Source organism: Lissotriton vulgaris, chromosome 10, assembly GCF_964263255.1.
Source record: "Lissotriton vulgaris chromosome 10, aLisVul1.2, whole genome shotgun sequence".
NCBI lineage: Eukaryota > Metazoa > Chordata > Amphibia > Caudata > Salamandridae > Lissotriton > Lissotriton vulgaris.
In genome coordinates, this window is record NC_141698.1 from 347,165,599 (window position 1) to 347,309,777 (window position 144,179).

Below are 144,179 nucleotides of genomic sequence, written 5' to 3' on the forward strand. Positions count from 1 at the left end.
TGATTACTTCAGGAGCTTGTTGTGCGTTCACGCTGACAGGCACAGCATTCATCTCGTCATTACTTGGTGCGTGTCACGCTGACGGGCACAGCTCATTGAGACTAAAATTGTCTTTTGACATTGTTGGTACCATTTTTGTCATATAATTGCCTAGAGCTATTTAAAAGTGCACTGCGTAGTGAGGAGATAGCATTGTATTGCCTATAATCTCAAGGTGGTATAGTGTGTATTAGGTTCTAATGGCTACTGCAATGTCGATGTCACAACCCCCTCCATTTCTCAATGATGATGGAGAACCTATCACTCCATGGAAGAATTGGGAGAAAGTTTTTGAATCTTATCTGATAGCTATAGGGGGCAACAGATTTTCATCAGAAAGGAAGTTGCACATTTTATTGCACAATTTGGGTAAGCATGCTAGAGAAATGTATGATAATCTACCCGAAGTTGAGTTGGAAAATAGAGGTGGAGAAGGAGAAGGGGATGTCCCACCTGATGTTTACCGTATTGCTTTGAAAAAATTGGAAGTCCAGTTTGGAAAAAAAATTAATGTGGTATTGGAACGACACAAATTTTTTTCAAGGAATCAAGGCAAACAAGAAAGGGTGGTGAATTACATAGCTGTCCTCAGAGGGTTGTCTTCCACCTGTGATTTTGGTAATCTCACAGACTCGCTTATCAGAGACCAATTGGTCAGGTGCACTTCTGATAGGAAAATAAAAGAAAAGTTACTTGCTGATGCCCCTGAATTAAAGCAAGCTATCGACATAGCTAAAAGCATTGAACACACAGCTTTCTGTATGAATGAGATGAAAGAGGCAGTTGAGGTGAAACAAGTATGTGAGGATGAAATCCTTAAGGTGTCCAACAAATATGACAAGAGCAAATTGACGCATAAGAGTAGCACTGTCTTAAAAGAAGAGTCTCAAAAGATGAAATGTTTCCGTTGTGGTAATCCTAATCACCTGGCGAATAGTATAAAATGTCCAGCAAGGGGTGCCATATGCAGAAAATGCAACAAGAGGGGACACTTCACCAAAGTGTGTCATGATATAAAGAAAGAAATGACCCATATGATTTGGGATGATGAGGAACCAAGGGAGGATATTGTTTTTATGGTTAATGAATTGCTGGAAAATACTGGATGTAGCTATCCAGAATGTGAAATATTGCTTGATGGTGTGGCGTATAGAGTTTATGCGGATTCTTGTTCACCGTACACCTTTATAGATGAAACCACGTTTAAGACCAAGTCTGTTGACAAAGTTTATGAAGTCTTGCCCACTGACATCAACCCGGGTGGTTATAACCATGACACCATACCTGTGGTAGGAATGATCATTATGCACATCAGATTTAAAGATAGAGCTACTGTGGGTAAAGTGTATCTAACCAAGAAAGGTTCGTGCTTACTGGGATGGAGACATCAAAAGGACCTAGGCATAAGATTAGACCCCAACGCCTCAGAACCTGTCTATTTGATTGAACAACCCAATATCGGTAATGAGGTGTGTGAGGAGTTCCCTGAAGTGTTCTCCAGTGAGTTAGGCTTGTTAAAGGGATTCCTTCATAAAATAAAACTTAAAAAACATTGCAAGCCCACGGTACACAGAGCCAGATCAGTGCCATTGGTGGTGAGAGATTCCCTGAAAAAGGAGTTGGAGAAATTGGAGTCCTTGGGGGTGATTGAAAAAATTGAGAGTTCTGAGTGGTTAGCCCCCATTGTGGTCGCTTCCAAAGGTGGTGGCAAAGGGATTCGTTTGTGTGTGGATCTTAGGGATCTCAACGCCAACATCTGGGTAGAGAGGCATCCTCTCCCTAGAATAAATGAGATGCTCAGTGTCATAAAGGGTGCCAAATTTTTCAGTGTATTGGATCTCTCGGCGGCATACCACCAGGTTGCCCTCCATCCGGAGTCCAAGAACCTTACCTCTTTCATTACGCCATTCGGAGCATACCAGTATAATCGTATGCCTTTCGGGTTGGCGTCCGCGGCGGCGGTTTTCCAACGCATAATGCAGCACATCCTGGAAGACCTCAGTAAGGTTCTGTGTTTCCAGGACAATATATTGATTTATGGGGACTCTGAGTGCGAGCATAACTCTATCTTAAGAGTAGTTTTATGTAAATTGAGTAAAGCTGGTTTTACTACACAAAAGGACAAATGTAAGATAGGAGTCAAAACTGTGACCTACCTTGGGCATACCATATCCGGTGAAGGGATAAAACCAAAAACCAGTTTGGTAGATGCTGTATCCCTTGCTCCCCCTCTGTCTACTAAAGAGGAGGTCAGATCCTTCCTGGGTTTGGTTGAGTACATGAGCAAGTTTGTGGAGAATTTCTCTAGTCACACAAGCAACATGAGAGAACTCCTAAAGAAAAATTGCACTTTTAAGTGGTGTGAGGAGTGCGAGAAGGAATTCAAGTACATTAAGGCAGCCATCGCAAGAGCACCCACTTTGGGGATGTTCGATCCCAATGAAAAGACCACTCTTACTACAGATGCTAGCAGCAAGGGCCTAGGGGCGTCCCTCACCCAAACCAATGGGGGATGCGAAAGGGTCATTGCGTTCGCTTCCAGAACACTTAAGGACCCTGAATCCAATTACTCCACCATTGAGAGGGAAGCCTTAGCGTGTTACTGGGCTGTAATCCATTTTAAATTCTTCCTGTGGGGTATCCCTTTCACACTAAGGTCTGACCACAAACCATTGATTCCCCTATTCTCAACAAAGAATTTGGAGAGAGCCACTCCACGTATCGCCAAATGGGTACTGGCATTACAAGGGTACAATTTCACAATGTGTTACGTGGCGGGTGAGAAAAATACCATTGCAGATTGTATGTCTAGGTTGCCCATAAAAGGTGAAGACAATGTAAGTGAGCCACCAGATGAAACTATACTTGCGGTGGAACTTCCAGCCATCGGTAAAGAGGAATGGAAGAATGATTCCCAAAATGACCCAGAATTAAAGGATCTTATGAAGTTTGTTGAGAAAGGGTGGCCTGAGCACAATAGAGAGTTAGCTGAGAACCTCAAACCTTATTGGTCTGTGAAGGATGAAATATCCAGCATGAATGGTCAGCTGTGGAGAGGGAACAAGGTCATTCCCCCGGTTGGAATGAGAAACAGGATCATTGTGCTTGCACATGAGGGTCATCCAGGAAGGAGTATGACAAAGAGTAAAGTGAGACAACACTATTGGTTACCAGGTATGGATGGGTTGGTAGAAAGCATGGTCAAAGATTGTGAAGCGTGTGGCAGAAGTGACAAATCAAAAGTTGTACACAAAGCCCCCCTTATTCCTATAGAGGTTCCCAGTAAACCATGGGACAAGTTGGGAATTGACATAATTGGGCCCATGAATTTCCTCAGAGCCAACCAGAGATTCATGTTTGTGATTATAGACTACCATTCACATTGGATCAGCACCAAGTTTGTCCACTCTATAACCACTCAGGATATGATAGAATTCCTGAAGGAAATATTCGCTACAGAAGGTATCCCCAGTTCCCTAGTGACAGACAATGGGGTCCAATTTACGTCAGAAGTCATGAAAAAGTTTTTGTCTGACTTAGCCATCTCACACATAAGAACACCCCTTTACTGTCCCAAGGCTAACGGTATGGTGGAGAGGGCAAACAGGATGGTGAAGAGTTCTATTCAAATGGCTGTTACTATGTGTGAACCAGTAGAGGAGGCAGTGAGGAAAACACTGTGGTCATATCATTCTGCCCCTAATGCAGTGACAGGGGTGTCTCCATTTGTGTCCCTCAAAGGGAGAAACCCTGGGTCCAAGCTTAACCCTAATTGGTTGAATGGGAACAGTCCTGTGTGGGTGGACAGGCAGTCTGTGAAAGACAAGGTGGAACTACATCAAAAGGAGTACAAAACCAGGTACGACCAGAAATGGGGAACATCCTCCAGAAAGTTCTTTGTGGGCCAATGGGTGGTGATCAAAAGACCTGCTGTGGGTCGAGCTAAAGTGTCCTCCTTCTCTAAACCTGCAAGGATACAGAGAGTGAACAATAACTCCCTAGTGTTGGAGGATGGAAGTACATGGAGTATAGACAATGTGTGTGTTTGCCCAGATGTGTGCGTACCAACGGCCGTTGGTGAGCAAACCCCTGACGATAATTCAACGGACACGCAGGAAACCAGAGTGACCAGGATGCGTCAGCCACCTAGTTGGCAAAAAGACTATGTAACCTAAAACAATGGAATCTTTCCTCCCTGAGGACTTTCACTTGAGTTGTCCATGTACAAGGGGAGATGTGTTGTAATCTCATCCTGTTTAAGTGCGCTAATAAGTGCTGATAATGTTCATGTTAGTTATATGCTAATGGTATGTTCCTTTCCCCCCTACTCCCACTATTGCTATTGTTTGTCCCATGGAATGTTGGTAGGGCGTTTGACATAGAACGTTCACTGAGGTGAGCGCAGTGCGAGAGACCAGACGTTAATAAACCCAGCTCTCCTGATTCATCGTGTGGCTGGTTATTATCTAACAGTTTTCTGACAGAAGTCTGCTTGTCTCCAAAAGCTGGGTAGATGGTGATTTCAGCACCACAACCCCTTTTTTGATACCATTTGCAGGGAAAAAAACAGATACTTTCATCTGTAGCCCTTTTTTCGCATTTCCCCCAAAAAACAAAATGTGGCTGTATTTTGGCTAATTTCTGGGTCCCCTCCAGGGGAATCCACAAGCCCTAGGTACCTTTAGAATCCCCATGATGTTGGAAAAAAAGGACACAAATTTGGCATGGATAACTTATGTGGTCAAAACGTTACAGGGGCCTAAACGAGAACTACCCCAAATAGCCAAAAAAAGGTTAGCACAGGGGGGTAAAAGGCCTAGCAGCGAAGGGGTTAATACTGGGCTATTTTGTCACTGCCTCTGGTTTGAATACCTTCAAAAGGAAATGTCATTTGCCTAACACGTGAAAAGATTCTATGTTCTCATACACTACAATATGCAATAAAGGTATCTTTAAAAAGTAATTAACTATCTGCCCTTGTCACAGACGTATGTTCCAATCTGCACCCCCAAGTTCACAGCAACAGATCGAAACAGATTTTGGAATTCCAGACATTCACATCAGATTCACAGAGTACATCTGGGATCGGTCCCAGACACAGGTTTCTAGCTGTACCCTGAAAAATATTTGCAAATTTGCACTTGCCACTATGTAGAGACATTCCCAATACGAATGAATGAATGACTGAATGAATGACTGAATTATCTTTATTGTTTAGTTAATTAAATACTTATTTGCACATAGTGCAATTAACAATTGCATTTGTCGATTTGCCTTCGCTTTTGGATAATGGCATTTTCTTTTCTTCTCTATGTGGAAAATATGTTTTCCCATTTGACAAATCAGGTCACTTACACCCAGTTCTCTCTGATCAATTTGGTGTGAGGGTGTGGCTTTCCCATTTGCATTCCCATTCGTGCCATGGAATGGGATTTATATTTCTCCATAAAGCAGTAGATCGCCGAAAAAAAGTTTGCAAATACCGACAAAGTCTCCAGTAAACAGATTTGCAAGTGGAATGACACTTTTTGGGAATACCTTGGTCTCCTGGGAAAAGCCATTACCACTTCTAAATTGAGCTGGGTTGCACAAATGGGTTTTAGAATCAATTCAGGTGCGGGCAAAACAGAAAGAAAGTAGTAAATTTGCTGCAAACGTTCTCATATGAATGAAGGCTGATTTACTACTTTTTGGAATTCACAAATATTCACAGTAGTACTTTGTAAAAGCTGGCCGAGGCCAGACTTCCAGGCGTGCTAGGGTAATGACATGAGAGTCATTGCCAGGTGGCTCTCATGTCCCAGTGGATAAAACTACATAGCATAGACTTAAACAAATGGGAAAAAGTGCTCAAAATGCAGCACATTTTGGGCCTCATTTATGACGTTTTGCCGTAGGGAGGCTCAGCAGGCCTTCCTGCTGCGCTTCCTTACGGCAAAATGAAAGGGCAGGAATGCGCCGTACCTATAAGATAGGGCGCATTCCTGTACTTTTCCCCTGCGCCGGCGCACAATGGGCTGCCTGCGCCAGCGCAGGCACCTTGGCACAATGGTGCAAGGGGGCCTGCGTTGCGGGAATGAATATTTTTGTACAGGAAGGGAAACCTTTCTGTACAAAAATAATCACAAGAGGCTTTTCCTCTATCTAGGTGTACTGCAGAATGCAGCACACATAGAAAAAGGACAAACGAGGAGAAATAAAGATATTTCTCCTCGTTGCGCCTCCCTTACGCCCCCCCCTGGGGAGGCGTAAGCTTTTGGCACTGCCTCAGATTTACGATTTCTCATAAATCTGGGGCAGTGTCAAAAGGCAATGGATGTTGCTGGAAACGCCCCCAGCAACACCCATTGCACGCCCCTTTAACACAGAACACTGCCTTAAAGGGACTGATATTTATCAGGCAGCAGTAAGCCAAAAAAAGTGGCTCAGTGCTACCTGCTATATATCACGCAGGCTTCTGCGCCAGGGAACGTCACAAAAAGTGACATTCCAATGGCGCATGGGGGCTCATAAATGAGGCCCTTTGTTTTGTTTTTCTTTTTTTTCAGTGGGGGGGAGGGGGGCGGAATTCATTTTCTCTATGGAGAAACGTTTCCTCTACTGTCTCCTCCAAGTCTGGCGGTAACCTAGTCCTTTTCCTATCCTGGAAGGAGAGTACTTCTAACGGTTTGCTAGAGTAGATCCCCAATCCTTGCTAGCATTGAAAAGGGTTGGATCAGAGTTTGTACATGCCAACAAACGAACAAGATTGAGGGCACCGAAAATCATACAAGGCTTAACACACCGTGTTCTGCTCATGTCCCGTCCCTTGCATAGGATTTACTAGAGCATATTTCTACGCAGTTGTGGCAGAGAAATATGCAAACTCTTTTACACTTGCCAAGGTTCATTTTGTGGATGCTTAGCTTTGAAAAATGTTGGCATTTTCAACCATAAACATACATTTACAGCCAAAAATGCCTTCTTTAATGCTCACCAAACAGAAACGTTTTAGCGCTTCTCTGAACGAAAGAAGCTCTTTCATGTGCCCAAGGACTTCACTCAGGAAGCTCCATTCAGCCCTTACAACCACAGCAAGAGCCCGGGCTGCTGTATTTTTGTGGTCCAAATTTTGCGGGAATAAGCAAGTGTTCACTAGCCTATTGGAGAAGATGTGTGGGTCGATGTCCAGTAAAACACTGCCTGGTGTGAATTGTCACACCCACAAATAATGCTTCTTGTCTGAGAGTTGTTGATCTGAAAAAGAGGACGTGATCTAGCGGGCAGCAAGTAGAGGTTTGACTCAACTCATGACGCATAGAGTGTGGTACCAGAATTTCATTGCCACATTATGTGACATTTAAATCTTGCCCTAAATGCCGCTCACAAAAATACCTACACACTGGAATGAATGATAGTCATCAACACCCAAAGCATGATGTTTTTGTAAACAATTTTTGTAAACAGTTTTTACATAAGAGAATGTTTCACTGTATGATATTTTGACCTGCAATCATGCTGAGTTCTGCAGTACGTGAAGTTTGTAAGCATTTAATTTGCCATTATCTAGTTATCATCTACCTTAGCCCTCACTATAATTGCATAAACCTGTTGCTTTAATACAAGGCGACGTTTATGCAGATTCTTCAAGTGATAATTTGAAGATTGAACTATGACATTCACCTGGAAACCCATGGAAATGTTTCTCTCAAACCACACAGAAGGCATTAAAGGCTGCCAATAACTGGTACTTAAAAGGTAACATTCCATTTTAGAGGGGATGTCATGTCATGATCTTGGGGAAGTTCTCAGTAACTATCCTATGATTAGTTTCTAGTTTACATGATAGAGGAAACAGCAATATTCTGGAAGCTGACAACCAATTCTATTAGAAGTAGGTGCTAATTATATCTTAAAAAAGAGAAGATAGTCAAGATTCCACTCAAATCCACTAGAACATCTTCTGACCTACAGCTACATGAGAAACTAAAAGCCTGAGAAAACACTTCAACCAACTTAACAACATATGAGAAAAACTCACCACCTCCTGTAGTAGTTTTGACAAAATGTCTGGTTAATCGCATTAAAATTTGCCGTAGATCCAGCAGCAGAAGTCAATGGTCGCCTGAGTCTACAATCTTCAGAACAGTGGACTCTACAAGGAAAAGGCCTGTCTCTGTTCCTCGGGCAAAACTAGACTGAGCTAACTCAAGAAATCAAACTGCTTTCACAAGTTATTGAAATTGTCGTATAGGACGTTTCTACATCAGTTTCAGAAGCCAGAGGACTTTTGAACCTGAGCAGTTTTTTTGGGTTAGTGGCTTGCGATCGGTGTATCTTAAAGAGCAGTCTCACCTAGGCTTGCTCGAGAGAATAGGGAATAATATGTTTCTAAAAGGGGTGTTGATAGTTTTGCTGCTATAAAGAACCAGTTCAATATGTCTTGCTTGGACAATGTTCGCTGGGCAGAGACCTCCCTGTCACAAAGAGGGATTGATAGTCTTCATAATGGTGATCGTCTGAGATGGTCACATCAAGGGAGAGCTCACAAAAGATGAAAGGGGCAATGGCAAGATCCACTGACATATAACAAGCTTTAAGCCACTCTTTTGTATCCAAATGATCACACACAGACGAATTTTGTATTTTAATAGTCTCTGTTCCTACTTAAAATAGTTTCAGATTGCTCAGGAGGGAATAAGCAGTAGTAATTGTGAAAGCTTTGAAAGTCTGCATTATTAGTCTTATTTGCCTCCTTCCAAATTTTATAAGGTAAAAGGATGTTTTTTTTTCTTCATTATATATTTTTTTTTTACTAATAGAGGATTCTATATATGTTAGCTTACATTTGGTGGATTCTTTAGGATCCTTCCGCCTCTCTAATCTCCTCACCTCTGTTAAGTATCAATTTAATCTCTCCATTAGACCAGGTGGGGGATGTACATAGTGTAGGAAGCTGGCTCTGTATATACTATACCAAAATGAGGTACAGTGTGCACAGACTCCAGTGAAACCCCAAAGGTAGGCGGAGGTAAAAGTAGATAGCACCTTACTCTGTTTGTGGTAGTGTGGGCGAGCAGTAAGACTTTATCAAAGGGTAGTGTTAAGCATTCATTGAACACACTCAGGAAGCAAATGATGTCATACACTCAAAGACTGAACTCAGACCAATTGATTGTATAAAAATATTATTTAGTTAGATTTATTTTCCAGAACAAAGCAAGCCTGGTACAAGTAAGTGTAAATGGTACTTTTCAAGGGAGGTTGAACAATACAAGTAAGCTGAATGAAAATGTCTTTGTTACAGCTTTGTAAATGCTTTCAGTACAGTGGAAATTACTGTTAGACTACTTCTGATTACTTTTATAGATTACTTAATCTACTCAGTGCAATATGCCTAGATATCACACTGGGACATTTCCTAGAGAAAAGGTAAGTTAAGTAGTTTTTAGTTATTTGCAGTTGTTCAAGTTCTCATACAAAACCAAATCCACACAACAATTTTCAGGAAAAAGCAGTCAATGCAATCCTATGGAAGGAAATTGAGTTACCAGTTTACAGGTAAGTAGTTATTTGTGGGAGTTGGTATTCTGGTGTTAGAACCAGGATTCCCCTAGGGTCAAGGATGTACTCTCAAAGCAACCTCAGCTGCACTAGGACAGCCGGGTGCAGAGTGCTGAGGGCCAATGTTATCCAATGGGGGATAGGGGGCCTCCGGTTGGTGGCGGCTCAAGAGCAGTTCACAAGATTGTGGGAGCAAATGTCCTAGTGTTAGGCTCAGGGCAAAGGGGGATCCGAGATAGCACCCAACGAACACCTGCAGCGGTAGCTGGGTTCGGGGTGCTGTTTTGGCATTGGATGACCTGTTGATTTCAATGGGAATTGCCGGTTTGGGATTTTGGCTGTAGGATCGGCAAAGAAAGACTTCCGGGAGGAACCAACAGCTGGGCATGTAAGTTGGAGAGCTCGGGATGTAGGTGCACCTCAGGTCTCTTGTCCAGGGTGCACAGCGTCTGGTTGCAGAGGTATCTTTTGATGTTGGATTTCACCTTACCGGTCCACTCGTGGTTGGGGGGGATCTCCGTGCAGAGGCTGCAGGAGACGTTGGGGGGTCCTTGAGGGTTCAACCCACGGTAGACTCAGACTTTGGAGAGCTGGAGGACCTTGCTGGCACTGGTGGGACACTGGAACTTGGGGCATAGGCGACGGGTGCAGTGATGGTACCAGGCATAGGGTTTCTTTGCCCTAGCAGGCACCTTTTACAAGGGACTGACATGTGGCCAGAGAGGTTCCAATTGGGGTTACAAGGTACAGTTTTGGGAAAGAACACAGGCCCTAGGAACCTGATTGGCATGGACCTAGGGCTCATCAAATCAAAGTGCATCAGTAGTCTGGCAAAAAGTGGGGGGTTACTTCACCAGAAACCCAGCTTCCTACAGAGGCCCCCCCCCAGCCCAAAGGTCATGCAACTCAGCCAAACCTAGGAGACCTCCTAGTCTTTCAGGCGAACAAGAGTAGAGGAAGTGCTTTGAAAGTTGCAGGGCCTACTCCGCCTTACATCCTTCTGTCCAGGTAAGTCCCTTTGGAGAGCTGGCCTACCTGCACAGTTTCAAGACCTAATTCCCAATGCTCCTTTCCTAGCTCCTCAGTGTCTTTATCTTTTTAGTTTGGATTCAGAGGCGCCTACCGCTGCCAATTCTAAGTTTGCTAGGGCAAAACTCAGCCTACCCACAGAAGTTACCCACCACTTGAGTAACCCCACCATGACCAATAGAGTCAGGGGGGCTAACTCTTACCTTGGTACCCAGTTTTAGTTTGTGAGGTGTCTTTGGGCACACCCGCCTGGACAGGTTTTTGGGCGGCTACCTGGGACTCCTTACTTTTATCTTTAGGATGCTCACTGTCTTTCCTCTGGGGAGGTTTTATAACCCCTTTCTTTTGGTCAATCCCAGTGGGCGTCCTGGTCACCCTTGTCTCGACACAGTGGTCCGCCTTCTTTGCCAATTCTTGGGAAGAAATTGGACCTAGGTCTATCAGATACTGATGCAATGTTTCATCAGTGCTGTGAACCACTTAGTGATATCATCAACATCCTGAAATTTAGGGAAAATTCCTTTGGGGATTTCGGGATAGTGAGAGCACTCTTTGACCCTATTTATTAAGTTGCTGCCACTATTGATGGGTGCTGGGCCCATCTCTGCTCTTTCCTTTTCTAGAGCTTTCTGCTTACAGACAGGAATTGTTAGAGATATTAAATATTACTAATATAGGGAAAATTCCCTGGTTAGCTTATATTAAAGATGAATTTGTTAAGTTGGGCCTCTCTGATATGTGGTATAAACCTGAAACTGCTTGCCCGAGAATCTCACGAAAAAGTCTGTCTAAACTTTTTTATGAAAGCAGATTAATACTCTCGACTTCCAGTTCCCACAATGGCACTTTAATAGATTCTTTTCTAAAGGTGAAGGATTTTTATCATTTTGAAACCGTCCTAGATGCCATCTTTCCGGCCCTTACAAGAAAGTTGTATCTGCAGTGGAGGTATGGCACACTGCCAATTGGAACTTTCACATGTAACTGGCGTCCAACTAATCTGAAGTACATATCATGTTTTTCTGCCCGGCATATAGGAGAGCGAGAGGTATTGGTTGATCCCCTTATGCAAAAACATGCGAATCACACATTGTATGCAAGCCTTACGCATACTAAAAACAGATTTGTCACCTGTAGTTGTTTTTGCCGTTGCTAAATATTTGGCGGCAGTCTGGTTAAAGCGCAGGGAAGCACTGAATGTCATTCGTAATTGTTAATGCATAGGCATTTTACTGAAGATTTAACTAATTGATGTCTGCAAACGCAATGGACTGTTGGATAATCCTTGTCTTTTAGATCCTCGATAGCTGTAATGAATACTGTTTTTAATGTTTTTAACTATTTACATATGTTGTTTTTATGACTGTATGTCTGTCTTTTATGGCATGTATTGCCGAAATAAAGGAATTTGATGATGATGATGATTTGAGAGTGCCTGCCATCTGCATGATGGCGGGCACTGAAGAGTGGGCTTCACCTTGCCTCCCCACCTGAGGGGTGGGGTTGGCAGAGGTGGGCACACCTTCTGGGATGGCTAATTTTACCCGCCTGTGTTCCCACTGAAAAGGAGGGGATACAGGAAGTGGGCCTGCTCCTTATAGCAAGAGAGGCTGGGGGTTGCATGGCAAAGGTGGCTAGGCCTTTGAAGCTCCCCATCCACAGATGGCTCTTCCTGGCCTGGGTGAGGTGTGACCACCTCTGCCCAGGAAAAGCTTTGTTTCTGGGCTCAGGGAGCGAAGGCTCCCACCCCTGGGATCTAGAAACATGTCTTGTGGTGGCAGGCTGGTGTAAACCAGTCAGGAAACCCACCAGAGGATGGAAGTTTTTCAGGGGGGCATCTCTAAGATGCCCTCTGAGTGCATTTTTCATTAAACCCCAACTGGCATAAATGTGGGTTTAATGGGCTGAGAAGTTTGATACCCAACTTCCCAGTTTTCAGTAAAGCCATTAATGGTGCTGTGGAGTTCGTAATGACAATCTCCCAGCACCATATACACTTACTTATAATTACTCCACTTACAATGTCTAACAATTGGTCTGGGCACTGTATGAGTGCAGGGCTAAGGCAACTGTACCCTCACCCCTGGTATAGTGCACCCAGCTAGAGGGGTGACTGACCTATGCCAGGGCAGTGAGTTGAAGGCATGGCAAACAGGGATGTGTGCCATGTCGATTCTTCATTTTGTTCTGCACCATAATACACAGCCTGTAATGACAGTGTGTGTGTGTGGGTAATGGCACAGGGCCTCTAAGGGTGGCACAATAAGTGCTGCAGCTCTTAGAGGTCTCCCTTGGCTGCAGTGCCCTTGGTACCCATTGTACCTTTTACAAGGGACTGACTGGTGGCCAGAGAGGAGCCAATTGAGGGTGCAAGATACAGTTTTGGGAAAGAACAAAGGCCCTGGGAACCTGATTGACAGGGACCCAGGGCACATGTCATTTGCTCAGTATTTGTTCCCGTTGAACAATGCACATACTCTATTAACAAACTAGGCTAAATTGTTGTAAGTTGGTATGACATATAAGTAAATAACACGGTGTGGGAACCTTTGATAGAGTGGGGAAAAGAAATGAGGCTGGTCAAAAACATCAGGGTCCTATGATTACACCATGCCCTGAACAAATGGGCAGGCCGGGACGGCCTAAGGCACAAGCAATAAATTCAGCCCGGGGCGCCCACGACAGAATCAGGGCTGTTAGCATTTATTTGTGTTTGCCAACAGTGAAATGAGGATCCAAAAAAATAAATAATAATTAAATAAATAAATATAACAAACTAGGCTAAATTATCCACGAAGAGGGTTTTATTGTGCCCAAAGCATACAATCTGCTGTAGACCCCATTCATATGGAAATCAGTGTCCACTAAAGAGACAGATCTTAGAAAATGATCATACCTGTATACCTATGCAATGTACCTTCCTTATATCTACAATGGCAATGTTGAGTAAAGGCAAGGCTCATGCCAATGAAGTATATGATTTACAGTATGCTATTACTTTTAAAGAATGTATAATAAATGTTACCAGCATTAACATATGGAGGGGAGGCCAGGGTTCACCCACAGTTCTCCTGTCATACCCATCTTTACTTAAAATTTGTACTGGGACATTCATCAAAATACAGGCCATCAAAAGTGATGAAAACTCCATCAAGGAAGCGTGTGGATTTCTTTTACTTGACTTTACTTTTCACTGTCTACTGTAGTGCAAGTAGCTGGTATGGGCCCTGCTGCACAGGTTTCCCTGCAGGGAAAGGGACCACAGCTATCTGCACATTGGGGATGCCGACAAAGAGACAAGCCATCCTACATAGCTTCCGCAAGAAGGAAGCACAAATCTAGAGAATGTGAGCAAGGATGAACCTTGAAGAAGCTAGGGCAGACAAATTGTACTATTAGTTTTGGTTGATACATAGTTGGCCTAGAGCAAGTTGAGGCCCATGTGCTGTGTAGCCATGAAAAAGAAACACTGTCCCTGCAAATCAATCTAGCCTTAATGGTTTCTCAGCTGGGGTGATAAAGATGCCATTGGCAAGTCTCTAACTTTGGCATGCACTTCAGCACTGAAGTATCACTTGCAAGTTTTTTTTTGTTTATAGGCCTCCATAGAAGAGAAAAGCTCAAGAAAGCTGGTATGGGGTTAGTGGGTTATTTCTTTGGTAGAATGAGAGATATTTCTTTCTCCTCACCTTGGTTGCTGTCACATCTTGCAACATCCTACTGACAATTTACTGAAGGCCCACATCATTGAAGTGCCATGAAGTTGAGGTATCAAAAACCAGGAGTGAAAAGGGGGAGGGGAAAGAAAAAAATCCACCTACACCAAACTCTCTTAGGAATCCTTGTTTAAAGGTCCCTCATTGGATTATAATATAAAGCCTAGAACATTTGGCGAGAGTAAGATATAAGAAATGTTGGCCTCCTGGCATTTATATTTTGCCTAATACCCAATGAATGAGTCCCGGGGAATGACAATGAAGAAAATCCATGATCTGGCCCACTGGAGAGTGGGAATGTAGGAACAACTCTGACCATTACTCTTAACATTGATACTCCCAATCCCAATATATGCTATACAGAAAGACCAATATTGACTAGTGCATTTCCTACTAGGTGTCGAACAGTTAGCCTTAACCCCTTGTGTGCTCATGACGAGCTCAGCTCGTCATGATTCACGGTGCTCGTGTGCTCATGACGAGTTGAGCTCGTCATGACCGCGCCCGTTCTGTGGAACGCTCGCATGCTGGGCTAATTCCCTTGCTGTGCTGAGTGTTCCATGGGAACGGGTGTGGCCATGACAAGCTCAGCTCGTCATGATCACCGGAGCGCTGTGGCTCATGACGAGCTGACCTCCTCATGAGCACTGGGGCGCTGGTCGCGCCCCCCAGCACAACGGGGGAATTTGCCCAGCACTGAAGGGGTTAAGAGTCCATAAAAAAGAAAGTAACTGTAGACAAATGACATGTATTGAAGAGCATATTTCAGTAATAGCCTAGGCAGAGCAAGGAATTCTTGTAGAGAAGGCTAGCCCGGACAGGCTTCCTATTCCACTAGGCAATTCCCGGGTAAGCTGGAACCCCCGGTGGCTGCTTTTTAGGGCAGGTGTGGCTGCTCCTGGTGCATCTGTCACTTTCCCCAGCGCTCTCAGGTTAATTGAAGTAGTTACTCAGAGGCTTTGAGAGAGAGAGAGAGAGGGAAGGAAAGAAAGGTGTAAATGTGTAAAGATGGAAAGGTAGACTGAAATCCATCAGGGAAGGACAAAAGAGAGAGAATGGATGGAAAGAAAGAGATTGTGTGAGGAGATGAAGGAAGAGACGCTAGTTTGAGCATTTTTGCCTTGGCTACTTTGGTTCTCCAGTTCGGCCCTGAGATAAGACCTCACTGGGAAACAAAGACTTTTTCAGGAGCATCTTTAAAAAGAGAGAAAAAAGAATCCAGCATATGCTTGATAAAAGTCAGAAGGTGATGGAAAAGTGAAACGTCAATTAGGAGAATGGGGTTGAGTGAGTATATATTTTAACACTGTCGACATATTTTGCTACATGTATTATTTGGTTTGGACATCAATTTTGGGGGATGAATGCAACAAAAATAGGGGCATCCAAAGCATTGCAACACATCCTTCTCGGCTCCAAGCTCCGTTATGTGTGAGTCGAAAAAGAAAAAACTTTATAAGAAAATGGTAACACCGTCTTCGGCAGGATAGATCTGGCAGCAAAGGCTGGGAATGTGACCATCTTGATTAGAAATGAATATATCCACAACCACACCTGCCATCATAGGAAAGCGGCATTGTCCTGGAATGGTAGGTGCAAGAAAGGAAATCAAATGCTCTAATCCTGGATCTTTTATAGTGATGCCTGGCGGCTGCGGATGCCCTCCTTGGATGCTGTGGCCGTGAGCACTCCATCACTGCTCCACAGTCCTGGGTGAAGATGATGGAGAATCATCCTTGCACAGCAAGTGGCACTCTCCCATCTGCTTCTGCATGACCAGGCAACTATGCCACCATCTCAATGGACTCAACTCAAATCTCCTATGATTTCAGAATGTGGATGTAACAATAGTTTTCAAAAATGTACACCTTACCTTGTCGCAACATCAACAGAATAGTTACACTTTTTACTTAGTAAATCTATACTACTATTATAAAGAGAGAACACAAACCTTTTGGCAAGGTAAACTCGGGAACTACAGCGCCAATCCACACACCCAAAACATTGTTGTAATCCTCAGGGTGTGCAGATGGACATAGGCTATAGAAAATAAAAAAAACGTAAATTTAAAAATATAACTTAAAAAAAAAAATAGTAGTGCCCTGAAAGTAGCGCCAGACGCGACTCTGACGGCCACGACGTAGCGCTGGCCGCAACGTACGTGATGACGAGGAGGAGCGGCGGTGAAGTGAGGAGCTCGGGGAGGAGCGGCGGCTCAGGTAAGGCTCTGGGACACGGGACGGGAGGGAGCCGGTGCGGGAGGTTGGCCCGGAACAACTGCGGTAAGGATCAGGGTCTGGGGGCAGCATTTCAGGCTTGCGTGCACTCCCGCCCTGGCCCCCGCCCGCTACGACATTGTCCGGGACACAGACAATGTCGTGGCGGGCGGGGGCCGGGGCGGGAGTGCACGCAAGCCTGAAATGCTGCCCCAGCCCCCTTCTTCCCCGGGCAACGCTGGGGCGGGCTGCTAGTATTATTATACAGATTATAGAGCGCCTGGTTACTCCAACGGAGTGTCCCCACGCTAGAACACCAGATTAGTACCCAGCAGCTGGGCCAAGCCCACTCCCACATGAATTTAGCTTCTAAAAAAATGAATAAAGGAAAGGTTAATCACCTGCGATTAAATAGCTGAAATACTGCCGAACATTTTTGTTTTTTATTCTACTTTCTGTGAGGAGTAAGTGAGTGTAAGATGGGGGATTCAAACATCCTGGTACAGCCTTAAACAAAAGAAACACACTGTTTAACACATTTTATTGTTACCTTTCTGTAAAAAAACAATATATTGACATATTTTGGACATGTACTTACATTTGTATTTTAAAATCACAAATTACAGACATCGTTACAGTTATAATCTTGTGGTAATTACTCAGATTTCATAATGGCATCTTTCATAACAATGTATACAAGTAAATTGGACATGCGCAAATGTATAAAAAAAATAACTCTCGAGGTGTAAAATCTGTGATGTCAAGATAATAATATGTAAATCAAGTGATATAATATATTTCTGAATAGCAAGTGATGTGATGTTAAACCAAATTGCAGCAGATTTAAATCGATATAGTTATTTTTAATGGAGACATTCATAAGTGAATCGCTTCTAGGCATGTGAATTGCCTGGTTGCCTTCTTCGGATTACTATTATTGTAAAAGAATGCAACATGAACTAAACGTTATGGACAACGGCGTGTTATTTTTCATTCACATCTGAGATATCACTTCATCTTTTCTTTGTAGTTTTTCTGCATTCTGGCCTTCATTCAACGGTCCATTTCGCACAGGCAGGGCCTAAACAAACAAATGTGATATGTCAGAAAATCAAGAAGCAGCAGAAATACAAATTATATGAAACAACTATAAAGTATAGCTCAGAAATAGGAATGCCTGGAATAAGACGTTTTTACTGCTTAAATCAAGACAATTGCTACATGATTAAATATGACGTGTTATATAAATAAAATAGATGAATGCTTCCAAAGATCCTTTTGGGACTTTTTTAAGAAGCATTGAATGGAAGTCTATGTTTTATTTCTATACCATTTGCCTACATTGACAAACAAAACAAGGCAATGTTTGCTCCTCTATTAGCATGTCAATCAGATTTCATGATGATTCAACATTTAGGATAATACTGAACACACTCTGAAAATAGGGTTTTCCTTTGCCTACATAGCCTTTTTTCGCCAACTAATAAAAAATAATCAGACAAATCAACAGCAAAGCTTAATCAGTTTGTAGTTTAGCTTGATGTTGCTTCTGATGGTCTAGCTTTGGACTAATTTAGTGACCGTTGCCCTAAATCACTATGTTTTTCAGTTTTTCACGTAAAATGTATGACATTTTAATTTTGATGTAATTGCACCCAGCTTTTTTTGCTTTTTATGGACCTGAATTAACGGTACTTTTTAACTCTAGGCAATGAGGGACTGCCAAACACCTTATCAGCACTTGTTGTTTCCCCTGAGCTCAGATAACAGGTTGGATGGTGTAAAAGTTACATACTTTTCACAGATTTACTGACATTTTGCGTTGTAGTTTTGCCAATTTTTTGCCACAACGCAAAATGCTATTCGAGATTTACAAAATCACGCAAGGGCCGATTTGTGTCGGCTTCAGTGGGTTTGCATTGGGCAGGCGTTGCATGGGTGAAGCATGACTGTTCCCATGCATCCACAAACGTATTTTGCCACAAACCCAGATTTACTAAAGGCGGTAAACCTGGGTTTGTGGCAAAATTGTTTCCCTACCCCAGAGAGGCGTAATGTTACTTCCTTTTTCCATGTATGCTACATTCTACAGCACATAGATAACTATGCCTCAAAGTATTGTTCTTATGTAGGAAGATATACCTTCCTGCCCATTTGAATGCTAAATCTGCCATTAAGTAAGGCAGTTGTGACTGTTCCTCAGAAATCGTGCCCTGCTGTAGTTGATAACTTGTGCAGTGCTTACAATCATGCTTCTTTTTAACTTTGGCTTAGGGAGAACTAGAAACCGCGCTCTCACTACTAATAGGCGACTGGCAAAAATAAACATTGTGGGTTTACGCTGATTTTATTAATCTATCTGTAAGAGGGATCACTTTTAAAAGGTTGATATGCATAATTGCTGACTTCTGGTGCCTGGATTGCTACCAACATTAATTACTTTCCTTCACATTTTCCTCGAGTCCTCGAAAGGTGTGAGGAGGTGTAAATAGCTATAAACCTAGGCACCTCCCAGGGCAAAAGACATCAGCAGCTTTGCTCCCTTTATTTCTCACAGTCATCAATCAAGAGAAGAATATCATGGATGTGATACCTATGCAGGTTAAAGAACTGGTAAAGTGAGAAGGGTGACATTTATGCCAGGTCCGCACACACAAAGAACTCTGTGCCTTTTCAGTTAGCAATTGTACATCATAGTGGCAAAGATCCAATGGATCCTTTGAAGTAAGAGTGTCAAACAGAGAGGTAGTCACCATACTGTCTGAAAGGGGTAACACAGCGCTGATCATAAGGGGTGGGTTTCACTTTTATCATGAAACAGTTAGCAGAGGTAGGCATAGGTTAGGAATTGGAAGCAGGGAGAAAGATACTCAGGTATTTGTCAAACTTGGGAATAAAGCCTTGAGGGATTTATTTTGCCATAAGTCACAGGAAATGTTGAGGGAGATAGGAGAGGATTGTGATGGAATTTTAGCTACAAAATTTGGAGCTCAACCTGCTTTTGTGCCTTTGCAACAAAAGTTGCAATACAGTTTTCGACATAAAATAGATTCTCAAATTTTCGAAGCAGTGCAGAAACCTCAACTAGGTCCATTATGCTCTGTCCACGGAACATGGAAATGACGCCTACTTGAAGGTATTAACTCATGAATATAGCGTACTAACAGCCCAGGTACTCACCAATAACTATGCCACACACAGAGAGTAATTTTTATTCTGCAGCGTTTATGTCAAAAATCAACATTCTAAGCTTGCCTTCAACTCATCTCTCCAACAATTACGTCAGAGGACTACGGTGTACAGTGGGAACCAAAAGAATTCCAGCGCTCTTTTATTTACAAGGCACTATCTCTACCACTTTGTTAAATAAAAAGTTACAACTTTTCAAAATAAATAAAAAAAAACATATGAATAAATTAAATTCATAAATCAATACATATATATATACAGGCAATTATAATTTTTCAATCAAGCGGAGCATGCTCCTGAATCACACTGGAACCCGGGAACTGGCAGTTGAAGTGTCTTTGATCGGCGCCAGTGAGGTGGAATCATCAGCATTCGCAGTCATTAACAGTCTGTCTGGCCCCAGTCTCTACATTGACATTGATGATTGGTGAGTGATGGGCCACATGCCAAAAATGAGAGGAAACTCTCATAAGGGACTTTCCAGGACTGTGGGCAGCTACCATGTGTCCTTTGGTGTTAGTGATGGTGGAGGGCTCAGCCTCAAAATTATCATCAGACTTTCTTTTCTTGTGTTGTCTGGCAAGCACTCGATCTCCTCTTGTAAAGGCATCACCTGTCAGAATATCTTTTAATCTTCTGTTTGCAACCAATGTCCTTCGTATGAATGTCTTCCTCGTTCTTCGATCTGAGGTGGTCCATTGGGACAGCTTCGTCGTCCTGGTTCTTCCAAACATGAGAGTGGTAGAGCTTTCATCTTTTGTTGAATATGGGGTCAAATGGTAAGTTTGAAGAGTAGTGTTCAAAACACTTTGAGGTTGAGCTTCTCAATGCAGCAAGCTGATAAGCTTTCTTTAAAGTACTCATGAGCTGTTCTACCAGGTAAGTGGCTTGATGCCAAAGAGGATTACTTTTTTGATGCTTTATATTGAGGTGAATTAGAAAGTCTTTGAATTCTTGCCTTTTAAAAGATGGACCATTGTCAGATTTTATGACTGTAGGTACACCCCATGTCACAAAGATGGCGTCAAATTTTTGAATAAGCTTTTAATGTGTAGTGAATAAAAGGTCTTCTACCAATGGAAACAGGAGTATTCATAAACAATGACTAGAAGGTGATGTTCTCAAGAGGACCAAAGAAACCAATAGGAATTCTCTCCCAAGCATGATGTGGCAATTCTGATATGTTTAAAGGGTTCTGAATTGTTTAAGACAAAAGACAGTTGCTTACATGACAAGCCATGATTTTTTTTAAGATCCTTTCATCAAGGTAAGGAAACCAGACTTAGTCATGGAGAGCTCTATTGGTGGCAGCTATTCTTCCTCAATGTCCCTCGTGGATGATGTCAATTACTTTTTTCATCGTAGACTCTCAGGAATAACAATTCGTGTACTTTGTAGAATGAGGCCTTCTTGAGCCACTGAAAGTTCATCTCTTACATTTTTGAACTTCAAACACTCATTGTCATTAATGAGAGGTCCAGAGTGCTGACTGATGAGCAATAATGTCTTTAACTTTAACATGTGACTATCTTGGCGCATGGCAGTGACAATTTGTTCCAAAGACATGACAGATGGTGCGCTTGAGTTTACAATAACATTGATGTAGCCCTCCACTGTCTTAGATGGGATACCAGGGCACTGTAATGGCACTCTTGAAAAATATCCAGCAGGATTCTGATCTTTCCCTGGATGATCAAGAACAGAGTAGTTGTATTCTTGCAACCTCATACCCCAATGCTCAATTTGAGGAGGCATTTTGGCTTTGGGATTGCCAAATCTCATCAACAGTGCTTGATGATTAGTCACAACTGTGGAAGGCTTTCCGTACAAAAATACATGGAAATATTCAGAAGCTCAAACCGCTGCTAAACTTTCTTTCTCAGGTTGCGAGTAAGCACGTTTCGTTTTGACAGGCTTTTACTGACGTATGCAAACAATATGTCTCCAAGCACTACTAGGCTGTCCATTTTGCTGTGCAAGGATTGCGCCTAATCTGACAGGGCTAACGCCAACTAAAAACTCTGTATGACGCTTGGGATCAAAGTAGGCCATTTCTGTGGCACTGTTAATACCTTGCCTGATTTTTAAGAAGCTCTTCACACTTTCACAAGATTTATGACATATTCATTTTCATTAATTCTTGTAACTGTGCACTGACCATAGCAAAGTCTTGTGTGTAGCTAGAACAGTAACTGGCCATTCCAAGATATGATCATGACACAGAAATGTCTTGTGGGGGATTTGCAGTGGATAACGTGTGCACTTTAGCTGGATCTAGTTTCATACTCCCATCAGAAAAAAACTAGACAAAAACAATTTGAGCTGTTTTTGTGGAATTCACATTTGTTAGCTTTCAAAGTTAAGTCTGCAACATTCAGCCACCAACATACTTGCATGAAAACTTTGTTATGCTCTTTCTGTATGGCTCTGGAAGCAAATATGTCATCACAGTAGTTAAATGCATTTACTATAGGCTGTATGATACGCCAAATGAAGTATTGGAAAAGTTTGGCAGCAGAGGATACACCAATTCTCAAGTGATTATAGTGACACAGACCAGTATGCGTAGAAAAGGTTGCAATTTACTTGGATTTTTATTCAAGTTCCAATTAGTGATATCTTTTATTTAAGTTGAGTCAAGACAAGAACTTCACACCATTCAATTGAGTTATCATATCAGCAATGTGCTTACTGGGATGTTTCTCTCACTCAATTGTCTTGTTGGCTTGACACATGTCAACCCATATGTGTACAGCTCCTTCACTGTCTCTTTTAGGCACAACTACAATGGTAGAAACCAATGGCGTCGGACCAGTGGACTGTTCAATGATGCCATGTTTAAGCAACAAATTAAGTTCCTTTTCAACAGTTTCGTACAAGTGAAACGCAATTTGTTTGTGTCTTTGAGCAACAGGATAAATATCTTAATTGATATGTAACCCTACTTTCATTGTTTTGAGTTTTCCTAACCGATGAAATAGTGAAGGAAATTGACTTACAATTTAATGATGTGCATTCATATCATAGTTCACTGATATCAGTCCCATATCAGCAGCAGTGTTGAAGCTCAACAAACATGCCCTTGAAGCTGTTCCTTGAAGTACATAAATCAGTGCTTGTCCCACAGTTTTCCTATGTTTAACTGTGGCTACAAATGAACCTAGACTCCTTAACGGCGTCAAAGCAGCCAATGTGTATATTTTAGTTTTTGATTTTGAAAGTTGTGGTAATGGAGATAGTTCTTGATACTTTTCCTTAGGCATGATGTTTATTGGCACACTACTGTCAATTATGAATGTTATCCAACACCCATGTATCTTTAGAGTGATCTTCAAACAATGTTTAAATGTTGTTGGTGCTTTTTGGTGTCGATTTTTCTTTACTGTGGATTTGCCCTCACATTCTACCAGTCCCACTTGTGCATACCTTTTTGAAGAAAATATCGACTTGCACAATTGTCATTGTCACTTTCACTAAAAACTGATGCTGGGGAACTCTTTGTCGATGATTTAGAAGACAAGCAACTTCATTTGGTGTTGATTTGCCTCTGTTGATGTGAACACTTGGCTTGTGGGAGCATGACGTACAAATTAAGGTAGCGCTCCATCGGCCCTTTTGTCTTCAAGCTGTGACGCACTTATTTTTTTCTTCACTTTTCAAGTGGTCACTAAATGGCTTGCTTTACCACAGCCAATGCATATCTGTCCAATGGCAGGACATTTACCTTCATGTAGGAATGACAGTCCACATCTGTAACACGTTTTCTTTTTCTGCCGAGACATCGATTTGTGTCCCGCAGGCTTGTACTTTGGCTTACTTTACATGCCCATGACTGATGGCCATTAGGTGCCTCTGGCCTGCATGTCTGTCCCTTGATGACCAGCAGGCTCTACTGCATGAGCAAACCTTGAGAACATGTTCCAAGTTATGAGTTTCCTTCAGCATTCATCATTGAAAGGAATCTGACGTACATCCATCGATTACTCTTAGGCTGGCAGCTTCTTCATCATTAAAGTCATTGAATTTACAGTGTTTCACCGGAACATCCAGTCTCTCAACAAACTACTGTCCTCTAGCGTTCCTGAATGAATATGTATCTTTCATAATCCACATAACCATGACACTTAAGGCTATTTTGATTTGATTGTATGCCATTCACCTTTTGTGGGATCTTTCTTATGGCATCTTTCACTCCTTCACCAACAATGGTCCTCATATATTTTATAATCTTTTTATAATTATTTTTCATCTATTGCATCTATGAACTCTTCAAAAGTCTGTATCCATGCCGTTCATCTATTGCCACTATTTTTGGCAGTATCAAATGCAGTTGGTGGTTGTAAAAATGCAGCAACATTAGTGGACAGTTGTGGTCATTCAAGTGCTTCTTGTGAAACTCGATCAGGCAGTGCTGCTCTAGCGCCTTGTGACGTTCCGACTTTGGGGTCGGCCTTAATGACTTGTGGAGCTTGGATTTTACCTTGGCTCTCCATCGGAACTCTTTATTTGAGGGCGGTCTGGAAGTTGTTCTGAGCCCCTACCTGGCAGCTTTGGTGGTGGGCCGCTACGTTTGGGGACAACTCTACTAGCACAACCCCCACCCCTCTTTCTGGGTCCACCCTGCAGCACATTGTGGCACGATGATTTATGAATGGTTTAGGCAAGTAGATAAACTGTGTATGCTAGTAGTCCATGAAGGCAGATCAAGTTAGGATATTTGGGTTGATTTGTGCTTAAAAGTTTCTTTGCAAACAGCTGGTGAAACTCTGTTTTGTAGCACATGAATTTCAGGTTAATCTGTACTGAAAAATTGCTGTGTGCTGCTTTCGTAACCTAGTTGCATCCCCCTTTAGCGTTCTTACTCCTTATAGAAGATGGCATTAATTTATGTAATGGTGCAGTACCTTTTATTTGCAGCAGTTTCATTCAATTCCTGGCCACAATACATAGACCTTACAATGTCGCTTTCTTTATCTTTAAGCGTTTTACACAGGCTGGATTTGCTCTGAGACTCCACCAGTGCCAGAGTCGATTCTACAGTTTGCTGTACCACAGTAAACTCTCTTTGGTACAACTTTTAATGTGCGGGCTTTCCATCCCCTATCTCGCCGCCATTTGTAGCATCCTGCCAGTCCGAAAATTCGCCAATACTATGTCAACAACGTGTAAGTCAGAACTCAACATTCTTATCCTGCTTTTAACTTCTCTCTCCAATGGTTACGTCACTGGCCTACTGTGTACAGTGGGAACACAAAGAGTTCCAGCATTCTTTTATTTACAAAACACTACAATAAAGACCTGAAAGCCCATGACTTAATTAAATCCAGGCCTTTTGAAGCTCAACTGCACTACTTAGAAAATTGCCTACACATGTGGAGAAGTGTGGCTCACTGGTTAGAGGAGGCAGACCTGGAAGCAGAGGTCAGCCCGGGACCAGGTTTCAATTCCCAGCTCGGCGGGGTCTTGAGTCCTAAAATGTCCATGGACTCGACAATTCTCGCTCCGGTGCCTACTCGATTCACGGGTTCACACTCTGTGACTCTGGGCAATAGCTTGCTTAATCTCCACAATGGCCCCTCACGGCGGGATGCCTGGCTTTCACCTTGCGGATACCCTGCCGGGGTTATCTCACAGGGGAATACCAGGACGGGTTCCCTAAGCAAACGCTTAGAAACCGCTCAGTGATTTGCGCTATATAAATTCCTGTACATTTACATTTACATGCAAGTTTAAAAATTATTAAGCATCGGGAGGTGTAGCATAGCAGGCTACACTTATATGAATTTTAAAACTTTTTATGGAGGTATTAAAAATCTTTTTCTTGGCCAGATAAAATGCAGACAAAGGAATACAAAATGGTCAATTGTCTGGGACGATGTTTTATTGCACTCAGAGGGAGGTTAGAGAACTATAAGCAGACTAGGCCTTGGGAAAGCTGATTCATTGTACAAAGAGATTAAGCTTAAACCTTGCCAATAACTGGCGGTGCTAAGCTTTAGTCACCCATGTGATTTGATTTAATTTATATATTTTTAAAACGCAAGCAAATACTCGGAGGCATCTTGCCACTAACTGACAGGGTTAGCGAGCAGGTTGCAGATGCTTTGGCTAAAAAGCCAGGTAATTAAGCTTTACGGAGAAAGCTGGAATACTATTGGCTGAAGAGCCAGGTTTTCCACGTTTTTCTAAACAAGAGCTGGGATGGAGCTGTTTTCAGTCCTAAAGGGAGCAAGTTTCAGTTCTGTGCAGTGTAAATGACACAACTCCTGCTTCTTCAGGATTAAAGCTTGTTGGAGGGAACAGCCACATTATTAAATAAACAACTCTAAATATCACAAAGGCTATAGTGACTGCTTTCCATAGATCACATTTCTTGGTAACACGCAAGGTGTAAAAGGAGGTAGAGATCACTTGACTGACTTGTTCCCTGTATGGGAGTCTGTTATCAATTTAAACACCAAGATTTCTCATTCATTTTACTCGGATCGTAGGAGAACCAAGTTCATCTGGCAACCAAGCAGGAGACCAGAAGGAGGTGTTGTCATCAAATAGGATGACTTCAATTTTTGAGAAATTTAATTTAAGACATTTGTCCATCCATTGGCTCACAGTACTCATACAGTTATGAAATATGATGCTCATATCTGAGCCTTTGCTAGAGAGAGAGATCATGATCTGGGTTTGACATCATACGACAACAATAACAACGCAAAAGATTTCATTAGAGATGTGACATACATGTTGAAAATAGTTAGACTTAAACCCGAGCCTTGTGGAACCCCACATGGTAAAGAAAAAGGTTCAGATGTAAGATCTTGTAGGAAAACAGATTGAACATGGTCAGGAATGAGTGCAATAGTGAGAACACAACACCCTCAACTCCCTACCCCCCCCCCCGAAAACGGTCAATCTAGAGATCATGTTTGACCATGTCGTACGCTGCCGATAGGTCAGGTAGGACAAGGGCAGAATTTCCACCCTTGTCCACGGATGCCTTGTTTACCTCCGTGGCCACTATTAGTGCTGACTAGGTATAATGGCCTTTGTGCAACCTAAATTATGTGTCATCCAGCGAATGATTGTCATCCAAAAAGGCTGTCAGTTGCAAATTTATAAGCTTATCGACAAGCTTCGCTGGGTAAGACAGCCTTGATATAGGTTGATGTCAAGTACCGTTCAGTTGGAAGTACAGTTTTCATCAAGCAATGGACATCAGCAGCAGGTTTCTGTAATTTGTTACCTTCCCTTAAAGCAGCAAAATGGAGAAACTGTTTTTAACCCACTCGTAATCTGCTTTAGTTATCATTTTGCAGTATGAAATAAATAAATCCGGGCTACCTGATGCAGTAAGCTCTGATTTGATATATTTGAGCTATGAGATTGCTCTTACATTGTCTAGGGTAGGACAGTCCCTAATAATCACTCTGTTCAAGATTGGCTCATTCTTGTACCATACAGATATCTACTGTAACAGTGTGACAGTATCCAAGATATATTTAGGACCCAATTCCTCATGGGCAGTGAAGGTTGAAATACTTTGCCAAACAGCCAGTATACGCCTGGCAAACCTATTCTCCTCAACCTAGATGACACTTAGATCTTGTAACCCCTATATATCCCTACCATAGCATGTAGCAGATACACATTTGGAGTTGTAGACTAGGAGAAGGGACTTAATTGGTTTCTTACTCAACCCTATGCCAAAATCCATGAGCAAACATTAACCTTTTTGAAGTGAACAGAGGTCCCATAGTATTTCTATAAGCAAACAAAATATCCAAGGAGCTCAAAGTATGAACTTGTGTAATGCATATTTATTACCAAAAAGCTTTATGTTTAGTGGGCTAAGCACCGATGACCAATACATATGATTATGTGTGCTTTATGGAGAGATCTAAATGATCCATCAAAATCTGCAAAGGCTTCAAGTAACATTTGCATCCCTATGGCTGTCCTTGAAATTAGAATGGCATCATCTGCATAAAGCAGAACTGGTAACGAACTGGAGCCCATATCGGAAACATCATATTTTTTGTCTAGCAACACTACCTCTAAGCGATTAGTATAAATGGTGAACAAGAATGGGGCCAGGATACACCCCTGCATAACAGCTCGGTTTATGGAAAAAGATCTTGTAAAACAACGATCCCACCCAACCCTCACAGACGCACACATGTCCCTATGAATGTCCCCCAGGAACAACGTTTTTGAAAATGGGCACAATGATGGATTAAGCCCATGAACTAGGAGGACCTGATAACACAGCGTCATTTAGTACCTTGGATAACAAGAGGGCCGGATGATAGAATCACTCCTAAACAGATCTAATGCAACTTAGGCAGAGCCCATTGCCCTATTTTCAGCTAATCTCAATATATCACTCGCAACTTCTTCAGTAGCAAAAGAGCGAAATGAGTTTCTCAACTGTTCCAGCATGGCAGGTTGGATTAAAGGATCTGTCCCTACATCAAGGGAATAAATATGTGAAAAATTACCAAACCTATCCTCCTCGTCTATCACTGAGGTCAAAATTGGCATGTCTTCAGCTCCTAGAATTGGACTGGTAAGAACCCTCCAAAAGTGGCACCATCATGATGGAGGCCTTCACTCAATAACTGACCCTAAGCATTGTCCTTAAGAGACTCTTTTCTTTTCTTAATAGCCTTTATACAAGACCACATAGAAGTTTCACCTCCCTTCTACCCCTTCGGGAATGCTTGAGGGTCTTCATTAGATCGTGAAGGGCCTTGGGAACACACCTGATCAAACTAAAGTTCCACCCCGGTAACAGTAGGGCCTCTACTATTAACAATTAGGGAGTCCCTCACACTTTAACAGGGTATAGAAAAAACATTTAAGACATCTTGAGGCACAGAGTTGGGGTTTATGCAGCATTCAAGCTCATTACTCCTCTAATAAAACAAGTTTTCACAAAACTCCTCTGGGATCACTTTTGTCCATTTCAGGCATCTGCCCTGATCCATGGGAGCTAGATGTTTTGTGCCAGGGGTCGACAGAAGCAATTTCTGACTTGAATACTTTAACAGTAATACCGGTTGATTGTAAAAACTTCAACCAGACAATAGAACCCTGTAGTCAGTCAGAAAATAGGATAAAGGTGAGGAAATTAATATGTATTCAATTATTATTTCACAGCCTCTACCAACATAGGTAGGAGGTCCCGAGGAGCTTGGTATAACCAGATTCAAAGACTGAACTAAAAAATAGAGTTTTTTTCCCAAAGTTTTATTTAGCGCAAACTTGAAGCAAAGGTATCAGGTATCAGAGCCTTTAACAAGAGCACCAGTTGCACTTCACAAGGACACATTAATTTTTGTTAGGCAAGTGGAGATTAAGGGATTTGCCCAGAATCACAAGATGTTGAGCGTCATTGCCAAGATTCGAACCTGGTTTCCAAGATTTGAGATTGAGTGCCCTAGCTGTTAGGCCACATCCTCTCCCCCAAGGGGAAATCCTTGAACATCAGACAAAAATTTTGACAGGGATGGATAATAAAATCACTCATAGTGACTACTGTGCAAGAAAAGAGTAGAGCTTGAGCCAGAGGCTAAAGAAAAGGTCTTCTATTTCTCCTGAGCCATACCGACAGAGGCAATAACATCAGAGTGGAAGGAATGACCATTAGAATTGCAGTTGTTTAAATTCAACAGATTTGTTTTATTAGGGAAAGTGAAGAAGACCAGCACTAAATTTGAAGAGTTTGTCTGTAACTCTTCAATCAGACAGTTCAAGGTAATTGATATTTGGATAGACCCATGCCCCCGCCTCAGCTTGCCCAGAAGAAGATGGAATAGCTTGGCGAGAGAAATTACCAAAACCATCTAAGAAGGGTATATTTCTAACTGACAAGGTTTCTTGAAGGGCCAGTATGCATTGAGACCAATTCAAATCATTGGCCTTCTCCTAAAGCCCTGCTATGTTCCATGCCAAAAAACTAAGCTGGTCAGTGACATCAGTCCCTATAGAGGGTGGTTCAGCTACCCCCTTTCAGATCCATAAATATATTGCGATCAGTAGGAGTTAGTCAATTCACTTTCACAAGTGTATTGAGACCATTAAATCTATTCAAGAGTGAGAGATAGCAGATGCCTTAATATGCCTAAGATGTATCTCAAGATGACCTTAGTTTGCCAAGAATGAAGTAAGCCTAGGAGTACTCAGACTTTGCACAATGCCCGGCCTATAGAAAAACCCCAATGGCTGCAGCCGAAATTCATAGCTGAATCTTCCTTGCCCTCAGAAGAGGATTCAGAAAAGGGGGTGGTGATGAACAGAGTGTCTGAATTAAGCAGACCCCTCTTACCCAGTCTAAAGATCAGGGCTTGATCCATCACCGGTATTTAGCTCACTGCACCATCCCAGCTCAGAACCTGGCTATATGCAAATTAGTCTGTCCCTGGCTCAGTGCATCATGGGAACAGGGCAGACCAAACTACCAAGCCAATTCTTCACCAGAAAGGAGACAAGCTTCCAGGGACCGGTTTCTGGCATTTCAGCCGTCGTCGGCCCGGCTTGCTTGAATCCTGATGGTGCAGTGAGCAAGGGACTCATGTATGAGTATACCCTGCCACAACTATAGTGGTCAAAAACGATTCAGAAAAGGGGGTGGTGATGAACAGAGTGTCTGAATTAAGCAGACCACTCTTACCCAGTCCAAAGATCAGGGCTTGATCCATCACCGCTATTTAGCTCACTGCACCATCCCAGCTCAGAACCTGGCTATATGCAAATTAGTCTGTCCCTGGCCCAGTGCATCATGGGAACAGGGCAGACCAAACTACCAAGCCAATTCTTCACCGGAAAGGAGACAAGCTTCCGGGGACCGGTTTCTGGCATTTCAGCCGTCGTCGGCCCGGCTTGCTTGAATCCTGATGGTGCAGTGAGCAAGGGACTCATGTCTGAGTATACCCTGCCACACCTATAGTAGCCAAAAACGATTCAGAAAAGGGGGTGGTGATGAACAGAGTGCCTGAATTGAGCAGACCACTCTTACCCAGTCCAAAGAACAGGGCTTGATCCATCACCGTTATTTAGCTCACTGCACCATCGCAGCTCAGAACCTGGCTATATGCAAATTAGTCTGTCCCTGGCCCAGTGCATCATGGGAACAGGGCAGACCAAACTACCAAGCCAATTCTTCACCGGAAAGGAGACAAGCTTCCACCCTAAGCGTGGAAGGGTATACTCAGATGTGAGTCCCTTGCTCATTGCACCATCAGGATTCAAGCAAGCCGGGCCGACGACGGCTGAAATGCCAGAAACCGGTCCCCGGAAGCTTGTTTCCTTCCCAGTGTAAGAATTGGCTTGGTAGTTTGGTTTGCCCTGTTCCCATCATGCACTGGGACAGGAACAGACTGATTTGCATATAGCCGGGTTCTGAGCTGGGATGGTGCAGTGAGCTAAAAAACGGTGTTGGATCTAGCCCTGATCTCTTGACTGGGTGAGAGTATTCTGCTTAATTCAGAAACTCTGTCCATCACCACCCCTTGTTGTTAAATATTTTGTCCACCCTAAGCGTGGAAGCGTGGAAGATGTGATTCCCTTGCTCATTGCACCATCAGGATTCAAGCAAGCCGGGCCGACGAAAGCTGAAATGCCAGAAACCGGTCCCCGGAAGCTTGTTTCCTTCCCAGTGTAAGAATTGACTTGGTAGTTTGGTTTGCCCTGTTCCCATCATGCACTGGGACAGGAACAGACTGATTTGCATATAGCCAGGTTCTGAGCTGGGATGGTGCAGAGAGCTATAAAACGGTGTTGGATCCAGCCCTGATCTCTTGACTGGGTGAGAGTATTCTGCTTAATTCAGAAACTCTGTCCATCACCACCCCTTGTTGTTAAATATTGCCCTCAGAAGAGGCAAGTATTCTGCCTGCAGCTCAACTATTACTAAAATTAACTACTGTGCAATTGCCATTATTGCGCCCCACCATCCTATCCTATGTACCATTTCAATTTGAGTGTGAAAGCTGACTTTCCCAGCCCTTGTAGTTAGCCAATGTGTTACTTCATTAACTTACAATAATTTTCACTGACATTCTACATAAGCGGGGGTACATTTACCAAAACAGCTACAAAAGGTGTAACTATGGGTGGAAGAACCAACTGATCAGTGTTGGACAAGTGTGCACTAGTGTCCCGATCTGAAAAAATCTCTGTTTGAATCTTACTTAGCGCATGTGGGGCAGGTGTATGCCCCAGCAAGTGTGTATCAGAGGAACGAGTGGAAAATACTTTTAATTGTTTACTACCTGTAAATTTATAGAAAGGGCATTCTTTACTACACGGCTACCCCCATGTCCTGAGCAATTGTGATCATTAATAAGAGACAGGTAGGGATGAAAGATGAATGACTATTCCCTGTGGCAAAATTACCCTGTGATGTTCAATCAGAGTTAGCTGAACTGGGAACTCAATTGGACTGTACTGTTTGACAGAGATTATTACAAGTCTGGTGTGATAACAAATTCTTTTTAGGCTATTTTTAGTTTCTAATAAAGCAAAAACAGCATTTCATGCAATATTAAGTTCATTTCTCAAACTACTAAAAATGGTTTTAATATTGTCAAAACACAAAGCATTAGGTACCAGATCAGATGTAAAAGGCAGTTCCATTTCTTTGTCTAGGCTAGTTAGAGAAATATGATGATTGATAGAGATTAAGAGGGTCAAACTGGTGGGCTGATCAGGTGGTAGAGCTTCAAATTGCAGCTGGCTGTTGGTAGAGGCTATCTGTGTGACATGCGAAGTAACAGAGTTCATGGCCCTTGCCTCCTCTACTTTTAGTTAGTTGGCGGGGTTGTGTTGCACTAGGATAAACTTAATTTGGCTTCTCTTTGTAAAATTGAGTTATGTTAGATTTTAAAGCCTTGAAAGCCTGCACCGCATGCAGGTTTCTCCCTTTATTGAGGATATCCTCTACCTCCACTATTGAGTTGTCAACAACCTGTCGAGTTTTCAGCCTCATCTCTCAGAGCGGTCATATGTTCCTTCCCAGCACCCCGAGGATGGTCGGCTGCCTTTCTTTTTCCCATAAAAAACTTCAGTAGCAGATCAGTATATAGTGGAATCTAATCAATCACAGTCGAAAGTGGAACCATGGGAGTTTGTTTTTTTTAAAGAAAGAAAACAGAGGGGCACTCCATAAATCCAATAGTACGGCTGAGATAACAGGCTTACCAGCAATGTCCAGGCATTATCCAGGTGCAGGATCAAGAGATGTGGCCTGGCCCTGCCGCTTTCTGTCGCTGACGGTCATGAATGGGCCCGCTGATGTAAATATATAATTTACCGTCTTAATTTCTATGCAGGTAAGTACTTAATCAATAATAACTCAATCGGAAAGAAAGAACCAGAGTCCGTGGTGTTAGAGTTCTTAGGGGTTTTATTCCTCAAAAAGGAATGGTCATGACTTGGCTATCATGTTCCCGCAACCACACAGGGTTCAGGAAGGGATAGAGAGCATATGCCACACAACTTTATTGACAATACATAGCTTATATACTTATTTTACGTCATATGAAGCAATAGAGTAGGCGTAACAGCTGAGAGAAGACAAGATAACAGTATCCACGTGTTACTAGTACGTAATCAGAAGGCGTGGACTAGGCGTGAACTGGAGGTGTGTGCTAGAAACGTCACAGATAGGTGTCACAAAAGGGGTGGCACTAACAGAAATGTTGCAATGTCAGCAGAAATCGGAAGCTTGGATGCGCGCGCAGCTACATGACGTGTGATTGACGTGAAACTGGAGGGTGCAGGGGACTTGACATTTACACTGACGGAAAGAGACAGAAGTCTGGTATGTCAGATCAACTTGTACTTCTATCATATCTGATATCTGATGTTTGGGAACCATATTATCTGGACGGAAAAGGTCTCTAGGGCAGAAGCTATTCTATACTGACTGTGGATGCGTGTGTAAGCGCCTGAGTGTCTGCATGAGAAGCGTGGGGCATGGGGCCTTCCATGGGAGCATGGTAACAGAGGCTATGAATTACTTGCACGGAGACAGGTCGGCCCTTTGCCCTGCAGCTGAGGGGGATGTTTACTGAAGCTAGTAAGCAGGAATGTATTTTCGAGGAGCGGAACAGATAACTCGAAGGTTATAGTCAGTCTTGGCAGGCAGCAGGCTGAGCTGAGGCTTGCAGAGTCAGAAGCCAGAAAAATGGCTCGATGGCAGAAATTCAGGGCCTACTTTGCCAGAGCAGGAAAAACGTGTAAGGTACACTACAAAAAGACGTTGGCATAGCATATTTAGGAACGAACTATTCAACCCATTCAGGGTGGGTCTGAAAGAGGACATGTTAACGTTGGACGCAAATGTGTTTGCGTCTTCGTAGCTGGCACAGGAGGGAAGTTACATGCACTTTAAGCTGGTACATGGAGACGGTGGGGTACGCGCTAGGGAACACAATCTTGACCATAAAATTTATATTTCCTCATTCCCTCCTTGTTCCCTACGGACCCTTCATGATATATCGATCCTCATGAATCGATCAGTTTGTTCTTGTAACATCATTTGCTCTTCTTTCTTTCTTTTACGTCCTGAAAGGAAACTGGAATGTTCAATACATGAAGTGGCACACAGTCCACAAATCGCTGGCCCGCACTGTAAGCACAGGCAGCAACTGAATACTAGGACTAGGCCAATGCCTAGGAAGGATAGGATCTTCCATCCCCAAGCGGTTAACGTTGTCCAGAACCAACCGGACCAAGTCCAGGTGCCTGGATTCTGATGTATCTGATTTGCAATTTTATGAAGACGTGTAATAGCTTGATATACAGATGGTGCGTTTTGTGGAATGAAAACACAGCAACTTGACCCGATGACCTTACAGGCTCCGCCTCTATCTGCCAAGATGACGTCAATAACAAGACGATTCTGAAGGACAACAACCCGCATGGCGGACTGCTCTTCGGTTAAGTTACCTAGGGCAGAGGCAGTTTCATTTACTACTGCTTCAAGTGTTTTAGTTAATCTGCGTATTAGTTTACTATTTTGGACAGGGCCTAAAAAGAAAAAGAATCCTTTATTAAAATCGGTGTATTGTTCCCATGCTGTTTCAGTGTAATCGACAAGTGAGATATCTCTTCTGAGTCTATTCTTTACTATGTTTGTATTTCTGTGATAGTCAGGAGGAGCTAGGAAAACAGGTGGCAGAAGGAATGCAATATAACAGGTACCATCCCAGTCGGGAGGTAGGCGTATGTATGCGGTATGACCACAAACAAAATAGGAATGACTCATAGCTTTAAAGGACGATTTACCATGATCACTGAATTCGACCACAGTAGTACACTTACTATGACCTAAGTGTACTGAACCTTTCTTCCTGACACATAATTCACCAGTGACGGGTAATACTGACATAGCGGACAGAACTGGTGCAGCTTCGGACTCAACAGTAAGAATCAAAAGGTTAATAGTGTAATTTCCTAGTCCATATACTTCATTTTCTAGATCAGTTCCTATTCTAATGGGGAGTCCCTCCTTATCCGGGTAACAGACATCGAGCAGGACCAAGTTCAAGTTTCCCCAAACCCAGCCCCCATCGAAAACAGCAATATCAGGATCTAAGGAATTGATTATTTTAAACCATGCACCGCAGGAGCCATTGCGAGTGAACGGCTACGGAAAGAGGGGCAGAGCTCCCTTGTAATTCTGGTAGGGAGGGAGTCGGCCACATATCCAGCAGTCGGTAGCATTATTAGTCTGATGGGAATGATGTAGCATACTAATGAATGTGTTGTTGCGCAGCGCAAGTCTGTAAGAAAGTTCGTGTGGAGGTAACTCACTAAAAGTGTGTTCAGCAGAGACATTGTAAGCAGATTGTTCACGCTTGAAAATAGGGTAATAGACAGGGAGAAGTATACTGGCAACTATTATCAGAAGACTTAGAAAAAACATTATTAACAATGTCACTATACAGTGACTACGCAGTGATTTGCAGTATGTACGTTTCTTGAATTCTCTCTCTCTCTCTCTATCTCGATCTAGGGGATACATGTCAGAAACTATTTAACCGATTCACCTAGGGGAGGACTTAAACAATTAAACTGTCTGACTTGCTAGATCGGAGCTTTGATCTATATTCTTCTTGTGAAGTTTTCTCTCGTTCGGAAGTTTTAAAGTCATTGGGCTCGATACAGTCTTTGGAAGGGGTGGATGAGCCTGGATCGGGTTTCAGTTCATTACACAGTTTAACATGGCTCATGTGGACCCACCCCTTTCTGCCCTCAACCTTCACCGCTGTCCTTGTAGTGAGTAGAACGGTCTTCGGCGATTTCCAGCGGGGTTCCAACGGACTTTTCCGGTCGAAGTTTCTTATGAGGATTAGATCACCTGGACGGACATCATGTGGCTTTACATCAGTGTTGTCGGGGAAGGCGGCAGCAACCTGTGAACGACATGATTGGAGTGCAGACATCAAGGAGGCAAGGTAATCTGTCAACATATTACAATCAACATCGGTAATTTTCTTCGGAATGGGCGTCCCCCACATATTCGGTGGTCTACCAAAGACCACTTCGTACGGGGATAGTCCTGATCTCGAGTGGGCAACCATCCTCATGTAGAACAGTGCCACTGGCAGGGCGACTATCCAGTCGACCCCTTTCTCTTGACATATTTTAGCAAGGCGTGTCTTTAATGTCTGGTTATGCCTTTCTACAAGGCCTGCGGCTTCGGGATGTCGGACACAATGGAATCTCCACTGGTATCCTAGCAATAGGGAAACCTGCTTCATTAATTCGGATGAGAATGGCTGACCGTTATCTGAGTACACGACACGAGGCAAGCCGTACCGTGGGAAGAATTCACGAACCAACTGCCTGGCAGTGGTCGGAGCAGTGTAATCTGGGACTGGGTATGCTTCGGTCCAACGGGACAGAGCACAAACAATTACGAGGACATATTTGAATCCTCGACACCGGTCCATCTGGATATAATCCATCTGGAGGACTTCAAAAGGGTGATCGGGAGGATGAAATCCACCTTGCTCTACAGGGACGCTTTTACCTGGATTGAACTGACAACAGATCATGCAAGTACGCACTTTCTGTTTTGCTGCTGCTCGTAAGTGTTTATTGCTCCAAAGATTTTGTAAACTGTCTAACATCGCTTTTTCTCCTAGATGTGCTGGACTATGTGCTGTATTAACCATGACTTGAACCATAGAATCAGGGAGAAACCATGTAGATTTTCCCTTCGTCATCCAACCTTGATCTGTCTGGATCCCTCCTAGTTCAGTCCATTTCTTTATTTCATCTGGAGTAGCATGTGCCTGAATATCGATTACATCTAGTGTGGGATCCCTGACTGTCATACAATTTGTCGGTTCTGTGGTCTTTGTCACGTCCGTTGTCTGAGTATGAGTCAGTGCTGTATGTTTTGCTGTCTGGTCTGCCAGGTCGTTACCCTGGGAAACAGAATCTGTAACTTTAATATGTGCTTTACACTTCATGACGGATATGCCTGAAGGCAGATGTATTGCTTCTAACAGTGCTTGAATGAGAGGACCATGTTGGATCTTGGCACCATGAGAGGTCAGAAAACCTCGTTCTTGCCATAACATGCCGAAGTCGTGTACAACTCCGAACGCATAACGGGAATCAGTATATATATTAACATTTCTGTTCTTGGCTAGAATACAGGCTCGGGTCAGAGCAATAAGCTCTGCTGCTTGAGCAGACAGTGTGTCAATACGATGTGTTTCTTTTACTTCGGTTTCAGTGGTCACGGCATATGCGGCCACTAATTCTCCTGTACTTGTTCGCATACATGAACCATCCACATAAAGTGTCAGGTCTGGATTTGTCAATGGAACATCTGTTAAGTCTCGTCGGGGCTTTGTTACTGCATTAATGATTTCTATACAATCATGCGGGGCTGGATCTATCATAATCGTAGGTAACAGTGTTGCGGGGTTCAGAATGCTGCAGCGTCTGATTTCTATGTGTGGCTGGAATAGTGTCAATTCGTAACCTGTCAGTCGTGCTATAGTCAAGTGTTGAGTCTGGGTTCTGTTTAACAGAACCTCTACAGAATGTGGAACTTGTACTGTTAACTGATGTCCTAAAACAATTGAATCGCTCTGTCTTATTGCTAACGCTGTTGCTGCTACTGACTTTAAGCACGCAGGGAGTGCTTGTGCTACTGAATCCAATGTACTTGAGAAATAAGCGCAAGGCTTATGTGAACCTGCTTGATCTTGAGTGAGGACAGACAATGCTGTACCATCACGTTCTGTAACAAAAAGTGTAAACGGTTTGCTGTAACATGGTGTTGCTAAAACTGGTGCTTGACATAAAGCTTTCTTTAATTCCTCAAAGGCTTGTGTATGTTCCTGAGTCCAAGGGAGGACAGTCGAAGTCGCTGCCTCCTGTGTCGTTAACTGGATGAGTGGTTTAGCTAGAAATGCATATTGAGGAATCCATTGTCTGCAGTACGAGGTGAGGCCTATGAAGGCCCGCACTTCCTTTTGTGTCTGGGGTCGTGGCATATTTACAATTAACTGAATGCGATCGGGAGTGAGCTGTCTCCCCACTTTGGACAGCAAGTGACCCAAGTACACAACTTGCTGAACACAGAATTGTAGCTTCGAAGGAGACACCTTGTGTCCCTTGTCGGCCAGAAAATGTAAGACTGTCAGTGATGCTTGTTCACATTCGGGCTCACTTCGTGCGGTGATCAGCAGATCATCGACGTATTGCAGTAAAGCGGTGTTAACTGGCATTTGAATACAATCTAGTTGTCTTTTCAGTGCTTGACTATAGATGCTGGGGCTTTCTGTGAATCCTTGAGGTGCGCGGGAAAATTTGAAACTTCGTCCATTTAAACTGAATCCGAAGAGATATTGGCTCTCTGGATCAATAGGTACACTAAAGAAGGCGTTCTTGAGATCAATTACAGTAAAGAACGTTGCTTCTGAATCAATAGCAGTCAATAGGGAAGAGATATCGGGGACCACAGGGTACTGTGGTACAATACATTTATTCAGTTCTCTTAGATCAATCACCAGCCGATATACTGGCGGTGCATTGGGATCAGTACGTTTAAGAATCGGAATGATGGGTGAATTACAGATATTGGAGTCGGTCTCTACGACCACTCCTTGGGTTATAAGCTCTTCAATTATTTTCAGTAAAGCCACTACAGCATCGGGTGGTAACTTGTATTGTCTGATTCGTGGTAAAACTACTCCTGTCTTGAGTGTAACACGGTATGGTGTGATATGCATACAACCTACATCAGTTGGGCCTTTTGCCCACAAGTGAACTGGTACATTTTTCAATCTGACATCGAATTCTCGTAAAACATAATGACCCTTGAAATCCCGCAGAAAGAGTCTAACTCCCTCCGGGGAACAGCAAATTATGGCTCCTAGAGCCTTCAATGTTTTAATTCCTAACAGATTCTCTGGGCATGATTTCGTAAGTAACAAGTCTGTAACTCGTGATAATGGACCCACAGCCAGGGGAACTGGTTCAGATACTTCATTTACAATGGGCTGTCCTGAAAAACCAAGGGAAACATTCTGTGAGCCTGAGAGGGGTGCCCCTGGGACTTCATTATGGCTGATCGTTGTGCGGCTTGCCCCTGTGTCAATTAAAAACTTTCTATCTTTTCCCAATACTTGACTGTGTACATAAGGACCTTCTTGATCTACAGGAATTTCAATAAGAGGCAAGCCAAATTCCCTCTCTAGGCTGTTTCATGTGTATCGTGGATACTCTGGATAAGCAGATTGGGCATACTGGTACATCTGTTGGGAAACTTGTTGAGTCGTAGCGGTGGGCTGTGGTACCGCTACTGTCTGTGCTGTATGAGATGAAGCATGCGTAGGCTGTGTATTCTGCATGGGCAGTACATTCTGTGAAGTCTGTTGCTGAACTTGATCTTGTCTTGGTGGATGCGGTCTCTCTTTAGTTTTACCTGTTGCTATGTTATGTTTCAGAACTGGACATTCATGTACGTAGTGACCTGGCTGCTTGCAATAGTTGCATGTCCCTTTAACGGGAGCTGCAGAATGATTTGTCTGGTTCGTACCCTTTCTGTTTCCGTCGGTATGTACCGACTGGGCTACTAACATTTTCATTTTCGTGTCTTTCATACGTTTCTGTTCTTGATCCTGTTCCTCTCTGATTCTGTTCTGATGGTATTGTAACATTTGTAACATCTGGGATGGCGTATTTGCTTGCCATGTACTCTCAACCTTGTATACACGATTCTTGACTGCTAACAGGGAATTCTCAACTAACTTTGATACAAAAAGATGCGGATACGACTCGCTACTTGGTTTAAGACCACTATTAATGATAAAACATTTCTCGAATCTTGAATAAAAGTCACTAGTATCTTCGTCGGGTTTCTGTTTACATGCTGAGATTGCATCCCAGTCTTCTTTTCTAGTTGCCAGTAATCTTGGCAGAACCTGTACTATCAAACCTGGTAATGCTTTAGTCTTGTCCCCGAGGCCTACCCCTGGGACCCGTTTGTTCTCTTCGTCTTCTATTTCTGCCCATGCAATCTTTTTGTCTCCCACCTCCCATTCCTTTTCCTTTAATTTCTCGTAAATGCCCGTGGGCAGCAGTACCTTTAACATTTTCATGATATCTTCGTATGTGTAATCCCCCATCAGTAACATGTCTTTTAGTTCTCTGTGAAAACCTGCAGGGTCTTTATCATGGCAGGGTACTAGTTTCTTCATTTCTAACAGTTCTAACTTAGTCAGTGGCGTGTGTACATACACACGTTTCAAGACATGATCCTCACCCATAACTGGGTGCACTTCTCGTAAGGGGTTCTGACTTTCAATGCCACTCAGGCATTGCATGTGATAGGTTTTCCTTTCTGGGGGCGGAGCGGGAACATATTCGGTGCTTACAAAAGTGTTATATCTATGTCGTTGTTCTAGAATTATTTGTATTAACTTGGTACTTAGACCTCTCCATCTATCCATGAGTAGTGCTTCTAGTATTTCGGGTAAGGGGCCTGGATCAGAATGTTGGTTTCTGTATTTCGTGAGGAGGTGCTGAATCATGTATACACCTGCTAATTTCTGCTCGTCTGGAGAAAGGTTCAGAAATGTCTGCGCTAGTGTGTCATCATTATACATATCCGGATTTTCAGCCCATAATATGGCTGACCGAGCTAGTTCTTGTTCATCCATAGAATAGAGTACGTGGTACCCCACTCTCTCTCGGAGTCTTTTATCAGTTTCCTGGAACTGATGTTCAGAAGAATTCGGGTTGGTTAAGGCAGAGAGAAAAACTCTCTTGCTTTCTGGACGGATACCTTTCCTGAGGTAAGTTCCCTTACCTACATACGCTATAGTATCTGTAGTCTTTTCTGCTTCTTCAAGTTCTTCTTCCTCCTCGGAGGAAGCCTTTTCTTTCTCTTTTTGGTGTATTTCTATCACTGTTTTTCTAATTTTCTTATACATACTGGCTATGCAAGTGCCTTTATCGTGTTTTCCTTCAGATATATTCTGACCCCACTTGTTTAGTGCATCTAACTCGCTCTGATCTGTCCCAGGCCTGTCTCGTTCTCTTATTAGGCAATTTATGAAAAAACGTAGTATCTGTGCTTGAACGTCAACTTTCTGACGGTCCATGGCATCCTTAATAGTGTCAGGGTCTTTCCCAGTCTGAACAAACTCATATATTCTATCTAGGCGTTCCTTCATTCCTGCATAGCACAGCAGGAAATCAGTAGCAGATCTTAACCGTAGTGATGCCATCATCATTATATCGTCTTTACCGGGTACTGGGTCATATCTACAAACTGAAAGGTTTTCCTTGAATATGTCAAGGCGGGGTGACTTGAACGCAAAGGGATTCCGCAAATCCCCGAGCTGTAACCTGCATGTTAATGGCGGGGTGTGAAGACCCCCGGTCGCACCTCCTGAGGCGGAAGCTTGGGCATTATCTCTCTGTGGAGTCTGTACCTGAACTTGAATTTGTCTTTTTGTAGGGTCAGGTAAACGGGGTTTCGGTAAATCGACTTTAGGTACAGGAAGTGGTGGAGGTGGTGGAACAGCAGTATTCTGTTGTGGTACTGGCGGAATATGATCTTGGGGCGGGTTACCACCCCCGTCGTTAGGCAGGGCTCGGACAGGCAGATTGGTGTAAGCGGGTGCTACATCCTCTAGATAGGAATTCAGGAATACGTCTTTAGTGGTCTTATGCATTACTTTAGTTGGAACTAATGGTGGCGGCAGATTTTTCGGTATTTCAGAAATGGCCTTAGGCGAACCCTCGGCCGCGAGATACATACCGTTTACGAGGTTATTTCGTGCGCGGTCTACTTGTTCTGTTTTTACTCGGATCCCTTCGGTAACTAACTCGTTTTCTTGGGCCTTGTCTGATTCTCTAAGTCTGTCTTCTCTACGTAGTGCTTTTTCAGCACGCTTATGTGATTCCTTACGCCAAAACTCTATGGCGTCTTTCTGAGATTGTCTGGCTTTCTTTTTCCATAATGCTTCTTCTACCTTCATGATGCACTCAGCATCCCCTGTTCCAGTAACTGGCCATCTGTGTCTTTCGTCTAGATGTTTAGTATAGTCGGCCCATAAATCTAGATACAATATGGCATCTAAGCCATGCTTGTGGTACATGAAGTTTCCTGGAGTGTCCCTAGGGGGGATAGGAATTTCTTCCTCTAGTATCCCTTTCCTAGTTCCTATCTGCTTTAACTTGTTGAAAAACGGCATTTTGTTTACTTAATACTGAATGCTTAACCCTAACTACTTAATACTGAATACAGCTAATTATACAAGAACACAATAATGCACATTGAAAACGGTCACATTCATACCACGACATTAATCACAGGAAAAACATTGAAAACATATATCACTACCCCATATAACGGATGTACTGCTAAACAGTACAGATACACTGTCTAAAAACAGTGCAGAAACTTGAATACCGGATGTACTGCTAAACAGCACAGATACACTGTCTAAAAACAGTGCAGACCGGACTTGTGTACCCAAACCCGTCTTGATACGTCCCAGCAATGGTACTCACCGGGAAGCACGGAAATCGGAAGGCCTCGGAAAACTCGACTGGACTGGACTCGGCTCGACTTCGGAAAACTTCGGAAAACTTCGGAAAACTGGTGGGCCTCTTGACACCTCGGACCTTGCTTCTTTCGGCTAGGCTCTGGTCGGGATCCTCCGCACTCCTCACCGCCTCGTCTGGGTACTGATCGCAGTCTTCGTCACCTCCGTGGGCCAGAGGGAGATGCAGGAAATCCTGCCGGTACGCGTAGTTTCCGTCTAGCTGATGGCAGGGTACAGAGCTTGCAATGCACCAACCGGCGCGTGAGGTGGGGGAGGGGTCCCTGTTCGGGCGCCAAAATGATGTAAATATATAATTTACCGTCTTAATTTCTATGCAGGTAAGTACTTAATCAATAATAACTCAATCGGAAAGAAAGAACCAGAGTCCGTGGTGTTAGAGTTCTTAGGGGTTTTATTCCTCAAAAAGGAATGGTCATGACTTGGCTATCATGTTCCCGCAACCACACAGGGTTCAGGAAGGGATAGAGAGCATATGCCACACAACTTTATTGACAATACATAGCTTATATACTTATTTTACGTCATATGAAGCAATAGAGTAGGCGTAACAGCTGAGAGAAGACAAGATAACAGTATCCACGTGTTACTAGTACGTAATCAGAAGGCGTGGACTAGGCGTGAACTGGAGGTGTGTGCTAGAAACGTCACAGATAGGTGTCACAAAAGGGGTGGCACTAACAGAAATGTTGCAATGTCAGCAGAAATCGGAAGCTTGGATGCGCGCGCAGCTACATGACGTGTGATTGACGTGAAACTGGAGGGTGCAGGGGACTTGACATTTACACTGACGGAAAGAGACAGAAGTCTGGCATGTCAGATCAACTTGTACTTCTATCATATCTGATATCTGATGTTTGGGAACCATATTATCTGGACGGAAAAGGTCTCTAGGGCAGAAGCTATTCTATACTGACTGTGGATGCGTGTGTAAGCGCCTGAGTGTCTGCATGAGAAGCGTGGGGCATGGGGCCTTCCATGGGAGCATGGTAACAGAGGCTATGAATTACTTGCACGGAGACAGGTCGGCCCTTTGCCCTGCAGCTGAGGGGGATGTTTACTGAAGCTAGTAAGCAGGAATGTATTTTCGAGGAGCGGAACAGATAACTCGAAGGTTATAGTCAGTCTTGGCAGGCAGCAGGCTGAGCTGAGGCTTGCAGAGTCAGAAGCCAGAAAAATGGCTCAATGGCAGAAATTCAGGGCCTACTTTGCCAGAGCAGGAAAAACGTGTAAGGTACACTACAAAAAGACGTTGGCATAGCATATTTAGGAACGAACTATTCAACCCATTTAGGGTGGGTCTGAAAGAGGACATGTTAACGTTGGACGCAAATGTGTTTGCGTCTTCGTAGCTGGCACAGGAGGGAAGTTACATGCACTTTAAGCTGGTACATGGAGACGGTGGGGTACGCGCTAGGGAACACAATCTTGACCATAAAATTTATATTTCCTCACCGCCCTTGGCCGGCACGCTGTCATGCGCAGTGAGGACTGAAGTAGGAATACATGCCCATAGGAGGTATGGCTCCTCCTCCCTTCCTGTCAGCTGGTGGTCACCGTGGGGCTTGCAGTCCCCTCCTAGGCAGAGCACATCCCACGCAGCTGGGATTAAAGTAGTTCTTTGTGCGCAATGGGGTGTGGCTCCTCCTCCCCTCCTGTAAGCTGGTGGTGTATCGTGGGGCTTGCATTCCTCTACAAGGCAGCAGCGTGCTCTAATATGATTTAAGACTTCAGTCCAAAACAGGAGCTGTGACCTTGGACTGTAAGTGAAAAAAATCCCTTTTCCCTCTTGAACTGGCAGCATAGTGTCCAAGAAACATTCTGTGGACATTATGGGAACACCTGAAGCACCAGAAATGATGTTCAAAATGGATGGATATTTGTTTCTATCACTACTTTCTAAACATTCATTTACTACATGTCAAAATGAGGCAATTGCTTAGTTTCAGTGCTAAAAAACAAATGCAATGTGCTCCAGTCCTGGTCATTTCAGAGATGCATAAGTAAAACGTTGGTATGTTTAATAGCTCACTTCCAGAAATTGCTTTAAATGCAGTAAACATCTCAACCTTTTTTTAAATTGATTTGTATGAATTTTGTAATTAGATTAAGTCTTTTTAGCTACTTTGGTTTGGGAAATGTATTGTGCTTGTTGCTGAACTCTAATGTTTTGATTTTGGTGTCCATGTGTCACATGCACTTACTTTTTTGCAGAGAAAACCCTTTCTGTTCCTGCCAAGATATCAAAAATAAGCTACAGATTTCTCAGAGAAGTTTGGAGATCAGCTCTAACTCCCATCAAGAATGTGGCCTCTTTCGCTCAGTCTGACAATTTTGTTTCCAAAACATGTTTGATCTTTTCCTTAAAAGTATGGTAATCGTTTTCAAAATCCCAATAGGTTTCAAAATCATGATAACTTTAAACATTCCATTTTCTAGAAAAAAAAAATATTTATTTGCACATCAATATTTTCAAAAGTGATAATCAAAAATATGTGCACTTTTCTGATAAAAAATACTTGTTTTAAAAAATAACGTTCTAAAAGGGCAATAATTTGAAAATCTGGACGTTTCTAAAATGAAGTTAATTGAGAAAGCGGGATTTCCACTTGCAAGTGGAGGTGTGCACATCCATAACATTGTTATTGTTATTGTTAGGTGTATTTGTAAAGCGCAACATTCATCCTACAAGGATATCACGGCGCTGCAAAAAATAACAGTAAAACCAAGGCGGGAACCTGGAAGCATATTGATTATTCTGAAGTAGGGAATAGTGCGGTTTTTAGTTTTTTCTTGAAGGTGGGGTAGGAGTCCGTGAGTCTGAGTGGTCTTATCGCGATCTTTTCACCTTTTCCATAATAAAATCCTTATACCTTTTACTTGATTTCAAACATGATTTATTTTTATTCTTTAGTTCTTCAACGTCAATTGAATTAATCCATTCATTTATGACGGTTTATTACTTTAACATTCAACATCTACCCAATGCATTTCGGGTCAGAGTCGACCCTTCCTCTGGGGTCTGTGTAGGAAAACAAGGAACATAATGAGCTAAACAGCTACTATTTCAATATAGTTATCTTCATACAGTCATTCAATCAAGTGCTATCTAGAATTTTATCTAGTAACATTTCCAAAAATTCATGAAGTACTCGAGCCATATCAGTTACATTCTCATTCCATCACGATGGTAAACATTGCCGAGCGAAATCTTTGCCAAACACAATAACATGAACCCCTGTTCGTGAGTTGCTGACTAAATTAATCTCAAAACATGAAAAGTATACTTCAAAGTAAATTGCTAACATTCTATACGTTACTCAAGTTTAAAAATTCAAGCTTAAATTAAAGAATTAGCGTGCAGAAACTAAACAAACATTATGTCTACACTTACAGCCAAATGTCAAGTATTGCGCGCCGTATTCTCTCTGCCAATCCAGGTGCCGGTATCTTACTCTGGTGCATTGACACTAGTTTTAAGCAGCTCGATAGGCTCAAACCGCGATCACATGACCGCTACTCAGTTAGAGTGCGAACTGTTCTATTTTCGTTTATTAAAACTTGAAGTATGTTTAGAATACTAAATCGTGCTAGTAACGAATTAGTTGTTAAACCAGATTGATATCAGCACAATGCTTATGTGAAAACGTAATTTTACGCGCCGCGGATGTTAACTGCTAAATTCAAACTACTAGATCCAAAATGCAATGCCTATCTGAGACAGTACAATGTATAAAACGAAATAAATAACTATGCAAAAGATAATGATAAGGAAACCCAATGTTCAAAAACGTCGGCCATTTTGGAATGGGACTGTAATTCACTGTTCATAACAAAGTTAGCAAGAAACTAGGAAAGCTTTTCTAAAGTGTTCATAGAAAACAGGATAATTCTATCCTGTCATTTAATCCATGCGGGTGTAGACTTCCCATTCTGTGAATCCAAAAATATTCAGATCTTAATCTCTGTTTATGTGTGTCCAAATCTAATCTTGGTTTGATCACCTCTAGTATGGAAAAACGAACCTGACCTATACTGTGTCCTGCTTCTGCCCAATGTGTTGCTAAAGTGGATTTAACATTTTTGAAGCGGATATTGCTTTTATGCTCTGTGATTCTTATCTTAATCGTGCGTTCAGTTTGACCAATATATAGTTTCCCACATGGGCATTTGATACCATAGATTACTCCTTTAATGTCACAGGTGCTGGAATGTAACAATGGGATCTTCTTGCCTGTCATGTCAGTGATAAGACCACTCAGGCCATGTTATGGATGTGCACACCTCCACTTGCAAGTGGAAATCCCGCTTTCTCAATTAACTTCATTTGAATAGAGTGTTCCTGGACAAAACACTTAAAAGGAGTGAGTAGCACAAAATTAAAACAGTGAAAAACAAGAGAAGTTAATAAAAGTTACACTCGAGTGCCAGACGGACAACAGTAAAGACGTTTCTAAAATACCATTCTTATATTTTAATTTTCAACCTCCTACATAACACAACATACATCTAGCTTAATGCTAACCCTTTAGGCAATAAGGGGTTCACAAAAATACATAAATGTATAACCTAGTCCCCGGAAGCTTGTTTCCTTCCCAGTGTAAGAATTGGCTTGGTAGTTTGGTTTGCCCTGTTCCCATCATGCACTGGGACAGGAACAGACTGATTTGCATATAGCCGGGTTCTGAGCTGGGATGGTGCAGTGAGCTAAAAAACGGTGTTGGATCTAGCCCTGATCTCTTGACTGGGTGAGAGTATTCTGCTTAATTCAGAAACTCTGTCCATCACCACCCCTTGTTGTTAAATATTTTGTCCACCCTAAGCGTGGAAGCGTGGAAGATGTGAGTCCCTTGCTCATTGCACCATCAGGATTCAAGCAAGCCGGGCCGACGAAGGCTGAAATGCCAGAAACCGGTCCCCGGAAGCTTGTTTCCTTCCCAGTGTAAGAATTGGCTTGGTAGTTTGGTTTGCCCTGTTCCCATCATGCACTGGGACAGGAACAGACTGATTTGCATATAGCCAGGTTCTGAGCTGGGATGGTGCAGAGAGCTATAAAACGGTGTTGGATCTAGCCCTGATCTCTTGACTGGGTGAGAGTATTCTGCTTAATTCAGAAACTCTGTCCATCACCACCCCTTGTTGTTAAATATTGCCCTCAGAAGAGGCAAGTATTCTGCCTGCAGCTCAACTATTACTAAAATTAACTACTGTGCAATTGCCATTATTGCGCCCCACCATCCTATCCTATGTACCATTTCAATTTGAGTGTGAAAGCTGACTTTCCCAGCCCTTGTAGTTAGCCAATGTGTTACTTCATTAACTTACAATAATTTTCACTGACATTCTACATAAGCGGGGGTACATTTACCAAAACAGCTACAAAAGGTGTAACTATGGGTGGAAGAACCAACTGATCAGTGTTGGACAAGTGTGCACTAGTGTCCCGATCTGAAAAAATCTCTGTTTGAATCTTACTTAGCGCATGTGGGGCAGGTGTATGCCCCAGCAAGTGTGTATCAGAGGAACGAGTGGAAAATACTTTTAATTGTTTACTACCTGTAAATTTATAGAAAGGGCATTCTTTACTACACGGCTACCCCCATGTCCTGAGCAATTGTGATCATTAATAAGAGACAGGTAGGGATGAAAGATGAATGACTATTCCCTGTGGCAAAATTACCCTGTGATGTTCAATCAGAGTTAGCTGAACTGGGAACTCAATTGGACTGTACTGTTTGACAGAGATTATTACAAGTCTGGCGTGATAACAAATTCTTTATTATGCTATTTTTAGTTTCTAATAAAGCAAAAACAGCATTTCATGCAATATTAAGTTCATTTCTCAAACTACTAAAAATGGTTTTAATATTGTCAAAACACAAAGCATTAGGTACCAGATCAGATGTAAAAGGCAGTTCCATTTCTTTGTCTAGGCTAGTTAGAGAAATATGATGATTGATAGAGATTAAGAGGGTCAAACTGGTGGGCTGATCAGGTGGTAGAGCTTCAAATTGCAGCTGGCTGTTGGTAGAGGCTATCTGTGTGACATGCGAAGTAACAGAGTTCATGGCCCTTGCCTCCTCTACTTTTAGTTAGTTGGCGGGGTGTGTTGCACTAGGATAAACTTAATTTGGCTTCTCTTTGTAAAATTGAGTTATGTTAGATTTTAAAGCCTTGAAAGCCTGCACCGCATGCAGGTTTCTCCCTTTATTGAGGATATCCTCTACCTCCACTATTGAGTTGTCAACAACCTGTCGAGTTTTCAGCCTCATCTCTCAGAGCGGTCATATGTTCCTTCCCAGCACCCCGAGGATGGTCGGCTGCCTTTCTTTTTCCCATAAAAAACTTCAGAAGCAGATCAGTATATAGTGGAATCTAATCAATCACAGTCGAAAGTGGAACCATGGGAGTTTGTTTTTTTTAAAGAAAGAAAACAGAGGGGCACTCCATAAATCCAATAGTACGGCTGAGATAACAGGCTTACCAGCAATGTCCAGGCATTATCCAGGTGCAGGATCAAGAGATGTGGCCTGGCCCTGCCGCTTTCTGTCGCTGACGGTCATGAATGGGCCCGCCCTTGGCCGGCACGCTGTCATGCGCAGTGAGGACTGAAGTAGGAATACATGCCCATAGGAGGTATGGCTCCTCCTCCCTTCCTGTCAGCTGGTGGTCACCGTGGGGCTTGCAGTCCCCTCCTAGGCAGAGCACATCCCACGCAGCTGGGATTAAAGTAGTCCTTTGTGCGCAATGGGGTGTGGCTCCTCCTCCCCTCCTGTAAGCTGGTGGTGTATCGTGGGGCTTGCAGTCCTCTATAAGGCAGCAGCGTGCTCTAATATGATTTAAGACTTCAGTCCAAAACAGGAGCTGTGACCTTGGACTGTAAGTGAAAAAAATCCCTTTTCCCTCTTGAACTGGCAGCATAGTGTCCAAGAAACATTCTGTGGACATTATGGGAACACCTGAAGCACCAGAAATGATGTTCAAAATGGATGGATATTTGTTTCTATCACTACTTTCTAAACATTCATTTACTACATGTCAAAATGAGGCAATTGCTTAGTTTCAGTGCTAAAAAACAAATGCAATGTGGCCCAGTCCTGGTCATTTCAGAGATGCATAAGTAAAACGTTGGTATGTTTAATAGCTCACTTCCAGAAATTGCTTTAAATGCAGTAAACATCTCAACCTTTTTTTAAATTGATTTGTATGAATTTTGTAATTAGATTAAGTCTTTTTAGCTACTTTGGTTTGGGAAATGTATTGTGCTTGTTGCTGAACTCTAATGTTTTGATTTTGGTGTCCATGTGTCACATGCACTTACTTTTTTGCAGAGAAAACCCTTTCTGTTCCTGCCAAGATATCAAAAATAAGCTACAGATTTCTCAGAGAAGTTTGGAGATCAGCTCTAACTCCCATCAAGAATGTGGCCTCTTTCGCTCAGTCTGACAATTTTGTTTCCAAAACATGTTTGATCTTTTCCTTAAAAGTATGGTAATCGTTTTCAAAATCCCAATAGGTTTCAAAATCATGATAACTTTAAACATTCCATTTTCTAGAAAAAAAAAATATTTATTTGCACATCAATATTTTCAAAAGTGATAATCAAAAATATGTGCACTTTTCTGATAAAAAATACTTGTTTTAAAAAATAACGTTCTAAAATGGCAATAATTTGAAAATCTGGACGTTTCTAAAATGAAGTTAATTGAGAAAGCGGGATTTCCACTTGCAAGTGGAGGTGTGCACATCCATAACATTGTTATTGTTATTGTTAGGTGTATTTGTAAAGCGCAACATTCATCCTACAAGGATATCACGGCGCTGCAAAAAATAACAGTAAAACCAAGGCGGGAACCTGGAAGCATATTGATTATTCTGAAGTAGGGAATAGTGCGGTTTTTAGTTTTTTCTTGAAGGTGGGGTAGGAGTCCGTGAGTCTGAGTGGTCTTATCGCGATCTTTTCACCTTTTCCATAATAAAATCCTTATACCTTTTACTTGATTTCAAACATGATTTATTTTTATTCTTTAGTTCTTCAACGTCAATTGAATTAATCCATTCATTTATGACGGTTTATTACTTTAACATTCAACATCTACCCAATGCATTTCGGGTCAGAGTCGACCCTTCCTCTGGGGTCTGTGTAGGAAAACAAGGAACATAATGAGCTAAACAGCTACTATTTCAATATAGTTATCTTCATACAGTCATTCAATCAAGTGCTATCTAGAATTTTATCTAGTAACATTTCCAAAAATTCATGAAGTACTCGAGCCATATCAGTTACATTCTCATTCCATCACGATGGTAAACATTGCCGAGCGAAATCTTTGCCAAACACAATAACATGAACCCCTGTTCGTGAGTTGCTGACTAAATTAATCTCAAAACATGAAAAGTATACTTCAAAGTAAATTGCTAACATTCTATACGTTACTCAAGTTTAAAAATTCAAGCTTAAATTAAAGAATTAGCGTGCAGAAACTAAACAAACATTATGTCTACACTTACAGCCAAATGTCAAGTATTGCGCGCCGTATTCTCTCTGCCAATCCAGGTGCCGGTATCTTACTCTGGTGCATTGACACTAGTTTTAAGCAGTTCGATAGGCTCAAACCGCGATCACATGACCGCTACTCAGTTAGAGTGCGAACTGTTCTATTTTCGTTTATTAAAACTTGAAGTATGTTTAGAATACTAAATCGTGCTAGTAACGAATTAGTTGTTAAACCAGATTGATATCAGCACAATGCTTATGTGAAAACGTAATTTTACGCGCCGCGGATGTTAACTGCTAAATTCAAACTACTAGATCCAAAATGCAATGCCTATCTGAGACAGTACAATGTATAAAACAAAATAAATAACTATGCAAAAGATAATGATAAGGAAACCCAATGTTCAAAAACGTCGGCCATTTTGGAATGGGACTGTAATTCACTGTTCATAACAAAGTTAGCAAGAAACTAGGAAAGCTTTTCTAAAGTGTTCATAGAAAACAGGATAATTCTATCCTGTCATTTAATCCATGCGGGTGTAGACTTCCCATTCTGTGAATCCAAAAATATTCAGATCTTAATCTCTGTTTATGTGTGTCCAAATCTAATCTTGGTTTGATCACCTCTAGTATGGAAAAACGAACCTGACCTATACTGTGTCCTGCTTCTGCCCAATGTGTTGCTAAAGTGGATTTAACATTTTTGAAGCGGATATTGCTTTTATGCTCTGTGATTCTTATCTTAATCGTGCGTTCAGTTTGACCAATATATAGTTTCCCACATGGGCATTTGATACCATAGATTACTCCTTTAATGTCACAGGTGCTGGAATGTAACAATGGGATCTTCTTGCCTGTCATGTCAGTGATAAGACCACTCAGGCCATGTTATGGATGTGCACACCTCCACTTGCAAGTGGAAATCCCGCTTTCTCAATTAACTTCATTTGAATAGAGTGTTCCTGGACAAAACACTTAAAAGGAGTGAGTAGCACAAAATTAAAACAGTGAAAAACAAGAGAAGTTAATAAAAGTTACACTCGAGTGCCAGACGGACAACAGTAAAGACGTTTCTAAAATACCATTCTTATATTTTAATTTTCAACCTCCTACATAACACAACATACATCTAGCTTAATGCTAACCCTTTAGGCAATAAGGGGTTCACAAAAATACATAAATGTACAACCTAGTCCCCGGAAGCTTGTTTCCTTCCCAGTGTAAGAATTGGCTTGGTAGTTTGGTTTGCCCTGTTCCCATCATGCACTGGGACAGGAACAGACTGATTTGCATATAGCCGGGTTCTGAGCTGGGATGGTGCAGTGAGCTAAAAAACGGTGTTGGATCTAGCCCTGATCTCTTGACTGGGTGAGAGTATTCTGCTTAATTCAGAAACTCTGTCCATCACCACCCCTTGTTGTTAAATATTTTGTCCACCCTAAGCGTGGAAGCGTGGAAGATGTGAGTCCCTTGCTCATTGCACCATCAGGATTCAAGCAAGCCGGGCCGACGAAGGCTGAAATGCCAGAAACCGGTCCCCGGAAGCTTGTTTCCTTCCCAGTGTAAGAATTGGCTTGGTAGTTTGGTTTGCCCTGTTCCCATCATGCACTGGGACAGGAACAGACTGATTTGCATATAGCCAGGTTCTGAGCTGGGATGGTGCAGAGAGCTATAAAACGGTGTTGGATCTAGCCCTGATCTCTTGACTGGGTGAGAGTATTCTGCTTAATTCAGAAACTCTGTCCATCACCACCCCTTGTTGTTAAATATTGCCCTCAGAAGAGGCAAGTATTCTGCCTGCAGCTCAACTATTACTAAAATTAACTACTGTGCAATTGCCATTATTGCGCCCCACCATCCTATCCTATGTACCATTTCAATTTGAGTGTGAAAGCTGACTTTCCCAGCCCTTGTAGTTAGCCAATGTGTTACTTCATTAACTTACAATAATTTTCACTGACATTCTACATAAGCGGGGGTACATTTACCAAAACAGCTACAAAAGGTGTAACTATGGGTGGAAGAACCAACTGATCAGTGCTGGACAAGTGTGCACTAGTGTCCCGATCTGAAAAAAATCTCTGTTTGAATCTTACTTAGCGCATGTGGGGCAGGTGTATGCCCCAGCAAGTGTGTATCAGAGGAACGAGTGGAAAATACTTTTAATTGTTTACTACCTGTAAATTTATAGAAAGGGCATTCTTTACTACACGGCTACCCCCATGTCCTGAGCAATTGTGATCATTAATAAGAGACAGGTAGGGATGAAAGATGAATGACTATTCCCTGTGGCAAAATTACCCTGTGATGTTCAATCAGAGTTAGCTGAACTGGGAACTCAATTGGACTGTACTGTTTGACAGAGATTATTACAAGTCTGGCGTGATAACAAATTCTTTACTATGCTATTTTTAGTTTCTAATAAAGCAAAAACAGCATTTCATGCAATATTAAGTTCATTTCTCAAACTACTAAAAATGGTTTTAATATTGTCAAAACACAAAGCATTAGGTACCAGATCAGATGTAAAAGGCAGTTCTATTTCTTTGTCTAGGCTAGTTAGAGAAATATGATGATTGATAGAGATTAAGAGGGTCAAACTGGTGGGCTGATCAGGTGGTAGAGCTTCAAATTGCAGCTGGCTGTTGGTAGAGGCTATCTGTGTGACATGCGAAGTAACAGAGTTCATGGCCCTTGCCTCCTCTACTTTTAGTTAGTTGGCAGGGTGTGTTGCACTAGGATAAACTTAATTTGGCTTCTCTTTGTAAAATTGAGTTATGTTAGATTTTAAAGCCTTGAAAGCCTGCACCGCATGCAGGTTTCTCCCTTTATTGAGGATATCCTCTACCTCCACTATTGAGTTGTCAACAACCTGTCGAGTTTTCAGCCTCATCTCTCAGAGCGGTCATATGTTCCTTCCCAGCACCCCGAGGATGGTCGGCTGCCTTTCTTTTTCCCATAAAAAACTTCAGTAGCAGATCAGTATATAGTGGAATCTAATCAATCACAGTCGAAAGTGGAACCATGGGAGTTTGTTTTTTTTAAAGAAAGAAAACAGAGGGGCACTCCATAAATCCAATAGTACGGCTGAGATAACAGGCTTACCAGCAATGTCCAGGCATTATCCAGGTGCAGGATCAAGAGATGTGGCCTGGCCCTGCCGCTTTCTGTCGCTGACGGTCATGAATGGGCCCGCCCTTGGCCGGCACGCTGTGATGCGCAGTGAGGACTGAAGTAGGAATACATGCCCATAGGAGGTATGGCTCCTCCTCCCTTCCTGTCAGCTGGTGGTCACCGTGGGGCTTGCAGTCCCCTCCTAGGCAGAGCACATCCCACGCAGCTGGGATTAAAGTAGTTCTTTGTGCGCAATGGGGTGTGGCTCCTCCTCCCCTCCTGTAAGCTGGTGGTGTATCGTGGGGCTTGCATTCCTCTACAAGGCAGCAGCGTGCTCTAATATGATTTAAGACTTCAGTCCAAAACAGGAGCTGTGACCTTGGACTGTAAGTGAAAAAAATCCCTTTTCCCTCTTGAACTGGCAGCATAGTGTCCAAGAAACATTCTGTGGACATTATGGGAACACCTGAAGCACCAGAAATGATGTTCAAAATGGATGGATATTTGTTTCTATCACTACTTTCTAAACATTCATTTACTACATGTCAAAATGAGGCAATTGCTTAGTTTCAGTGCTAAAAAACAAATGCAATGTGGCCCAGTCCTGGTCATTTCAGAGATGCATAAGTAAAACGTTGGTATGTTTAATAGCTCACTTCCAGAAATTGCTTTAAATGCAGTAAACATCGCAACCTTTTTTTAAATTGATTTGTATGAATTTTGTAATTAGATTAAGTCTTTTTAGCTACTTTGGTTTGGGAAATGTATTGTGCTTGTTGCTGAACTCTAATGTTTTGATTTTGGTGTCCATGTGTCACATGCACTTACTTTTTTGCAGAGAAAACCCTTTCTGTTCCTGCCAAGATATCAAAAATAAGCTACAGATTTCTCAGAGAAGTTTGGAGATCAGCTCTAACTCCCATCAAGAATGTGGCCTCTTTCGCTCAGTCTGACAATTTTGTTTCCAAAACATGTTTGATCTTTTCCTTAAAAGTATGGTAATCGTTTTCAAAATCCCAATAGGTTTCAAAATCATGATAACTTTAAACATTCCATTTTCTAGAAAAAAAAAATATTTATTTGCACATCAATATTTTCAAAAGTGATAATCAAAAATATGTGCACTTTCTGATAAAAAATACTTGTTTTAAAAAATAACGTTCTAAAATGGCAATAATTTGAAAATCTGGACGTTTCTAAAATGAAGTTAATTGAGAAAGCGGGATTTCCACTTGCAAGTGGAGGTGTGCACATCCATAACATTGTTATTGTTATTGTTAGGTGTATTTGTAAAGCGCAACATTCATCCTACAAGAATATCACGGTGCTGCAAAAAATAACAGTAAAACCAAGGCGGGAACCTGGAAGCATATTGATTATTCTGAAGTAGGGAATAGTGCGGTTTTTAGTTTTTTCTTGAAGGTGGGGTAGGAGTCCGTGAGTCTGAGTGGTCTTATCGCGATCTTTTCACCTTTTCCATAATAAAATCCTTATACCTTTTACTTGATTTCAAACATGATTTATTTTTATTCTTTAGTTCTTCAACGTCAATTGAATTAATCCATTCATGTATGACGGTTTATTACTTTAACATTCAACATCTACCCAATGCATTTCGGGTCAGAGTCGACCCTTCCTCTGGGGTCTGTGTAGGAAAACAAGGAACATAATGAGCTAAACGGCTACTATTTCAATATAGTTATCTTCATACAGTCATTCAATCAAGTGCTATCTAGAATTTTATCTAGTAACATTTCCAAAAATTCATGAAGTACTCGAGCCATATCAGTTACATTCTCATTCCATCACGATGGTAAACATTGCCGAGCGAAATCTTTGCCAAACACAATAACATGAACCCCTGTTCGTGAGTTGCTGACTAAATTAATCTCAAAACATGAAAAGTATACTTCAAAGTAAATTGCTAACATTCTATACGTTACTCAAGTTTAAAAATTCAAGCTTAAATTAAAGAATTAGCGTGCAGAAACTAAACAAACATTATGTCTACACTTACAGCCAAATGTCAAGTATTGCGCGCCGTATTCTCTCTGCCAATCCAGGTGCCGGTATCTTACTCTGGTGCATTGACACTAGTTTTAAGCAGTTCGATAGGCTCAAACCGCGATCACATGACCGCTACTCAGTTAGAGTGCGAACTGTTCTATTTTCATTTATTAAAACTTGAAGTATGTTTAGAATACTAAATCGTGCTAGTAACGAATTAGTTGTTAAACCAGATTGATATCAGCACAATGCTTATGTGAAAACGTAATTTTACGCGCCGCGGATGTTTACTGCTAAATTCAAACTACTAGATCCAAAATCCATGCTAGCACGATTTAGTATTCTAAACATACTTCAAGTTTTAATAAACAAAAATAGAACAAAAATAGAACAGTTCACACTCTAACTGAGTAGCGGTCATGTGTTCGCGGTTTGAGCCTATCGAACTGCTTAAAACTAGTGTCAATGCACCAGAGTAAGATACCGGCACCTGGAGTGGCAGAGAGAATGCGGCACGCAATACTTGACATTTGGCTGTAAGTGTAGACATAATGTTTGTTTAGTTTCTGCACGCTAATTCTTTAATTTAATCTTGAATTTTTAAACTTGAGTAACGTATAGAATGTTAGCAATTTACTTTGAAGTATACTTTTCATGTTTTGAGATTAATTGAGTCAGCAACTCATGAACAGGGGTTCATGTTATTGTTTTTGGCAAAGATTTCGCTCGGCAATGTTTACCATCGTGATTGAATGAGAATGTAACTGAAATGGCTCGAGTACTTCATGTATTTTTGGAAATGTTACTAGATAAAATTCTAGATAGCACTTGATTGAATGACTGTATGAAGATAACTATATTGAAATAGTAGCTGTTTAGCTCATTATATTTCTTGTTTTCCTACACAGACCCCCGAGGAAGGGTCGACTCTGACCCGAAATGCATTGGGTAGATGTTGAATGTTAAAGTAATAAACCGTCATAAATGAATGGAATAATTCAATTGACGTTGAAGAACTAAAGAATAAAAATAAATCATGTTTAAAATCAAGAAAAAGGTATAAGGATTTTATTATGGAAAGGGTGAAAAGATCGTGATAAGACCACTCAGGCCATGTTATGGATGTGCACACCTCCACTTGCAAGTGGAAATCCCGCTTTCTCAATTAACTTCATTTGAATAGAGTGTTCCTGGACAAAACACTTAAAAGGAGTGAGTAGCACAAAATTAAAACAGTGAAAAACAAGAGAAGTTAATAAATGTTACACTTGAGTGCCAGACGGACAACAGTAAAGACGTTTCTAAAATACCATTCTTATATTTTAATTTTCAACCTCCTACATAACACAACATACATCTAGCTTAATGCTAACACTTTAGGCAATAAGGGGTTCACAAAAATACATAAATGTATAACCTAGAAACTATTTTGCTAGCAGAGTGTCCGATTGCTATCAAATTAAGTGAGGAAAAGTAGGAAATTAATAGGAAATCTTTCCAATATATAAATTTTAACTAAATGTAATGTTTAGTTCACACTGAAATATAACATGTCATATTCTTCTTCATCTGTTCCCCATTTTAATTAACCTTCTTTTTCACTCTTGTTTATAAAGTGATTCTTTCCTTGGTTTTTAGATGACTCCTTTCGGCAAGCCATTCTTCATGAAGCTCATTTTAGCAGTATTCCTGGAGTGAATTGCATTGTACTTATAGAAAGGACTTAATTAATTGAAAGTTATCTTCTGCAAGCAATTAGACTCCAAAATTTAGATTAGCACAACCATCAATTGTACATACATTAATATCTTCCTATGAAGATTCCGATTTGAACCTAATCATGTTATCAACTACTTGCCCTTAGTTGTAATAGGACTGGACTTACATATATATGAGACCGTTCCTAAAATATGTAGGAAGCCAGTTTGATTGGATTTAGCAATTACATTCTGATAGCGATATTTGTAGGGTGATAGTTACATAATGTTGTGAAATATGTATTCTAAATTTTGGAGTCATTTGTTTTGTAAAAAAACGTATTCTCAGTGTACGTTTTCACACGGATACAGATTTCTATACAGTTTTCCGATTTCCATAAATTAACTATATTTTGTTACACTCCCTTGTAACTCATTAGAGTGAAGACTTTTCTTCAAATTCCATATTTCAACATATGGTGAAGGAAATTAATGTGTGCGTAATTTGCTGGTATATATTATCCCATTTATAAGATTTTCTCCATTGAGAATAAAATATCATGAGGTGTTTAGATGTATGGACTTAAAGTGTGGGTCCAAAATATTGAGCACTGAATATTGTACTTCCCTAATATCAAAGCCAAAATATTGAGGACAAAATACCGACAGATAAGTATGTACAGATTTTCTACACCTAACTCCACATCTATGCACCAAGAAATGAAAATATATAAAGGTCAGATAATTTAGTTAAAACTTTGAGGGGGCTCATAAAATAATCTAATACTTTAAAGTATATCCTACTAGTCAAAGTAGCCTTCCACTGCAAGTAGAAATTCACATTGATATCCAGCTCATTGTGTCAATTACTGAAAACGTCCCAGAAACTAGGGTCAAATTCACTGTCTAAATGTACCAAGTGCAAGCTGGATAAAGAAAAACTGTTTAAAGCTCAATGGAGATTAGAGAGAGGTGGTCCTCTTTGGGAAGTCCACCTCGGTTAATGCGAGACATGGTGGCAAAAAGAATGAGGCGACCTGCCTGTACCTTCTAAATCAGTCAGGAACCTAGAGTTCATTCTGGACAACAATCTCCTTATGAGTGAGCAGACGGCCTTCATCTCTTCTGCTTGTTATGTCATCCTCAGAATGCTTTGCAAAATATTCAGGTGACTCCCCATAAGCACCCATTTGACCGTTAGTTACCCAAGCCTTGATCATCAGCTGTCTTGATTATGGCAACGCGCTCTATGACGAGATTCCTAAGTACCTCGTAACAAGCGCTTAAATTGTACAGAGCGCTGCTGCCTCCTTGGTTTGTAAACTCCCTGCTTGCACCTCAATGTCTCCTCACCTCAAGGTCCCGAAATTGCCTACATATTCATAAACGTGTCACCCTTAAGTTGTTTGTCACTTGCAATAAGCAGTTTATGACACTGGCCCTCACTATCTGAGTAGTAGGGTAATCATATATAGCTTGACTAGAGCTCTCTGCTCCAGTACACTTAATCTTACAGTTATTCCATTCATCTGCCACATGTGCATTGGAGGACATTCCTTCTCTTATCTCGTGGTTTAAACCGTGAACCTCCTCCCCCACTCTCCATCCGTCCAACAATTTATCTTTAACAAAACCTGAAGAACTGGCTGTTCTAACATCACCACAACCATTCCTTTCTATTTCCTGTTTCTCTCTACAGAGGTCTAGTTCACCTGGATACCTCTCCTGAGGGGAATTTAGCACCTTTCAGATCCTTGCTGCATAAAATAACATTTATTTTCAGTCACAAGATAGTGTATCTGCTATATGGGTTGTAGAGGGGAGACAATTTTACCACATTCTACACAAGAGAATATGTGCCCTGGTCTTTTCCTTAAAACTCCTACATGATATCCCTTGAAATCTACATCTCATCAACTGTCACTTGATTCTATTAACTGAATTTAAAATGTGCAGGTTTTATGCTCACTATATGTATTAGACTGACACCTTTACTTAAGAGTTCCCTCTGAAGATCAAATCCTTAGGCTCTTCCACGTCCTGAGTACCCTCCACTTCTGGATTCCCTAATATGACTTCCTACTAAACCCCAAAATAAATTACTCCCCCTCTTCATCTCAACTCCCCAAATAATGCAGTCATGTTATGGCAATTCTCCTTTTAGCTATGAATGCAATGCAACCTCTGACTCGCACCCAAACCTGGAGTCCTTTAAACCTGAAGTCCTTGGGGTTCATCCTCAATAGCAATTTGCTTTTACACACGCCTGTAAATCAGACAGCTAACAGTGTTTGGTACCAAGAGCTACATCTCTTCTACAGACATTTGAATGACCAAAAAAGTTCTGGTTCTACCTCGAGTGAACTAAGCCAACGTCATCCTGACAGGTCTATCCAACACTCACCTATCTGTATTTCCCTAGCAGGTCAAATGCATCCTCAAAGTTTTTTCTTTCTTACTCGTGGTGGTGCAGCAGGTATACATTAGCCTTTTCCTTGCTCATCAGGAGCAGATCCAGTTGGCCTCAACACTAGTGCAGGCAGATTCAGCCTCGAAAGCAGGAGCATCCCCGATTGGGCTGTCAGGCACAGATACTTGCGGTGGGTCCAGCCAGGGACCATTTGGAAACAACTGAGGAACCCGCTGCAGCGTGCATTGCGTCTAACTTGCCCTCAGATAGACACCCTTCTCTGAATGCCCCTCAGTATTTGAGAAATGCTGGTCCTCTTCCATCCTGGACGGTTTGAAATGCTGCAGGGTCAGACAGACTCCTTTCCTGTCAGTAGGCAGGCTTCTTGCCACTCGGGAAGATCATTAACTCATACATCAGAAGATGCAGGCTGCAGCTGATGCCCCGTTAACACTGGAAAACTGTCCGACAAGCAGGCATCTGCCCCGATCACACAGAATTCATTGAGTACTCTAAGAAACGCTCTCTTCCTGGGTCACGAAGGACTTGTATGTGGAACAAAGCTGGGTGGTTTGGGTCCCCGTTTTTATACTCCTTTCTAGGGAGGTATGTGGATCCACTGTCTGAAAATTCGGAACTGCTGTGAGGTTGTTCACTTTTTAAGTCTCCTTCTCAGCCTGTTCTCCAGGCAAATCCACTGTGCAACAGTGGTGCTTCTCAAGGTAGGCAGCAGAGGGGCTGTCTCCAGACTGGAGTACCTACTAGACATGGGAGTGTGAGGTTTCTGTGGCTGGGTGTACTCTGCATCTCTGAAGTAGCAATCAGGAATGGAAAAAATGTATGTCTGATTTATAAATGTCTTCACCTAGCACAATAGAAAATGAAGTTCCACCTCAATCCCTACAGTCAACCAAATACCAGTGCGCAGGAAGAACCTGTCTACAGACCCTGGGTAACACAAGTCCTGATGGAATTTCTAAAGGTAGCCTTTACTCCATCCCCCACACTTCAGTATTCAGATCTGCATTGCAAGTCAAAGAAATGCAGACAATACACTTCCTTTATCTCAGGAAGCAGTCCTTATCCTCCATCTTGGGTCATGTCAAGACAAGGGCAAATTGGATCCCACTAGCTTCAATACTCAGGCTCACTCACACACAGAGCCACACAACTGCATATGTTGTATGCGCTTGCAAACCAGACACACTTTATGCCAAAAAAAGGTTCTGGGCATACACATGATAGCGGAACTTTGCACAAAAAGGGTGTGTAGGCCACACTCTAGGTAACACAAATAATAGGGTCTGGCCACATTATCAGTTTCAATAAACAAAGCATGCTGCGGCCATCACTTTGTGTGCTCTGCCCAGGACAGGGACAGTATTCCTCCTTCGTTATTCATGCACACTTTTGCACCCCTTAAAGTGACAGGTCCAGCACCTTTGATAGTCCTATGTCTCTGTGCACACGCTTATATTTGTACGACACTAGAGCCAAAATGAAAGTCAGGTGCACATGCATTTGGGCACTCAGGTCAGTGGAACATGCCTGTATACCATGCTGGGGTGATTCCTATCCCAACAGCTGGGGTACAGGGTGTGTATGGAAAAATACAGACAGCATAGCTCCAGGCACACTCACAATGTCTGCACATGTGACCCCCCCAGCTCCTATTCAGAAGAAGGGGGAGGGGCTCTGATGAACGTTGCAAGCCCCCTCAAATGTCCCTCCTAAATGGTTTCCAAGGGAGTTACGGGGTATGCAAAATAATGGCAACTTATTGTTGGGGGACATATGCTACGTCAGCTCCACCCCCCTACGCACCAATGCAACCTCATCATCCCTTTTATCTTCATATCTAGTACCTGTAACATGACCTTGATTATCTTTGTGTCCACTGTGTAGCGCTCTAGTGCTCCGAGGGTCTCCCTTGAGCCCCGGAAGCACTACCACACGTTGTATTACCTTTTGGCCAGGCGTGGCCAGAAGGCTATAAATAAAAAAACAGGAGTGGCTCGACACTTCCTGTCCGGACCAGCACTGTTTGTGTGTGCGTCAGTTATTTTGCTATACCCCCATATGCTTAGGCCAGGCCAAATAGCATAAGTATATATTTGGGATCGGAGATCCCCACACTGGTGACGAGGGTGGGATCTCTTTGACTCAGCGTGGCCCGCAGACGCCACACGTCCTGAGCGGCACCGCTCGACGACACCGGCAGCAGCACCAGAGCCAGAAGAAGAAAACCGGGACAGGCCCGCAACGCGAACGAAGAAATCCCCTACCGGTAAGCAGCAGATGCCAGGAGCTGCGTGGTGCACCAGTGATCAAGGCTCGAGGCCGCTCAAGTGGCGAGAGACGAGGCGCCGCACCAGGAAGACGCGGACGGCCGGCCCGGCAGTGCACGCATGCGCTGAAGAGACGAGGCCGACGCCCAGAGATAACGAGGCCCGCACAAGCACACGCGAGCAAGAGAATCACACGCGCTCAGCACAGCACGAAGCTCAAAGTAAGCCAGACAGAGGCCCACGCTGGGAGCAGTCCTCACAAAGAGGGCATCCAAAACAGGCGAAGAGGCACAACAAGCACAAGCAAAGGCAAACAGCCTAGCAGTGCCTAAGTACTGTACATTGAATGAACAAGGTCCTAGGCTGACAGGTTGAAACAACACGACCGGGGGCCTGACAACAAGTACAGCCCAGCTGAGACATTGCCACAAACAAGCACCAGCAAAGGCAAGTGGAAAAAAAATAATAGAGACAGGAACACAAGAATAGGAGTAAACCACCGGCCCCAAGCCAGAACTTATCTGTCAACCAAGGAGGAGCAGCGGGAGGAGTGCCAAAAGCAGCAGCCCCAGTACAGCAAGCAGGGACCCCAGCTCAAGCAGTAGTCCCTGTAGCCCAGCCTCCTATCCCATCAGCTCATTCACAGATGCAAGCCTTGCCACCATTCAGTGAGTTAATCGACCCAGGCACAGCAGCGCCACGGTGGGCAGTGTGGCTAGGGCAGCTCAACAACTACTTCACCGCCATGAGGGAGAAAGACAACGAGGTGAAGAGGTCACTACTATTACACTTCGGAGGCACAGAACTGCATAAATTGTTTAAGCACTTGCCGAATAACGGAGCTAACACAGACTATGATGCGGCAGTTACTGCGCTGAATGCCCGCTTTGATCCCCAATTAAACCCACACTACGAACACTTCAAATTTCGGCAATCCAAACAAAGGGAAGGAGAAACAATGGACGCGTTCCACGCATGCCTGAGAGACCTCATAAGCACGTGCACGGAAGACGATGAAAAGAAGGAAGTGACGGCGCGGCTCCTTCAGGGATGTCGAAACAAGCATCTGAGGACTCTTATCCTGAGGCAGCCCCGCATATCCCTTGAAGAAATACTAATCCTCCCCAGATCCCATGAACTATCAGATGCCCGGGCCACCGCGATGGAAGCAGCTCTAAACTCACGCTCAGAAGCAGGAACAACGATAAAGACGGAAAGAGTAGACGCAGCCCGCAGCTTTAGCCGAGGAGGCAGAGGAAGATGGCCGACCAGGACACAACGCCGAGCACCATGCCGATACTGTGGCAGAGAAGAAAATAACCAAGATGGCTTCCCAGCACGTGGGAAGACATGTTCCAAATGCGGAGTGCCTAACCACTTCACAACGGTATGCAGAGGAGGCTTTCGCGGACGAAGTTTTCAGGAAAAAAAACAGCCACTGGATCCATAAAGCAGCTGTCGCTGGAGGACGCTGCATCATCACGATCAGCTAAAACGCAAAGACAACCGCAATCACAATTCGACGAATCCTCCACTGATGAAAATGATGAATGCTACTTAGTATCGTCTGTCTGCGAGCTGAAGAAGAGACGAAGACCCCTGCCGAAATGTCAGATACAAATCGATGGGTCACCAGTGACCGGAATCATTGACACAGGGGCCACGGTCAACGTAATGGGCATCCAACACTACAAGTCCCTGAAACCAAGACCAAAACTGGTCCTTTCCAAGGCCCGAATTCTCACATATGGCAGCCAAAAGCCACTCCCGCTGTGAGGGAAGATGTTGGTGCAGGTCAAAGCGGAAGACCAAGAAGTGATGACGACATTTCATGTGATAGACAAGGAGGCAGACCTACGAGTGGGAAGCAACACTGCGTAAGACCTCTGCCTCAACGCTTTTGCGAATGCAGTAAAGGCACTCCAGACTGAAGACATCTTACAAATGTTCCCCTCGCTGTTTGAAGGCCTCGGAACCATCAGGCGCCCGCCTATCAAGGTACACATAGACCCTGCCATACAACCAGTAGCACTAAGACACCGGAGAATCCCGTTTCACCTGCGCACAGCAGTAGAGCAAGAACTGAACCAACTGGAGGCACAAGGGGTGATTGAGAAGGTGTCCCCCATGGTGATAGCAGAGAAACCGTGTCAGCCCGGAAAAATTAGGATATGCATTGATATGAGGCTCCCCAACAAAGCCATACGGCGAGAGCAACACCTCACACCCACCGTAGATGATATCTTGACGGATTTGAACGGAGCCCAATGGTTCTCCAAGCTAGGCCTCAACGCGGGGTACCATCAGCTGAGGCTAGCGGAGGAGAGCCGGTATATAACAACCTTCTCGACGCACTTAAGATTGAGAAGGTACAAAACACTAAATTTTGGAATCTCGTCCGCTGCGGAGATCTTCCAGAATACCATCAAGGAGATACTATCTGGACTACAAGGAGTACTAAATGTCAGCGGCGACATTTTAATCCACGCCAAGACGAGTGAGGAACACCATCACAGACTGAAAGCCACACTGCAAAGACTTGCACAACCCAGCGTAACATAAACACAGCGTAACATTGCACAAAGAAAAATGCCAGTTTTTCAAGAAATCTATCGAATTCTTTGGCTACGTATTTGACTCAGAAGGAGTCAAGGTTGACCCATGCAAGTCACATGCCATCAAAAACGCCCCTGCACCCACCACCGCGTCGTAAGTGAGGAGTTTCCTGGGGATGGCGCAATACTGCGCAAGGTTTATCCCTAATCTAGCCACAATTGCGGAACCGTTGAGAAACTTAACAAAGAAAGAGAACCCATGGAAATGGACAGAAGTGGAAGACAATGCATTCCACCACATCAAGACGGCCCTGCTTGACAGCACCACCATGGCGTATTTCAACACAGCCAAACCCACAGAAATATTAGTAGACGCCAGCCCTGTCGGCCTAGGAGCCCTTTTCTCACAGGAAACAGAACCCGGAGTATGGGCCCCTCTAGCTTTTGCAAGCAAAGCCTTAACCGCAACGGAGTCGAGGTATTCTCAAATTGAAAGAGAGGCCCTGGCTGTCAAATGGGCCTGCAATCACTTTCACCTCTATATCTCTGGACACCCTTTCAGAATGGTGATGGACCACCAGCTGCTAATACCTCTATTTAGGGGCACAGCCCCTCACCCCCTGCAGAGGATAGAGCGGTGGGCCATCCAGGTCCAACAATATCAAATGGACCTAGTATACCGCCCTGGGGCAAGGAACCCTGCGGACTTCCTCTCACGCCACCCGTCACTAGAAGGACATCACACCACGGAGCAAGAACTTCAGGCAGAAGCATTCGTGAACATGCTATCGACCGGATCATGTCCCCGAGCCCTCACAGCGGGCACCATCATAGCTCAGTACAACACTGATGTAGTCATCCAACGTGTGAAGGAGGCCCTACAGTCAGGCTCGTGGGGAAACTTCTTAAAGAATGTTGGTGGGTGGAACAAGGCGGACAGAACACGCCTGACTCAGTTTTGGAGAGTACACAATGACCTAAGCAGTGCAGACAACGGATTGATACTTAGAGGGTCCCGAGTAGTAATCCCAAAGGCACTGCAAGAGAGAGTGACAATATTAGCTCATGAGGGACATCAAGGCACCAAACAGGATGAAAGCCCAGATGCGCGAGAAAGTATGGTTCCCCGATCTAGAGAATAGTGTCGATACCATAGTGCGACAATGTCGAGCGTGCCAGATAACCAGCAACCCCGATGCTCCAGCACCAGTAATTACAGAAGACCCTGCTCCATCCCCATGGTCATGGCTCAGTTTAGATTTTGGAAGCTTCCCGGATGGGAGAGTCACCGTGGTACTGATCGACAGCTACACAAAATATCCCATAGTGGATCTGGCGGCATTCACCATCTTCGCGAACATCCGCCCCATTCTCAGCAAGTCGTTTGCCATGTTCGGAGTCCCGCTTGTCATCAAAACATATAACGGTCCCCCGGTCCAGGGTAGCGAATTTAAGGACTTTCTACAGACCCTAGACATAACACACCGGAGGATCACGCCTCAACGGCCTCAGGCCAACGGCGAGGTGGAAAGATTTATGAGGACAATAAACAAGATCTTACGAATAGCCACCTCAGAAGGAAGTGATCCTGAAGAAGCACTGCAGCTATTTCTAAGAGAGTACCGGAGCACCCCCCACAGCACTACACAACGGTCACCATGGGCACTGATGTTAGCCGGACCGAGAAGAGTCTTACTCCCCATGGCGAACAACTGAACTCCCGCACCATACTCACCAACAAACACCCAGGAACGAAGGAAAAGGACAAATGAAAAGGCAAGTCAACAACGACGAGCTTAGGCGAGAGTCCTACATCCCGGAGAGACAGTGTTGATTAGGACCCGAAGACCAGGAGGGAAGTTCTGAACGCCGTTCGAACCTGAACCCTGGACCATTACAGAAACAAGAGGCACAGCAATAACGGCCAACCGGAATGGAGAAGAGGTAACCCGAAATATATTGTGGTTCAAGCAAATTCCACCAACTCAAGAACAACCCAATGGCCAGGAAGAACAAGCGGCAACAGGAGAAGGGACCGGAGTGGATGAAGCAAGTACTAGTCCACCCCTATCTGCACCGAACGAGGTCGTCCCACATTCACCAGGGTACCCTCAAGAATCAACACCCACAAGAGGCAGGTGGCGATATAGCCTCAGGCCCAATCCCAGGCCAAGCCAAAGACTGGTGGACTTTGCATGCTGAACAATACATTCCGAACTTTTCAAAATTCCGAGTTGGGAAGGGATGTAGCGCTCTAGTGCTCCGAGAGTCTCCCTTGAGCCCCGGAAGCACTACCACACGTTGTATCACCTTCTGGCCAGGCGTGGCCAGAAGGCTATAAATAAAAGGGCAGGAGTGGCTTGGCACTTCCTGTCCGGACCAGCACTGTTGGTGTGTGCGTCGGTTATTTTGCTATACCCCCATATGCTTAGGCCAGGCCACATAGCATAAGTGTATATTTGGGATCAGAGTTCCCCACACACTGTTAGTGTGAATTCAGGAATACAGCATGGGCCTTGCAGCACATTCTGTAGCGCTAACAGTCAGTATGGTTTCTTGCACAGGTAGCATCAGTTTCATATACTTTTCCCTATGCTGTGGTCCACGGATCGTATTTAAATGAATTTTCTGCTATTTCCACACCCGTTTAGTTATTAGATGTGCACCTACTATTGCCAGTTGAGGTTGTCTTTCAGTTCTTTATGGACAGGCACAATATGTCCATGATCAATTCTTGACTTCTCATTACAGTTATGCAGCAAGAGGCATTTCGTATGTACAGTTATTACTGGGGCAAACATGATGAATATGTAAACAGCAAGTGAAAGGATTTGAAATAGTATTATTGCTGAGACTTACGAGCACACAGTTTCATCTTGCAGCACAATAAATAACTAATTAATTCAGTTGATGAATCTTCGGGGTTGTCTTCCTGATTTCCAGATGCCTGAGATGGTGGCTGTGAACAGAGTGAAACGTTAGAACCAAGTAATGATGATGCCAATCGTTTTCAGATTTATAATGATTTTTTTCTAAACTGCACTAATGTGCAACAACAACACAGCAAGAGCAGCAGCAGTGCAAGCGCCCCTAATACAAGAAACTGCTGTGGGGAGTCTGGCGGGTGACAGCCGAAGCTGTGATTGGCTCCCTCACACTCAGGGAGCAGGCCAGTGCTTGATTGGTGCTTGTGGATGAAGCTGGGGCCCACCAGAACTCACTTTTGGAGGCACACATTTTCTCAAAACAGACTTTGATCCAGAGTAAGAGAGAGACCAAAAGGGGTAAAGAAGCGGAATGATAAGGGCAAAAACAGTGACAAAGGGAGAAAGCAGAAACCTGCAAGAGTGAGATAAAGGAGCAGGGAGTGTCTGGTGGTGGATTGGAGATGCATGAGATGGAATTAAAACTGTGCGACCTAGGTATTCAGCACTCTTGGTGTTTGCTATCGCAAACCACTGGCACAACTTGGAGCCCTGGCACTTATTCTTTTTCAAATCAAGCACTGGAGCAGGTATAATACAAATCGCTGCAGTTTGTGATGCCTCATACAGAGAAATGGCGCAGGATGTAACTCTACATCACATACACAGAAGAGCCGCAGGGTAGGCAGCAGCAGCAGTACACACTTACTCACACAGACATAATAGATAGGGCATGTGCAGGAGTTGTGCATGCATCACCTACAAATTAAAGAGCAAAGGCACTAGAAGTGCACATGTCTTCACACACACACAAGACCTACACTGTGGCTAAAGCACAGGGATTTCTTAAGTACGCTGAATTGGGGAAGGTCTCCAACCTCCTCTCATTGACAAACAACATTTAGAACACATGTAGGAGCATTTCACCCTTTCTTCATACGCTGCCCGGATTTCAGGTGAGCTTACCCATAACGCTTTAAAGACTGGGGCCCAATTTATTCGTTTTTGCAATAGGGCAGCGCCGCAGGCCTTCCTGCTGCACTGCTCTACGGCAAAATAAAAGTGCAGGAATGTGCGTATCTATCAGATATGGCGCATTCCTGTTCTTTTCTCCTGCGCTGGCGCACAAAGGGCAGCCGTGCGCCAACGCAGGCACCTTTGCACCATGGTGCAAATGTCCCTGCGTTGCAGGGATGATTGTTTTTGTGCAGGAAAGCTTCCCTTCATGCACAAACAAAATCACAACAGACTTTTTCCTCTTTCTATGTGTGCTGCAGAATGCTGCACACATAGAAAAAGAAAAAATTAGGAGAAATAAAGATATTTCTCTTTGTTGTGCCTTTCTTAGAGGTGTACGTTTTTTTGCAATGCTTCAGAGTTATGATTTCTCGTAAATCTGGGGAAGTGTCAAAAAGCCATGGATGTTGCTGGGAATGGCCCCAGCAACACCCACTGCACGCCACTTTAATGCAGAAACCTGCATTAAAGGTAACAATATTTGCAAGGCAACAATATGCCCAAAAATGTGGCTTAGTGCTGCCTGGTTAATTTGGAGCAGGCTCCTGTGCCACCGGAGCATCACAAAAACTGACGCACTGGCAGCACAAGGGGCTTATAAATAAGCCTCAATGAATGCAGAATTATTTATGCTTTTGAGTATGAGTTGTTATTTAATTAGTTTGTGTTTTAGGTTTTATTTTTGGTATAATTATTCTGATGTTCTAAATATAGCATTTATCTGCAAGGTATAGTTTATATGGCAGTCGTGCAAATTATGGGTTGCATACCCAACCACCACTTGTGCATTTCAGTGGTGCTTCTGTGTAATTCACTCCTATAATTGCACTTTAACTGTGGCTATTTGAGTGAACTTCTCATGTTGTTTTTCTTAAACATGTCACTAGTCATATATCATATATTAGGTACTATTTAAAGTCTCTGGTTATATAGCATACATTTGGAACTATCTGGATTGCAGCCATGAAAACAGTGAGGCTGGTACAGATCGGGGAACGTGGGGGGTTGTGTGAAGAAAAAAAATACAATTACCTCTTTGCAGCCCCATCTCTACTCCATCATCTCTCCTCCCCTTCTCTCCCCGACGAATCCCAGAACGGAAGCAGGAAGCACACAGGCTCCTCTAAGCCAATCACAACGCCGCTGTCTCCAGCATGACAGCTGCGTTGTGATTGGTGTGAGCGCCGTGGTTCAGCACTCAGACAGGGACTGGGAACCCGTGCATGTTCTTCACCTAAGCTGTCCAATACAGACTGGTGGAGAACATGCTAAGTGCACATGACAGTTTGGCCGGCCGAAGACTGCTGGTCAAACCCTCATGCACACTTAGAAAGTACCCCAACCACTCCTTTCCCTGCTCTATGAGCAGCTCAACTCAGCCCCGTCCTGCAAAACTGTCTAAGCAGGGAAAATTAAAATGATTATAACATCGTGTTTTATCAATTTATCTTTCATTTTTTGCAATGCTGAAAAGCAGTTGGGCCACGCGCCTTCGCCTTAGTGCAGGGTCTTCCACTGCATGACAATATAAAAGGTATTTCACTATTGACTATTGACACATCTTTACACATAAACAAAACATACAACATGGCTAAAGTACCGGGATGTCTTATGAACACTGATTGGGGAGGGTCGCCAACCTCCTCTCATTAACAAGGAACATTTAAAACACATGTAGGAGCATTTCACCCTTTCTCCATAGGCTGCTCAGATTTCAGATGAGATTAACCTTAACACTCTTAAAGACGGTGAATGCAGAATTGTTTACTGCTTTGAGTATGAGTTGTAATTTAATTACTTTGTGCTTTTACGTATTGTCATTTCTTGGTATAATCTGTGTGAGGTTATAAATATAGCATTTGTGTGTAAGGTATGGGTTTGAATGGCTGTTATTATGGCTTGCATACTAACCATCATTTTGCATTTCAGTGGTGTTTCTGTTTAATTCACACTGATAATTGCACTTTAACTGTGGCTTTTTAAGTTAACTTTTTTTAAAGGTGCTGGCTACATAGCATACATTAGGTACTTTCTGGATGGCGGCCATGAAAATATCAAAGACATTTTTACTATTTATCTAGCCACTATTTAAGAGGCATTTGGCAAAGGGTCATTCAAATAGTAGGAAAGCGTAACTATTTATACAGCCGCTGGTTAAATAGCTGATAATATGTCAGATTTGGCTTGTGGTTGTGCAAAGAACAAAGCAACTTCACTATCTAGCGGGTTGTGGGCTTAATAAAACATATTATGCACTGTTTAGCCTATGGCTATGCAAACAGCAAAGAAACCTCAGTCTGTAACTGGCTAAAAAGTAGAGATAATGCATTGTTTGACCACCAGCCCTGTAGATAGAAAGCAACTTCACTATTTACCAAGCCTCTGGCTAAATCGCAGACATTAGGTACTAGTTGGATGTCGACCTTGCAAATAGCACAGAAGCGTTACTATTTATCTGCCTGCTGGAAAAAAGAAGACTTTGTACTCTTTGGCCCTTGGCCATCTAATAGTAGAGATTGTGCACTGTTTGGTTAGCAGCCATGCAGATTACAAAAAAATGGCATGCAAATAGCAACAAAACTTTACTATTTGCCTGGCTACTGACTAAAAAAACAGATATGCTTTCTTTGGCCACAGGTCAGGCAAATAGTAAAGTTTCTTTGCTGTTTTCATGGCCGCCATTCAATAGTACCTAAAGACTGCTATTTAGCCCCCAGTTGGAGGAATAGTGAAGTTTCTTTGAATGTGTAGTTGAATAGCAGAAAATATATATGATTTGGCCAGCTGCTGTGCAAATAGAAAAGAAACTTCAGCATTTACTTGTATGCTGGCTACTAGTACAGATTATGCACTGTTTGGCCAAATGTCATGCAAGAAGCAAACAAACCACTACTTATCCAACTGCTGCCTAAATACATGTGTTAGAAATGTAATCAATGATTGACTGGGGTGTGAGCCCTGGTCATGCAGCAAGCACAATCCTAGTCTGCGTAAGGCACAGGCATTACCCAAATTAACCTGTGCTGAACCCCCTGGTAGCTTGGCACAGAGCAGTCAGGCTTAATTTAGAGGCAATGTGTAAGGTATTTGTGGAACAATTCAAACAGTAAAACAGTGAAAACCCCCCACAAAAGATCCCACGCCAGGTTAGACCAATAGAGCAACACGTAATACATAAAACAAGACCAAAATAACAAAAACCAATTGGTAGAACTGAAGTTATGAATTTTTAAGGCATAAAGCATGATGGATCACAGGTTGGATACAGTCCCAGATTAGTCCTGCTGAAGATTTACCATCTCATTGCCAAGATGTTTTGTGCCAAGAGCAGGATAAGCATCGCAGGCTGGTGCTTTGCCTTGGCGGTCCACGTGGGCAATCAAATCTTGCTGTGTGAAGAGACAAACTTGTAGTGGCTCATACTGATTTTCCATGCAAGCGACCTTGTTCCGGTGCAAAGTTAGTGAGACTGGACTCGGCTCCTCCCTCTCATCTGGCCAGTGATGACCCACGCAGTCACACCTAAGCTCCCATTGTGTGTGGCTGTCTAGTAAGAATACACAAAGCCCGTCTGCTAACTACCCCAGTCATGTGACCAGAGATAGGCTGCAGTCACCAAAAGGCTAAAAGAAGGAAATGCCAACTTTCTAAATTGGCATTTTCAGAATTGCAATTTAAAATCCGACTTTACAATCAGTTAGGATTTTTAATTGTGATACCAGAGGTACCAAACTTGTAGGGGCTATCTCTTCACATTTGGAAATTACAATTATAAATTGTAATAAGGTAACTCCAATATTATCCTATGAGAGAGATAGGCCTTGGTGTGGTGGAAAACCATTTAAAGAGTTTTTCACTACAGGATATGTAAAATGTAAAAGTGCATGTCCTACTTTATATATGTACTGCATCCTGCCCTTGGGGTTGTCTAGGGTGTACCTTAGGGGTGGCTTATATATATTAAAAAGGAATGTTTGGGTCTGGCAAAATGTTTTTGCCAGGTTGAAATGACAGGTTATAACTGCACACACAGTCTCTGCAATGGCAGGCCTGAGAAACATTTAAATGTTAATGTTAATGTTAATATGTATTTGTAAGCGCTCGTACGCCCGGGGGCTTCATGGCGCTGTAGGAAGGAACGAAGCGTATAGGTCACAGTAGAGAATAAGCAGCTCAGCAGTGCGCCTGAGAAAAGAGCCAGGTTTTCAGGGAGTGTCTAAAACTGAGGATATTGTCATTCAGTTTCAGATGAAGGGGAAGAGAGTTCCAGAAGCCAGCCGCAAGATGGTCAAAACAGCTGCCTCCGAGACGTTTCCTCTTGTAGGATGGGACGGTCAAAAGGGATTTGTAAGTGGACCGGAGGTTGCGGGAAGGTATGTACCTCTTAAACATGTCTCTAATGAATAGAGGGCCAGAGTCATGCAGAGATTTAAATAAAATGCACCCAGTTTTGAAAGCCACACGCTGCTCCACAGGAAGCCAGTGTAGCTGTTTCAAGCCAAGTATAACAGACTGCCTCTTAAAGGGCTGCTTAAGTGGGTGGCACAATCAGTGCTGAAGGTCCACTGGTAGCATTTAATTTACAGGCCCTGGGCACATGAAGTGCACTTTACTAGAGACTTATAAGGTAATTAAATATGCTAATTGGATATAAGCCAATGTTTACATAAGGAGATGATGGACGGAGCACTGAAACTTTTCAGACACTCACCCCCCGTCACAGATCTGGGTTAAATCCATCATTGTTCTTTAGCTCACTTCGTCACCTCAGTTCAGACCAAGCTATTTGAAAATCAATCTTGACCCTGTGCCTCATGGGAACAGTCCAGCCCAAACTGCCAAGCCAGGTCTTCCCTGACTGGAAACAAGCATCCTGGGACTGGTTTCAGGGTAACACCCTCTCTTCAGCCAGGCTAGCTTGAATCAAGTTGCAAAGTGAGCCAGGGACCCACACCTGGACTTACCCTGCCAATTTAGGACAAACAAAGAAAACACAATGAGAAGATGGACGGAGCGCTGAAACTTTTCAGACACTGAAACTTTTCAGACACTCACCTCCATTCATAGATCAGGGTTGAATCCATCATCGTTCTTCAGCTCACTTTGCCACCTCAGTCAAGACTCCATACACTATTCTTCCTTCCAGTATCGTAACTCTCCCAGTCCCAGTCCCAGTCCCTTCTATCTCCAAATTCTGTCCGTTATCTCTCCCGGCCTGCCCCCTCTCCCTTAGCTTACCCTCTCCCACCTCAGCTTGCACACACTTCCCCTAGTCTTTCCACTCTCCTTTCCAGTCTGTCTGCTCTTCTCTAGTATCTTGTCTTCTACTCCCAGTCTCTACACTGTGCTTCACAGTCTCTCAGCTCACAATCTATGCTCATCCAGACTACCCCTCTTTCCTATTTGCTTCACCCTTCACCATCTTTCAGCTCTCCATTACAGTCCGTTCTTTCCCCTCCATTCTGCCTGGTTTCAATTATAGTCTCTCCCCCAGCTTTGCCTGTCCTGCCTCAGCTAATCGGATCTACCCAAATCATCTTTGCTACCAACTGTCTACTCTAACTCAGCTTATCTAGTCTCCACACCTTTCTCTCTGATTTTACCATCCACATGATCTCCTCTATATTATCTGCTCTCCGTTCCTTTCCCCTTGATATCCTCAGTGTGTACTCTCTCTCCAATTCTTGTCCCTTCCCCATTCTACCCTTTCTGACTTCACATTGCCCATATTTTCCCTGTAGTCTTATCTTTCTTCCTGTTAATCTTCTCACTCCTAGTCTCTCCACTGTCCTCACCAATTTCTCTGCTCTCCCAATGTCTCTGGTCTCCCCCAAATTGACCCTTCTGTATTTAATTCTCTCTACTCTTTTCCATATCTCACCTCTCCCCCTCAGTCTGCCCTCTTTTTCTGTCCCCCTTTGACTCCCAAGCTCTCTGCTCGCCTTGTCAGTCTCTCCGTTCACTCCCTATCTTCTTACTATTCACCCCAGTCTGTCTTTTCTCCTCCCTAGCCTCAGCTCTTTCTCCTTCCTGTCTGGTCTGTATTTTGATTTCTTTACTCTACCTGCCTATCCTGTCTCTCCCCAGTCTCACTGCTCTCTCCGCAATCTCTGTGCTCCCCTCACCAGTCTCTCACTCTCCTTTCCAACCTTTCCAACCTCTCCACTATCCTCCATCTATCTGTTCTGGATGTAGTCTTGCAATCTCTGACCCATTTTCTTACCTCTGCAATCACCTATCTATTATCTCCCCCCTCATTCTCTCCCTCAAAGTCTCCTAGTTTCTTTATTCTCTTTTGAATCCCTCAGTCTGTCCGTCCTCCTCTCACTGGCGAGCTGGCAAAGTGACATCACGTGCTTGCCTCTGATTCTTCCTGGTTGCTTAGAACACAACATTTACATTCTTTTAATGGAATTGAGGATCTCTAGTTACCGTTGGAGAAATGAAAACTGGGCATTCTTAGTGCATTTCTCCAGTGGGCGGCTTAATAATAAATATTCTCTGCTATTTAGGTGGCCACCAACTAGGTACACAGATTGTTAAGTATTAGGTATGCTGCCAGGTGTATGGACACTTCCTTAATGTTTATATACCACATGTAATAGTTCTGTGTGCCTAACTGGCCAACACTGATGTGCAGCCCTCTCACTGTGTGTAGGGGCTTTCACTGCAGGGCCTAGCGTGGCCCTGTGCTCAAGCCATGTGCGAAACCAACCCCCTCATTGGCTTGTGCAGCATGGGTTGAGCATAGTGAACATATAAAACATAAATGAACAAAGAAAACAAATATTCAACTTCAATTGAATATATACAACTTTGCACAAGCATGAATCACTGTTTTTTTTTAAAAACAACAACACAAGGGAGAACATTTAAGACACATCAATTTGTCTATTAAGCATTTGCCGATGGGCTATTACTATCACCAGGGTTCCCTGCTTGTATCAATTTATCCTGCAAAGTCTCCCCCATATTACAAATTGTGTTTTCCTGAAGAAGATGTTGTTAACTAATATGTCCACTGAAACAGGCTGATGTACATAATTGCAGAATCCCCTGCACACAAGGAAACTGTGTATCATAAATGCTGCATATCTCACAGTGTAATAAGTGTAATAAAGTGTCTGGAATCCTTGTGAGTTTGGAGTTGACTTGCCTCTTTGGTAAAGGAGTGAGGGCTTGGACATATTTGCTGGATCTCCATTCTAGTACATCAAAGTTGCCTTGGGAGGGTCTGGTGCTCTCTTAACAGAGGAGGTGTTTATGTGGGATTCATTAATGGGAGCCTCACTCATTCGCTTCAACTGGATAAGACAGGACGTATCCTAAAATAATTGTGAGTGGAAGCAAGCATGGGAGCAAGGGGAACATGTTAATTTCTATTTGTGGACTTTAATTAGCTATAATAAGTAAAATGGTAGGTGTAAAGCAGATGCCATGCTTGCTACCTTTGAGGCAGTAAATACATTTGAGCTTTGGAATCATATGAATATCTATTGACTGCAGTATCTGAAAAAAAGGAATATGATTTAACAAGACGCTGCAGTTTGAGAACACAAATTAATGTTTTAGAAATGTTCAAATGCTCATTCTTTAATGTGAATATGACTTGAAGACTACATCATAATAAACCAAATAGTCTTTAAATAACACATGGTCATTTTAAAAATAGAGACTATGCCAACACTCATGATCAAAGCTCAGGAATAGAGCTGAAGCGTGTCGGGAACTGGGAAAATAAGCGAAGCTGCTGCATATCGCACTGTGCAATAATGTGCTTGGAATCCTTGTGAGTTCGGAGTTGACGTGCCTCTTTGTTGATGGATTGTGTTTTATGTATATATATGGCAGATAATTTGCACAATGGCTTGAACTAAGTATCTAGTAACATAGGAGCTGGTAAAATGAGAATATCCAGGTTTACATAGTGGCATAGTTTTGCACATATTGGCAGCATTCAAGCTGCAAGAACATGTTTTTGTTTTTATTCTTATTTGTATTATATGTAAATATATATTACAAAATATAGATAATGGAGTTGTATATACATATATATATGTACATAGATATTTTTTGTACAATGAGGTTATGTGTAAATAATGGATAAATGTATAATTTATTGAAAATTATTTAATTTATTCAAATTGTATAGATTGAAAGAACATATGCCACAGTAATTTATATTTGTAAATTTGCACAAATCCAGTCCATGTTTACCGCATATGCATTCATGCAGTTATAATTATATGTGAATAGTTAGTATATATTTGATCACAATATTTAATTGTCCATATGTGCTGTCTTCACAAAAATGAAAGAGCTACTCGCCTTATATGTTTAAGTATATCTTCACTTTTCATGAATCACGTGGTGTGCTCAGCAAAGAGGGAGAAAAACATGAGTACTTAAAGGTCTCTTAAACCAGTGTACCGTTATGTGATCAAGGGTAGTCCATACCCGAAACGCGTCATGCCAGAAGGAGAACTAAGGCGATAATAAACTGACCTGTTGCACTGGATGAACTGTGTGGTAGTCTTTGTGTCCTCCGTGCCGTGCCTGGAGAAGCAGGAAGGAGTGGAATAGCAATTGCGAAAGCTCGGTTTCTTTCGCTTCTTGGACCCCGCCCTGAAAGTTGGTGGCCGCCTTTAAACCGTTTTTGCTGCAATTTTCCGTGAAGGAATCAAGGCTGGTAACCCCCCGCAAGCTGCCAGAAAAACACGATTATCGGAGTGGGAGGCGCCAACGCTAGAGTCGGAGGACTCGCGTACGACTGTCTTCTCGAATCGGTGAGTAGAAAAGAGGCGATTTTGCAGGACGGGGCTTATCGCAGCTCACAAACACGGTCAGTTTCTCCTTGCCAAAGCGAGCACTGCGGTGCCGTAAATAATATAAGAACTGTCTCCCACGCAAGATGGCAACAATGGTAACGGACGCTGCACGAGACCGGGAAGCGAACTCAGAGGCGTTGTATAACAACTTAACGAAAGTTACAGAGAATGTTAATGTAAGTGTTAGTACGACAAATGAGGATGTCAATAAAGATGTGAACCTGCTATTGAAAAACCTTGAAAAAAAGATGAAATCGGAAACCACCAAATGGTGGGAATATAAATCATTGAGCAAATACATAGAAGCTGGTCGAGTTCCACGTGGGCTACGAATACTGTTAGCTCCAAGTTTTGAAAAACCAAATCCGGCGATGCTGCGCGAATGGGGCGGAAGCAATCTCCATGCTTCTATGAATCTTGTCAAGATCCTTGTAAAATATGCAGACATAGACCGACTAGCATTGGTTTTGGAAATAGAAGCGATAGAGGAAGAACTCAGTAAATCTGATAAAAAGGACTGGATTACAGCGAAAAAGGAGGATATCAAAGAGCGCCTCAAAAAACATGAGGATAAAATCCAAATATGAAAAGTGCAAAAGTTTGCTCGTGATCTCGAGGATTATCGCTTGGGGTACATATATACATTTTCAAAAAAATATGACAGCATACGCAAACAAAAAAGTGATAATTTAAATAAACCGAACATCTTGCAGGTAAATCCAGTAAATGAAACAACTGATGGAACTGATACTGATTCCCTCACAAGCGGTTCAAGCAGAGACAGTAACACCAGCGCAACTAACACAATGATCCTGAGCTTGGAAGAGAAAGTTGATTGTTTAGTGGAGGAGCGGATGAAAACATTAAGGCCGCGGATCAAAGGAAATCAGGCCGGAAAAAACGCGACACCATCAGGCGAACAAGGCTCAGGAAACGCAAGCGGGAAGCCAAAAAAGAAGCGAAATTATTGGCGCAAGAAGTAATGGTGGAGGAGAAAATGATTATAAATCTGACAACTCTAACACTTACCAAAGCAGAGGAACAGCTTCTAGCTTTTGGACTTAACTATTGCCCAATACTAATTTCAATTATGCTTCAACCCGCATAGACCTGTTCTGCTACATCAGAAAACTAAAATTAAAAAAATTCTTCGCACTTAAAAGTGGATGAGAAGATAAAAACAATAAGGAACTGAGTGAAGCAGGAAAAACATTGACTGTTGCGGAAATTCCGGCTTTATGGGCTATGCATGAGCTCATTAACGAAGAGCTCAATACATCCCAAATCTCCACTCAGAACAAACTAAAAGAACTGGATTTGTTGCAAAAGGGCGCAGGCGAAAGCCCATTCAGGCCTAAATCAACTTTCATGCCTCTAATGCAAAAAGATGCAAATGACGTATTCCATGATCGAGTAATCGAGGATATTAAACAACTTAACATTCAAGTAAATTTCAAAAAACGGCATATGGATCAAAAACAGAGAGAGTTCAACCAACTCATGGACAAGATCAGAAAAAATCCGGGGGTCATAGTGAAAAAATCAGACAAAGGCGGGAACATCGTCCTCTGGCCCAAAATAGACTATGATAAGGAAGTACTACGCCAGTTAACTAATGCAGATTGCTATGAAAAGACTACCATGAAGGTTTATAACAAATCAAAAGAAAATCTGAAGAAAGAACTCCTTAAGTGGAAAAATGATGGTCTAATTACCACAGAGGAATATACTTTTATGTACAATGCAAACCCTGAGATGCCCTTTATATACTTGTTAACAAAAATACATAAGGGGGTGACGCCTATCCCAGGGCATCCTATCCTATCGGCCATCAACAGTATGACAGAACGTGTGGGCCGATACATTGACTTCTACCTCCAAGATCTGGTAAGAGCTTTGCCGTCATACATAAAAGACACTGGGGACTTTCTCAGACATATTAATGACTTTACATGGTGTGATGGCTTGACATTAGTGACTCTGGACATCGAGTCGCTATACAATAGCATTGAACACAACTGCGGCCTACAAGGGGTGGCACATTTTTTGAATACAAGATCTGCAGACTATTTAATGCACAATAGAATGTTAATGTCACTCACTGCATAGTGCTTGGACAATAATTTTTTCTCTTATGACAAGGATGTGTATAGACAGAAACAGGGTGTTGCTATGGGGGGCTTGCTTTTCCCCGAGCTACGCGTGCTTGCACGTGGGGCTCTGGGAGAAGCAGGTCCTCATGGACAAATACAGGGAGATTTTTGAGCTCAATGTTATTGTTTGGTAACGTTTTATTGATGATGTTTTTATGATTTGGAAAGGTGACAGTACTAGTGCCCTTAATTTCATTGACCAAATCAATGTTAACAAATGTAACTTACATTTCACATCACATTGTAGCCAGACCACCATAGACTTCCTGGATGTGCGGATTCAGATAATTGATGGGAAATTAGTGACTAGTGCATTTGCCAACTGCAGGGAATGCATTATTGCATGCTACTAGTTCCCACCCTAAACATCTGATCGCCAGCATTCCCTTTGGGGAATTGCTGCGGTTCAAACGTATATGCAGCACGCAGGAAGAATATAACAAAAGCAAAGATGAAACACTAGATCGCTTTAGAAGAAGGGGCTATACCGAGAATATATTGAACAAAGCAGTGCAGAAAGCTAATGAGAGATCCAGAGAATCCCTACTCCCTACTGATCTGCCAGTCACAACTGAGGATGATAGCGACATTGATGCACCCAGACTCATAATCACCTATAGCATGCAGGAGCGTAAAATCAAGGCTATTTTAACTAAAAATTGGCCCATATTACTAACAGATGGTGTCCTAAAATACAGATTACCTGAAAGACCAATACTGACATTTCAAAAAAGCAAAACCATGGAAGGATTTTTATCAAAATCCATGATGGAAGGGACCTCAATTAAAACATGGTTACCGGCGAAACAAGGGTTTTTTAAATGTGCAACCTGCCGGGCCTGTAACTTTGGGTCAACACTTCGAAATACAGTACTCCGTTCAGGGAAAATGAATTAACCATCAGGGGCAATTTCAATTGTCGCACGGAGTATGCTGTATATGTTCTCACATGTACTTGTGGGCTCAGATATGTGGGCAGCACTAAGAAACAAGTACACATGAGAATATTGCAGCATATAAGAGCCATCATTAACTGTGACCCAAATTACCCGGTGGCACAGCATTTTAAGTCTGTGCACAACAAGGACATTAATTGTTTAAAGTACTTTGTGATTGATCATGTTCCTATGCCTAAAAAGGGAGGTAACAGGGAAACTCTTTTAAGACAGTTAGAGACCAAATACATCTTGAATCTCAACTGCAAGTTTCCCCATGGTCTAAATAACACGGAGGATTTACATACATTTCTTTAGATAAACCTGTTTATTTCTTTTTCTCCCTTTTTTAGAAACTTCTGAAGATATGAACAAAATAGGAAATATTATCTGAAAAGGAAAAGATGCATACAGTGCCCTGCTATTGGATGGATAAACTTGTTAAATTTGGTGTACTTGATGGACTTATATAGAATGATGACATTGTCCATATGAGAGCATATTGAACAGAAGAAATATACTCCCTGCGAATAATGTAACTGATGCACATATAATTTTGTTTTATACCGTTTTATTGACAAATCACTATTATCTATAATGAAATTGCCAACTCTGCATATAGCTTCACTGTAAATATAATCACATTATTGAATGCAAAAAATTATTTTTTTGCATTTGCTCATTTTTTTTATACAGCACTTAGCACTTTGTGTGTATATAGAATCTTGAGTGAGCTCCTCTTGACAACTGGGCTCAGTTGTCATAAGTATAATATGAATTCTATTCAGCAATGTTTACTGCACTTGGATTTTTGATATAAGATCAATTTTGCACAATAAGCGTAGTTGCACATATGCGTCTGCATTTAGGCAGATAATTGCACAATGGCTTGAACTAAGTATCTAGTAACATAGGAGCTGGTAAAATGAGAATATTCAGGTTTACATAGTGGCATAGTTTTGCACATATTGGCAGCATTCAAGCTGCAAGAACATGTTTTTGCTTTTATTCCTATTTGTATTATATGTAAATATATAATACAAAATATAGATAATGGAGTTGTATATATATATGTACATAGATATTTTCTGTACAATGAGGTTATGTGTAAATAATGGATAAATGTATAATTTAGCCACATCGCTTTCTGGCCTCTTACCTGCACTGTAATTCTTGGAATCACCACCGCTGCTTAGCGGGTCCGGTTCCGGGGAGGTTGTGGGCGGGGAGCACCATTTTAGAACAGGAAGGGAACTGTGACCGCCATCTTTGAGCGTTCCTGCGCTCCTGGACACTGTGAACTGCCTATTTAAAGTACTCCTTATGGCGCGCAGCGGTGACGCGCAGCGGGAGCGCCTTCCCTGCGCCAGAGTCGTGCTAGAGTCCTGCTCGTCTGCGCTCGTCAGCGTCTCAGAGGTCGGCGAGGTAGGCCCGTTGGATTTTTCCTACGTCTTGCTCTTGTTGCGAGTCGTGCTTGCACACCTTTTGTTTCCATGCTCTCTTATTCCTCCTGTGAGCTCCTATCTCTACGAGGACATATTTCTACCTGCCACCATGTTTTCCCAGGTGGTCGCTCTCTTAGGAGGGGCTGCTCTGGTTGTGGTTGGCACATGCCGAGTCAAGTGGGCTTTCTGCCTGATTCCGCCCCCCTATACTTTCAATGTCATCTCCTTAACACCAGATCTCTCAGTAGACACTCCTCTGACATCTGGAATCTGCTATCAGACTCTAAAACATCGTGTCTGTTTCTTACTGAGACATGGCTGAGTGAATGTTCCGGGCCGGATCTGGCCGCTGCCATCCACCCGGACTACACCATCTATAGGAAAGATAGAGTGGTAGGCAGGGGTGGAGGCGTGGCATTAATTGTTGACAAGAGTTTTCCTTGTTCTACTTTCCCCGTTGATAACATCACGGGTTGTGAAGCCTTAGGTTTTACTCTTAGGCTATCTCCCCGTCAAACTTGTACAGGGATTATCATTTATAGGGCACCAGGACCGCTTGGCTCCTTCTTTGAAGAACTACAGGCGGCACTATCAGTGCCTTGCCTAAGATCGGAGTACTGTATCTTATTGGGAGATCTTAATCTTCACATGGACAATACAGTGGACCCGGATATTAGTAAGCTGAAGGACATTGCTTCTTCTTTAGGGTTGATTCCCTATATTTCCAGCCCTACTCATATCAAAGGACATACTATTGGCCAGATTTTTTCTACTAGTCTAATCGATGTTTCCCCACCGCTTCCAGTTCTGTGGTCTGACCACTTTTTAATTAAATTTTGCATTCCTCTTGCAGCTACGCCTGGTACTAGACTGGCGAAAGATACCAGGAAGGTGTTTCGGCCTTTCCATCGAGTTATGGCGGAAATGCTTTCGGACGCTCTCCACCAACATCCCTGTTAGTTAGCAGGCAACCTGGAACAAGATCTTGACCTGGTTCAAAAGTGGCTCACAATCAGATTCGAGGAGCTAGCCCCCGGTAAGCCAGCTAAATCTGCGGGCAGTCATGCCTCGGCACCGTGGTTTACTCCTCTTCTTGGTAAGATGCACCAAGATTGCAAGAGGGCTAAAAGAGCTTGGCGGCGCACGTACGACTCGGAAGACAAAATAAAATATAGGGATGCAATTCGACTGTACCACAAACATATTGTGGAAGGTAAAAAAGCCTACTTAGAGCGCATAATCGAAGCAGCGGAAAATACGAGCAAAGAAATCTTTCGAATTGTAAAAGAGTTTATTTCCCCTGCCTCGAGTACGCCCATTCATTCTCACACTGAGGCTTGGATTACCCAGCTCAGCGAGTTCTTTATCAATAAAATTAAATCTATTCAGGGTTCCTTTCCTGATGCGGGCTGTATTCCAGTTGCCGGTCATTTGACCACTGTGCCACCATCCCTGAAGGAGAAAGGCCCTTTTCTTTCGGTTTTCCCTCCCATTTCTCCTGCTTCCTCCCTTGACTTTCTGTCACGGCTTCAATCAGGTTCGCCGCTCGACCCTTGTCCAGCGGAATGCCTAGGAAGAGTGGCGCCGGTAGATAACATCTTGCTTAACCCACTGCTTAATTCTTCCTTGACAACGGGAGAGGTTCCTATGGCTTGGCAGCACGCCTTGATTCTGCCGCTGCTTAAAAAACCATCTCTAGATCCCCTTGTTCACGCCAATTACAGACCAATCTCCCTCCTTCCCTCTCTGGCTAAGGTGATTGAGAAGCATGTGCACCTCTCCATCTCCAGCTTTATTGAGAGCAATATTATCTTGCACGGCTCTCAATCGGGCTTCGGTTCGAATTTTAGCACGGAGACAGCTCTCCTTGAGATCACCGATGCCATAAGAGAGACTTTGGATGGTGGGGGTAAAGTCATCTTGGTCATGTTGGATTTGTCGGCGGCTTTCGACACCGTTCCCCACGACGGTCTCCTTTTAAGACTCTGGGAGATCGGTTTTCGTGGGACGGTGTGGAAATGGTTCAAGTCTTTTCTTACCAACCGCCGACAAGTGGTCTGGGCACCCCCGTTTTCCGCCGAAATGCCGCCGCTGGAGGTTGGGGTTCCTCAAGGGTCTATTCTGAGCCCCACCCTTTTCAACATCTATATGGCCCCTCTAGCGGCGGTGGCGGAATCTTTTGGTGCCCGGATCATATCCTATGCTGAAGATACCCAGCTCCTTTTTACGTGCAACAAGGGTGAGAACTTTGACGGCGGCCGGATTAAGGAATGCTTGGGCGCTGTATTTGACTGGTTTCAGAGGCACAGTCTGAAGTGCAATTCTGATAAATCGGAGCTGCTTTTCTTCGGATGCCCGCCAGACCCCTGTTGGAAGACATGGTGGCACCGCGATATGTTCCCGCCTGATGCTGCCTCGTCAAAAGCCAAGAATCTGGGTGTCCTGTGTGATGATGATCTCTCCTTTAGACCCCAGATCTTAGGGCTGACAGGGAAATGTTTTGGTATCCGGAAAATGTTGCGGAAATTTCTTCCACTGTTGTCTCTGCAACATAAAAAAATCACTGTCCAGGCCTTGATAGGCTCGCGTCTCGATTACGCGAACGCTCTCTACCTTGGCCTTCCCAAATACCTGATGGCACGCCTGCAGGTTGTGCAGAATTCGGCTGCCAGAGCCATCTTTGGATTACAACGAAGAGCTGGAGCTTCGGAATTACTCGAGAGACTGCATTGGCTCCCAGTCTCTAAGAGAATCACTTTTAAGGTCATGACCCTCGCCTTTAAGGCCCTCCATTCTATTGGCCCAAAATATCTTGGGAGGCGTATGGCCTTCTATGCCCCTAGGAGGACTTTAAGGTCTGCTACGCTGGCTAAAGCCGTTGTCCCTACCATCAAACGTGCTCGCAGCGGAGGTCGTTCCTTCCGGTACCTGGCACCTCGATGCTGGAATGAGCTTCCTTTTTCTTTGAGAAGAGCCAACAGTCTGCTTTCCTTTAGAAAGGAACTGAAGACCTGGCTTTTCTCCCAGTAATTTTCTGTCGGCCTGTGGTGGTGTTGTGTTGTGCATTTTTCCTTTTAGTTCTCTTTGCCAAAGCGTCGGGACACTCCTTGGAGTAGCCGTGCGCTATAGAAGAGACCTTTATAACATAACATAACATAACATAACATAACATAACATATAATTTATTGAAAAATATTTAAATTATTCAAATTGTATAGATTGAAAGAACATATGCCACAGTAATTTATATTTGTAAATTTGCACAAATCCAGTCCATGTTTACCGCATATGCATTCATGCAGTTATAATTATATGTGAATAGTTAGTATATATTTGATCACAATATTTAATATTCCATATGTGCTGTCTTCACAAAAATGAAAGAGCCACTCGCCTTATATGTTTAAGTATATCTTCACTTTTCATGAATCACGTGGTGCGCTCAGCAAAGAGGGAGAAATGAGTACTTAAAGGTCTCTTACACCAGTGTACCGTTATGTGATCAAGGGTAGTCCATACCCGAAACGCGTCATGCCAGAGGGAGAACTAAGGCGATAATAAACTGACCAGTTGTACTGGATGAACTGTGTGGTGGTCTTTGTGTCCTGCGTGCCGTGCCTGGAGAAGCAGGACATGTTTACTTTTTTTTAATGCACGTGACAGGAAGTCACAACAAATTTTATTTTAAATCACTGAGGAAAACAAAATGGTTTATACTGATGAAGGCGGCAACGCCGAAACGCGTTTGTAACCCTTGTTTATCTGCAATGCTGATAATAAATATGGCAAGCCACGCTGAAGTGAGTCTGAGTGCTCTTCTTTGAAAACTGGTCCCGCGGACTGAGGGACATGGTGTTGGAAAAAAATAATAATAATAATTATATATATATATACATATAGATATATATATATATCTATCTATACTACTATTATAAAGAGAGAACTTGCACCTTTTGGCCAGGTAAACTCAAGAACCACAGCGCCAATCTACACACCCGATACATCTATGAAAATGTCAGGGTGTGTAGATGGACATAGGCTATATCAATTTAAAAAAAAAGTAAATTAAAAAAAATAAGTTCTAAAACAAAGGAGTCCCCTGAAAGTAGCACAGGCCGGTACCTAGCGCTGGCCGCGACGCAACGTGCGTGATGACCGTGATGTGCGTGATGACGATGAGGAGGAGCGGCTGACATGGAGCTGCAGTGAGGTGAGGAGCGCGGGCGCGTCATGGAGAAGAGGAGCGGAGCGCCAGCTCAGGTAAAGTAAAGCTTGAAATCAGGGCGGGAGGGCGTCAGGGCGGGAGGGAGTCGGGGCGGGAGGGAGTTGGGGTGGGAGGGGAGCGGGTGTGCACAGAGGGACAGGCGGGAGGAGTGGAGTCGGGAGGGAGTCGGGACGGGAGGGGGTCGGGACGGGAGCGGGTGTACTGCCCCCAGCCCCTTTCTACCCCAGGCAACGCTGGGGCGGGCTGCTAGTATATATATGTTCAGCATTAGCTCGCAATCATGTTAACTATGGTAGAAACGTCAAGCAGACATAAGCAAAATTTTGGTATAGGTCTCATGCAGTGACATTGTTAACAGCATCGAGATGATAACGTTTCTATACTCAACATGTGTCATTTTCCGCTGGTGTCATAGGATAGATTACGGGCACTTGTCTTTAAAAAACTACAGAATCTTCCGTGTCTATGATTTAGTGTGTTTAACCATGACTCATAGGTTACTATGACTACGAACAGCCTATCATGATGTAAGGTATGCTCGTGATGTGTCAGCATGTTGTTTGTTATATATACGTATGCCATTCACAGCAGAGTTAAGTGAGCTAGGCGGAGGCTTCCGCCGAAACGCGTCTGTGCAGCATGTCGGATTAAAACTTTTCTTGAGTTTAAGTCACGGAGTCAGTGCCTTCCTTTCATCAGAGGGAATTGGATTGGTAATCAATACGTAGGATTCAAGTTCCTGGGAATCCCTACACTGACCCTCCTCGTTCTGGCTGCGCTGGGTAACTGGGACAAACTGTTGGTGAAGCTTTCGAGAAGAGAGAAACGCAGCGCCCCCCGAAACCGGCAATTGTGGAGAAACTGATTTTAAGTGACGCGGACGATTAGCTGACTCACCGGATCCCTGCGAAGGCTGGAGAGCAGTTGCGGGCTTCCAGGTAAGACAGCGCAAATCTGTATCACTAATCCAGTATAGAACTGCAAGGGTTTATGGGAGAGGTAGTCCCGCAGTGTGTGACGACTACACACTGACTGGCAGTGACTTTCACAAGCGAACAAACGAATCCGTACATTTGTTCTAAACATGTCTGCGGAATGGGAGAAACTGCGGGAGGCGGCCGCTCTGGGTATATTCGTGGACGCAGACACCAGTACTGCAACTAAGAGCAAAAAGGCAGATACAACGACAGTTACTGATAAAGATAACAGCATTAAAAACCTGTGTGCTGAACTAGAAAAACTTCGAAAAAAGGAAGTGTCAAAATGGTGGGAGATAAAATCTCTGCAACGTTATCTGGACGTGGGCAGAGTACCACGAGGACTGAGAATATTGGTTGCCCCCACCTATGAGAACCCGGATCCAGCAATGCTGCAAGATTGGGCGGACAATAATGCCCTAGCGTCTCAAAACATGCTGAAAATACTTATTAAATATGCGGCAAGCGATCGGGAGAAAATAATAACACGAATTGAAGAAATAATGAAAGACTTGGAGTCAAGGGAAAATCAAGAAGAAATAACCATGGCGCTTAAGGAAATAACAAACAGACTTTCCAAATTAGAAGAAGAAATAAAGGAAAGGAAAGCGATAAAGTTTCAAAGAGACCGGAATGACTATGTAAATGGCCGAATTTATACATTTGCCAGAAAATTTGACAATATAAAGAGGCAACAACTATCAGCAACAGCAAGCGGATCACAAATAACACCCGCTACGAGTGGAACAGACCTCAGTACCTCGTTGGAATCAGATCCAGAAAGTATCAGCTCCTTAGCTCTCACGGGGGAAGTACCAAATCCGGCCCAGGAATTGGCTTATTTTCGTTTACAGCGCCTCAAATCGCTAAGGCCTCGGAAAAACTCACAAACAGAATGGACCAAGGGCAAATCCAAGCAAGACACAAAACAAAAAGCAGAAGAAGAAAAGACAGGCGCTGGGGGTGGCAGAACCACAAAACAAAACAAGCCAAAATACAGAAGAAACAGGAAACGATAATGGATGACGAATCAAAGAAAGATTTGGATAACACGGTCATCAACCTGACCGATCTGGAACTAACACCAAGGGAAACTGAAATACTCTCATTGGGATTGACCTTTTGTACTTCAACTAACTTTGACTACACCCAAACCAGAATAGATCTGTTCCAATACATACGTAAGCTCAAATTGCAAAAACATTTTATAAACTGCACCAACAAAGTAACAGCTCTGGAAAATTCAGGCCAAGGAATTGCTGAGAATCTTAGTATTGCGGATATGGCAGTATTAGGAGAAATGAATGCCCTGGAATATGATGAATCACTTAGCCAAATGACACCAGGAGAAATTGCTAATCTAGCAGATTTAAACACACACCAAACTGTACAAACGCAGTTCAAACCAAAATCTATATTTATGCCAGTACTGCTTAAAGATGGGCTAGACCTTTTTTCTGAGAATGTGACAAAAGACTTGAAAGAACTATCACTACTGAGCACACGAAATTTCTGTACTAAAGATCACAACAGGAGAATGGAATACAGTGCACTAATTGCTAAAATACAAAAGAGATCAGATATCGTTGTACGTTGGTCGGACAAAGGTGGCAATGTGGTGTTGTGGCCACTCAAAATGTACAATGAAGAGGCTATGTCTCAACTACTAGACCAGGAATGTTACTGTAGAGTGAGCCCCAACATCATAGTGGGTATACAGGAAAGGTATCATAGTGACTTATACAAATGGAGGAACTTGGGCTTAATAAGCAAGGCAGAATTGGCTTTCCTCAAGAATGACTATCCAACCACCCCTCAACTATACCTGATACCCAAAATTCACAAAATCCCAACAAGGCCACCTGGAAGACCTATTATATCTGCCATTGGCGGTCTATTTGAAAACACCAGCACCTATGTTGATCATTTCCTTCAGCCATTTGTTAAAGACCTTCCAGCTTATATACAGGACAGTGGAGACTTTTTAAGACACTTATATGATCTAAAGTGGGATAATGATTTGGTGTTTATGTCATTAGATGTGCAAGCATTGTACACGAGCATTAGACACACGGATGGGCTGAAGGCTTTGGAACATTATTTGAACAAACGTCCAATAGCATTATATCAACATTCTTTGATGTTATTACAGATGGTAGAATGGTGCCTAAATAATAACACATTTTTATTTGATAAATTGCACTATAAACAACTGCAAGGTTCGGCAATGGGCCCTTGCTTCTCCCCCAGCTATGCGAATCTGCATATGGGCTGGTGGGAGGAGCAGGTATTAGCCGTCAAACACGAGGTGAACATGTCTGAGAATGTGGTGTTATATAAACGCTATATTGACGACATCTTTATCCTTTGGAGGGGTACTATTGAGAGTGCAGAGACGTTTGCCAAAGACCTAAATGAGAACAGCCTCAATTTGAAATTCACTTGCACTACCAGCAAGGAAATGCTCCAATTTCTAGATATAGAAATTTTTGAAGAGAATGACAAAATTCAGACAAGAACCTACAGAAAGCAAACAGCAGGTAATGCAGTGCTTCATGCACAAAGTTTCCATCCTACCAAACTCAAAGAGTCCATCCCCTATGCGGAATGCTTGCGTATGACACGCAATTGCAGCACAGTGGAAGGAGCTACCAAAGCTAAGACAGACTTATTTGAGAGATTAAGGAAAAGGGGATACAAATCACAAACCCTTAAAAAAGCTGAGAATAAATGTAAAACTAAAAACAGGAAGGACTTGTTATAACCCAAGGATTTGGAGAATACAACAATATCAGTAAAGGTGGCAGGCACCCCCCCCAGGATGATAACTGGCTACAATATGTACCACAACCAGGTCAGAAAAATTTTGCAAAAACATTGGCCCCTGGTTAAAAATGACCCAGTAATAGGGCACCTGAATGGAACCAGACCTAGTTTAACATTTAGGAAGGCCAAATCCATGCGCGACCAGTTAGTGTGTAATTCACCTACACTGAAGAAACCAGTCACTTGGCCTCCCCCACAAAAAGGCTTTAAGAAGTGCACGAAGTGCAAAGCCTGTAAACAAGGGTTGAACACGAAGGAGGTCATTGTACCATTTAGGAACAAACCTTATACCATCAGGGGCGGCTATTCATGTAAAACGGAGTATGCCGTATATGTTCTGGTCTGCAGCTGTGGCAAACGCTATGTTGGGAGCACTATCCACCAAGCTCATGTGAGAATTCTCCAACATTTGCGTGCCATTACAAATAACGATCCAACTTATCCTGTGGCCAGACACATAAACACTCAACATGAAGGGAATATCAAACATATATCCTATTATGTTATAGACAGTTTCCCTAAAAATCCAAGGGGTGGAAACCGTAGACTTGCTTTAAGACGTCTTGAATCAAGATATATAATCTTGTTAAATTCAAAAATCCCGAATGGATTGAACTCAGACGAAGCCATAACTGTCCATTTATAATCCAGAGTAAAACCCCTCCCGACTAGTTGATCCCATTCCCATTTTTTACCTCTGCACTTTATAAATAATTTGAAAATGTATTATTTGGTTATAATTTGGGCAATTGTTATGTTTTAACATGTATGACACACACTAAATACAATGAGACTGTGTAGTACGCCATACACAACATAAGCGGATGACTCGTGCATATGTCAAGCGTATTCATGAATACCAAAATGTATATGCAGCGCAAAACTCCACTTGGAGAGGATGTAATGTGAAGTAAACACTACGATATATTATATTTGCACCATAGTGAGCCAACATGAACCGCAATAATTTTATGCAATGCACAATGTTATTTATTTGTTCAGCATTAGCTCGCAGTCATGTTAACTATGGTAGAAACGTCAAGCAGACATAAGCAAAATTTTGGTATAGGTCTCATGCAGTGACATTGTTAACAGCATCGAGATGATAACGTTTCTATACTCAGCATGTGTCATTTTCCGCTGGTGTCATAGGATAGATTACGGGCACTTGTCTTTAAAAAACTACGGAATCTTCCGTGTCTATGATTTAGTGTGTTTAACCATGACTCATAGGTTACTATGACTACGAACAGCCTATCATGATGTAAGGTATGCTCGTGATGTGTCAGCATGTTGTTTGTTATATATACGTATGCCATTCACAGCAGAGTTAAGTGAGCAAGGCGGAGGCTTCCGCCGAAACGCGTCTGTGCAGCATGTCGGATTAAAACTTTTCTTGAGTTTAAGTCACGGAGTCAGTGCCTTCCTTTCATCAGAGGGAATTGGATTGGTAATCAATATATATATTCAAAGGAGGCATGCAAAGGAGTCAGCCATGAGGGGAAATAATTAAAAGAACCTTGAGATGCAGCGCTAAACTACAAGTCCCAGCCAAACCTGCAAAACCGGATCGACCTTTCCGTCACAGGACCCATAAGACGCTTGGATTTCAAAGGAAGTGATTTCAAATTGTACCACCTGGGGTAATAAATTTAATTAATTCCTGTCCTGTGAACGGAGATGACGAATGGTCCCACGGAGGCAGCCCGTGAAAGCACCAAGGGCGGAACATTTTTAAAACTCAGCAGGCTTGTGGAACGCTGCTGCACGCAAGTTACAGGCGCAATCCTTTGAAAAAAGTCCAGGAGGACTGAAACGCGTCAGGAATGCCTGATTGAACAACATTCAAATAAAATAAATCCCTTCATTGCTGAGGTGGCGGCTCGTTTCCCTTTTTAGGAGGAAAAGTTTGTTTTCATAAATTTGGCGTGGTTCAGCCAAGAGGATCGCACCACCAGCAAAGCGCACCACAGCTGCCCGCATTGAACCATGTGGTAGACTCGTGCAAACGGAACAGGGTCAGCGGGTGCACCCGAAGACTGGACTTCGGTATGGTGTCTCAGCAGCCTTTCAAAGGAGGCATGCAAAGGAGTCAGCCATGAGGGGAAATAATTAAAAGAACCTTGAGATGCAGCGCTAAACTACAAGTCCCAGCCAAACCTGCAAAACCGGATCGACCTTTCCGTCACAGGACCCATAAGACGCTTGGATTTCAAAGGAAGTGATTCCAAATTGTACCACCTGGGGTAATGAATTTAATTAATTCCTGTCCTGTGAACGGAGATGACGAATGGTCCCACGGAGGCAGCCCGTGAAAGCACCAAGGGCGGAACATTTTTAAAACTCAGCAGGCTTGTGGAACGCTGCTGCACGCAAGTTACAGGCACAATCCTTTGAAAAAAGTCCAGGAGGACTGAAACGCGTCAGGAATGCCTGATTGAACAACATTCAAATAAAATAAATCCCTTCATTGCTGAGGTGGCGGCTCGTTTCCCTTTTTAGGAGGAAAAGTTTGTTTTCATAAATTTGGCGTGGTTCAGCCAAGAGGATCGCACCACCAGCAAAGCGCACCACAGCTGCCCGCATTGAACCATGTGGTAGACTCGTGCAAACGGAACAGGGTCAGCGGGTGCACCCGAAGACTGGACTTCGGTATGGTGTCTCAGCAGCCTTTCAAAGGAGGCATGCAAAGGAGTCAGCCATGAGGGGAAATAATTAAAAGAACCTTGAGATGCAGCGCTAAACTACAAGTCCCAGCCAAACCTGCAAAACCGGATCGACCTTTCCGTCACAGGACCCATAAGACGCTTGGATTTCAAAGGAAGTGATTCCAAATTGTACCACCTGGGGTAATGAATTTAATTAATTCCTGTCCTGTGAACGGAGATGACGAATGGTCCCACGGAGGCAGCCCGTGAAAGCACCAAGGGCGGAACATTTTTAAAACTCAGCAGGCTTGTGGAACGCTGCTGCACGCAAGTTACAGGCGCAATCCTTTGAAAAAAGTCTAGGAGGACTGAAACGCGTCAGGAATGCCTGATTGAACAACATTCAAATAAAATAAATCCCTTCATTGCTGAGGTGGCGGCTCGTTTCCCTTTTTAGGAGGAAAAGTTTGTTTTCATAAATTTGGCGTGGTTCAGCCAAGAGGATCGCACCACCAGCAAAGCGCACCACAGCTGCCCGCATTGAACCATGTGGTAGACTCGTGCAAACGGAACAGGGTCAGCGGGTGCACCCGAAGACTGGACTTCGGTATGGTGTCTCAGCAGCCTTTCAAAGGAGGCATGCAAAGGAGTCAGCCATGAGGGGAAATAATTAAAAGAACCTTGAGATGCAGCGCTAAACTACAAGTCCCAGCCAAACCTGCAAAACCGGATCGACCTTTCCGTCACAGGACCCATAAGACGCCTGGATTTCAAAGGAAGTGATTCCAAATTGCACCACCTGGGGTAATGAATTTAATTAATTCCTGTCCTGTGAACGGAGATGACGAATGGTCCCACGGAGGCAGCCCGTGAAAGCACCAAGGGCGGAACATTTTTAAAACTCAGCAGGCTTGTGGAACGCTGCTGCACGCAAGTTACAGGCACAATCCTTTGAAAAAAGTCCAGGAGGACTGAAACGCGTCAGGAATGCCTGATTGAACAACATTCAAATAAAATAAATCCCTTCATTGCTGAGGTGGCGGCTCGTTTCCCTTTTTAGGAGGAAAAGTTTGTTTTCATAAATTTGGCGTGGTTCAGCCAAGAGGATCGCACCACCAGCAAAGCGCACCACAGCTGCCCGCATTGAACCATGTGGTAGACTCGTGCAAACGGAACAGGGTCAGCGGGTGCACCCGAAGACTGGACTTCGGTATGGTGTCTCAGCAGCCTTTCAAAGGAGGCATGCAAAGGAGTCAGCCATGAGGGGAAATAATTAAAAGAACCTTGAGATGCAGCGCTAAACTACAAGTCCCAGCCAAACCTGCAAAACCGGATCGACCTTTCCGTCACAGGACCCATAAGACGCTTGGATTTCAAAGGAAGTGATTCCAAATTGTACCACCTGGGGTAATGAATTTAATTAATTCCTGTCCTGTGAACGGAGATGACGAATGGTCCCACGGAGGCAGCCCGTGAAAGCACCAAGGGCGGAACATTTTTAAAACTCAGCAGGCTTGTGGAACGCTGCTGCACGCAAGTTACAGGCGCAATCCTTTGAAAAAAGTCTAGGAGGACTGAAACGCGTCAGGAATGCCTGATTGAACAACATTCAAATAAAATAAATCCCTTCATTGCTGAGGTGGCGGCTCGTTTCCCTTTTTAGGAGGAAAAGTTTGTTTTCATAAATTTGGCGTGGTTCAGCCAAGAGGATCGCACCACCAGCAAAGCGCACCACAGCTGCCCGCATTGAACCATGTGGTAGACTCGTGCAAACGGAACAGGGTCAGCGGGTGCACCCGAAGACTGGACTTCGGTATGGTGTCTCAGCAGCCTTTCAAAGGAGGCATGCAAAGGAGTCAGCCATGAGGGGAAATAATTAAAAGAACCTTGAGATGCAGCGCTAAACTACAAGTCCCAGCCAAACCTGCAAAACCGGATCGACCTTTCCGTCACAGGACCCATAAGACGCCTGGATTTCAAAGGAAGTGATTCCAAATTGCACCACCTGGGGTAATGAATTTAATTAATTCCTGTCCTGTGAACGGAGATGACGAATGGTCCCACGGAGGCAGCCCGTGAAAGCACCAAGGGCGGAACATTTTTAAAACTCAGCAGGCTTGTGGAACGCTGCTGCACGCAAGTTACAGGCGCAATCCTTTGAAAAAAGTCCAGGAGGACTGAAACGCGTCAGGAATGCCTGATTGAACAACATTCAAATAAAATAAATCCCTTCATTGCTGAGGTGGCGGCTCGTTTCCCTTTTTAGGAGGAAAAGTTTGTTTTTATATATATATATATATATATATATATATATATATATATATATATATATATATATATATATATATATATATATATATTCACTGAAAAAACCATAGGTTTGAGACATGTTATAGTTAGCTGGAAATTTTACTGACATAAAACCAATGAAATTCCACGTTATAGTTAGTTGGACTCACTATAACTTGCGCGTGCAATGCACTGCTGATGACGTCACATATTACATCACTCATGACATGGTCAGTGACATCACTGATGACATCACTGATGACACCATCCTTGTGACATAGTGACAGACCTCCTTTCACTGTAATGTAACCCTTGAAACACATATTCAAAAATAGAAACTGAAATTTAAAAAAAAATGCAGATACACATATCAGTTACAACAAGTAATTCAGTAATTCCACCATCTATATACACATCCACTCATACATATACTCACTCATCATATGAAATGATACACCTATACATCCTGTTACACACCGACAATCATCGAAAAGTTACTCACACACATACTCACACGTGCAAATAAACTATTGAACATCCATTTATTTGAATATAGAGTTATACACACACTTCCACCTTACTTCTATTGAAAATTACACATATTTATTCTCTTAAACAATCACTTATAGAAACACATACTTATTTAAACAGGAACTCTTTCAATCTCTTACTCTCACATATACTCACTTATATACATCAATATTCACATATACTAGATTAAAACATATGTCGTTACTGATAAAGACACTAGTGAGACAGTCATTCACTCACTAACAAACACATATACACACTCATCCACCCATACAGTCCTGCACATATGCTGTCTTCAAAACACATACAAACAGAGAGTCAGTCACTCATGCATCTATGTGCTAAGTAATACCCCCACCAAACCATATAGACACTCATACTGATACTAAGAGAAACATCTAATAACCCATATACATACGCATGTAGCTACTTACCAACACATGTAGCCACTTATACACAAAGTGAAACACTAATATATATATTTAAATATTTAAACATTACTCACTAATATTTATTTTTCAGAAAGACACATATTCACTGGATGGTGTCATCAGTGATGTCATGAGTGATGTCACTGACCATGTCATGAGTGATGTACTATGTGACGTCATCAGCAGTGCATTGCAAGCGCAAGTTATAGTGAGTCCAACTAACTATAACGTGGAATTTCATTGGTTTTATGTCAGTAAAATTTCCAGCTAACTATAACATGTGTCAAACCTATGGTTTTTTCAGTGAATTTCATAGGTTTTTTAAATGCTACTTCCTAACTATAACGTGTGTAAAACCTATGGTTTTTTCTGTGAATTTCATTGGTTTTTAAAATGCTAATTCAGAAAAATGTCGTGTATGCAACCTATACTTTTGGCAATAAAGTTCTGGCAATATTTTTTTCGAAAACAAGCCGTTTTCTTCACTGTTCAAGTTGCATAGAGACTCCTTGTAAAGCAATACAGAATTCGAAAGTCTGTACCTTGCCTTTTTTTAAACACATTAAAATTTGTCTGTAAATAAAAATAGCCTTACTAAACTTTCGAGCGCGACCCGGTGTGCGCACTCTCGGCAACAGTTGTCAATAAAATGGATATCGCATTTCCAGGCTTTCGTGCGCGACCGAGTGCGCGCACCGGCCTATATATTTCGTAAAAACCTTGCGATTTGAACTTATTGAATTTCTTCATACACCCCTCAAAGAACTTATAGTACGTCAAAGAGACTGTACCTAGACTTCTTTTTTATTCTTATGAAACTTTTCAGTAAATGGAGCCGAATGTCTTTTTAAACTTTCGTGCGTTACCGGATGTACACACCTTGGTATTTTTTTTAGAAATATAAAACGTTTCATACTTTAACAATTGTCTGCTTAAATCCAGCTCAGAAGATATACAAAATCAGGATGGTAGTTGGTTCAACCCGGACCGTTTATTAGAGGTAGATCGTCCGACTCCACCGGAGGACACCCCTAATAAAAAGGACATATATATAAAATGCGGACTAGCCGCTGTATCGTGCTAGCAAACTATAACATATAAATCGTTAGAAAAAACAAAAGGAATCGAGCAAAATCAGTAGGCCACTGATGAGATCTTTTTTTGACCTCGCTAAAATAGAAAAATTAGGAACAACCCCTCATGAGAAATATGAAACTAGTGAGAGAAACCGAGCTCGACGCCATGATGGCTGCAAGACAGCTCGGCTCCGCCGCCCACCCCACCCAAAATAACGACAAATATTATAAAGATACACAACACACCAGCAAAGTAACAGGGTAAAACGTTTTATTAAATAACTATTTACATGGCAGCCTACTGCAACATGAAAACAACACTTTCAATTGGTTCTTAATAGTTTCAATTCTGGAATTTACACGCAGCAATCCACCCACTTCCCTCACTATCTTTTCTACTCTCAAGAGACAACAACGTCCTACATCTTTCGGAAGACTTTGGTGAAATGGCTACCGTATCTCATTCATCTTCCGAATCTGACCAAAATGATCGACTACCTTTAATAAGAAAAAATAAATCTTTCATCTGGCAATTTTTCACTTATCCTGAAGATCAAAAGAAAGTGAATGCACCAAAAGTAACCTGCACGATATGTGACTTGGTTCTCTCAAGAAGAAATCAAGCAAAAAAATATTCCTTTTCCATACATACCATGGTGCGGCATGTCAAACAAGTGCACCCTCTGCAATTTGCAGAGGCAACGACAAGAGCCCTGGCCACGCTATTACCATTAGAGGTGGCCAGCACATCTTCTGATCGACGACCTGTATCTCCATCGAGTGCAGAGATCGACTTCAGATATTTAACTATATATGGTCTATAACCTATGGTTTTTTCAGTGATTTTCTTTGGTTTTTTAATAGCAAATATCAAAAGCTTTTTTGTGGAAAATGACTAAAATTAGGTATACATAAGCGGCGTTCATTTATGTTCACCACAGCCATTGTTAAAAGTAAAGTGAAAGTCGCGAAACAGTGGCCACGCCATCTAGTCCCTTTTAGGCCCCATCATGCACGTAAGTAACAGCCATTTTCTGTGTCATGGCCTCTCTGCCCACTGCCAATAGCCTATGATTGTTCGAAATTGGTTCTCTTTGGGTCATTCTCTGTTCACAAATAAGCATAAAGTTGCAATACTCTGTTTAGTTTTTGCAGATAGTGAAGGATAGGTAGTGCACACTTTTGTCCCCTTTGTAACCCGTCATGCCTATCTCTGCCCCGTTTGTTGGTAGTTGGTTCAACCCGGACCGTTTATTAGAGGTAGATCGTCCGACTCCACCGGAGGAACCCCCTAATAAAAAGGACATATATATAAAATGCGGACTATCCGCTGTATCGTGCTAGCAAACTATAACATATAAATCGTTAGAAAAAACATGAAACTAGAGAGAGGAACCGAGCTCGACGCCATGATGGCTGCAAGACAGCTCGGCTCCGCCGCCCACCCCGCTCAAAATAACGACAAACACTATGCAAATATTATAAATATATACAACACACCAGCAAAGTAACAGGATAAAACGTTTTATTAAATAACTATTTACATGGCAACCTACTGCAACATGAAAACAACACTTCTAATTGCTTCTTAGTAGTTTCAATTCTGAAATTGAACACCCAGTACATCCAGAGGTCATGTCCGACAAGTTGTGTGGGGGGATGCCTTGCTAATGCCGCCACCCCACCACCTTCTGTAGGAAGGACTCTGGATATCCTTGGTCCCTGAGAGGCTTCGATGTCCCTGCCTTGCACAAATGTCATAAGTTCTGGATGTTGAGAGCCATACTTCAGGGTCCGACAAGTTGTGTGGGGGGATGCCTTGCTAATGCCGCCACCCCCACCACCTTCTGTAGGAAGGACTCTGGATACACTTGGTCCCTGAGAGGCTTCGATGTCCCTGCCTTGCACAAATGTCATAAGTTCTGAATGTTGAGTGCCATAATTCAGGCTCCAAGAAACGCGGACTCAGAGGGGGCGCTTGGCTCCTGCCCCCTCCCCAAGTCTTGTTCCCCTGGTATGGCCTGAGATCGCCCCCGACATAGGCGGCCGGCTCCCGGGGTCAGGCGGAACTTCTTGCCTTTTGATGCCTCTTCCATTCTGGACCTTGTCCCACAATCCGTTTGACCTGAAGACACGTCCTGCGGTGCCCTGGTCCGACCATCACATATACCTGCGCCAGGACACGGCGTGGGGTGCACTGGAAGGGAGAGGCGGCGCGAACGAGCCTCTCCCACCTCACCAGGTGGAGGTTTCTTAGCTACACCCCAGCGCTTCACTCGGCCAGCTGAGTTCCGCCTGCTCCTGCGGCACAGTGCCTCGCTCGGCCAGCTGAATTACGCCTGCTCTTGCTATTACACCGTCTCACCCGCCATCCGGCTGAATTGCACCCACTCTTCCAATACAGCGACAGGCGGCTGCCACGGAGCTCAGGAAATGGCGGTCGGCTCCACAGACTTGGGCCTGGCCTGCAAGGATGGCTCTGGGCAACCCTGGAACTCAGACGCTTGACTGCTAGGGCATGAGCCCCATTCCCAAAAGCGTCCCCTCAGCCTTGAAGATTCTACAAGAGTCACCGAGGCCCCCGACTCCTGCAGACTTCCGGTGGGTAGCGACTGCCATGATTGCTCGCGGAATGGCCACGACGTAGCCACGGGGTGCTCTCATGCTGACGCCAGCTTCAGTCTGAAACATCCAAAAACACTGTAGACTACCAATTCGATCAGTTCCGGTGGAGCCCCAACGACGTATCGCGTTGTTGCGTAATCCGTCATATGACGCGCCGCGTTAGCGCACCCGGAAGTGCTCCAGTGCGCGAGGCGCGAAGCGCAGCTTCCCGGAAACAATGCGGAGCGCGTAACGTAAGCATTTACATTTCAGTTGGTTCTCCCTCACAATATTTTCAATGTCACATAAAAGTCACCCATCACCCACTGAAATCTCTGGCTGTTTCCATGGTAACACCTCATTCTGCACCTGGCTGAAGGCACAGGTCAAAAGTTCATATCTCAACGTTCTACAGCAAATTAACAACACTGTTTTCCCTCCAGAAACACCTGCCAATCCACAGCTCTGTTACATGTCTTTTTTTTCACACCCAATAGTACTTTTCGTTTAACATAAACATTAACATACAACGTACTGTTCAATCTCCACTTCTTACAATCAACCAATCATTTTTATTTTTTAAACCACACCCAGCCTCTTCCTTTTTCTTTATTTAGAATTTCAACTTCTAACTACCATTCCACTTCCAGAACCGATCGGAGGACGACTACAAATCCCTTGAAAATGAAGGTCTGGCTAATAGGACACAGTTATATTCACTGGAGTGAAAAATATGCAGTAAGCAGACGAATTTGCAACCTCAGCTTACCAAATGTACACATAACATGGATTTCCAAAAGAGGATTGAAATGTCACCAATTGATTCCATTGGTGAAAACTTTTATGCATCTCCCAGAACCAGACCTTATAATTGTGCACTGTGGTGGGAACGATCTAGGCACAATCACTGGGGTAGGTCTGGAAATGCTTCTAAAAGACACCTTTCGACAATTGATGACACTTTTTCCTCGATCTGCCTTGGTATATTCCAATATATGCCAAAGACAGAAATGGAATTGGTCCAATCACCATTGTGCACAATTTGAGAAAGCAAGGAGACATGTAAATAAATCTGTTTCTGCGTTCCTCAGAGATTATAGCATGGGTTCTATTTACCACAACAACTTGCGATACCACATGCAAGACGTCTATAGGAGAGACGGTGTTCATTTCACGAATGAGGGAAACAGAATCTTCCTCTGCAACATCAGGCTCTGCATCGGTACTTACTTATAAATGCAGAAAACACTCAATTAACACAATGGCTCTTTTCAGAGCCACCTTATATCTAAGCACTCAAACTTCTGATTTATCTCCATTTTCACACTCCTGTAAAAAGGTGTGCACGACCGAGTGCGCGCACCACGCAACTTTAAAAAAAATATATATATATATATTTTCGCCTTTAAGGGCCTTACTGCACACCCTGAGAAAACCTACGCAGCAAAACAATCTCTACCTTCTCCCCTTTCCATATTCCAACGCTTTGAAATCAACAATATATTTACTCGCAATGACAAAATGGCGGTCAACACTTCCTGATTTCCTTCGAATCGAACGTTAACAGACGTCACGCAGCAAAATTCCGCTCGCGCGCGCAGCCGTTTGGGTGCGCGCACGTGTGCGCGCGTATAGATATATAATTGACTTTAACTTTAATTTCCTCAGCAACTACTGAACGGATTTACACCATTCCAAAAAAAGCGTAATCTGCGAGCCGGACTGTACAGTTTTGCCAAATTTCTTATAAATCCATTCACCCGTTCGACCTGTAGCCGAGTCTAAAGGTCCTATGGAAAATACCATGGAGAAAACACGTTTTGGGACCCCCCTTTTATCTCAGCCCCCACTTGACCAATCCCCCCCAAACTTTTAGGGAAGGAGCGCAGCGGACCGAGCCATCTTCTTTGAGAAATTCGCTAAGATTCTTCAACCAGGGCCAAAGTTATTCCAAATAGAAAGTTGAGGATTTCCTTTGGAAACTAGGTCCTAACTATAACTACCTACTGGAGACCGCCAGTAGGTAATATATATATATATATATATATATTCACAGAAAAAAACATAGGTTATAGTGGATATATAGTTAGGAATTTGCATTTACAAAACCTTGAAAATTCAATGAAAAAACCATTGGTTTTAGGCCATATATAGTTAGGGATTTGCATTTACAAAACCTTATTTTACTCGCATAAAACCATGGAAATTCCATATATAGTTATAAGCGCTAACTATATATCGCGCACCCGCAATCCACTGCTGATGATGTCACATATTACATCATTCATGACATGGTTAGTGACATCACTGATGACATCACTGATGACATCTCAAATGACATCACTGATGACATCATTGAAAACATCTCATTTGTCATGACTGATAACATCACTGATGATATCATTCATGTGATAATACGATGAACCTTTTCAGACTCTAATATAACCTTAGATACAATCAGTGTAAACAGACACTCACAGACTGTCACTCATCCATGGAGTTACTCACACACCTAGTCAGTCATGCAAAGAATCAATCACACCTCCATTTCCTCAAATATACAGTTATACAAACTTTACTTATTCAAACATATACTAACACATATTTACTCTCTTATACAATCCCTGATACAAGTTCACAATGATCCATACAGCCACTCACACATTCACTGGCTCTTATGCACAGTTATTTATATATGTCAACTCTCACATGTACTGTGTTTTACATATGTACTTACTTTGACATGTAGCACTGAGATATCCATTCACTCACCAATACACTCATGCACACAGTCAACCGCCCATACAGCTGTTTCCACATGCACTTTTGAAACCATACATCTAGTGAATCAACTGCTTACAGATCTATGCACAGAGTCACACACCTCCCAGCCACCCACACACACACTCAATATCCCATACAAATACTTGGGCAACCAATCAATAACCCATATAGTTACTCATATAGCTACTTATCAACACATGCAACAGTTTACAGAACAACAGACATAATGATGCACAAATTAAGACAGTTTAGTCACTAACCCATGCACTCAGTGAGACACATTTAATCACTCACTCATACAGTCAGTCATGCACCTACTAAATCCTTCATCCAGACACTTATATATCCACTCATTCTTCAATATGTAAGAGATATTTTAACTTTACAGAAACATACAGTCACTGGATGATGTTATCAGTGATGTCATCAGTGATGTCATTTGAGATGTCATCGGTGATGTCATCAGTGATGTCACTAACCATGTCATGAATGATGTAATATGTGACATCATCAGCAGTGGATTGCGGGTGCGCGATATATAGTTAGCGCTTATAACTATATATGGAATTTCAATGGTTTTATGCGAGTAAAATAAGGTTTTGTAAATGCAAATCCCTAACTATATATGGCCTAAAACCAATGGTTTTTTCATTGAATTTTCAAGGTTTTGTAAATGCAAATTCCTAACTATATATCCACTATAACCTATGGTTTTTTCTGTGAATTTCATTGGTTTTTTAATAGCAAATATGAAAAGCTTTAAAATGTCAAGTACGTGATAGATAAAAACATTTTTGTATTTATGCACGCTGATGTGCTTTGAACGCTGCACCCCCCCCCCCTCCCCTCTTTTGTCTTAGTAGTACTCTCTCTTTGCAGATACTGAAGGGTAGTTAACGCAGGCCTTTACCCCCGTTGTAATCCGTCGTGCCTGCTTGTCTCTCCATTTGATTGATTGTTGTCCAAGCATTTACTGTTTTAGAATTGGTTCTCTTTGGATCATTCTCTATTTACAAACAAGCACAAAGTCGCAATACTCTGTTTAGTCTTTGCAGATAGTGAAAAATCGTGTAAAAAAATAAAAGTAATCGAGCAAAATCAGTAGGCCACTAATTGGATCTCTTTTTGACCTCGCTAAAATAGAAATATTAGGAACAACCCTTCATGAGAAATACGAAAATAGTGAGATGAACTGAGCTCCACACCATGAGGGCTGCAAGACAGCTCGGCTCCGTCACCTATCCCGCCCAAAATAACGACAAACCCTATGCAAATATTAAAAATATAGACAACACACCAGCAAAGAAACAGGGTAAAACATTTTATTAAAAAACTATTTACATAACGTTGGTTTATAAGATGATGTCAGTAGTGGACCGATGTGTGAATAGGTCGAAAGCAGCACAAGGCTCCAAGATCCGGATGGCAAGCTCCTGGATGTTGGGTGCCATAGTTCAAAGTTCTGACTTTGAGCCTTTTTCAATGCCTGTGCTTTGTTGAATCAAAATGGCGGCTTGACACAAAGCTGACTCAAGCGTTGCTACTGATCCTATGCAGACCAAAACTGGTTTTCAGTTTGTACATTTTTCTAGATTTTTCAATCCAAGTTTGGTTGACTTTGTAGAACGATGGCTTCAAATTTTCAACATACGGTGTGGTGGCGCTGACTGGGAGGGGGCGCTTCGCTCCTGCCCCCTCCCCAAGTAAGATTTTCATACGTGAAAGTACGTTAATGGTTTTGGTCCCTGAGTTGCTTCGATGTCACTGCCATTCTCAAATGGCATAAGTTCTGGATGTTGGGTGCCATAGTTAAGAGTTCTGAGCAGCGCTTGTAACACTGTCTGAAGCTTATTTCCACCTACTGCAGCTTCACTATTCTCAAAGTAAGTGAGTGTCGTTTGTGGACCTGACTGCATTAGAAAACAATGTGATATGTTACCTTCCTAAACAGCTTGACGGAGGCCCCTGAGGGGCGGTGTGATGGCCATGGACTCGGAGAAGACGCTTGGCTCCGACACCCTCCCCAAGTCTTATAGCACTGGTGTAGCCTGAGATCACCCCGACATAGGCGGCCGGCTCCCGGGGTCCGGCGGAACTTTTTGCCTTTTGATGACTCTTCAATTATGAACCTTCATCCAGCTGAGTTGCGCCCACTCTTGCGGCTACAGCGTCTTGCCCACCATCCAGCTGAATTGCGCCCACTCTTGCGGTGCAGCGATAGGCGGCTGCCACAGGACTCTCAAAATGGCGGCCGGCTCTTCGGTTTTGGGCCTGGTCCACTAAAATGGCCCTGGGACACCTTTGAACTCGGACGCTTCCCTGATAGGGCTTGGGTCCCATTCTCGAAAAGCGTCCCCTCAGCCGTGAAGATTCTACAAAAGTCTTGGGGGCCCCCGACTCCCGCAGGTTTCTGGTGGGGAGCGGCTGCCATGTCTGCTCGTGGAATGGCCACGACGGAGCTACGAGATGGTAGTGGTCTCATGCTGACGCCAGCTTTAGTCTGAAACATCCAGAAACACTGTAGACTACCAATTCGATCAATTCCGGTAGCGCCCCAACATGACCCGGAAGAGAAGAACTTGCCCTCCCCTCTTTGACTGATGGTTCTTGTTGCCTGTCCCCTCTGTTGTCATTTAACAGAACTTTTTGGACTGCTGAAAGGAGTTGTGTTCCGAACGCTGGTTGGTGGAGACATTTTGACTATATTCTTGACCTACGTTGTCGCGTAATGCGTTATATGACACGCCGCGTTACCGCACCCGGAAGTGATCCGAGGCGCGGCGCGCAGCGCGTAACGTAAGCATAACAGGTCATGTGACTTGTTAATAAAACTTTTCATTGGTTCATTTTACTTTTGTTAATTTAATGATGAAAAGCTTGGTCATATGACCTAAAAATTACGCTTTTTATTGTTTTCGAACAATATTTTTTTTTCAAACATATGTTATAATATTCCAGGCTAATGTACTTTCCCGGAAAATTTACAACTGTCTTGTAAGTAAAATATATTCCTTTTTCGAGAAAAAGGGCGTTTCTTCCTTCCATGACGGAGCCGTTGAGTAAAAGAGATTCGGCCTGCTGTCTTAGTCGCCGATACGCCTGATTATCAGATTCTTATCGATCACTTTATATTGCAGACATGAAAAACACAACTGCCCTTAAGCATTTATCTTTACTGCGTTCCTACATATTATACCTTTTATCCGTCATGTAATTGGACTGCTTTATTTCACTTGCCTTTACTGATTCGAAAACAGTGACTAAAAGTAAAAACTTTACCAATGTAAATACTACTACCGTGTTTTGTTTTAAAAACCTTTATTGTGAAAATGTCAGTATACAAATACGGGCCTATAACCACGTGGGCCGGCCACGGAGCAAACTGAAATCGTATATGAAGAGGAGACATTTACACTGTAGAAGAACGTAACGAGCGGGCCATTAGGTTGCAAGAACAAAGGTGTCTAACAGTTGCGGAATCGGTGGACGTACATTTTGTAATTAAAATACGACAGGGCCACTTACAATAACATTTTCTAGATATACATTTGCGGGCAAGGAGTTACGAGTCCCATTTATACCGGCGCCATTTTGGGCGAGGCCGGGCAGGTCCAAGATATAGTCAAAATGTCTCCACCAACCATCGGCCAGACCAGAACCCCTTTCGGCCCTTTATGCTACAAGATGGTGTCTTCCATTCAGAAAATATTGTTGGCAGCATTTTGAAAGGAAACAGAAACAGCCGTTCTCCTAGTGAGTTTCACATTGTTACATTTAGGAAGAATGTTGAAGAGTAGTATGTGGAAAATCTGAAGCCATTTTTCTACAAACTCTCAATCAGACTTGGATGGAAAAAAAAAACCTGAAGAATGTACAAACTGAAAACCAATTTTTGTCTGTATAGCATCAACAGTAACGCTTGAGTCAGCTTTGTGTCAAGCCGCCATTTTCATTCAATCAATAGCGTCCCCCTGCACACATTCAGGGACCTGGTCGTGTCTTCAGATGAAACGGATTGTAGGAAAAGAAGCAGAAAGGAAAAGGAAAAAAGTTCCGCCGGACCTCGGGAGCCGGCCGCCTATGTCATGTGCCACCTTTGGCCACACCAGGGCAATAGTGAAGCTGCAGCAGGTGCAAATAAGCTTCAGACAGTCTTACAAGCACTGCTCAGAACTCTCAACTGAGGCACTCAACATCCAGGACTTGCCATTCGGATCTTGGCGCCTTGTGCTGGTTCCGACCTATTCACACATCGGTCCACTACTGACATCACCTCATAAGCCAACGGGGCACCCCACGCCGACTTTCGGCGCAGCATTGTAGGATGGCCACACCAGTGCGGCAACTTGCTGGACACAACATCGGGGCCATCCAGATCTCGGCGCGTTCGACTCACTGTACCGCAAGAGTGACCGCAACTCAGCTGGACACGCCATCTTTCGGCGCAGCATTGTAGGATGGCCACACCAGTGCGGCAATTTGCTGGACACCACCTCGGTGCCATCCGGATCTCGGCGCGTTCGAGTCACTGTACCGCAACAGTGACCGCAACTCAGCTGGACACGCCGTCTTTCGGCGCAGCATTGTAGGATGGCCACACCAGTGCGGAAATTTGCTGGACACCACCTCGGTGCCATCCGGATCTCGGCGCGTTCGAGTCACTGTACCGCAAGAGCGGGAGAAACTCAGCTGGACACGCCGTCTTTCGGCGCAGCATTGTAGGATGGCCACACCAGTGCGGCAATTTGCTGGACACCACCTCGGTGCCATCCGAATCTCGGCGCGTTGTGCTGCCTTCGGCCTATTCGCACATCGGTCCGCTACTGACGCCGCCTCACGTGCCAACGGATTTTCTACGCTTTTTGTAGCCCTATGCCGCATAACAGGTCATGTGACTTGTTTATAAAACTTTTCATTGGTTCATTTTACTTTTGGTTTCCTAAAGATGGAAGGCTTGGTCATATGACCTAAAAATAACACTTTTCATTGGTTTAGAACATTTTTTTTTCCCAAACGATGAAAGCCCCACCTTGTTTCTGGATCATTCAGACTGAAGCTGGCGTCAGCATGAGAGCACCACCATCTCGTGGCTCCGTCGTGGTCATTCCGCGAGCAATCATGGCAGCCGCTCCCCACCGGAAGCCTGCGGGAGTCGGGGGCCCCCAAGACTTTTGTAGAATCTTCACGGCTGAGGGGATGCTTTTCGAGAATGGAGCCCAAGCCCTAGCAGGCAAGCGTCCGAGTTCCAAGGTGTCCCAGGGCCATTTCAGTGGACCAGGCCCAAAACCGAGGAGCCGTCCGCCATTTTAAGAGCCATGTGGCAGCCGTCTATCGCTGCACTGCAAGAGTGGGAGCAACTCAACAACATGGTGAGCGAGACGCTGTAGCCGCAAGAGCGGGCGCAACTCAGCTAGATGGCCGCCACCTGGGGAGGCCCGTTCACGCCGCCTCCCCCACGCCCCCCCCCCCCCCCCCGGGGCGCCGCACGCCAATTTTCGGAGCAGCATTGTAGGATACCAAAACCAGTGCGGCAGTTTACTGGACATCACCTGGGTGCCTGTCGTACATGTTGTGTCAGCCATGGGACACTGGACACAGTCCCATCAACATCTCAACGCGTTCTGCTGCCTTGGGACTATTCGCACAACAGACCGCTACTGACGAGGCCTCCCCCCGCACCACCCGGGACGCCCCACGCTGTTTTTCTGTGCTGCATTGTAGGATCCCAAAACCAGTGCGGCACCCAGGCGACATCACCTGGGTGCCGTCCAGAACTCTGCACGTTGTGCTGCCTTGGGACTATTCGCACAAAAGACAGCTTCTAACCATTGTTGCTTTTTGAGTTGAAAAATGTTTAAATGTTTTTAGTTTTTGTTCCGTTCATTATAGTTAAAAGTTAATAAAGTTTTATAATCTTACTTTGTTGGAGTGTTATCTATTTTTTAAAAAACGGGTGAATAGGGCCTTGAATCGGGTTATTGTCATGTGTGGGCTTCGGAAGTGTGCTGCTGCAGGATCGGACATTTCAAACTCAAATGCACGTTCTTTTTCTTACCTTTCCGAAGCATGGAGCGCAATAGCAGGCAGAGAAAGGGTGATGCACGTGTTGAACACTACCTGACCTGGCAAGTTGCTGGCAGTGCCCCCCCGCCCGCTCCTGAAAGAGGGCACACACACACCGCCGCCCCGAGTACTTCACAAATCTTTAAAAGACCATGCGCTTGTTCATGAGGCTTAAATGGTTTATCACCTCTTCTAGAACTCCTGCATCGACCCTCTGACGTTTCCTGGAAAAATTACCATGTAACACAATACCAAGCCCTGTCAGCTGAAACCCCCAAGGAATCGTGGGGCATATTATCAAGAGGGTTTATCTCCGCTTTTTTGGCTTTAAAAGCCATGAAAGCGGAGATAAAATTATCTCCCTATTACCAAGCTGTCGCTAACACCAGTTAGTGACAGCTAAAAGGAGATAGCGACCATCTTGGGCCCCGCTTTGCATGTCAGTGATACTTATCACTAATGACATGCAAAGTGGCGTGCCAAGATGTTAGCGACTGGAAACAGTCCCTAACATCGCTATCTCCTATTACCAACTTTTGGAGATATTCGCGCTAAGCGCGAATATCTCCAAAATGTAACACCTGCCCTGAGCAGTTCTTAGCCATGTTATCCAATGGGAGGTGGATAACATGGCTAAGAGCATTTGCTCGATAATACATGAATATCGCTGACTTTTCTGCGATAATAGCAAGGTTTATCTGCGATAAAAATCGCCGATGTGCGGCGATAATTTTTGTCTCTAAACAAGTTAGAGACAAAAGTTATCGCTAGTTGTTCGTGATATGCCCCCGGGTTTTTGCTTGCAGAAATCGGGAGGCGGGAGACTAGCACTGAAATCAGTAGTCACACGCCTGAATCGGGAGGGTTGGCATGTCTGAATTCTCTACAGCTGGGGCCATAAACTACATCCGCAGGGGTAGGTGATAGCCTGGGACCAGCCTGGCATCTAAAATGGCTGCCGTGCACGACAAAATTGTGGCATTGGAAAAAAGGCAAGATGGCGCAGCCGCTGGAAGAGATGTATCAACATATATCAGCCTCCTCAGCCACCCTCAGGAAACATAGGGGATTAGGATACGTCTCCCGCACCCCCCTATACCTAGTAATTTAATTAACGAAGCACAAAATGGCGAATTCCCGTTTCGCTACCAGTTTGCGGCCCAGTTCGCGGCCCGTGAAGCGCTTCTACCGTGAAAAATCATTTTTTTTTTTATTTTCATCACGGGACCCTTTAATAACCCCAACAACATTCCTAGGGGGTCAAGAGGGTGATACCTTGCCCCCTTTCATTAAATTCCCCCTTCGTTTTTCACCTCTTCTTCTCTCTCGATCCTACCGAGAGACAAGATGGCGGCCGCTCCGGACTGTCACGCAGCAAAAAAAAAAAAAAGCTCACGCACAGCCGCTGGAAGAGATGTATCAACATATATCAGCCTCCTCAGCCACCCTCAGGAAACATAGGGGATTAGGATACGTCTCCCGCACCCCCTTATACCTAGTAATTTAATTAACGAAGCACAAAATGGCGAATTCCCGTTTCGCTACCAGTTTGCGGCCCAGTTCGCGGCCCGTGAAGCGCTTCTACCGTGAAAAATAATTTTTATTTTTATTTTCCCCACGGGACCCTTTAATAACCCCAACAACATTCCTAGGGGGTCAAGAGGGTGATACCTTGCCCCCTTTCATTAAATTCCCCCTTCGTTTTTCACCTCTTCTTCTCTCTCGATCCTACCGAGAGACAAGATGGCGGCCGCTCCGGACTGTTTAGAATGTTGACAGACACCGGAGAGCCAATCAGCTTTCTGCGCGCAAAGTTCCGAAACGCGAAAAGTAAGCGGACCGGATCGCTGCCCGGAGCGCTGTTACAGATATATATCTTGATTTAAACGTTAATTTCTCAAAATCCACTGAAGCACATATATTGAGACCTAGCAAAGGCACATCGGGCTAACAGTCCCTACAATTTTGCCAAGTTTCGTGCAAATCCATTCAGCCGTTCGAGCTAAAAGTGAGTCCAACCGCCCTATGGAAATTAACATGGGAAAAACGCGTTTTGGGACCCCCCTTTTTTCTCGGCCCCCCCTTGACGAAACCCCCCCAAATTTTCAGGGGCTGCTCAGAAACAAAATGTGCCATTTTCCTGAAAATTTCAGCCGATTCCGTCCACAAACGCCAAAGTTATTAGACATAGAATTTTCAGAAATGCCATAGGGAATTAATCCTAACTATATATACCTACTGGCGATAGCCAGTAGGTAATATATATATATATATATATATATATATATATATATATATATATATATATATATATATATATATATATATATATATATATATTCGAAACGATTCCCACCACTTCCAGACAAGCACCTGGCGTAGAAGGAAACTCAGGCCTCTGCAGCAAAGTTTTTCAGGCAAGAAGTACTTTATTTTTCACCCCTCACGACCAATATATATATATATATATGTATATATATTACTTTCTTCCGTTTATCCTCTGATTCAATCAGGTTTCTTCAGAAACGGGCACAGACCCAAGATAAATCCAATTGTTTTATTCTTCTTTAGTCTTCTTTAGTGTATATAGAGTTCTCCAAAACGAAGTGTTCTACAAGTGGCGTGCTCTTGCTGCTGCTGCGGTGTTGGGGGTAAAAACCATGAACCCCCTAGTAATTGTTTCACAAATTGAGATAACGCTGCACTCCTGGGGGCTCCAATTAGCAATATCCTTTTATTTAAGAGACAGCATTTCACACCACAACGCGTTTCGACATCCAACTTTTTCAAGTGGTGCCAAACTTATGTTGCTCTAATTAACAAGCCTTAAATAAAATGAAGGGCATTCTGGAAATATAGTGCCTTTGCTTAATATGCCTGGAAGCCCTGAAGTGAGTACCTGTACAGTGGTATTTCATATGCAGACATCCCATTCACCTCATTTTTCTGTGTGCCAGATTTCAAAAGTAATAATAATAATATAAATATAAATTCACTAAAAAAAACAAAAGTTACTTGGGCTTTATAGTTAGGCTCATGTTTCACTCGTACAAAGTCAACAAAAAGGGGGACAATCGGGGCTTGATAAAGTCCCATCCGTACTAGCCCTGGATCATGCTAGAGGACAAGAGTGATACAGTGTTCCTGGGTGGCAGATACACCATCTGGTGTGTACTCAAGGTAATAGGGAGGTGGGGAATACCTCCTTTCGGAACTAGGACCCGCACACACCCAGCAAGATAGGTGTCATGCTTCATCATATGGGTCTGCTCCTCACCGAGCCGGCGCTGCAATGCTTGGCGGGCACCCATAAAGGGGCTCTTTATCGAAGATCTTTTGTTCCTTGCTGTGTAGAAGCAGTGGGTGTGAGGGGCCTAGAAAGATGTAGATGTGATGGCATACACCTAAATACAGCCAGGACTATTGGTTTTGTCAGGAGTTGTCTCTATGAGCTCTGCAGAGAAGCCAAGGTTTGGATGACCATGTATTCTGAGCAACTTTTTGACCCTCTGACAGGCACTGTGAGAAACTCTCACTGCCTTCAGCCTCAGCTTCAGAGCTTTCAACCATGGCTGTTATAAACACCTGGAGCTGATCCACTTCAATGCATGCACTATACAATATATATGCTGCATGAAAAAAAACATCCAAAAACATAACACCCTTGGCAGGGCTTTAAGTGAGCTGGGTCCTGCCGGTCCTCAGCACCAGCAGTTCTACAAAGCCGGTGCTGAAACGGGTCCCTATGGGGTTCTGCATTGTTGCCCTCGGCCTCAGGGTGAAATAAAAGTCCTAATTCTGAATCAGTTCTACCCTTCACGGGCTTTGAAGAAACTTCAAAGAGACTCGTTCTAGTTCTTTCACAGTCTCATCATTTCAGAACTAAAGCTTTTTCAATATCCTATACAACGAAGCCATCGTTCTTGCTTATTTAGCTTATGCAACTAAGAACCAGTGGCAAAGCCAATAGCCCCGGCATTGTGTAGGTGTAATGTTACTTGTATTTTATATCTGGATGTCATGCAATGACAAAAGCAGTAAAATGCCAGTCAAGCAGCACACTATGATAATCATGGAAGCACTGGTTTTTGGCTTACATGAATTTAAGCCACACCCTTATTACATTGGCTACACCCCTCTGAGAGACTCCCTCAAGTTTTTCTTCCCACTAGAAGCCCTGATCCTGAGAATAGCTAACACTCAAGTGGAGTGCAAGATTCAGTAAAATATGTGAAATACAAACGGAAACTAAATCATAACATGGATTACTTGAAAATTAATTGCATCAATTGTCCATGACTATCAGTATAGTTAAGGACACGAATATACGCCCTATAGGGACCCATTTCTATGTCCATTCCACAATGCTACTGTAGCTGAGACCCGGAGGGACCCGGCCCACTTAAAGCTCTACCTCCTATCATGCAATGCAACTGACAGGGAGTAGCGCTGCTTCTAAATCTGGGCCACCTTGTCTCGAATTAGCGCTGCATAGGGCCGCTAGTCTAAAGGTGTTCTGCTTTAAATACACATTTAAACAATCTTGTCATGCAGTACATACAGGGCTGTCAACAATACCGGCGTCCGGTCGCTTGTATCTGCTTTGTTCCCCCTCGTGGTTCTCATTGGCTGCTGAAATTGCACTTTCGTGGACTTTCCTTGGAGGATTTACACGCGCAGCTGAGCTGATCACTGTAATCACACAGAGAAACAACAAGGCCGTCACCAAGCGAGCCATACTCCGTCACCTGCTCAGCGGGAGATAGAATGAGCACCCTGCTAGGAACAGACTATGTTTCACCAGGACCTCGCTTCCTTTACTTACCTTTATACGAGGCGTTCGGAGCTATGCCTTTTAATTGTGAAATCCTCCGTTCCTCCGTCTCCACCTCCAGTGAATACGTGGTGCTTCTCCCTGAAACTTTCCAAGGTGTGTCAACAGGCTGGGGTCCTTCACTGTCACTTAATGAAACCACTGAGGTGTGATTAATGCTTCAGTATTTCTAACTTGGTGATTTTGTTCAGCAGATCAACAAACAATACAAGTAGGATTAAAAAACTCAGATTTTTCTGAAAGGTGAATCAGAGTGGAAAAGTAAGAGGCGAAAATAGAAAATGGGATGGAACAAGGAAGTAAAAGGAGGAAGGGTTGGGTAATGATATGTCATTAGTAGGATTAAAACGTTTAAGCCTGTGGATCTGTGGTAAGATGTGTGGATTTTCTGTCACTCCTTTTAGGGGATTGACATCCTTTTCTAAGATGGTGGCTAAAAATCTGTCCTATTGCGGATTTTTCGTTACTGAAGTTACTCAAACGACACAGTTGTCTCTGCCTTGTAAGGTTAAGGTGGAGAAACATTTCTGTGCAAGATTTACCAATGCCCCTCGATGTTGGTGGAAATTCTGCCTGCATACAAAGGGCACTGAGAATGCCCACCAAATTTGTGGTACATTTTCAGTGACCAGGAAGTACTCTCCGTAAAATGCTGGGAGTTAAATATGGTACAAAAAGGAGTGGTAATGGACGCAGCATCTGAACCAATCAAACACTCACACCCCGTCAAAAGATCTGGGTTTGATCCATCACCGTTCTTTAGCCCACTCTGCCACCCCAGTTCAGACATGGCTATATGCAAATCAGTCTGACCCTGTGCCTCATGGGAACAGTCCAGCACGAACTGCCAAGCCATGCCTTCCCTGGACAGGAAACAAGCTTCCGAGGACCGGTTTCTGGCATTCCAGCTGTCTTCAGCCCGGCTTGCTTGAATCCAGTGGCAAAGTGAGCAAGGGACACACGTCTGAGCATACCCTGCCACACTTATGGTGGCCAAAGCGGTACAAAAGGGGGTGGTGATGGACGGAGCATCTGAATCAATGAAACACTCACACCCAGTGAAAAGATCTGGGATTAATCCATCACCGTTCTTTAGCCCACTCTGCCACCCCAGTTCAGACATGGCTATATGCAAATCAGTCTGACCCTGCGCCTCATTGGAACAGTCCAGCCCGAACTGCCAAGCCATGTCTTCCCTGGACCGGAAACAAGCTTCTGAGGACCGGTTTCTGGCATTCCAGCCGTCTTCAGCCCGGCTTGCTTGAATCCAGTGGCAAAGTGAGCAAGGGACTCATGTCTGAGCATACCCTGCCACACTTATGGCGGCCAAAAGCGGTACAAAATTAGTCTGACCCTGTGCCTCATGGGAACAGTCCAGCCCGAACTGCCAAGCCATGTCTTCCCTGGACCGGAAACAAGCTTCCGAGGACCGCAGCTCCGTGGCGCTTACTGGAGGTACCTGGTGGGCTGGTTGGCCCTTAGGGGACCTCTGAATTGAAGAGGAATTATTTCCCCAACTTAAAACGTGCCACAGGCCATATTTGCACACATATCACCTCAAGCCCCGCCCCCCTACCTTCACCACTGTGCAAACGCGCCCTGTAGCATTTTCTTAGTTGGGGGATTAAGTCCCTGTGAATACTGGGGGTCCCTGGGGGCCACCTAGCCCACCAGGAACCTCCAGTATGCGCCAGGGGGCTGTGTTGCAGAGAGGTGAAAAAAGGGCGTGGCCTCTTTACAGGTCTCTGCAAGGCAGCCCCCTGGCCCATGCTGGAGGTTCCTGGTGGGCTACTTGGCCCCAGGGACCCCCAGTATTCAAGGGGAATATTTCCCTCTCTGCAAACGCCCCAGGGGCCTTAATTTTATTTTTTTGGGATGGGCAGGGTATGTTTACCCTACGAGCATCCCAGATTTGCTAAAAACTATTATTATTTTTTTGGGGGGCCTTGGGGGTCCTTGAGGGACCCCCTGAGCAGGCCTAGGGGGTCAGAAACCTCAAGTATGCACCAGGGGGCTGCGTTGCGGAGAGGTGTAAAAAGGGGCATGGCCTCATTACAGAGAAGTGTGGCTCAATGATTAGAGCGGCAGACCCTGATCTAGAGGTCTATCCCGGGACCAGGGTTCAATTCCCCGCCTCGGTGGGTCTTGGGCTCAAAAATTCCAGGGACCTGATAATTCTCGCCTCGGTGCCTATTCCAATCATGGAGTCCCACTCTGCAACTCTGGGCAATAGCTTGCTTAATCTCCACAACGGCCCCCACAATGCTAAGGATGCCTGGCCTCCACCTTGGGGGTGCCCAGGAGTGGACGCCTCACAGGGAAAGCCAGGATGGGTTCCACAGCGTTATTCGTACAAGCGCCTTGAGACCCTTGCGGGTGAGTAGTGCGCTATACAAGTATCAATTTACAATTTTACCTCTCTGCAACGCAGCCCCTGGCGTGTTTGCAGAGGAGTGACTAATTCCCCTTGAATACTGGGGGTCCCTGGGGGCCAACTAGCCCACCAGGAAACTCCAGTATGCGCCAGGGGGCTGCGTTGTAGAGAGGTGTAAAAAGGGGCATGACCTCTTTACAGGTCTCTGCAAGGTAGCCCGCTGGCGCGTTTGCAGAGGGAGAACTAATTCCCCTTGAATACTGGGGGTCCCTGGGGGCCAAGTAGCCCACCAGTAACCTACAGTATGCGCCAGGGGGCTGCATTGCAGAGAGGTGTAAAAAAGGGCGTGGCCTCTTTACACGTCTCTGCAAGGCAGCTCCCTGGCGCATATTGGAGGTTCCTGGTGGGCTACATGGCCACGCTAAATGACGGTCGGTTTGTATAGTGGTGACGGAGCTCTTGTTGTCGGCCATCTTCTTCGTCCCACTGCTGCGACCCACTGCGGAGGCTGCCTGCTCTGCAGAGGTCCCGAAGTCCTGCTCCAGGGATGTTCAGGGCTGCCTAGGCTCGCGGCGTGAGGAGGGAGCCGCACAGAATGTGTGGAGCCCCCCGCGATGGCGAAAATCACCATCTTGGCGATCATCACTGGCTGGGGCGCGTAGCGATACCGGATGCCCGCCGGTGCCGGCTACGGTGAGTGGGGCTGGGCCAAGGCCCAGGCAGCTTAGGCAGGTTTGGGCATTGCTTAGCGCCCGGCCTGCTTCCTGCAGCAGACGCGGGGTGCGGCGCGGGTCTCCCTGGTGCCCGTGCATTGATTGCTGCCTGGATTGGCGGCCCTCCCGGGGTCCCGCTGCATTCTGCTGCCCTCAATGCTCCTGAGCGGCCTGGGGGGCAAAGAAAAGCTACATCCACAAGCTTGCAGAGCAGCTGACATTCTAACTGCAGGTTTCCGATCCCCAGTTCCTATCACCCATTGACAGTTTTCTTGGGCCCGCTGCCTTCCTATACCTCAGTGATCCCTAAGCAGCCCCCAGGCTTCGACAAAGAGCTGCATCTGTGCACTGGGGGGGAAGCCACCACTGCACGTCCGGCGACCAGGTATGAACACTGTGTATTCCACTGAGAGCACCCTCTCTGGGCTCCAACTAAGATTGTAAGGTTGATTTTCGGGGTCCCTGGGGGCCTGCTCGATTGCTGGACTGCTATTTTTTGCTGGACCACACGCGCTGATACTGCCCATCTCAGGATGGTGAATGCCTGGGGTGTCTTTGAGTCTTCTTAATCTGTAGGCGCTCCGCGGCCGCAGATCAAGGCCTCTCCTGTCTCGTAGAACCCCTGCACCGAATCCTTGCTCAAGCTTTGAACATGCTGCCAGTTAACAAGGGCCTTTTCCACTGCGAATTCTGCTGAGGGGCCCTATGGAGGACACTGTGGATCCGCCTCCGGACCTGCCATGACCACAAGATCCATGGGAACTTCTTGCCTAACTACCTTTCCCCTACCCCTCCTCGCGCCACTTCTCTCCACTTTCCTGCTATCGACCTCTGCCTTCACCTGTCCTGGCCTAGTCCCCACCCTGTTTATCTCCTCGCTCTACTCTTCTCTTCTTTCCTGCTGCTGAAATATGTCTTCCCCTGTCCTGGCCCTTAGTCCCCATCCTATGTATCTGCGAATTTTCCCTCGGCATTTGAGATCCAGCTATTTTGTCTGATGCCCGATTGAGCTAACTGGTTTAGCTATAGGGGAGACAGGTCGGGGATTCCCTCCTTGGACGTCACCTACCCAGTCGGTCTTCAGCCAGACTGCCTTTCATCTCTCCTGTCGTCTCTTCCCGCATCTTCCCTCTACTTTTGTCTCTCCTTCTCTCCTCTCTCAATGTATTGAGACTGAACTACTTTGTTGAATGCCCGATGGAGCTACCTGGCTTCGCTATAGGGGAGATGGGCCGTGGACTCCGTCCTTTGTCGTCACCTACCCAGTTGGCCTTTAGACAGACTTCATTTCGTCTCTCCCTGTTGTCTCTTCCCCTATTCCCCCTTTCTCTCCTTCCATGCACCCCCTTCTACGCTCCATTTATTTTGCCCTCCATGTTTCTCTAATTGTTTTTCCCTTTGAGACCGAGCTATTTGGCCAATTCCCGGTGGAGCAACCTGATAGCTATAGAGGAGATGGGTTTTGGGACTTCCCCTCAACCATCACCTACCCAGCCGGACTTTGGACAGACTTTCCTTTTGTCTCTCTGCCGTACCTCCCTCCTATCCCTCTACTCTTCCCCCTTCCCCTCTACACTTCAATTATCTTGTCTTCTTTACTCTTGCAATTGTCTGTCTAGCAACTGATGTAAATTGGAGCTGATGTAATCTAGTAATGTAATTTTTGTGGAACCTCATGTAAAGCGCTCTGGTACCTCCAGGTCTAGCCAGCGCTATATAAAACTCTTGAATAAATTAATAAATACATTTCCCCCTCTGCAAATGCACCAGGGGGCGTGTTTGCAGAGTGGTGCCTTAATTTTTTTGAGGGGATCAGCAGGGTACGAGTACCCTACGGGTAACCCGCAATTGAAAAAAATATATATATTTTGGGCCCTGGGGGTCCTTGTGGGACCCCCTGAGCAGGCCTAGGGGGTCAGGATCTTCAGTATGTGCCAGGGGGCTGCCTTGCAGAGAGGTGTAAAAAGGGGCGTGGCTTCCTTACACATCTCTGCTAGGCAGCCCCCTGGCGCGTTTGCAGAGGGGGAACTAATTCCCCTTGAATACTGGGGGTCCCTGGGGGCCAACTAGACCACCAGGAACCTCCAGTATGCCCCAGGGGGCTGCCTTGCAGAGAGGTGTAAAAGGGACATGGCCTCTTTACTGGTCTCTGCAAGGCAGCCCCCTGGCACGTTTGCAGAGGGGGAACTAATTCCCCTTGACTACTGGGGGTCCCTGGGGGCCAACTAGCCCACCAGGAACCTCCAGTATGAGCCAGGGGGCTGCCTTGCAGAGAGGTGTAAAAAGGGGCATGGCCTCTTTACACATCTCTGCAAGGCAGCCCCCTGGCGCATTCTGGAGGTTCCTGGTGGGCTACATGGCCCCCCCGGGAACCCCAGTATTCAAGGGGAATTCTTTCCCCCTCTGCAAACGCGCCAGGGGGCGCATTTGCAGAGTGGTGCCTTAATTTTTTTGGAGGGATCGGCAGGGTACGCGTACCCTACGCGTATCCCGTGATTTAAAAAAAATAATGGGGCCTATTACCAAGGGCTATTATCGCCGCCTTAGCGGGACTTTTTCCCGCTAAAGCAGCGATTGTTTTATCGCCCTATTACCCAGCTGTCGCTAACACCAGTTAGCGACAGCTAGTAGGAGATAGCGATCATCTTGGGGCCCACTTTGTATGTCAGCGATATTTATCGCTAATGACATGCAAAGTGGGCGTGCCAAGATGTTAGCGACTGGAAACAGTCCCTAATATCGCTATCTCCAATTATCAACAAAGCCTTACTTTTGGAAATATTCGCGCTAAGAGCGAATATCTCCAAAAGCTAACGCCTGCCAAGAGCAGTTCTTAGCCATGTTATCCAATGGAAAGTGGATAACTGTCATATTCAGCTCCGCTATGCGCCTGGCCGAACGCAGGAAACTACCAGAACGGCCGAAGAGGGGACTACGCATCCCGTGAGCCTGTGCGCTGTGCATGCGCGAACAGCCGCGAAGCCGAGAGAACTACAGGTCCCGTGAGCCTGTGCGCCGCGCATGCGCGAATTGCGGTGACGAATAAAAACAGAAGCGGCGCCGGGTGACAGCATCGGATATTGAAGATACCGAGGGAAGACGCCGGGAAGGTAAGGGAAAAGCGTTCCCTGCTCTGTGTTCTGAGTTTGAATCAGATAACCGTTGTTTAAGCCTTAGATGCCCATAGCTTTGCAGCATTGTCATCCTGACCCTGGAGTTCGTAATTGACTCAACCTTTACACAAACTCGGGTGCCCCGGTTATTAGACAGACCTCGTCAGTTGCTCGCTGACAGGATTCCCCAGACCGGTGAGAGAGAGCAGCGACTCGTTCACCTTGATTACTTGAGACAATACAAACCTTAGTGTGGGATAACTGGAAGAGCAGAAGCTCGTAGCTATCCCAAGCTGAACAAGCACTGGCAAGACAACAACTGACTCTTGGGTCTCTGGTGCATACTTAACCAGAACGTGCTGTACCCCACGCTGGAAGGTGCTGGGACCAGCACCACTGCGGGGGACGGTTCAGAACAGCTGGCTAGCTGTTCGAGAGTCGAGTGCCATTGTCGGCCACTGCTTAGCACAGTGCCCTCCGCTGGAGAGTGTCAGGTGGACACTCATGCGGAGGACGGTTTCGAAAGCAACCTTAGGAACTGAGTGGTGTAACTCATAGTACTACTCGATCCGGTGTAAGAACTCTTCTTGAGAGTAAAAATCTGAACCAAATCACATCAGTCTGCGACTGTATTATTTCTGCTTTGCACAACTAACAGTGGGGTGTCACCATCCAATCCTGTGGGCAATCAGGGTTTACAATAACATGGCTATGAGCATTGTCATGATAATGCATGAATATCTGTGATTTTTCAGCGATATTCATGCATTTCGCAGGATTTTTACCGCTTTTGAGATAAACCTTGATAATATCAAGGTATCTCAGCGGTAAAAATCGTCGGAGCGCGGCAATATAATTTTAGCCGCTAACCATGCATAGCGATAATTATCTCTATTGCTTGGTAATATGCCCCAATGTTTTTGGGCCTTGGGGGTCCTTGTGGGGCCCCCTGAGCAGGCCTAGGGGGTCAGGGTGTTTCTACCCTGCCCCCTTTGCATCTTTTGCACACTTGTTTTTCTGTTATCTTGTATGGCTGCCAATACTTCCTGGTTTGGAGTGTTGAAAGACAGTTGACAGCCAATTAGCACGCAGCTCATGCTCGTAATGGTACGCGTACTATCCTCTGACAGTAGGCGTACGGTATTTCGTCTATAGATATATCTATGATTTTACTTTTTGATTTTCTCAGGAACTACTGAACGGATTTACACCATTTAACAAAAAGCATAATCTGCTAACCAAGCACTACCTTTTTGCCAAATTTGGTGTAATTCCGTTCAGCAGTTCGGCCTGTAGCCTCACCTAAAGGTCCCTATGGAAAATTGCATGTGGAAAACACGTTTTGCAATCCCCCTTTTTTCTTGGCCCCGGCTTCAAGAATCACCCCGAATCTTTTAGGAAAGGAGCGGAGCAGAGCAGGCCATTTTCTTGGAAAATTTTGCGTGTATTTTTCGACTGGCACCAAAGTTATTCCAAATAGAATGTTGCGGATTTCCTCTGGAAACTAGGTCCTAACTATAAGTACCTACTGGCGACCGCCAGTAGGTAATATAAATAGATATATATTCATTGAAACAAAAAAAGTCAAAGTAACTTTATAGTTAGGTAAAAGGTTCAGTAACAATGTCATGTTTAAACTCTAAAAACCTCAGAAATTCACCAGTTATAGCTATAGTAATTTCAAGTAACTAAAACTGGTGCCCTAAGTTGCCTTAACTCGCACCGCTGCCATGCAGTTTCCTCATCAATAATTTCATTGCAAATGTTGCTGTAATATTATCAATGAAGTCATGGAAGATATCGTGAGTGATGTAATATATGGGTACTTAGCAGTGCATGGGGACAGCACAAGTTATAGTTACCTTATAGCACAAGGCAAGTATACTGGCCCTGTTGCCACACCTCAGGCAGCAACCCCATGCTATGTATGGCCTTTAGTTGTGCACAGCAGGAGTTGGTCAGAGGACCTGGCCTGCAGCTAGGCCCTGTGACCAGCCCACCCGAATGCAGCCTACATCTCCCATAGTCTGGCAACTCCAAGCCAAGCTATGCACATCAAAGGGTTGTTTTGGAGCCCTGGAGACCTCATCCCCGGGGCCAAAACACATATATTAAGGGAGAGGACATGCAGCCTCCCTCCCCAAGCATTAATATGTCCCCGAAACCCCATCCTCATGGCTGAATTCCATTAAAAAGGGAAGAGAAGTCATATGGCTCTCCCCCGAGCCTCATTAGGCCCCAGTTCCCGAACCTCATGGGCTAAAGTCAATGATAAAAGGAGCGGAGACCTGTGGCCCCGTCCCTGAGCCTCATTAGTCCAAGGAACACCATTCCCCAGAGCCAAATTCATTTAAAAAATGGCAGGGGGCACTACCCAAGCCCAATTAGGCACCAGGGACCCCATTCCGTAGGGCCACATTCAACAAAAATGTGAAGGGGCATCATGAACCCCTCCCCCAGCCTTTAAAGACCCTACAACCCTATCCCATGGGGACATATTCAATTAAAATGGGGAGAGGGCGCAGGATCCCCTCCCTGAGTCTCATTTGGCTCTGGGGACCCCATCCCCCAGGAAGAAATGCAAGAAAAAGGGGAAGGGGCCTTCCTGGCCTCCTCCCAGAGCTTTCTGAGACCTTGGTCCATCCTCCAGAGCAGTGTTTTATTAAAAAGGGAAGGGGGCTATGCTGCCACCCTTCCTGAGCCTTCTGGGCCTCCGGGGAACATATCCTCCAGGGCCTCTCTTTATAATAGATGGGTTCCCACCAACCAACATGTGGGGAACCACAGGGAAAGCCTAAGGGCATCGTGGCCCCAGCAGGCTCCCTGCAGTGGGGGGGAGCTGGCATAGCTCCAGCCCTGAAGGTGCCACTACCTATGCTTGCTCCCTCTAGAGGAAAGCAATATTGGTTCTGTTTCCCTGTCTGTAGTAGGGCAGGCAGTGAAACAGCACACAAGTCTGGTCACAGCAAGCAGGAGCCTTTTTAAATGTCCTGCCGGCTGGTAGTAGACTCACCTGTTTGCTCCTGTTTGGTGGTATATTTAAAAATGCTCCCCCAAACAAGAGCAAAAATATGTTTCCCTACTCACTGTAGTGTGGGCAGGGAAACTACTGTGTTCCGGGGGTGAGCTCCCCTAGACACAGTCACTGAGCTGGCCCCATGTAATGGGGTTTGAAGTGCCTTAAAAGACTCAGGGAGGGCAGCTGTGTGGCTCCCCCTCCATTTTATTAAGTGTGACACCCTGGGGGATGGGGTCCCTGGGACCTTTTTAAGGCTTGGGGATGGAGACTATGGTCCTCTTCCTTGTTTTTTTAACTTGGCCCCAGGGGACGAGGTCCCTCTGGCCTCTCAGAGGTTTGGAGTGGGGCCAAGTGCCCCCTTCCCAAATAAACAACATGCATCATGCTGCTGGGCCCTGGCCCACCCCCAGGGGTTTTAAGGAAATAAGCATGGACCAACACATTTTGGCCCCAGAAGAGTTCTCTCTGGGACCCTACCAGCAGGTCTAAGAAGTCAGGGTATCCCTTTCCAGCCCTCTACATCCTTCTTTTGCCTTTTTTCTTGACTCTGAACTGAGTACAGAGTCCTAAGATGGCTGACACTACTTCCTGGTTGATTTCGTGGCAGCCAATCTCTCAGCATGGGTTTTGTTTCTTGATCCATCTTTTTCTCGCACCAACCCTTGATGGATCACTCTAAAAGTTTCCATGTAGAACAAGACAAAGTAGGCCACTTGTTTAGGAAAATTAGTGAAGGTTTGTCAAAGGCTTCAAAGTTATTAGCAAACCAAAAAAGGCTTTGTCTATGGAAACTAGGACCTAACTACAACTTCCTACTGGTTCGCATCCCCCCCTACCTAAAAAATAAAAAATGCGCTGCACTAGAGCCCTGTTCCACCCCACGGATCTGTGGCAATGATTAAAGGAAAATGCAGGTTTTTGGCCCCGGGGGCCCACCAGTCCTAAAGGGCGGGGTGTGCCTACTCTGCCCCCTCTATGTTATTTTTATTTACATGTAGGGCAGCAGTCTGAGTCCTCCAGTCCTAAAATGGCTGCCCACACATCTTTGCTGATGTGTTAACAGCCAAGCAGATCGTATCTTATCTTACTGGAGTGAAATATATAACGTTTTTGACTCTTAATTTTTCAAATACTGATGAACAGTTCAAAATGATTAGATATATGGATTGTTGGGCTGAAATTCGAAAAATCAATTCTTATGATTGATTGAGGCAGGATTTCACAGAGGGAGCGCTCTAAGTGGCTAGCCACAATATGAAAGAAATGTTGTGGCTGCCATTACAGGACTCGGGCACTTGGTCCCCTGTCCTGAAAATGTTTAAAAAAAGGCAAATAAGGTGGCAGAGTAGGGATCCCCTAGCTCTTGTTTGAGAGTCTCAGAGGGACCCCTGGTGCCAAAATGATGTTTCTTTTTAAATTGTGTATCTGTCCAATGGGACCACAAAATGTGTTTTATAAAAGAACGTAGTGCCCTTTTTCATTAAAATCCCTAAAGGGCTGGCCAGGACCATGAGCAGGTGCATTTTTTTTATAAATATATTAAACTGGGTAGAGGGGCGTGTGTGTTTCCCTCCCGGAGCCATTTTTTGGACTTGAGGACTGCCTCCCATGGGGCCTGTGGGGCCTGTGGCAAGTAGGGACGCAATTTTTTTCCCCAGCACGTACACATGCGAGCAGGGGGCACTGAATTGCTCCAGCCAGCGGGAACAAAAAGAGATGTTGCTTTCCAGGTTGAAGCATAATTCAGAGTGGTTGTCTCCCACCAGAACATAAAGATGGATGCTGGCTGGACAGCCAGTGGGGCCTTGGGTCCCCTCCAGCTACCCCAAACAGTGGGCATGCTGTGAATGCCAGGGCCATGTCCAGGGCACCCAACACCAACAAAAAAATGTAAAAACAAATTGTAGCCGGCTCCTGCGCTGGCATTCAAGAATGGGTGCAGACTGGGGAAACGGTGAGGCTGTGGGGGCTCCCTACATGGTCCCCAATAGTATGGCAAGCTGTGTCCCCCATGAGGGACCAGGACACCCAGAAAATTAGAAAATGTAAAAGAAATAATAAATGAGTGGCCATAGCCACTCATTTATTAATCAATGCTCCTAACAAGGTGCACCTGCCCTTAGTAGGCTAGCAAATATTTTCCTGCTTTGTGGTTCCTTAATCTGGACAAGGCCACCACCAAAATGTTACAAAAACTGTTCTGGGGGGCTGCAGGGAGTGCATAGAGCATTTACACAGCAAATATTCAAAGCAGGAATTGTTGCTATGGATGCATGATTCCTCAAATGCAGCTAAATATGAATTGGAAGCAAATATAACACTCTTGAATATGCATCTCACCAGCAAAAATTTGTGTTTGAATGCAAAATAATTTTTTATGGAAATGTGTTCAATATATTGCAGAACAAGGGTAATGGATGTCATAATCCAATATTCTAGAAACCCCGTGGTTTTGGTATGAGCCTATCCGGTGCTCCAATCTGCAGGCACACTTACCATGAAGAACTTATGAGGAGCAATTTGTGTGTCAATAAACTCAATTATCCTAAATTAAGTATGGAGTATTACTGAAGTAAAAAGTCCTTAATTTACCAATCACATTCTGATACTTTAACAAATGTATATAAAACTTTCAATTAACAATATTTATCTTAAATTTGGGTGTTCCGCCCAGCACACGCCATCCCTTCTGTTTACTTATTTACTATTTCTGCTCCGCTGACTGGCATCTCAAATTGCTCTACACCTGCTCAGCTCAATGTTTCAAAAATGTGTTTTTCATGGCAATTAATGTTGCAAGGAGGTTGAAGAGAAGTGCATAACTGATGTTTGCCCCTGCCTGATCTAGCCATTCCTTCAGAACAAGGAGACCTCACACCACGCTCAGATGCTCAGGGGCCTGCCCATGTTTGGGGAAGGCCACAAAAAAGTCAGAGGAGAAGGGGCTGATAAGGTCTGCTTTTCCTGATGACCCACTTGAGCACGTCTCTTTACTATCACAGCTCCCTAGATCCCCCAGGATATAGCGGCATGTATTAGCAAATTTAGCGGCACAAAAATGGAAATTTAGCGGCACAAATATGGAAATTTAGCGGCAATTTTGTGGCATTTTATTTGGCCATTTTTCCTACAAAAAATACAGATATCTTTGTTTTTTGAGTTAATTAACAACATTAAGCTATATATATTTGGTTTAATTACAATGTAGACAATTTGGGGCAGATTTACAAACCCCTTGCGCCCCTTTTACACCATCGTTGCATCACTTTTGTGACGCAGCGGCAGCGCAAAAGATGCGCCATGGTGCAGTGTACTTACACCGTGATGCATCTGGGAGATGGGTCACGTTGTAAAGCCCTGCGCCAGAAGGAGGCGTTCCTGCGCAGAAACACCTCCTAAAAGTGGCTGAGTGAAATCTACAAGATTTCACTCAGTCACTTTTGGGCCCATGCTGCGTCAAAACCCTGCGCCTGCTTGAAGCAGGCGTAAGGCGTTTAGCAAACAAGCCTTTCTATAGCCTTCCCTCTGACTCTTCCCCCTCCATCTCCCCTTTACTCATCCCAAACCTCCTCCTACTGCTATAATCTCCAAAGAAACCCTTCCCTCTTCTATCCCTCCACAACTCTTTTCAATCCAAAAGACCCGCAAGTACACTGCTCAAATAAATTTCGTATTCCCCCTGTAGTAATTCCCAACTAATCCTGTGTGCGTTCCAGAGTAGCGGCTACCTGCCAAAAAGTGCTTCGACACTTCATTAGGGGTAGCCAGCCCTATATATGTGCAAACCCTTTCCTCCGCTATCCTTATTCAAACCAAATAACAAACTCACATGTCCACCGCTCAAATTAATTTCATATCTCCCTATAGTATACTAATTCACGAATAATCCTCTTTGGGTTCCGGGTAGCATGCTACTCGAGGAAAGGCGCTTCGACGCCTTCTCAGGAGTAGTAAGCGCTATATAAATGCACTTACAATAAACCAATTTATCCTGCTACTGTTGTAACGCGCTGGTGACTTCGCTACATAAAAATGTAGATGGTTTATCACAGTGAACCTTCAGGAAAAACTGTGATGGTGGCTCTACTCTCGATGCAACGGAAAGATAACAGTTCTACACGTATGATGAAATGTCATACAGAAAGACACATTACATTGACTACCAGACAAGTGTCCCATAACATACAGCATGGCGTAGGAACTTGCTTTGCTCACGCTGGTGATTGACCTGATTTTAAATATTTATGTAACATTACAACATAAAAAGGCAAATACAAACTACAGCACGACTGTCCTACAAACACAATTAAAACTTTCACTGCTTGACTAAAAGCGCCCCATCACATCTCCTCCCATTCAAAGGTGGCCACCTAAGCAGGCTCCTCATTTGTAGTCTTTCTATTATGTCCATGAAGAAAGGGGCTCGTATCACGTAACACAGGGAAGTAATCCTTAGAAGAAAACTATGAGTCCCAGGGTGCTTCTTCGGGAGATTCTGACTGTAGAGGAGAACGGAAATCTGAACGTGGGTGAGCAAGAAGTATTTGTTTCTCTTATACGAAGTGTGCCTGCTGGTGGCAGTTCAGTTGCTTGACTGATAACTGAAACAACTTGTATTTCTGGCTGTTGTTTTTTTGTGACGCACATTATGCAGCTGTTATAGGCCGAGAAGAAACACTACTTATACATTTGTGGCAGGTGCGGGTACCACCTTTTGACCAGTCGTGTTCCTTCCATCTGCAAAGAACGATGACCATTCTTAGTTTCATCTTTCATCTATGTGCTCCAGGTTTTATAAAACTGACTTTCCATAATATTTATTTGTTTTGTCCAATGGTCCTCCGTACTTCCGAGCACGCTCCTGCTACTCCATGCCATTGAGTCTGTCAATGTGAAGTGCTTTAATCAGACCCCCCAGGATATAGCGGCTTTTATAAAAATGCTGCGATTTCTACAAAAGTGCCGATTTCGCGGCAAATCGCGAAATCGCGAAATCCTGGAGGGTCTGACTAAGCCAAAGTGCTGTACAGGGAGTAGCCCCTGACGGCATTGGGCAGAGATCTTGTTAACTAGTCATTGCCATGCATCCTGGCATGATAAGGGCCACACAGTACACACGTAGTTGAAAGTTCACCATCTTTTCTGCCTGGTTAATGTACCCTAGAATGTGATAATGAGTTAGTACCTTGATGAATAGCACTCACATTCTATACATAACTCCTATAACTAAGCAAGCTGTCACTTCTCCATGAGTCGTGGTTCTCTTTTTTACCTACCTCTCAATTGGCCACCAGACAATACCTCCATGGCAGGCCCACATTCCTAAGGGCAAAATGAACATCCAGGAAAATTTCACTGATTTCAAATGGTCAAAAAGTGTCTGGGAGTAAAAGCTCCTCAGTGAGTGCACAACTTCACTGGAGGAAGCAGCAGCAAACTGTATCTGAATAGAACTGAGGGACCCTCTTGAGCTGACCTATGTGCCTGTCTACATTACAGTAAAACAAAATGCCTTATTAGTGTTCCTTCTTGGCATCCATCATGAAGGACAATAGAGCTTCCCCAACACTCCCTGACTGGGGGCCCATTTAAACAGTTAACTGATAGAATATTGATAGTAAAAATATTGATAGTTAAAATATACAAGTAAAAATATAGATAGTAAAATTATCGACTCCCTATACTTAAAAAGGTAAGTACAAAGATATTGAATCAAAAATATCGAAGTTGAAAATTTAGATGTCAAAAATATCAATTTATAAAATATAAATAAAATAAAATATTATATGTTAAAAATATAAAATATTAATATTATCTTTAACAAAATATTTGAATTTAATATACATTTTAAATAAATATAAAAAAATAAACTTAATTAAAAAACATAAAAACACAAACATAATAATTTATACATATACATATATTTGTTTTAACATAATTTATTAACTATTATCTTCTATTTTCAAACATTTAAATTATATAAAAATAACATATATACATATATCAATAATTTAAAATAAAAAAAATCTGTAATTAATTTAAAATATTAAACTATAAAAAACAAACGTACATTTCGCAACACAATATATGCAACAGTAGGGAAAATGTTGGATAGCGGAGGGGTAAAAATTACTATTCCCACTCCAGTGAGTGCAACAGTAGGGAAAGCATTGGATAGCGGAGGTGTAAAAAATGATTATTACGACTCCATTGAGTGCAACAGTAGGGAAAGTGCTGGATAGCGAAGTGGTAAAAAATACTATTCCCACTCCTTTGAGTGCAACAGTAGGAAAATGATTGGATGGAGGAGGGGTAAAAATGAGTATTCCCACTCCAGGGAGTGGAACAGTAGGGAACGTATTGAATAGAGGAGGGCTAAAAATGACTATTCCCACTCCAGTGAGTGCAGCAGTAGAGAAAGTATTGGATAGGGGAGGGGTAAAAACTTACTATTCCCGCTCCAGTGAGTGGAACAGGATGGAAAGTATTGAATAAAGGAGGGGTAAAACTGACTATTCCCACTCCAGTGAGTGCAGCATTAGGGAAAGTGCTGGATTGCGGAGTGGTAAAAATGACTATTCCCACTCCAGTGAGTGCAACAGTAGGAAAAGTATTGGATAGCGGAGAATAAAAATTACTATTCCCACTCCAGTGAATGCAACAGTAGGGAAAGTATTGGATAACGGAGGGGTAAAAATTACTATTCCCACTTCAGTAAGTGCAACAGTAGGAAAAGTGCTGGATAAGTGAAATGGTAAAAATGACTATTCCCACTCCAGTGAGTGCAACAGTAGGGAAAGTTCTGGATAGCAGAAGGGTAAAAATACCTATCCCCACTCCAGTGAGTACAACAGTAGTAAGAGTGCTGGATAGCGGAAAGGAAAAAACGTACTATTTCCACTTCAAAGCGTGCAATAGTAGGGAAAGTATTGGATAGCGGAGGGGGAAAACGTACTTTTCCCACTCCAGTGAGTGCAACAGTAGGAAAAGTATTAGATAGCGGAGGTGAAAAATTACTATTCCCACTCCAGTGAGTGCAACAGTAGGGAAAAGATTGAATAGCGGAGGGGTAAAAATTACTATTCCCACTCCAGTGAGGGAAACAGAAGGGAAAGTGCTGGATAGCAGAGGGGCAAAAATTACTATTCCCACTCCAGTGAGTGCAACAGTGGGGAAAGTGCTGGATAGAAGAAGGGTAAAAATTACTATTCCCATTCCAGTGAGTGCAACAGTAGGGAAAGTGCTGGATAGCGGCAGGGTAAAAATTACTGTTCCCACTCCAGTGAGTGCAGCAGTAGAGAAAGTATTGGATAGCGGAGGGGTAAAAACTTACTATTCCCCCTCCAGTGAGTGGAACAGGATGGAAAGTATTGAATAAAGGAGGGGTAAAACTGACTATTCCCACTCCAGTGAGTGCTGCATTAGGGAAAGTGCTGAATTGCGGAGTGGTAAAAATGACTATTCCCACTCCAGTGAGTGCAACAGTAGGAAAAGTATTGGATAGCGGAGGGGTAAAAATTACTATTCCCACTCCAGTGAATGCAACAGTAGGGAAAGTATTGGATAACGGAGGGGTAAACATTACTATTCCCACTTCAGTAAGTGCAACAGTAGGAAAAGTGCTGGATAAGTGAAATGGTAAAAATGACTATTCCCACTCCAGTGAGTGCAACAGTAGGGAAAGTTCTGGATAGCAGAAGGGAAAAAATACCTATCCCCACTCCAGTGAGTACAACAGTAGTATGAGTGCTGGATAGCGGAAAGGAAAAAACTTACTATTTCCACTTCAAAGCGTGCAATAGTAGGGAAAGTATTGGATAGCGAAGGGGTAAAACGTACTTTTCCCACTCCAGTGAGTGCAACAGTAGGAAAAGTATTAGATAGCGGAGGTGAAAAATTACTATTCCCACTCCAGTGAGTGCAACAGTAGGGAAAAGATTGAATAGCGGAGGGGTAAAAATTACTATTCCCACTCCAGTGAGGGAAACAGAAGGGAAAGTGCTGGATAGCAGAGGGGCAAAAATTACTATTCCCACTCCAGTGAGTGCAACAGTAGGGAAAGTGCTGGATAGAAGAAGGGTAAAAATTACTATTCCCATTCCAGTGAGTGCAACAGTAGGGAAAGTGCTGGATAGCGGCAGGGTAAAAAATACTGTTCCCACTCCAGTGAGTGCAACAGTAGGGAAAGTATTGGATAGCAGAAAAACAAAAATTACTAATAACATTTCAACAATTAAAAAAATATAAATATTCTTAAAAATAAATAAACAATATTTTAAAAATATACCATTAAATATATTAAACATATAAAAAGAACACATAATATAAAGTTAATTAAATATACAACTATATAAAACCTACAACTATGATATTAAAAAAATTACATTTATAAACAATACCTATTTAAAATAAACAAATATTCACTAACAAACAAATTATTTATAACATAAATGTATTTATTTTAGTTCCTAAGCTATAACACCACACTAATAAAAAAGACATCAGCGTTTGTTTAAAATGTATTTTCATAATTAACATAATTATTAATAAATAAAAAATGTATTATAATTTAAAAAGCTAATAAACATTCATTGATTACACATTCTTTAACACTATATTATCCACAACACACACCTACAATTAAATTACAGAATTATGAATAATAAATACTAATCAATTAATTAAAAATAATTAATAATTCATCAATACAAAAATAATTACTTCCCACCATTTATACCTATAACCACAACACACAGCTAAAATTGATTGCACAATTACCATAATAATTTACTAATTAACTGTCATGAGTTCACATGCAATCGTCACTTAAACAAGTTTTCCTGCACCTTTTTCTTATTATCACTTCCTTGCACTGTATTGTATTACATATTATTTTGTTCCTTGTATGTACTATCATTCAAGTGCATTGTTTATCATTGGTAGGGATCTTGAGTTTAGCAATGCTTGTTTGCAATATGGTCTTGCTAGCAATGTTTGTTTACCTTCGAGTTCTTGGTAACCTGTGTTGCACGTTGAATTCAATCACGTTCTAACTTAAGATTAACGTTCAGTTTTGGACACGTGCAACGACAGCCAACGCCCTGTCAGAAAAGGTATTTAAGCCCCGTGAACCCAGATAGAGGCGCTTCTCTTCCAGTCATTTGGCGTCTCTGCGAGCGTTCCTTAGCAGCCGAACCAGCCCCTCCTGGACATCCTTCTCCCTCCTTCGTCTCCCGTACCCTCTTGTTTCTCATCTTGGATTCCGATTTAGAAGAAGCCCAGCTTACCTGATTCTGCCTCCGATCGCGATCTGCATCTTCCCGAGGCATTCTGAGTTCTTGGACGGAAGCGCAGGACTTCAACTCCATCTGCCTGGCTTCTGGTGCCCATCCATAGCCGGACATCAGCTTCCTGAATAAACAGTAAGGAGAGATTTCTTGTTAGCGCTAACAAACAACAAACCTTGGTTAAAACAACTTCGTTTTTTTAAATAATTCAGCAAAACTTGTAAATAACAATTCCGCATTTGAAAGAAGCATTGATACCTACAATTCCATTTTGAGGACAACTTTTTGACCAATTTAAAAGCAGTAATAATCAGAACAAAAGGCAGTGACAGAAAACTGTTATCTACGAACTTTAATGCATTATAGAGACAATATATATTGCCATATGTATTTCTAACATAGGAGTACATCATCATACGTACTCCGTTGCTCACGGATTGTCACTGTATTGGATATAAAATTCTGGAAAAGTGCAGTGTGTGTTTTGGAACTCCTTGAGTTAGGAGTTGGTATGTTCTTTTCTTTTTCTCTTTTATTTTACCAGAACCCCATTTTAAAGATCTCATCTTGCATTGACAAGGTAAGATAAGTGTGATAGTGACAAGTTTCTAACTAATCACTAATAATTAACCAAAGTTCTTGCAATCTTTATATTTCTCCAGACTGATGATATCTTGTGTTTGTTTCAAAGGTTAAAAGCACGTAAAACCTCCTGTCAATTGTAGGAAGTGTCTGAAAGGGCTTATTCTTGCATGGTATGTACAAAATAATCACTGATATTTGATGCATCTTTTGTTGGAAATGAGGTATGTAATGTTAATGTGACTACATGTGATTCAGTGATACAATAAAAAGTCAGAAGGAAGAAGCCCTGAACACTTCAAGAGACAACGTCGCTGAAATCTCTAGAAGAGATCCAGTGCGTGCATTGTTTTCTTTGTCCACTTCCCCTTTCCCTTGGGGATTAGTCAGTTGGTTAAGAGTTTCATTCTTGCTAATTGATCAGTCCACGAGGGAGTTGGGAGTTTGCATCGCCAAGAAGGAAACAACAGGAACCTCGTGAGCATCGCCTTTACAGAAAGCAAAGCCACATACTCTTTTGTTTCGGTCTGGTGTTGCAACTGGATATGGAACCATCCACTATGGATGAAACCCAGTTAGCTCAGCTCATACAGAATATGACTGAAGAAATGCAGGAGTTACGTCAAGAAAATCAATCCCTTAGACATGAGTTAGATAAAACAGGAGCAGGCTTTACAACATGGCGAGAGTCAGCCGAATATAGGCGCCCTATATTGACCCCTCCTAAGTTTGGTGTTTCTAATTTTCCTTCTCAGACCACTTCAGGGCAGGCTACTGATCAACCAGTACAGGTCACTGTTGTAACCGCTCATCCTATTCCTCTAGCCAATCCAGAAAGATTCCCAGGAGATAGTAATCGCTTCAATACCTTTATGAGTCAGTGTCAGTTGCATTTTATGTGCAAACCACAAATTTTAAACACAGATACTTCTAAAGTAGCGTTTATTATATCATATCTAGGGGTAGTAGCGGCAAATTGGGCCATGCCTCTCGTGGACTCAGATGACCCTGTAATACATAATCTGAAATTTTTTTAAACTGCTATGTCCAGTCTTTTTGCCAAGCATGTATTTTTACAGGCATCCGACAATGAACTCCTAAATCTTCGTCAAGGTTCAAAAGACTTAATAACATATGTCACTAGTTTCAATAGATTGTTAGCTGAAACCAGATGGCCGGAGGAAAAGAGAATATCATTATTTTACAGAGGTCTTAGTGATAATTTAAAAGATTGTTTAGCACACATAGTGGAGTTCCCAGATGACTTCAAAGATTTTCAGGATTTAGTTGTAAAACTAGATCACAGATTAGGTGAAAGAAAAAGTGAAAGACCAAGAGTTGACATCAGGCATTTACATTTTAAATCGAAACGTAAAGATAGTGAAGATAAAAATGCACAAGTTGAACCTATGCAAATAGGAGGAATCAAAGGACCTCTTACTCAAGAGGAAAAAGATCGTAGGCGAAAAGGGAATTTATGTTTATATTGCGGCAAATCAGGACATTTCGCCAAAGACTGCCCTATTACACCAGTTAAAAAGAAAGCTATGGTAATAGTGTCTGAATCTCCTCAGATATCGGAAAACTAATTATCTAGGGGAAAAAGGAGATCGATTCCTCGAGAGATCCAGGTTTAAAGATCTCACAATATTCCACCAGTGTGACTAACCATACACCCAGGCATTTCACTGTGAGAATTATTTTGATATTGTCCAATCAACAAAGACACAGCATTCCTATACTTATTGATTCTGGAGTAACATGGATTTTTTTTGATTTGGAACTGGCTCGAAAATTGAATTTGACACAAGTACCCAAGAAGGAACCTGAGCCTGTGAGAGCTGTTGATGGTTCGGCACTCTCTTCAGGATTAATACGGTTTCATACTACACCCTTGATTCTGGTAACTGACAACGGTCATACTGAGTTAACCACCTTTGACCTTATTGATACTCCTACTTTTGGAGTCATTTTAGGAATACCTTGGCTAGAACTTCACAACCCTAAGATTGACTGGATCAAGCGTACTGTAACCTTAGATTCATCTTATTGCAAACTTCACTGTTACCAAGAAACTAAAGATCCTGTAATGCCTTTATATTGTGCTGCATCACATTGCGAATATAGTAGCATTCCCACGGAATACCTGGATTATGCTGATGTATTTGATCCAGTCAGAGCTACTAAATTACCTCCCCGCAGGATTTACGACTGCCGAATCGATCTGATTCCAGGAGCTATATTGCCCTGCAGTTGCATATATGCACTAACGGAGCTAGAAAATCAGTACTTACGTTCCTATCTAGATGAGTTATTAGAGCTTGGATTTATTCAACATTCCACTTCACCAGTGTCATCTCCACTCTTCTTCGTATCGAAGAAGACAGGTGACCGCAGGGCTTGCATAGTCTTTCGCGCAGTCAACAAGGCAACAATTAAGAATCGGTACCCATTGCCTTTGATCCCAGTATTGCTAGATCAGGTGAAAGGTTCGAGTATTTACACAAAACTAGATTTACGCGGAGCTTATCATCTAATCCGCGTAAAGGAAGGCGACGGGTGGAAGACCGCCTTCTGTACTAAATATGGTCTTTTTGAGTATACAGTGATGCCATTTGGTCTTTGTAACAATCCAGCAGCGTTTCAGTACTTCATTAATGAGGTTCTGCATGACTTGCTGGACGTTTGCGTTATTGTATATATTGACGACATCCTGATCTACTCAAAAAAATTCAGAGAAACATACTGTACATGTTCGAGCCGTGCTCAAAAAGCTGAGAGACAATTCACAATTCGTAAAATTAGAGAAATGTATTTTTAACACCCCTAAAGTAGAATTCCTATGGTATTGGCTATCTCCTGAAGGAATCACAATGGATCCAAAAAAGGTTGATGCAATTTTGAATTGGCCAGCCCCAACGTCTGTCAAAGAAATTCAATGAGTGTTAGGATTTGCGAATTTCTATGGGTGCTTCAATTCAAAATTTTCTAATATTGTAGCGCCAATCACTCAATTATTACAAAAAGGGAAAACGTTTCATTGGAATGCTGAAGCAGAAGCTGCCTTTCAAACCTTGAAGAAGCTTTCACCACTGCACCAATTTTGGTGCATCCAGATAGACCTTTCTTTGTAGAAGCAGATGCTTCACAGACCACCGTAGGTGAGTCTTGTTACAAAAAGATGTCTCTACAGGCCGTTTACATCCAATAGCCTTTTTCTCTCGAAAATTATTACCTGCAGAGCAAAACTATACAATAGCTGAATGTGAGTTATTAGCAATTAAGGCTGTTCTCCAGGAATGGAGACATCACCTTTTGGGGGCTAAGCACACAATAACCATCTTTTCTGACCATAAGAATTTGCAGTTCTATTCAACAGTAAAAGCTTTTACACCTAGAGAAATGAGTTGGCTGCAATTCTTCAGTGAGTTTGATTTTGTAATTACTTATCGCCGCAGGACTAAACAATTGTTGTCCAACACCCTCTCACAATTGGTTTGTGATAAGAATAACGATCAGCCTAGAGAGTTACAGGGTATCATACCTGCAGAAAAGGTGTGTGCAGAAACTACCTCTGATGACTTTTGGTCTATACTGAAAAAAGAGACACAAAAATTAAATCAACAACAATGGCTTTCATAAAGACATACTACCATTAGAGATGGCTATTTCTTCTTTAAGAACAAACTGTTCATTCCGGATAAAGACCTGAGAGAACAAATAATGAAATGGAATCATGACATTGCTGCAGCTGCTCACCCAGGGACCAACAAAACATTAGAACTGTGTCAGAGACACTTCTGGTGGAAGAACATAAGCAAGGATGTACGTCGCTATGTTCATACCTGTCCTATATGCACACAACAGAAATCGTTACATACCCCTCCAATGGGTTTGTTACAACCTTTTACAATTCCACCATTCCCCTAGCATACTATTAATGTGGACTTTATTACAGATCTATCTAAGTCTCATGGTGTTACCACAATACTAGTGGTAGTGGATCTCCTTTCTAAAATGGGACATTTTATTCCTCTAACTAAATTACCATCGGCCATGGAATTAAATACAATCTTCTTGACTAATGTAATCAAACTTCATGGTTGGCCGCAAAAAATCATTTCAGACAGAGGCCCTCAATTTGTTTCCAAGTTTTGGAAACAACTTAATAATCAATTGGTGATTGAAGTAGCCTTGTCATCCGCTTTTCATCCTCAGACAGACGCCAAACAGAAAAAGTCCATCAATATCTTGAACAAAGTCTACGCTGTTTGACTTCTACAATGTCTGCTAGTTGGGATGAAGCTTTACCTTTAGCTGAGTTTGCTTACAATAACTCAGTGCATTCCACTTTGGGTTGCTCACCTTTCTATTTTGTTACTGGTCAGCACCCCCGAACAATACCAATAATAATTCCAGACAAAACACCAGACATGCCAGCAGTTACTGACAGATTAGCTAATTTGCAAACACTTCAGGAACAGGTTTGAAGATCATTAGCTACGAACAAAGAAAAAATGAAAAGGTCAGCAGATCTTCATAGGATACCAGCGCCCCAATATAAATTAGGAGATTTGGTTTGGTTATCAACAAAGAACATCCAGATAGGAGGTCCAAAAAAGTTAAAACCCCAATTTATTGGTCCTTTCCCTGTGGAAAAAAATGTAAATCCAGTATCTATTAAACTGAAATCACCCCAAGATTACTCAATTCATCCGGTTTTTCATGTCTCCCTGCTAAAGCCTTATGACCCAGACACCAGACCTGATAACCCACCTCCCCCAATAGTGGTAGGAGATCATGTTGAATAGGAGGTAGAAAGGATTGTAGATGCAAAACGCATTCGAGGTCGTCTATTTTATTTAATTGCTTGGAAAGGGTATGATTCCTCAGAAAGATCATGGGAACCTGAATCTAATGTACACGCTCTTCGATTGGTTCGTTTATTTCATGCTCTTAATCCCCAAAAACCAAGACCTGTAAGACGACCTTTGGGGGGGAGAACTGTCATGAGTTCACTTGCAATTGTCACTTAAACAAGTTTTCCTGCACCTTTTCCTTATTACCACTTACTTGCACTGTATTGCATTACATATTATTTTGTTCCTTGTAAGTACTATCATTCAAGTGCATTGTTTATCATTGGTATGGATCTTGAGTTTAGCAATGCTTGTTTGCAATATGGTCTTGGTAGCAATGTTTGTTTACCTTCATGTTCTTGGTAACCCGTGTTGCACGTTGAATTCAATCACGTTCTAACTTAAGATTAACGTTCAGTTTTGGACACGTGCAACGACAGTCAACGCCCTGTCGGGAAAGGTATTTAACCCCTTCGATGCTCATGACGAGCTCAGCTCATCATGAGGTACACCTCTCATACATCAGCTCGTCATGAACAATGGGAATAAATGAGAGTCAGCACAGAGGGGGAATTGCTGCAGCACTGATGGTGTTAAGCCCCGTGAACCCAGATAGAGGCGCTTCGCTTCCAGTCATTTGGCGTCTCTGCGAGCGTTCCTTAGCAGCCGAACCAGCCCCTCCCGGACCTCCATCTCCCTCCTTCTTCTCCCGTACCCTCTTGTTTCTCGCCCCGGATTCCGAATTAGAAGAAGCCCAGCTTGCCTGATTCTGCCTCCGATCGCGATCTGCATCTTCCCGAGGCATTCTGAGTTCTTGGACGGAAGCGCAGGACTTCAACTCCATCTGCCTGGCTTCCGGTGCCCATCCATAGCCGGACATCAGCCTCCTGAATAAACAGTAAGAAGAGATCTCTTGTTAGCGCTAACAAACAACAAACCTTGGTAAAAACAACTTAGTGTTTTTAAATAATTCCGCAAAACTTGTAAATAGCAATTCCGCATTTGAAAGAAGCATTGATACCTATAATTCCATTTTGAGGACAACTTTTTGACCAATTTAAAAGCGGTGATAATCAGAACAAAAGGCAGTGACAGAAAACTGCTATCTACGAACTTTAACGCATTATAGAGACAATTTATATTGCCATATGTATTTCTAACATAGAAGTACATTATCATACGTACTAAGTTGTATTGCTCATGCATTGTCACTGTATTGGATATAACATTCTGGAAAAGTGCAGTGTGTGTTTTGGAACTCCTTGAGTTAGGAGTTGGTATGTTCTTTTCTTTTTCTCTTTTATTTTACCAGAACCCCATTTTAAAGATCTCATCTTGCATTGACAAGGTAAGATAAGTGTGGTAGTGTCAAGTTTCTAACTAATCACTAATAATTAACCAAAGTTCTTGCAATCTTTATATTTCTCCAGACTGATGATATCTTGTGTTTGTTTCAAAGGTTAAAAGCACTTAAAACCTCCTGTCAATTGTAGGAAGTGTCTGAAAGGGCTTATTCTTGCATGGTATGTACAAGATAATCACTGATATTTGATGCATCTTTTGTTGGAAATGAGGTATGTAACATTAATGTGACTACGTGTGATTCAGTGATACAATAAGAAGTCAGAAGGAAGAAGCCCTGAACACTTCAAGAGAGAACGTCGCTGAAATCTCTAGAAGAGATCCAGTGTGTGCATTGTTTTCTCTGTCCACTTCCCCTTTCCCTTGGGGATTAGTCAGTTGGTTAAGAGTTTCATTCTTGCTAATTGATTAGTCCACGAGGGAGTTGGGAGTTTGCGTCGCCAAGAAGGAAACAACAGGAACCTCGTGAGAATCGCCTTGATATTAACTATTTTAAATTAATTAACAACGAATTAATAATTCATCAATAAATAAAATAATTACTTCCTACCCTTCCCACCATTTACACCATTTACACCTATAAACACCACAACACACACCTAAAATTAACTACACAATTACCATAATTAATTAGTAAATCACCAATTTATATTAATTAACAACTAATTATTAATTCATCAATAAAAAATAAATTACTTCCCACCATTTACACCTATCAACACCACAACACACACCTACAATTAATTACACAATTACCCTAAATAACTACTAATTAATAAATTTAAATTAACAATGAATAATTAAACAGTTAATAATAACTTAATTTACACATTTAACACTATAACATCACAATTATACAAATATGAATAAATAAAAATGAATCAATACATTTTAATAATTAAATTACTTCCCACCCTAATAACTACTATAAATAATCAATAAAATATATATAAATAAATAGCCTTCCACCCTAATACCCTATAAACCCACAACCCGCTATGGAACTAAAAACACAAAATTCAATAAAAAAAAATTTGGGCAAAAGCCCACCAGACTCCAGGGATTGCTTTTGGCAAATTTTAATTAGGGTGGCGGCATTGGCATGCCCGTTTTGGGCAACCCCTACCCTAATTAAAATTTGCCTCAAAAAATACCGGGCGTCTAGTAGGCTTTCTGCCCCCCGGGGGCTGATGGGGGCATTAGCCGGGGGGCAAAAACCCCACTAGTCTCCAGGGATTTTTTTGGGAAAACTTAATTTGGTTGGGGGCTGCCCAAAATGGGCATGCCCATGCCCCCACCCCCTCCCCGCAGATAATACAGTCTTCCTGCCCCCCCTGGGGGGCAGATGGGGCAGTAGCCCCCAACCTGCCCCCTTGGGGGGCAAAAAGCCCACTAGACGGCAGGGATTGTTTAGGCAAATCCTAAATAGGGTGGGGGCTTCCCAAAATGGGCATGTCACTGCCCCACCCCCTCCCGCAACAATTACAGCCTTTCTCCCCCCCCCCTGAGGGAAGATGGGGGAAGTAGCTCCCAATCTGCCCCCGTTGGGGGGGCAAAAAGCCCACTAGACGCCAACGATTACGCTGGCTTTTTTATACGTGTGGGTAAGGGCTGCCCAGAATGTCATACCAATGCACCCAACCCCCCAAAAAATAGCCACAGTATTTCTGCCCCCCTTTGAGGCATATCGGGCAACCCCCCCTGATATCTCCCCTCAGGGAGGCAGAAAGCCGACTAGGCACAGAGTTGTTTTTAGCAATATGCCTACCTGTGGATTTTGGGCCCTAGCGTAGGGAAACATAGGGAAACCTAGCAGACCTGTACATTTTTGAAAACTAGACACCCAGGGAAATCTTGGATGGGGTGACTTGACTGGCTCTCATCAGGTTCTGTTACCCACAATCCCTTGCAAACCTAACAAATTGTCAAAAAAAAAAATCTTACATTTCTGTGGTGAAACATTCTGGAATCTGCTTGGATCCACAAATTTCCACCCACCCACGTTCCCCAAAGTCTTCCGAGAAAAATGGTACCGTACTTGTGTATGTAGGCCTAGTGCCCACGACAGGAAAGGGCCCAAAATGCAACGTGGACCCACTACATTTTCACAGTGAAAACTGATCCTTTTTTTTCAAAGTGCCTAGCTGTAGATTTTGAACTCTAGCTCTGCCGGTACCTAGGGAAACCTAACAAACCTATACATTTTTTAAAACTAGACACCCAAGGGAAGCCAGGATAGGATGACTTGACTGGCTCTCACCAGGTTCTGTTACTGAGAATTCCTTGCAAACGAAAAGATTTGTAAAAAAACACATTTTCGTCACATTTCTGTGGTGGAAAGTTCTGGAATCTCAGTGGATCCACAAAATTCCACCCACTCCACGTCACCCAAAGTCTTCTGAGAAAAAAGGTACCTCACTTGCATGGGTAGGTCTAGTGCCTGTGACAGGCAAGGGCCTAAAACCTCTTGAGGCAACATCAAAATTACCTATCACAAAACAACCTGGTTTTGCACGGAGGGTCCCATGAGTTTTTGACCCCAGGCTTGGCGACCATCTAGGGAAACCTACCAAACCCACACATTTCTGAAAACTAGAGACCCTGGGGAGTCCAGCAAAGTATAGCTTGCGTGGGTCATCAAACGTTTTCCTACTCAGAATCCCCTGCAAACCTCTAATTTAGCTGAAAAATTCACTTTTTTCTTACATTTCTTTGTGGGAAAGTTTTGGAATCTATGTGAATGCACAAATTTCCTCACACCCAGCATTCTCCCAAGTCTTCCAATAAAAATGATACCTCACCCGCGTGGGTGGGACAGGTACCCGCGACAGGCAAGGGCCCAAAACCTGTTGAGGCGACATCAATATTACCTATCACAAAACAACCTGGTTTTGCAAGGGGGGTCCCATGAGTTTTTGACCCCGACCTCAGCGGCCATCAAGGGAAACCTACCAAGCCCACACATTTCTGAAAACTAGACACCCAGGGGAGTACAGCAAGGTATGGCTTGCATTGGTCCCCTAATGTTTTCTTACCCACAATCCCCTGCAAACCTCAAATTTAGCTGAAAAAATAATTTTTTTTCTCAAATTTCTTGGTGGGAAAGTTCTGGAATCAATGTGGATCCACAAATTTCCTCACACCCAGCATTCCCCCACGTCTCTTGATATAAATGATACCTCACCCGTGTGGGTGGGTCAAGTACCTGCGACAGGCAAGGGCCCAAAACCTATTGAGGCAACATCAAAATTACCTATCACAAAACAACCTGCTTTTGCAAGGGGGGTCCCATGGGTTTTTGGCCCTGGGCTCGGCGACCATCTAGGCAAACCTACCAAACCCACACATTTCTGAAAACTAGGCACCCGGGGGGTCCAGCGAGGTATGGCTTGTTTGGGTCCCCTAAAGTTTTCCTACCCAGAATCCCCTGCAAACCTCAAATTTAGCTGAAAAAAATCACTTTTTTTCAAATTTCTGTGTGGGAAAGTTCTAGAAACTATGTGGATCCACAAATTTCCTCCCACCCAGCATTCCCCCAGGTCTCCTGATAAAAATGATACCTCACTTGCGTGGGTGGGTCAAGTACCCATGACAGGCAAGGGCCCAGAACCTATTGAGGCGACATCAAAATAACCTATCACAAAGCAACCTGGTTTTGCAAGGGGGGTCACCTGGGTTTTTGTCCCCGGGCTCGGTGGCGATCTTGGAAAACTACCAAACCCAAATATTTCTGAAAACTAGACACCCAGGGGAGTCCAGTGAGGTATGGCTTGCGTGGGTCCCCCAACATTTTCCTACCCAGAATCCCCTGCAAACCTCAAATTTAGCTGAAAATAATCAATTTTCCCATAAATATTTGCATCGGATAACCGTACTGGCACAAATGTCCTACCATTCAGCGTTCCCCTTCTTCTCCCGAGTAAAATGATGCCTCACTTGAGTAGGTGGGCCAAAGGCCTGTGGCTAGGAAGAGCCCAAAACATAGGTATTTAGATTATAGCACTGAGAATTCTAAGCGCTGCATTTTTTAAAATATGTTTTTAGCCAATTCTGCTTTGTACACCCACACAGGTGAGGTATCATTTTGCTCGGGAGAACAAGGTGAACGCTGGGTGGTAGGACATTTGTGCCTGCATGGTGATTCCATGCAAAAATATGTGGAAAATGTATATTTGTCAGCTAAAATTGAGGTTTGCAGGGGATTCTGGGTAGGGAAACGTTGGGTGATCCATGCAAGCCATACCTCATTGGACTCCCCAGGGTGTATAGTTTTCAGAAACGTGTAGATTTAGTAGGTTTCCCTAGATCGCGGCGAGCCCGGGGCAAAAAAACCAGGTGCCCCCCCAAAACCAGGTAGTTTTGTTATAGGTAATTTTGAAGTCTCCACAATACGATTTGGGCCATATCCTGTTTTAGCCACTTTGCCTACCCACACAAGTAGGTACCATTTTTGTCGGGAGACCGGTGTGGACGCTGGGTGGAAGGAAATTTTTGGATTCACGGAGATTCCAGAACTTTCCCACACAGAAATGTGAGAAAACAACGATTGTTCAGGTAAATTTGAGGTTTGTACGGGATTCTGGGTAGGAAAACTTTAGGGGACTCATGCGAGCCATACCTCGCTGGACTCCCCCATGTGTCTAGTTTTCAGAAATGTGTGGGTTTGGTAGGTTTCCCTAGATGCCCGCCGAGCCCGGGCCCAAAAACACAGGTGACCCAGTTGCAAATCCAGGTTGTTTTGTGAAAGGTAATTTTGATGTCGCCTCAATAGGTTTTGGGCCTTTGCCTGTCGCGGGTACTTGACCCACCCATGTGAGTAAGGTACCACTTTTATCGGGAGACCGGGGCAAACATTGGGTGGTAGGAAATTTGTGG

The 144,179-nt window shown here is 43.4% G+C and overlaps 1 protein-coding gene across 1 annotated transcript; it reads right to left on the reverse strand.

Annotated features, from left to right (window-relative positions):
* Positions 1 to 17,282: 17,282 nt before the first annotated feature.
* LOC147685222 (uncharacterized) lies at positions 17,283 to 113,935 on the reverse strand. The gene is made up of 3 exons (XM_086939601.1): positions 113,723 to 113,935; positions 68,265 to 68,364; positions 17,283 to 17,624 (listed from the first exon to the last, which is right to left on the reverse strand). The coding sequence occupies exons 1-3, from the start codon at positions 113,897 to 113,899 to the stop codon at positions 17,593 to 17,595; spliced, it is 309 nt and encodes a 102-aa protein (XP_086795727.1). The 5' UTR covers positions 113,900 to 113,935; the 3' UTR covers positions 17,283 to 17,592.
* Positions 113,936 to 144,179: the final 30,244 nt, after the last annotated feature.

Coding starts and splice junctions, on each gene's coding strand:
- LOC147685222 (XM_086939601.1), bottom strand. CDS start 113,899: ATGGCTCGCTTGGTGACGGCCTTGTTGTTTCTCTGTGTGATTACAGTG. Junction 68,365..113,722: donor CCGGTATTGTTGACAGCCCT/GTATGTACTGCA, acceptor CTCTGTTCACAG/CCACCATCTCAGGCATCTGG. Junction 17,625..68,264: donor CAAGATGAAACTGTGTGCTC/GTAAGTCTCAGC, acceptor TTGTTTGTTTAG/GCCCTGCCTGTGCGAAATGG.